This window comes from Phaethon aethereus (assembly GCF_964289735.1).
Source record: "Phaethon aethereus genome assembly, chromosome: Z".
Taxonomy (NCBI): domain Eukaryota; kingdom Metazoa; phylum Chordata; class Aves; order Phaethontiformes; family Phaethontidae; genus Phaethon; species Phaethon aethereus.
In genome coordinates, this window is record NC_138577.1 from 14030652 (window position 1) to 14132539 (window position 101888).

Below are 101888 nucleotides of genomic sequence, written 5' to 3' on the forward strand. Positions count from 1 at the left end.
TAATGGGTCACTCAAGTCCTGAACTAATGTAAAAGGACAGAAAAGGTGGAACTTCTTAAATTAGTAGCACCACAGTACAGTTCTTCAATGCCTTTAACATTTTTAGCATTTTAGCATTTTTATTCCTGGAAGAAATACTCATTTTGTCCCTTCTCTTAAATTAGTAACATTTTAGATTGTTTTCAGTAACACCTGAACTACATTTTCAACTTCAGAATGAGCACCATCATAATTTTTCTGTTTTAAACACTGGTTTTCAAATTGTACATAGTTTTTTGTCTACTTGTGACTTTTGATGAAGACCTATTAATAAAGAAATTATTTTGAAATCTTAGAAACAAGTATAGGATGTTTTTATGGAGACATTTCCAAAGAAAAACTGGCTCTATTCTGTTTTGTGTTCTGTGGCATGCAGTGAATTTTAAAAGGAAAGATCATGAGAATGATGATAATGTGAGTTCCTCAAACAGTTTTCTCTGAACAAATTTGTAAAGAAAAGCTTTGATATACATGATGGTCGCACCTCTTTTCTCTCTGTGATTCTCTCACAATTCTAGTTACGTCTTACTACGTTGCTACAGATCTACAGTCTCTGTGGGCCTGAATCAATGCCAGCTTTCTCTTTGTGTAACGCAACAGAGGTAGCACTGACCATTCAAATCGCAATGTTCTGACGGCATTAAACCTCAGAGAAAATATTGACAAAGACATAGGCAAATATTGCAATGTTCCTTTCCCAGCCTCACACTGGAGTTGGAGCTTTATGACCTCAGCTCTGGGAGCACAGGTTTACATGGTGCTTTGAGTCCTGCAGCCCTGTAAAACCAGATCACCTCTTCCTTTCTTCTTCTTCCTCTTCTTCTGTTTTTATGGCTCCACAGAAGCCTCGCTCTTCCCTTAAAAATTCCTCCTCCCAGCAGATATACTGAGTTAATAGAAATTAGTGAGTTAATGATGGCATAAAGCAAATTGAGAAGACAACCATCCTTCATTTTCTGGGCTTCTGCTGTGTGTCCCAGCTGAGACCCTTGTGCTTCAGCTATCTCAGCACCTACAAAGTGTTTCAAGCACAGTCCAGGGGCTCAGTCTTCCACTCTTTTCTCTTCCATGGGTGTGACATGAGGGGGATTCATGAAGAGCCACTAAAGGAAAGAAACCATAAAATGTGGCTTCTTCATAAGGCAGGATGAAGGACCTGTGAAGAAAGCTAAGGTTTGCTGTGCATTGAGCCCTGTTTTGGGCCTGCAGTGGAGACACAATCATCAACAAGAAAAGGTAGCTGAGGCTTTCATAGGCTTGCTATAATTAATAAGAGTTTACCTATGGGAAAGCTGTTTTTCCCGAGAATAAATGACTCGCTCTACTCTTGAGAACATACATAAAGGATGAAGTTGGTGCATCTCTACAGAGGCACTTTATGCTCAAAACTAACCATTTATTTGTGGTGTTGTCAGTTTGCATCACGCAGAGCTTGACAGAACAGTGTTGATTATACATGTGCAGCATTAAAAAAACCCCAACAAACGCCATACCTGGCAAGAGTCTCTCTGTGTCACTGTTCATTAACAACATTTCATTAGCAGATGGCTTCATGTGGCTTACCATATGACATAGAAAATGGATATGACAGTTTTCAGGACAGAGGAAGCACAGCATAAATACAGTGTCTCACTTTCACAAACACAGGATTTTCAAAAGCCTGTCAATATTATAAAAATAAGAATGAAGCTTCATATGCAATTAAATACAAATAACTGGACTTAAGTATATACTGTACAATAATTCCTGATAGTACTTTGCAGAACCAAATTAATTTACAATATCCTGTAAAGAGCAAGTGCCATTTCACTCAAAGCTAGATATATGAAGGAAAATAGAGAAAACAGAGGTACCACTTTAAGGTAAATACTGTTGTATCCAATGTCAAGATTTAAGTGGCTTACAACCATTCATAAAATTCTTATTTTGTCCAAGTTTTTTTTTTTTTCAATTACAGTATCAGAGTCAAGAGGCCAGTTTTTTAAGAAGGAAGAAATGACAGATGTTTCCCATAGATGGATTGTTTAGGTGCCTACACATGGAATTGCAGAGCAGCCTTAGGCAGACTTTCATGACAAGCTCAGTCAGTACTTTCATTTCATTTATACACAAGCAGCAGGACCCAGTATAAAATAATTACTTTACAGTTATGTTTTTAAACACTAGGCTTCAATCTTTCTTATATTCCAGTCATCTTTCATACCCAAATCTGCTTTTGATAGCTGGGAATTAACTGATCTCATTTAACAATGCCACTAATCATAACACAATTGCACCCTGCCTGGCCTCTGACACTTGCTTGATCCTCCTGAGTACCAAGAGGGGATAGCCCCAACCTTAAGATACTTGAAAAACAAGATAAATAACAACTTTCTTCCTAACTCTATGCATTTTTACTACTTCAATTTATCACATATTTCACCTATTAACTTCCACAAATTGGTGATGAGGCGTTTGTAATGACTTCTCAAGTAGGGCACTGGAGATACCATGGGCACACACGCCGTCATGTGTACTAGCATGTTAATACACTGAGGTCAGCAGGAATGAAGTAATAAAGCAGTCAAAACAGAGAAGCTTGCAATCTGAGGCGTTAGGCAACCAGTTTTATCAAGTCTCCATTTTGTAATGCTCTGGAACTGCTTGGAGGAGGTAAAAGAGGAGGACGTGCCCGCAGGACCAGCACGGCAACAGCACCGGTGCTACTGATCCAGAAAGGAAATTTCTTCCAGTGGCTCCACACAGTCCTACTCCACGTATCGAACACAAAAAGCAACAAAGCAGCAGCCGATCAGTGCCACCGTAGATGCCGAAATCACAGTGACCGTGCTGCCAGCAACACTGACTAAGAGCCCCAGGCCCACACCGAGAATGATCTGGGCCAGCTGGACCATGCAGGTGAGAGCGGCACAGTCGATGCCCTTCCCTCGCCCATAGTCTCTAGTTTGTTCCCCATCCTGGAGCTTCAGGTTCTGCAAAAAAGCACAAAACAACACCCAGTGAAACTAGACGGTGCCAATGCATGGCCACGACCCCCAGATGCAGCAACACAGGCCAATAGCTCTCTGCTTCCCTTCTGTTTTTCCTGCTTGTCCCACAGATGTTACCTAAGTCAAACAGAGATTTAACAAGTGATAATGAGTTTTCCAAGCTCCCCCCAAATTGTCCCATTTCTACCATCTGCAATTTTCCCCTCTATCCCTTATGTCAAGGAAAGAATTGAAACTTGATGTGAAAAATGAGCCATTTCCTTCAAGTTCAGGCCTATTTGAGCTCTGGCAAACTGACATTTCACAATACAGGACACCCCATCGTGGATGATTTAGCTTCAACTCTCACGGTTGAAGGAGACCCTCAAAGGGATGTTGAGTCATGTCCCCCCACACACACAGAGCGTAATTCTTTATGATGGAGCACTGTGCTCTGAAGTTATGGCTCAAAGCACATAAAGGAGTTCAGTACTAAAATCTAAATGTAATGCTTTTATTGCTGGGGAAGAAATAATTTGAAAAAAAACCTCCAGACTAGGATTCTTCTACACTACTGAAGACCATTATTAACCACTGATTATTGTACATCTGCCATGATACACATAGCAGAGCAAAAGTCTTCATGAATTATATACAAGTGTCTCATACATAACCACCTGTGAGGGTGGTTGATCACTGGAACAAATTGACCAGCGGGGTTGTGGAGTCTCCATTCTTGGAAATACTCAAACCAGACTGGGCATCATCCTGGGCAACCTGCTCCTGGTGGCCCTGCTTGAGCAGGGGGGTTGGACTACATTATCTCTGGAGGTCCCTTCCAACTTCAGCTGTTCTGTGGTTGCCTCCAGGGAGGAACTATTCTGTTTTGCTGGGAAATTATGTGATAGTTTACACATTTATTGCTCTTCTTGTATAGGCTGTTGAATGGAGAACGTTGTATTGTAACAAACAAGAGTTTTCCATGATGTAAGCTAGATGTGCTGCTGTCTTCTGGTATCCAGACACTCTCAGCAATTAAGATGCTTTTTGCTTTTTGCAAGACCTATTACATTGCCTTTGAGCTGTTAAAGCTCAGAAGTACGGGAGGCAAACAGTCTCTTACTAATCCAGTAAACAAAATTGAATTTGGATCCTAGGGAAGAGCAGCACGGAACAGGAGTTGAAATGGCAAAATTTTAAAACCCAGCACATGATTTTGGTAGAATGCATAGTGAGGGAAAATGTCTGCCCTTTGTTCTGGAATGAAAACAGTCCTTTCACCTGAAGTATTTCCAATTTTAGACACAATTTTTTTGGAATGATATCTATTTTGCTGGGCTGTGCCCAGTGTTCTTATGTGCCAGTAGTTCTGACCACAGTTATATGACTGTTTGAATGAATGCAATCTTGCACTCAATGTTTCCTCTTTATTTTTTCGAACTTGTACATTTGAGCTAAACCTAATTCTGTTAATAACAGATCTAACATAGAATTATACATCATTTAACAGCTGGCATAGCAAGTACCATACACTAAACAAGAAACAATCCGTTCTTACAAGTAACATTCAAATATATTACCCTATTAAATATAAAGTCCATGCACTCTTCAGCAAATTTTATTTCACTTTTGTCTTGTAACAGCTCTGAATCAGAGCTAGACTACAATTTTGCCTTTACTCCCTCTCTCTGAGTTGGCTGGCCCTAGGATTGTGATCTCACCCTGAAATGGGTTCATCCCCTGTCCTTTGTTATATCTTCCTAAAACTAGATAACATGATCATTCTCTGTTGGAAGGAACAGAGAAATTAACTGAAGAATTAGGAATCAGATCTATGAAATATTTAACCACATTGAGAGATCCTCCTAGGATTCAAAAGAACAATTAAGAGTTTTCTTGTGTTCTTCATTCAGGTGGAGATGCTTAGAAGCTGTACAGAACAGTAGGACATGTTCTCAAGGACTTGATCTAGCCCTGTGCTGGTCTCAACTATGTTTCTATGTTGTTTTTTCAATAGTTCAACATTTCCTTTATTAATTTCTTCAAATGTCCCCAGATACAATGAGAACTTTTCCTAAATCCTCCCAACTCCCCTCAATCTTCTTTGTTTCCAGTTCTCTCGCTAACTCAGAGACCTGAGAGAACTTTTCCATTAAAGAGCTCAACACTTTGCAAGACATAAAGATCCTGCTGTGCCCTGTAACATGATATAAGGAATGCAAGTTTTTCCAGATTTTCCTTGGAAACAGGACTGCATGCCGTGGAGGACCAAAAACCAACACCAGACATTTAGAGAGAGAATGAGAATGTGGTATATAATTTAATACTGAACTATATAAAACTGTACTTGAATTTCATATCTTTATTAGCTAACAGCTTTTGTAACACTTTGCAGTTAAGTAAAAATTCTGCCAGCCCTTACAGTGTGCTTATGAACATTAGGAACTCAGAAGTCAAGCCCTCAGCTAATACAGCTGGAAAGAAAGACGTAAGGAAGGCAGCACTTGAAGGCAACACAAGCAGAGCCCTGTTATCTGCTTACTGCCTGAACACGTACTGTGATTGGCTTTGTTTCAGCTGTGATAATAAATAAGTAATTGTCTCACTGCAGGATTGTCTGGAGAGTTTGGAGCTGGGACTTTAACTCTCTCTGTCAGAAACTTTCCATTCATTACGTGTCATCATAAATAGTTTGAAATAAATTAAAAGATGCTCACCAGTTCTATACAGTCTTCTCCCAAATTAGACTAAACAGACCCAGATGGATATAAACTTACCCTTCCTTAGACATTGAACTCACCTCTTCTTCCCTGTGATATTCTGCAATGAGGTGGAATGGCACTGTGTACAGTGTGCTGGACATGACACCAAAGAGGGAACACAGAGCCAGAGTGGAATAGACATTGGGAAACAAGCCAATTAATCCAGTACCCAATCCAAAAAGTAGGTATCCAATGAAATAAAGTCCCTTTAATCCTATGTATGGCAGAAGGATTTTCTGCAGGTCTGTGAAAAGAAAGTGAAAATGCTGATAATACTAAAACGGGTCACATTTCATCAGAGAGTTCCTTTAAGGGGTTTTATTCTGTAAAACGCAATGAAGAAGATAATCTTACTGATTTTGGAAATTGCCTCATATTATCGTAGATATAAACTTGCCAAAGAATACCTGCTCTCTCTGGGGATAGTCTGATTCTGGGGTAGCCAACTCCAGAGAAGAAGCAGTTAACAACCATTCTGGAAGAACTGCCCTCATTGACAACATCAGACATTTCCGCAGTTTGATTATAATGTGAATATTTTGGCATCAACCTCTGTCTGGGCTGAGAAAGGCGCTGCAAAAATGCCTGTAGTTAAGCTCCAAAGGGGAAAAGGTTTCCCTCAAGCCTCTTTTAGATGCTCAATTCAGCCCCCAAAATGCTACTCATTTGAGTTTTTGGATCGCAAGGAGTTTTTTATAATCCTTGGTAAGAGCTATGGTGAAATCTATCTGGGGAACTCTGCTAGCATATTTACACATCATTTTGGAGAGCAAGGCTCGTGCTTCTGGCAAGAACTTCTGCTGCATTGTGAAAGAGTTATTTTATGAGGAATGCAAACGGGGAGAGGCCATCAGAGGGATCTTCAAGAACCTACAGCTACAGCACTGCTAGGTGAAAAAGCATCTCAGAGTCATGCCCATGGCATCCATTTTAGTCTGGCATTTATCTTCAGAATGATTTTCAGTGTTCAGGGTCAGTTCACATGCAGAACAATGCCTTACGCCCAAAGTGACCCCACATCATGTGGTCAGGAACCGTTCATGTTAAGATACGAGTTTCTAACAATGCTGAGAATATAACATTTCTTGAAGTTTTAATGTGGAAAAAAACCCAGCTAATTTGGCATTGCTTCATTTTTTTAAACAATGGCAAGTAAAGAACAGCTTAAACACTGTTTCAAAACACAGTGCTGGAGTACAGTCCTGGGTACTTACAAGAATAGACCGATGAAGAAATTGCATTGATGCACAGCCCCCAGCACCCCGTCTCTACTCCTTTTTTGTAGGTAAGGTATAGCGTGGAGTTATGAGGTGCATAAGGACTACCCTGGTATACAACCTGAAAGAGACCACAAAGATCACAGAAGGCAAGGACGGACTGCATGTATATAATATCTCCTTCTTATGGGAACATGGGACCCAACACAGGGCCTCACTCCTGGTAGGGGAGATAATTAGCACCCAAGAAATCTGTTAATCAGTGCCCTAACCACCCCTTCACAGTTGTCCAGGTTTCACACTTATTTATCCCAGATTCTCACATCCCAGACTCCTCCTCATTTATTACCCTCCACCTTTTCCTGTACACCCTACACTGACTCATTTGTGCTTTTTCCTTTGTGTGTCTTATTTCCTACTCTCCTTCTCTCTCCACTTCCGCCTTCTTGCCTTAGCCTGTCTTTCCCTAATTTATCTACAAATAATTTTTTTGTTTTCTCTTTCAGGCTTACCCCAACACACTCATTTTTCCACCTAATAATTGCCTTATTCAGTTCCTGATCTAGGAAAGCAAAACTTTCTCTTTCAGTTGTTCATCTACACTGCAGGAGAAGAAACCTCCCTCTCACCTACAGAAACAAACAAAAAAAGGCAATGAAATGGGAATATTGGGTGGAAACCACAGAGAAAAGGAAGTGGCAATGAAAGGATTTGTGCCAAGAGCGTATTTGTGCCCTGGAAGAAAGGAGGCAGGCAGGATCGTGTAGGCAAGAATGGCTGGCAGGGACATGCATTCTTACTGCCTGGGAATGGCGTGGAAAAGGGAGCACTGGGAGTCACGGAGCACTGGGAGTCGCTGGCCGAGGGGACTCGGGGAAAGGCTTACAGCGGTGTGGCAGGGACAGCCGAATTCAAGGAGACAAGCGCTTTCAGCGAGCCGGTAGCTGACTGCGCGCAGACATCCGCGGAGCCCGAGGCCAGGGAGGCTGCAGCGCCGGCGCGCAGCCGGGCGCCGTGCCCAGGGCGGGGCCAGCTGCGCCCGAGCCACGTCGGCGGGGCTGCGGCGGGAGCCCTGCCCGCCTCCGCGGCCGGAGCGGAGAACGGCTGTGTCGGGAGCAGCTCCGGGAGCTTCGCTTCCAGCGGTTAGACACAGATAGCCTTACGCACACTAAAACGCTTTCCCCAAAGGTCCAGGAGACTGGCTGAAAACGAGGGCCTGAGATCAATTAGCTGTTTTACAAAACTCCTCCTGAGCCCTCCAGGTACAACTGGCTCTGCCACCACTGTCGCTTCTTCAGAACTATAACACTGTCTCATTTCTTTTTGGTGGAGGAGGAGATGCTACGAGGAAAGGGAAGCGAGAGGATTTTACGCTTTTACCTGTCCCATGAAATCCGTGAAGAAGAGCATGTTGGACAGGAAAGCCATCCATCCAAAGAGGTGGCTCACGCACAGATAGCGATAGTGGGATGGCATGCTTAAAAGTGTCTTCAAGAGTGATTTAAGGGTCATCCGCCTTTGATCCTAAAACAAGTATTTAACAATAATACTGTATTATTGCCCTGAAGGCTAATAAAATAGCTGACTGCAAATGAAGAAGGCCTCTGCATCTTTTTATTGCTGAACTTCCAAAGTTGTTTATTTTTTGCTAGGAAGGGTTGGTTGGGTATTGAATGTACATATTTGATTCATTCAGCCATTGCCTAATGAAGTAATCTGAAAGATTCATAGACTCTGGGAGAGCTGGGGTATATCAGTAAGGTTGTATGATTTCTTGCTGTTATAATGAGTAGGATTATTGTTTCCTTTCACATAGAACCACGTGAAAAATTTCTGCCAAAAGAGATTCAGTAGAGTTTAAAAAAAAAACAAAAACAGAAACAAAAATAATTTCTTTATGGAGACAATCAGCTTTACATTAAAAATTTAAAACTGCCACAGAAAAAATAAAACTGAAGCTACTTCCTGAGAATTAAAATGTATCAGTTGTGGAATACAGCACTTCTGAGAACTTGTTGCCACTCCCTTCTATGTGCTAATTTCCCTAGAAAACTTCACCCCTTCTGGCATGTCATAAGACGGGCACAGGTTGCCCAGAGAGGTGGTAGATGCCCCATCCCTGCAAACATTCCAGGTCAGGCTGGATGGGACTCTGAGCAACCTGATTGAGTTGGGGATGTCCTTGCTCATTGCAGGGGAGTTGGACTAGATGGCCTTTAAAGGTCCCTTCCAAACCAAACTATTCTATGATAAGATTTCCACTCTGTACCGGCCTCCCCGCCATGAAGCAGGGAAAGATGATGATACATCACAGGAGATGCAGCACCACTCAAAATCCTAGCACCCACAGAATGTGAGCTCCAGCACCTGAACACCTCATCCCATGGGAGAAATAATTCATTTCAAAATCAAAACGTTATTGGTGCTGGTTAACAAATCTCACTGATGGAGGAAAACCAAATTTCTCACCACCTTCAATGCCCCACCTTATCTCTGAGCCCTGTGCCCCAAAACTCTCTGTTTCTTTTCCAGGCACATTCATCAGACCACTTGCATCACCTGAATTTTTCTAAGTACTGTAGGTGTGCTTGATGACAGGCGACACACAATTCTTACTGCTTCAAAGCTCCTGTGTGGTTCTTTGCTTTTAAAGAAAAAAGATATTATTTTATCTGCACATGATAGAACGCTTCCAATTTTCTGTAGTGATGTTTGGAGGCAACAGTGTTGGGAGAGATGGTAAGGGAAGCTGTATGGTCATGAAATGTGGAAGAACTGTAAAAGTTACATTAATTACTGGGAAGCTGAATTTTGTCTTCAGTCTGCTGTAGGATAATGACAATTTTTCCTTCCTTCAATGTTCTACTTTTCACAATTCCCCTTTCCTTTGAACTAGGTTATGCTGCAAGCTACTCTATGAATAATCACCACATATAAAGTTGGAAAATGCTTTGCTCCAGTGGGCGGTTTTTAATCCTCACAGGAATGCCAAAATTCAAGTTCCTGACTTTCACCTTGAACTGCATATTGTTGAAATCCCTTGGAATTTTTCTTGGCATCACTGTCTCTTTTAAACAGGGTAAGCTTTCTATTCTCCTACAGTTATAAAAAAACCCTCAAAATTCCACATTGTCTCATTAGTGTTATTTCAAAGATAATTACTATTGTTTGACTTGGCTTATTTAGTTTGTTCCTCTCTTCCACAGAGTTCTTTAAAACAGCCTTTCCAAACGAAGTGTTAACAAAAGGTCAGGGAACTACAAAGGATGTAGTTATAAACTGCTGTAATTATAAACAATAATTTGACAGCTAGATAGAAATACTTGCTTTCTATTTAGATATTTTAGAGAGTGGAAATGGAAACTGACATGTTTAATGCACACGTTCAATACACACCAATACACAAACCCCACGCTAATTTAAATGACATGCTGAAGTTTAGCTCTGTTTAAGTGCCTTATCCTTCAAAAGCTCACAATACCCAATCATTTTCTTTATAAAATCACTGCAGCTCAAGGCCCAAGATGATTCATAAGGATACAGAGGGATCAATAAGACTTGGGTTTTATGGCAGTAGATCCTGAGTAATTTGGCATCAAACTAGAGAACAAAAGACTTTGGATGTCTGCTCATACTGTAACAGGTCAAATCTCATTAATAATCATGGTAACTATTAGCATGTGAGAGCACAGTCCTTAATTTACAAGATAGAGGGCCATGATGCCTGCAGCAAAAACAGAGACACAGAAAAACAGGAAGCCAAACCATTTCTTCAAGGAAGCAATAACAGTAATGAATGAACTCAGAAAACATGTGGCACAAGAGACAGACCACTAAGGCCATGAGTGTCTAGAATTTATACATGCCCAGGCACATCAAAGAAACGCATAATCACAGAATCACAGAATAGTTTGGGTTGGAAGGGACCTTTAAAGGTCATCCAGTCCACCCCCTCTGCCATGAGCAGGGACAGATTAAAGCACTGTGAGCCTCTGACAGGATGTTCAGCTAAAAATGTAGAGAGGAGTGCAATGGCACAAGCTTCCCCACAGTGGATGCCAGAGCTTTACCTCGGGTGTCAGACGTTATTGATCCAGTGTAATTAATTCTTGCCAAGGTAGAGGCTACCCCTTGTCTCTACCAACCTACTAATCCATGGTCTGCTCCCCTTGCTTTCACTGCATCTGCTCTCTCTTTGTTTCCCTTCCTTTCTTCAGAGCCCACAGGAGCCAAGTAGTCAATGACACCCAGCATCTCTGACAAATTGTAGGATGCTCAGAGTGAACAGTGCTGGTAAAGGATGCTGGTTGCTCAAGCTGGCCAACGGCAGGGAAACAGGGACAGCATCGCAGCGTGGTAGCCATATTCTCCTGACAAACTGTTGCTTGAGGTCCCTCTCTGTGTTTTCCTGGCATTCTCATCGGGCAGTGTCAGCTTTAATTCTACCTTTGTATTGTACCTAGTGTAATATTTTTTCAGGTTAGGAATACCAAGTGCTATTTAATGCAAACGATAAATAGCAAAAGATAGCAAGTCCCTTTTTTTTGTAGCTTAAACATGAGTTTAAGTTTGTAACTTATAACCATCTGCACATTCTCAGTATTTTTTACCTGATTTATCAAGACCTATATCACGGGCAGATATACATATCACCAAGAGATCAGAAGTGAATTTAAAACAACAAGCAACTGTTTTATCACTTATTGCTATACTAGGAACTAAACATACACATTAGGCTTTGCTTACCTAGGGTACCATGGGAGTGCAGTGAGGATTCCTAGCAGTACAAGCCATCAACAAAACAGTAAAAACTGTTAGCTGTTCCTAAGACCATTCTAGAAATGTGGTCTCCAGGTATTTTTCAGGTCGATCCACCTTTTCCTAGTTGCCTTAGATTGAAGCAATCTCTCATAAAAATGCATCAGAAACAAAATAACAGTGATGATTTGAAAGTACTTGCTACTCTCTCTCACCTAAGAGTTCTGCCAGAGACAGGTACACCATCACTTCTGAAGGCGGCTCCAGAAGCGAGGTAGTATTGCTGTAGAAGTAGCAATTTTAAACACATCAGTACTAGCAATACATTCTCAGTGAAATGTTGAGCAGCAGCAAACCCAAACATTTACTAGACCAGGGAACAAACACTTCACAGGTACTACGTATTCACATGAGGAGGATACCAAGAGACTGGCAGGGAGCAGAAGCCTGAAACTGGCCCTCCCTCACCCCTGCCAATTGTTCAAAGCATCAGGACTAGTCTGTCTCATCCCTTTTGCTGGAGATACCTCATAAATGAAAAAAGAGAAAAGAAAGTAGGCTTTCTACTGACTCTGTACCCTGGTGGAGGATTCTTTCTGTGCGTGTGAAAGGGCTCCATCCCAATCAGCTAATTAAAGGGTCTCCAGGGATGGAATGATATGGGTTACAAAATCATCTCTGCACTTACCTCGGTGTGTGACGTAACAGCGCGTTTCCTCGGTTTGGCTGCAGCCTTTATTTCAGTACATACTGGTTTTAAGTAGCTGTTCTTGTTTTCCTCCTCCATGGAGCTATACGTATAGGACTTAGTCACTTCCAGCAAGATCTTTGTCTCTTCATTTTCGTATCTGAGTGGGACTTCGGGAATACTGCGCAGATGTACAGTAAGGCAGACTAGGAAAACCAAGGCTGCAAAGAAGAAAATCACCTGGAATTCCGATGCCAAGGAATATCCTAGTACAGTCTGACCCCAATCCATAGCACCTGTCAGGTAACCCAGGGCTCCTCCCAAACCTATGGGGGTGGGAAAAAAGGAGAAAAAAGATCTACTAGCACTGATAAAATAAACAAACAGTACACAATACGCTCAACATGTGATCCCCTCTAGAAATGACTGAATAATCACCCTTCAGACATTAATTGCAAGAAATAGGAATACTGAGCCAATCACATACATAAGCAGGTACCAAAAGACCTCTTGAAAAATCTCCTCAGTTCTGGGGGACGGAGCTCTCCAAAAAATGCCTGAGCATATAGACATGGGCCTCCATCTCTTTTCTTGACTTTTTGAGGGTTTATTTGCTTTGAAAAAGCGAGTAACTAATACAAAACAGAATTCTACTGAAATTTATGAGTTTTTTAAAAATTCACAGAACAAACAAACATTTTTTAATTATATCAAGACTATCTATAGTTTTGGCTTTGTAAAGTGTATTTTATATAGCTGAATCTGAACAAAAATACTATCTCCATGTGAAATTTAAAACAGAGGAAATAAACCCAAAAGCTTCGTTTTGTAGTTATCAAAATCCAAGTATCTCACCACTTGGCAAAGAAAACAAAAAAGATCAAATAAAAACATGTAATTCTACTTGCTGATTTTCTCAGAAATGTTAAAACAAAAGGTAAAATGAGAATGCTACCTTGTGTCTTGAAGTTAATAAAACCAGCGTTCAGTCCAATTTTTTTACAGTTTCTTTTTGTTATTGGTGTGCACAGTTTCAGAAGCACAAGAAAGTGGACACTGATATGTACGGTACGGAGCTCTGGTAGGGGAAGCAGCTTTGTAGAGTCCTGAGACCTTGCCAACCAAGTGGCTCTGCAGGACGTGGGAGTCAGGCAGGATGGAAGCATTTGAAGGACCGGGAAGTATTTCTACTCTTCTGCTTGGAAGAATTGAAGGCAATGTATGGCAGAACCATCCTGTCTAACAAAAAGTAACAGAGGTAATAGGCCCTACATTTGCTTCGGCTACAAAACACGGGATTTTGATTTCATTCTGAGCTTTCTCTACTTTTTTCCCTCTTGTGTCTGATTATGACCCTCCTTCATTGTGTCCTACTGAATTTTACAGGGGACTGTATCCTTCTTTGTTGTCATGAAAATCAATTAAGCTGTTAATAACTTTTTGAAGAAAAGCTACACTAAATATTTGCACAGAGTGAATGTTTGGTGTTTGAGCTCATCTTTGCATACTGTTTTGACAAAACATAATCCTGATTTTGGAATGCAGTCTGAGTGTTGTGTGTTGGGTATGTGTACTCTTCCCTCTATTTGTCACTGGTCATAAGTTTCAACACTGCAAAGCTATTAAGTTTCATGTTCAAATTTCAAACTGAAGACAGGAAAGCAAAATCTTGGAGATACTTAGTACAAAACCAAGGAACTAAATAGGGAAACAAAATAATATATAAAACAGAAGCTAGAAAAGAAATGGGAAGATTGCTGTCTGTGTCTGGTAGGGATAGAAGAAGGAACAAGAGATTGTAAATTGTAGGGAATGGATATTGAGATCAGATTTTAGGGAAAACAGTCTAAAAACAAGGCCCGTGAAGTGCTGGAACAGACTGCCTTGGGAGGGCTGCAGAACCCACATCAGAGGAGGATTTCAAGAACAGGCCAGGTCTTTTTTTTACTGGCCTAATTACCCATCAGGAAGGGTTCAGGTAGATACCCATGATCTTGCTATAGAGGGCACAGGGTGCTGGGCCAAGTAAATGCAATCTGTTTCAGTCTTATTTGATGTGATTTGTCTGACATCCCTTTTCACAGCTCAGTACGCAAATGAAACAGCTAAATCTTTAACTCCAAACTTGGAAATCAAGCCTTTCTAGTATCATCCAAGGAAAAATTGCAACCAGATTTCTGCTGAAGGCAAGAATGTACATAGAAACTCACTCCTTCTCTGCCAAAAAATGTGATTGTTAAATATTTTATCTGTCAGTTTCTAATGGATAATACTGATTTAATTCCCACGTGACTTTAAGGTTTCCTTATAATCTGTGTTCCTGGACACAGCTATTTCATATGCCCAAAATCATCCTGTTGTCAAGAGCTACTACACCTCCCTCCTTGACTAGAGTAACTGCCACTGAATCTATGCTCCTCTGCTCTTGGTATGGCTCAGTAGCCACAAAAATCTCCATCAACACAGATTGCATGACTTCTCATATTTTGTCTAGTCCCTTCACAGTGACTGTTCTCAGACATGGCTGGAAGTTCCTCCCAATTCACATTACAGGTACACAGCCTTATGTGTCTTCCCTGTGCATTCTCTCAACACAGGGCTTGCATAGTACAGAAGGTTTCCCTCTGTAATTTGGCAACATTTCAAACAGGTATAAAGGTAAATGAAACTCTTTGTTCATTTGCAAGAGACTGGACTGAACCACTTGTACTTATTTGCAGTTGTGAAACTCTGAATTTTACACAGAGCTCCTGTTTCTATGCAAGAAGGCAGCACATATTGTAGCACTGCTGAAGAATGGAAATCAACTATACTGATTTGTGCAGCTCTTGCTCCATGTCACATGCTGAGGCAAAAATGTTACTTCTGTGTGCTATTGCAAGGAAACAAGTTACATCCCTTAATTTTTGTTTCACCCAAAATTTGAAAAAAATCAGAACAAGCTGAATAAACACTACTTCATTTTTTAAAATAATTCATTGCTCTTACTTAAATCATGGCTATGCTACTGTAAATGTTTATGCCTGCAGCCTTCTGCAGCAGAATTCTTGTAGCAGCAATCACAAGTTGCTGTTCTCTGGAGTAGTGAAAACCCAGCAACAAAAGACTCGTGACTGAAGTGCAGGATCAGATGATTAGTTCATTCAGATTAGAAATACAGTGAGAATAAAATCCAGGCAACTACCTTCCCTCCTTTGAGAGGTAGGGAGGAAAAGAAGGAATCTGAGTACCTGTAAAGAGGGCGTGGTAATGCAGACCCTTCTCTTTATCCCGATGAGAGCAGACATCAAATAAATATGCTTTGATGGGGCCATCAATAAAATCAGCTGCAAAATCAAAAAGCACTACTCCCAGCATGGTAATGACTATTGCCCACGTCCTCTGCTTGTCTCTCTCACCGACGAAAGCTACAAAAAGAAAAATACCCTCATTCTGACAGCAACAGTGCCATGTTTTGCTAAACCACGTTTTACCTTTCCTGATACCTCCAATGCTTAGTTATGCAAGAGAGAGCAGTGATACCAGAATCACGTCAGAGCAGCAGGATAACTGAGTCTGGGTAGCACTGAGCTGTGCTAGGTTGGCTTACTGCCTTGAGTCAGCACAAGCTCAGGGTAGTCCAAGCTCCACAATGAAGAGCATCACTAGTCTTAATCGACTCCTTTGCACCTCCATGGCATGCTGCGGTAGCCCAGCACACATGCATTTTGTAGTACTTCTTTGTTTTATTCTACTTGTCCCACCCTTCCGTTTTTTTAGATAATCAAGAGTTGAGTGTAACACCTCTTTTTGGGCAAAAGAATACAAGTATATTAAACACCAATGATATCCAGGAAGAGAGAATAAATCAATCCATAAATACACATGCCTCCCCCTTCTGCCAACTCATAATGACAGCAACAACTTTCCATCAAGACTTTGAGAAATTACATCTCAAGCTGAAATAGAACAGTATCTAAGGATGTCACTGTATTTGATTTTGCACATTCCAGGTGCAACACAGTTTCCAAGAAGTTGTTGATTTCTATTAATCACCAGCATAACATATTCCCGAGCCAAGCCAGTACTGCAGTAATTAAAGATACGTATTTTGAATGCTAATCCGTCTAAAAGAGAGATTAACAGATATATCAGTTTGGATGTGTAATACATGACACAAACAATATTGATCTTTTAACTTAACAAGGTAGATTTTAGTTCTTAAAAACTTGTCTGGGCCTACGCAGTGCTTTACTTGTATGAACTGATCCAGGCAACCACACCAACACACAGCACGCTGTAATCACACGCACAAACTACACAACACTATGCACAGGGTACATAACATGCAGTCTTAGGGTTGAACCTGTGGGAAGACTGCAACATTCCTCAGCTCCTTCAATGCGGCTGGGTAACATGATGCCCAGTTCTAACACCCCATCTGAGCAGGGAATAAAGGAACCCCTCCTTTCTTTCGGATTCAAAAGGCTAGGATGAGTTTTGTCTGTCAGCACAGCGCGTGCCCCTCACTCACCTGAGATCATCACGTCCCCATTGAGGTACAAAGCCATGCCTAACAGCATTATGATGCCCAGACCCAGAATGTAAGGTCGCCTCTTGCCCCAGCTACAGGTGCAGTGATCACTGGCTGAACCTACCACGGGCTGCAGCACGAAGCCCAGGATAGGGCTGATGAGCCATACCAAGCTGTAGAGGTTCTTGGGCAGCCCTACGCTGAGCAGTACCGGCGTGACAAAGGCGGCCTCCACGGCGTAGCAGAACTCCCGGCCAAACATCGCCATGCTGTGCATGACCAGCCTTCCCACCGCTCGCTTCCTCGGCACCACGGCTCCAGTCCTTGTCACAGATTGCAGCAGAGCCTCCTCCTTCTCGCTGATGCTGTCCATGTCAGCCTTGGCCGCTTCAGAAGCGGGTGGAAGAGCCCTGTGGAAACTCTCTTTCGCTAAGGTCGATGCTCTGGCTACGCGAGGCGCTCTGGCGAGTCGGTGCTGCCTGCCTTGGCTGACATGGAGCCCCGATCATATGCCGGGTGGGATCGGTCTGTGCCGGGGGAGGGACTCACATACTTTCATGGCTCTGCGATCACAAGTTATGAAAGGAAGGGGGGCGGGGAAGCCTGTGTTAACATTAGCAGATCTGAACTCTTGAGCATCTGCAAAACTCCCAACTATCCACAATTAAAGAACTACTGTTTAAGCGCGAAACACACATATAACGGGAACATACATCACATGGGTGAGGCGCAGGATTAGCGTGACACAAAGCTATTCCTCTTGCTGCTGTCAGACAGCGGTGATGCCAAGAAACTAGAGTCCTCATCTTTCCACTCAGCAGCAAACACAAGCACCAGAGAGTGCCTGTTGATCAAACGGGGGGGGGAAGAATCTATAGTATGTATCCAGAAAAGGATTTCAATGCACTTCATGAAGATAAGTAAATGAACCTACCTGTTGCCCTATAGTGTTAGCGGCAGAAAAAAGCTTGGCAGAATTCTGTAAAACAGCAGCTGGTGAATGTTTTTTTGTGTCTGTTGTGTGCCACTCTCAATACAACTGATTATTTTCTTGGTTTTTGAAAAAAAAAAGGATATCAGGATCACTTAGGGTTTTTTTAAACAGTTCTAGCTTCCAAGACAAGGACTTAAAAGAATCTGTAGTGAAATACCAAAACTGTATCTTTCAGGTCAGCCACCTGAGTGAGGCAGCTGATCCAACCTATGCTGACTCATGGAATCGTAGGACAGTTTGTGTTGGAAGGGACCTTTAAAGGTCATCTCGTCCAACCCTCCTACAGGGACAGCTTCTAGTAGACCAGGTTGCTCAGAGCCCCATCCAACCTGACCTTGAACACTTCCAGGGATGCGGCATCTACCACCTCTCTGGGCAACTTGTGCCAGTGTTTCATCAGCTTCAGTGTGAAAAATTTGTTCCTTATCTCTGTCTAAATCTGCCCTCTTTTAGTTTAAAACCATTACCCCTTGTCCTATCACTACTGCAGGGTGTCCTATCACCCTGCTAAAAAGTCTGTCCCGATCTTTCTTCTAGTCCCCGTTTAAGTCCTGGCGGGCTGCAATAAGGTCTCCCCAGAGCCTTGTCTGCTCCAGGCTGAACCACCCCAACTCTCTCAGCCTGTGCTCACAGCAGAGCTGTTCCGTCCCTCTGATCATTGCTGTGGCCTCCTCTGGACCCACTCCAACAGGTCCATGTCTTTGCTGTGCTGAGGGCTCCAGAGCTGGATGCAGGACTGCAGGTGGGGTCTCAGCAGAGCAGAGCAGAGGGGCAGAATCCCCTCCCTCGACCTGCTGGCCACGCTGCTTTGGATGCAGCCCAGGACACACTTGGCCTTCTGGGCTGCGAGCGCACATTGACAGCTCATGTCCAGCTTTTCATCCCCCAGTTCCCTTCTGGGCCGGGCTGCTCTCCATCCCTTCATCCCCCCGCCTGTACTGATACCAGGGGTTGTCCCAACCCAGCTGCAGGACCCTGAACTTGGCGTTGTTGAACCTCAGGAGGTTCACACATGGCCATTCCTCAAGCTTGTCCAGGACCCTCTGGATGGCATCCCGTCCCTCAGGTGTGTCAAGTGCACCACTCAGCTTGGTGTCATCTGCAAACTTGCTGAGGGTGCACTTGATTCCACTGTCTGTGTGATTGATGAAGACAGTAAAGATCACTAGTCCCAGTACGGACCCCTGAAGTTAACCCCTGAAGTTAACGTGAGTTTTTAAATTGACTTCAGTGATTTTGGGGTCAAAACATAGGTGCACTTGGGATTACATTTGACAACATTTATTGTTCTCCAACATGATCAGATGCATCTGGGACTAAGCAAATCACCAAATCTTACTTGCATGTACACTTGCATATACACACATGTATTATATATATTATACACATATATATGTGTATAAAATTCAGTAATTCACATCAGAGTGATTGACAGCTGGGAATTTAATGTGCTTTTGCTGATTGTTTATCTAATTTGTCTGGACCTACTAGGTAATTCTTGCTTCCAGGCAGGTGTTCATGTAGTAGAATGTAAAAGGTTTTTTAATAGTAATAATGCTGACATTTTGGCATGACAAAGGTAAAAGGAGGTAAAGTATATCTCAATTGTGGAAGTATTTGTAAGCAACAAACTAATCTTCAGCAAGGTGAACACTTTGACAAAACTTTAAAAAACTCCAACCCCTCATATCATAATTCCTGACATCTCAGACTAAAGAAAACTATATTAAGGCCATACAACTAATTCTTTTTAAAAGCTTTTTTTTTTTTTTTGCCTCAGAGACTGTTTCAAATGACAGTGTAATTTTGAAGGAAATTAAAGCCACCATGGAATAACCATTGTTTAAAACCTGTGCAACTAAGTTGTTTACCATTTTTCCAAAAAGAGAGGAAAGTGTTAATACTTGGCAGCTATTTTAAAATAACAAATTTTGTTCTGAAGTGATTTTCTAGGCAAACTGAAATTCCAAATGTAATATAATCAGGAGATTGCATTAGGAAAATGTCATCAGGCTACAAAATAGAATTACTCTATGATAATAACTCTACAGCAGCACATAAGAAAACAGCATTATTTCAATCAATGCTTTGGCACGATACAGCAAATGAATTAATCTGATAGGATAGAGAAAAAAAATCCCTTCTAATCTATGAGTAAACAACACAATCACTTGTTTAGGAAGAATATAACTATATTTTATGAAAAGTATTGCCTTCATGTAATTACAACTTGTATTACAAAGCAATGGTGTAACTAAGAATTAAAAGAAACAAACATTTCACAGGATATGATATTTAAAGAAACATTTTGAGGATTTACAGCTGCTTACTAAGCAAACTGTAGATCTTCAGGACACAATTTTGATATCACTCTAGACTGCAGACCATCTGTGTACACAAGTACAAAACTGCCACTGTTTTCAATAAAATTTAAAAGTCAATAATTAAAAAAATATTTAAAAGTTATATTATGCAAGCATGTATTTATCATGTAATTCAATTTAATGCATAAAAACATATTGTATCAGCCTGAAATGTGTCTGATCTGTATAGTCAGAGATTATAAATTAGCTGTTGGTTTACTGAATTCTATTATTTTATCAGAATAAAGTTTAGTAATCTCTTGCTTAGTAAATCCATATTCTAGAAGTATCTCTTCTGTGTGTTCTCCTATAAAAGGATCTCTTTTAAATGATGGAACAGCAGGGGTCCTTGATAGAAGAGGAGCAGGTCTCGGACTTATCTCTTCCTGATCATTTTTGATAAAAGAACTTCTTTGTTTGTTATGCTGATGTGAGGCGACATCATCAAAGGATAAAACAGGGGTCACACAGGCATCAGTACCATCAAACATGCTGCACCACTCAGCTTGTGTCTTCTGTGCAAATATGGATGCAAATTTTTTCTTCATTTCAGGCCAGTCGGAGAAACTCAACTGACTGGGAAGTTTATCGGAATCTAGCCCAAGACCTGAAAGGAGAAAAACAAAGCTTAACTATAGTATAGCTCAGAAAAATTAAAATGCTGCCCACAACTAAGTATGTTCCTCAAGAAGCTAATGTTTTGCAGGCGGTCCAACACAGCAGAGCATACTAACTAAACGTCGCTTCAAAATTTGTTAGGATATCTATGATTGAGAGGGAGGGAGCAGAAGAATAAAATTTTTTATTACTTCCAGTTAGACTAAACCGCATCAGCTACAGCCTTTTAACTAAGTACCTATAATAAACACTCATTTCTATAAACACTTCATAACAGCAGAAGCTACCTAGAGATAAAATTTTGTCCTGAGAACATTTTCTGTAACAGGTATTGTGTTTTCTACCTGGCAGTAGCAACAGAAAGGTCTGCTAAACAGAAAGGTCTGTTGAACTACAGCAATATACTTATCTCATAGTACATCTGCCAGAGCTGGACATTCAGCAGGCTAGTGTGTCCAACATGATCAGGTTACTTCTATGCCAGAGATGAGAACATGGTGTGCCTAGATATTCCCAGGCTTGATGTGCATGAGGTAGCTCGGCTACAGGTACCTGCAGGCTAACAGACCTGCTTCTTGACTCCCTCAGTCCAAATGCTGCTCTCCTCTCTTCAGCACACATCCCAGGCTCCAACTCTCCAATGCTGCTCTTTTGGAAAAGTGAAACCCATAGCCCTTACCCTCACCAACTGCTTAAGAATTCTGCTTCCCAGAAGATCAGTTGCATGGACCACCCAGGGGTTGTGGTCCATGTGCAATATGCGACATCCTTTCTGAGACGCAAGGGCAGAAAATGGACACAAAGGCTTTGTACTGAAAATTTCCTGAACTAGACAAGTCCTAGGTCCTTCCCTTAACTAAGCACTACCTTCCCTCTCATTGGGGAGTTTATATCTCTCCTGTGCAGCCCATTTCCCACTTCCGTTTCTGTTTTCACAGATTCTGCTCTCTGCACTCCCTACCCTTCCATCCTCCTACTTCAAGGAAATCCAAGAATTGTTATAACTTTTTGTAGGGTTTATCTCAAAAAGGAGGTAGGAAAGAAGAAAGAGAAAAGGCAATTAAACCATACTTTCAAAATGGAGATCGTACAAACAGAAGTACAAACAGAGTCTATGGTATCAAATAGAAATCAGAAGTGGTATATTGAAGACTGTCCAGTCACATCTTGACATTAAGGACCATGAACATAGCAGGAAAAACTCAGAAAAAGCAGGGATAAGAAAGAAGTTAATTTGAGAAATTAGAAAGGCTAGAGTACAACTATTATCATAGTGCTTCATAAACAACAAAAAAAAGGAGCTGCTTAGAAAGCAACAGCTCTGTGTAAAAGACAGAAAATGTGGAGTTTTGCAAACATTTAATTTTGAGCATTCTTTCTTATATCTTTGGATATCTGGTATGAGATTGATGATCTGACTTGCAACTGTTAACAGGCTTGGCTACTAGATGCCTGTTTGCAGGTAGAATTTACACAGAACTCTAATCTTTAGCTGTAAATAGGCAGAAAAAACTTCATGTATCTTCTATTTCTACAGCTTCCTTATCACTGAGAGGGGCAGACATATAACTACTGAAACATACAGGGTAGAAGAAGGGAAGATAATGTCCAACTTTTTTAAGTTCTTTCTTTCTGCTTATAATCTCTACTACATGCACTTCTGGGGGCTCATAGGCTCCCCCAAGTTATCCTAATATTTAAAACTTAATTTCACTGTTGATCACAAGATTCTTAAACAGTAGCTTTGAAAATGAATACATGCTTTGAAATCTTACTTTGGTTCTGCAAAGGAAAACACAGAGAAATTGCCAGTCTCCAGACTCAGAAATACAGACTTGCAGCTGTTCATGTTTAGTAAAAAATCAACACAAAAGCATACGCATTTTCACATCTTATTAGAGATTTCTACAGATACCAGAATAAGTATCACTACAAGGTAAACACCAGTCCTTATTGAGTTCCAAGTCACGTGCACCTTAAATCACTAAACCTACAATCTAGTCTTCAAAACCATTCATATAATCCTAAAAGAAAAATCAGCTGAAAATTGCTTACACTGGTTGAGCATCCATAATTAAACAGACGCTAACAATGCTTTCAAAATTAATTTGGTTATTAATCTTCAGAGTATAACACTAAAGATAAACAGCGCTTTACAGTTTACTTAAGAACTAGGAGGTGAGGCAAGTTCACCTTCCACAAGTAGTGGTAGTGGTAGGTAACTAAGTAACAACACACTATCTGAGATTCTGTCTCAATGCATGAAATCTTGTCAATTGGAAACACTGTTTCATAAGTATTTATTTCCTCATTAATTAGTTTGAGTTCTAGTAGCCTGTCCAACATAAACAGAGCTCTACCATTCTCCCATTGCACAATTACATTTGAAGATCGTGCCAGATGGAAAGTTGGCTGAACCTAAGTGTACATGCTCTAGCAAAATAGAACAATACGCAGAACCTGGAATTTAATATTACATGCTCATTTTCCGTTGACCACTGAAGACTTCAACTTTAAATAGCATGAACCAACAGCATTTAAGCAGTACAGCTTCTAATTTTCCAGCTTGTGCTAACCATTTGTGGTGCAGATGAACAGAATCACAGCAGGAGCAACTTAGTCAACAAGGAAACAATTACACAGCACAGAATTGTTTGGGATACCACAGGATGACAGATTTCACCCAACATAATCATAAGCAAAGTATCTTTTACACAGAATATCTGGTAAAGCAATCACAACTTGTTTCCAAGGCTTTTTGTTCAAATTTTCATCCAGGGATTTTTGTTTAGAAAAGCCGAGTAACCTACCCTATTACAGCTCTGAAATAACGAATTTTGAAAAATGAAAGATTAAGTCTCCTTATAATCATATAGCTTCAAGTCTTCTTTAAATGCTATAGCTTTATTGACATATATTTACATGTCATTTATTAGTGCAACAAATTGAAATCTCTATTTCTACAGAACTTCTTAGACAAACTGGAGTAAAATTAGGTGCCTATTTCAAGAGAGAGAAAACAGTAAAATCCATTACATAAATCAGCGAAGCTGCTTTGGTATGTTGGAAATAAATAGTTTCTTAAAGTATTTCATGGAATCACAGTATCGTTCAGATTGGAAAAGACCTTTAAGATCAAGTCTATACTATTATGAAAGATTATTTAGGATCCTTAGCAGAGCTTGGTTCATAATTTTCTTGTTTTAACTTGATTCTCTTCTCAAAATTAGATGCTGATAGCATGGTAATTTTGAAATTATGTTGCCACAACATGACTGAGGGTGGTGAGACACTGGAACAGGTTGCCTAAAGAAGTTGTGAATGCCCCATCCCTGGAAGTGTTCAAAGCCAGGCTGGATGAGGCTTTGAGGAACCTGGTCTAGTGGAAGGTGTCCCTGCGTACGGCAGGGGATTGGAACTAGATGATCTTTAAGGACCCTGCCAACCCAAACCATTCTATGATTCTATGAACAGAAGCATCTAGTATGGGAATCCTTAATTTTGGCCCAAACCATAGACATAAGGTGTATGCCATTGTGCACTCTCTCTCTAAATAGAATTCATTCTCACTCTGAGAGGAAACTGAACTTCAGAATATTCCAAGACAGTAGTGAATTTTTATTAAAGTAGCTATGTGAAGTTTTTTCTCTGCTCAAAGTATCTGAAACTAAATAATTTTTTAGAAAGCGACAGTTTAGCAAAAGGTTGATCAGGCCCAGAGTACTACGAGAGGATTGCTGCAAATTCATCCATAGCTGTAGTCCAAGTTTACGTATTTATTTACCACAATTGCAAATGTTTTGGTCCAGCAAGAACCTGGCTCTCTACAGTATTTGTACAATGTTTAAGGGTTATCATGGTAAGTAAATTAAAATGAAACATAACATTATGTGTAACTGAGAGAGTCTAAAATGTAATGAGGAAACTGTTTGTCCACTTTGCATGTCTTAGTAACAACACCGTATTGAATTCAGTACATTAGCAGATTTTTAATACAGTACACAATACTTTACAATCACAAAATGGAGAGCCCTATGGAAATCCTTTATAATGATGCAAACTATGTTTTTCCAAGTATTTCCTAATTTTTTTCCTTCTTTTTAAGTAGAAGTCACACAAGGCAGGAGTATCAAAGTAGTACAAAAGGAGTACTATCAAATACACGTTTAGTGTATTTAGAACTTTAGTGACTGTTAGTGCTTTTTAGATCAATGTAAGTTGACACTAAGTTCACCCTATGTGACCCAGTTTACACCACATGATAAAAAAGAATCAAACCTTTACTCTCACCTGATATACAAAAATGTACTGTGTTCTGCATGCCTCTTGTAGCCTGGCTACAGCAATACTAAGCACATATTGCTAAAAATCAAGAGAAACCTGCAGAAGTAATTTAGATGGTGTTGGAAGACATTCTGTCTCTTTCTGCCAAAACATTGAGATTTAACATTAGTAGCACATGTTTCTTACATCAGATTTTTCATAAGATGCAATGGTATTTTCATTATTTATTGGCTAACTTTTGTAGCAATAAAATTAATATAAGCAAAAGGATTACAGCATGTTTGTTAACAGCAAATAGTCTTATAGTGAGCCCAGGATACAAATCCTAATACTACAGTTACTACAGCAATTATTTCCCGTATCTATTTTATACAGCTTCAGTTTCTCATATAAGCTTTTTTTTTAAAAAATCATAAATTTGTGGTACACAGAAATTTAATTTTCCCTGCCAAGCACTATCTACAAAGCCAACAATCTTCTCAAACTAAAATGCTGTATTTTCTTAAACTTAGTTAGTTTCCCTCTGCAGACTCCTTAAGAACTTTCCTCACCATGTCATTAACTGCACTCAGGTCCAGCACTGGATTCCTAATTCTGCAGGGAAACACTGAAGTGAACCAAAACCAAAAGGAAATTAGTTTCACTTTGCATAACCAGAATTCTGTGAGAAGTGACAAATGGTTCAGAAATCATGTTCCTTTCTCAATTCTGCAATCTTTAAATCTCCAGCTCTTACATCTACAACACCCATATCCTTGTGTTCTCATTACATAGGAGTGGCAAAAATAACCTACTCTCTGAATATGGACAGAGACACATAAAATGGCTTTTGAATATATTTTACCTGGAACAGCACCAACTTCTTCACCAGCAGAACTGACCAGAATTATTGGGAAAAAACTATGAAATAAAATTATGGAAATTTTAACTGGAACATACCATTTTAAAACTACTACAAAGGAGGGAATTAATGCCTGGAACAGACGACTCAGTCTAAGTCAAAGCTCCTTGAGTTTGTGAAAGAGCAATACAATCCTCACAAGCAGCCTTTTCTTCCCTATAACATTCAAGAGCTTAAATTCTGAATTTAATTTCTGCAATAGATATCCCAGAAAGGAAAAAATCCCTAAGCCACAAGAAGGATCTGCTGTTCTAATTTAGAACACTACTGCTACAGAAATCTTGCAACCATAACAACTGAAGGGGATAAAGATTTCCTATGTGAAAATCTGAACAAGTCATAACATGTACCTAAAATACAATGAAGAAAGACCACTTATTTTAAATGCAATATTGTGAAAAAATCCTGAGTTCAGTCTGATACTTTAAACAACACACTTTTCCAAAATAAACAAAGAAAAATTATTGACTGTAAACAATTGTGATTAAGTTACAATTAAAGGCAAAATGCAATATTTCCTTAGAAGACTGCAGTCTATATGTTGGATTTTTAAAATTTGACCAAAACAGACTGAAACACAGGAACAGCTGTGATTGCAGTTGTTGTCTACTTACAAATGGATACCACTTTTGAAACTTCAGCAGTTGAAATAAAGTCATTTCTGTGCACTGTAAGCATAAGGAATACTTTGAAACATGAAAATAAAGTTGTCCAATGTGGATGCCCCAATATAAGCAGATGAATTCATAGTTGCTGCTGCAATTTTATGCTCTGGAAACAACTAAGAGGGAAACCGAGAATTTTAGCATTTTCCTCAGTAAAGAGTTATCTAAATAAGACAGAGACCAATCAGTGATCATGTTATATTGGCTGACCAATGGATTCATTCACCAGGGGCTGCTTTCTAGATAAGCTGGCTGGCTAGTTGAGAGAGAAGAGCCTGAGTCTTGCCCTGTAGCAATGATCAATACAAGAAGGCTGGGGTGTCCAGAAAAGGTTCACTGAGAAGAGTGACAAAAAAGATGAGACTCCATTACAGAATTTGTTTTCTTTTCGAACAAATATAGGTTCCATCCCACTCCTGTAACTTAAAAGTAAGTGCTATTCAACTTAATCTCTAGAGAGGAATAAACTACAGTCATGAATACTGCAGGCCAGCGTTTGATCACTTTAAGCCAAACATATGGCTATTTGAGTAAGCAGCTTTATTCTTTTCTTTTTTTCCTTTGTATTTAATACAGACATTCTCCCTGAAGACATGTATTGCAATTCCAAATTCCCTAACCTCCAGAGCAAGGGCTTACATTTTACCGTGATACAGTTTTATATTTATTTTTGTCCTCCAACTCCATTTCTTGCAAGCAAAAAAAACCCTGAAGGGATTGAATGAGAATAACATTTCAAAGAACTGCAAATTGTGGAATAATCAGCCACACTCTTTTTTTCAAGATCAAGTAGGTTAGAACCGGAGTTTTCAAAGAAGTCATTCTCAGGACAATGAGGGACAAAGTACCAGCTCCTTCAGCCAAGAACATAGCTCTTCCAAATTTGACATCTGATCCAGAGGCAGCACATCATGCATTAGCATGTACCAATTTGGATATTCTACACAACTGCACAGCTCTTTCTAAGCTATGCAGAGAAGCGGCCATTTACAGCCACAGATGTACGAGGCACCACAGGTTGCAAGAGAACAAAGCCAAAGTGTACCTGCTCACCAAAGACATACCCCGCCTTAGAAGCCTATACCTTCATTTCATCTTAACATGCTCCTGAATTTCAAAAACTCTTGGAAGAGCAGGCCCTGGCACTGACTACACTCTTGCTAGCACGACACAGCTGATTCGGGCTGAGCTGGCAGTAACTGCCCATGACAGGAACTGTCATGTTAACCCCAGCCAGCAACTAAGAACGACACAGCCGCTCACTCACTTCCTGCCGGTGGAGAAAGGGGAGAATTGGAGGGGTAAAGCAGCTCATTGGTTGAGATAAAAACAGTTTAATAATTAGAAACAAATCACAATAATTAAAAAACACTCTAAGGAAAAGAGGGGAAAAAATACTAACAAAGCGAGAGGAAAAGAAAACCCAAAAAACGTTAAGTGGTACAAATGAAAACAATTGCTCACCATGAACTGACTGATGCCCAGCCAGTCCTTGAGCAGTGCCCCCCCGCCAACCTCTCTCCCAGTTTTATTGCTGAACACGACGCCATATGGTACGGAACATCCCTTTGGCCAGTTGGGGTCAGCTGTCCCAGCTGTGCCCGCTCCCAACTTCTTGTGCACCCCCAGCCTTCTCGCTGGAGGGGTGTTGTGAGGAGCAGAAAAGTCCTTGATGCTGTGTAAGGACTGTGCCCCTCAGCACTGGTGAGGCTGCACCTTGAATATTGTGTGCGCTTTTGGGCCCCTCACTACAAGAAGGACATTGAAGTGCTGGAGCGTGTCCAGAGAAGGGCAACGAAGCTAGTGAGGGGTCTGCAGCACAAGTCTTATGAGGAGCAGCTGAGGGAACTGGGATTGTTCAGTCTGGGGAAGAGGAGGCTGAGGAGAGACCTTATTGCTCTCTACAACTACCTGAAAGGGGGTTGTGATGAGGTGGGTGTTGGTCTCGTCTCCCAACTAACTAGCAATAGAACGAGAGGAAATGGCCTCAAGTTGCGCCAGAGGAGGTTTAGATTGGTTATTAGGAAAATTTTCTTTACTGGAGTAAGTGGAGTTACCATCACTGGAAGTATTCAAAAAACATGTAGACGTGGCACTTCAGGACATGGGTTAGTGGGCATGGTGGTGTTGGGTTGGTGGTTGGACTTGATGATCTTAGAGGTCTTTTCCAACCTTAATGTTTCTGTGATTCTATGACTGCGCAGCAATAACTAAAACATCCCTGTGTTACCAACACTCTTTTCTGCACAAATCCAAAACATAGTCCCATACAAGCTACTATGAAGAAAATTAACTCTATCTCATCCAAAACAGTTGAAGGGATAGTCAGTGGGGAGAGACTGAGAAAGAATAAGGAGCTATTCCACTGCCACCCTCAGTCAGCAAAGATTTACCACATGTAAGTCATGCACATACAAAATTGGTTCACGTAACACTGAGTACATCTGCTTTCAATATATCCTTTGTTGGTATTCCTTCTACTTAAGCAAAACTAAAATTGGGCTGAGAACTTTTTATTTCCTTCATATTCAGAATAATGGAAAGAGAATAAATACCAAATTCTTTTGTGAATTTTTTATATTTTCATAAATTCTGTATGGAAAGCATAGCAACCTACCAAAGGAGCACAACAGAAGAAGTTATTTTAAAAGTAAATAACCAGAAAGAAGTTAAAACCACATCTGACCAAAAGCTTGAAGCACACAGAACAGTTCAAAGATAAAAAAGCACCTGCAAATTTGTTTTAACTTCACACAATTATTTTGCATGACTCATTCTAATTTCTCAAACATGTAAATCATATTTTATAGTCATATTTAAAGAGTCTTCAGTCAAATATAAAAATTATATTCATAGCTGGACTCTGAAGGCACTCAAATTGTGTGGTAGAAATTTATCTATAAAGCTGACTTTGCTTCTAGAAAAATTACTTTCTATTAAGAAATATTGTTAACTACTTCCAATGAACATTCATTTCTGAAACAATTTAAATACTTTCTTTTTAAAAAAATTATTGCACAAATAACTGAAATGGACTGAAATTTTATTTGCAATACGAAAAAATTATGTCTCCTTTTTAAAGTATATTCACCATGCCTTGAAAAAAGTGGTTTCCAAAAATAGTTGTTTAGTGCTCCATCCACATCACAGACTACCATTACCACAAGTCCAGAACAAAACCTGTAATTCAAGTGTCGTTTCTGAGCGTAAGGTGAAGAAGGGGTGAAAAAGAAAGAAATCAATAGCTAGAAGAAGAAAGTCAGCTAAATTGCTACACTACTACCCAATTAGGTTCAAGAAGTGTTTGGCTTTTACAAATAAAACAACATAATCAAATCAGAATCAGGTATTAAAGAATTAATTCAATCATGCTTTGCTAATGTGAAACAACTGCTCCAAGCTACTTACCCTTTATTAACTGCTCATAGAATTGCGGTTCAATGGCACCAACAGCCATGAATTTTCCATCGGAGGTCTTGTAGGTTTCATAAAAAGGTGCACCACTATCTAGGAGGTTCTCACCTCGAGGTCTGTTCCAAAGTCCCAAATTTTGTGATTTCCACAGGAAAGAACTTAGGTATGCTACTCCTTCTACCTTGAAAATTTAAAAGAAAAAGTAATAGCTTCAGTAAATTAGTTGGCATGTTACCTTAATCATGCAAAAAACAAAACAGCAAAAAACTAGTACCAGTTCTGTCCTTTGTTAAGGTTTTTAATGACAAAATCTCTAGCAGTTTAATTTCTTAAAATTTTCAATTATTGTGTATATTGCATATGTGAAATCATCTAGAATTAGAGAATAAGAAAGAGCACAAATGTAATAATGCAGCTTCAGATGGATAACACACTGTCAACACACAAAATTTCCTCATTTAGCAAGTTTATAATCTTTAGGAGTTCACAAAGAGAATATAAGTAATTTTAGGTGATGGGACAAGCTTCTTGGCTCTATAGAACCTTAAGTATCTGAGAGCCATCAATCCTTCTAAACCTGGAAATCAAGATACCTATACCAGTCCTGTAAGTATTAAATTTTTTTCTCAACATTAACTTCTTTGAATTTACTAATTATAAGAAGACTGCTATTTTTAGAAAAAAAATGGAAGGAAATCAAAAGTTAAAGCTCTTTTATACCATAGGAACTAGGAAGCTCATCTCCGTCACTAAGTTAAAACAAAAATTATTCTCCCATTCTCACCACTGGCAGGTGCATAGACATATCAAGGTAATCTCTAAATAGGCAAGTGCCTGATGAATACAGCATTAGAAAACATGATTGATCCTGTTCCAACTTGTTCCTTAAAATTTTGGCTATGTGGAGTACAACCAGATGAAAACTCAGTTTGTTCAGCCTTTCAATAATTGTCAAGCTTGTACCAGTCTTTCCAAGCAAAATCATATGCTACAGTTTTGCTCACCAGCAGAATCCATTTTCTTCCAACTGCATTAGAAAAACTGTAAGAGAAGATGAGGCAGTAGCAGTACATGGCCAGAAACATTAGAGGAAAAACCTGAGCTGTATAATTTTGAGTATCACTTTGATTCATGCATTTTCAGCTGTGTAAAATTAACCTAATATTGTCTTTAGAGAAAAGCACAGCAATTGTACCAAAATAAAAAGCTACTGAATTTTCATGTGGAAAGATCTATTAGTTTCTACCTTTCTAAGCAATAACTTAAAATATGCAAATCTTTGAAGTATGCAGTTATGAAGGCTTCTTCATTTAATGTGTATTACTTGGCCTCTTTCTCAAGTACCTGCCACAAGGACAGGAATACTTCTGCCCTACTTGTCATACGTTGAAGTCAATTAAAGTACTTTCATATGAGAAAATACTGTATAAGTTCACCTACATGTTTGAAAAATGATTGCAAGGATATCAAAATAGTGTTTGCTTTACTAATGATCTGATCTGGCACTGGTCATATTAAAAAACAATACAGAAAAAACATTGGAAGTAAGGATAAGAATAGATGGGGATAATATCAGAATTACCTCTAATTGCAAATTAGATTTTGCTGCTGACAGAACTACTTACAATACCTACATACAGTGCTACTTACCCTGGAGACACTTAAAATAAAATAGCACATTTGTTTTGGACTGGTATAGGAACTTTAGAAATATACCTGGCTGGGCAAGTGGAGAGCTAGCTTCTGCCTGAGGCCCACTGCAATTCAGAGACAAGTGAAAACATCTGCACCAAACCTCCACAGGCATGCTCAACTAACACCACATACACATTAATGTGGTCACTTTCTTTTACAACATGAAAAGGACAACATGGAGAGACTCCACTTAAGCCTTATTGCACAATGGTAACAGTTACGTGTTTCATTTAATGGCTCCCTCCTGCTAAAAGCATCATCAGTCTCTGAAGCAAGGACAAGAATCCAGAGGCACCACTCCGCTGGGTGACCTGTCTGCTCTGCAAGTCTTCTGTTTCTTCTGCAGAGTGAAACAGTTCAAACAAAACTGAGAATGAATCCAAAGCAGCCTAATCTTTATCCTCGTGACTGATTAATGCCTCTAGGAGTGAGGGTTTTGGTTTTGAATACCGCAAGGCTGAGAAAAACCTGGAACCCCGGTCTTCTGTTGGACAGCTAAATGCTCTTGCCATGAGACTGTTATGCAAGTGATCATTACCACCATTCTCTCCTGTGGCTGTCTTTTCACAAAGAGTGAGTCATGGCTGGTCAGATGCCTACCGTCAGCAGAAGACTGTGTGTCTGAATTTGGAGTGAACCTGAAGTCTGGCCCTGACTCACATGCCTCTATTCCAGTGTGGTGCAGAAGTGCAGATGTGCAATTGTGCCTACCACATCACCTCGCACTGTCCACACGGACATCCTACTCAGCACATGGGAGCTATCAGGCTCACTCTAAGATACCGATGATCCCTACAGCGTCAAAGAGAAGAGACAGCAACTAACATGAATCAATTCAGACCAGGCATTTAATTCTTCTGTGGTAGACAGCTGAAATGCAGGACCTAGGAAACAAACTTTGATATAAAACCAGGCTCATCAACCCAGTCTATTTAGCTGTCTTTTCTGTTGATGATGCATGTATGTTTTTCATCAACTGACTCACTGAAAGTCTGTTGAAGTGAAAGGAACGTAACAAAATGCCAGGTAGCGAACATCCAGTGATACTGGACAATAGTCCATCCATTTCACAGGATACCAGGAACATCAGCAGGGAACTGTAAATTCCACAATTATAATGAGACAAGAAAAAACCGAGAGGAATTTTGAAGACTTAAAAATGACCCAGAAGAACCCACAACACATTCCATTCCCCATGAGCCAGAGATCTCATTAAGACGTTAGCAGACTTACATTGATTTTTCCCTTAACAAATTCTTTTAATGACTTAAAGTCCTGATAATGAAGATAAGGTAATACTCCAAACTACAAGAAATATCTTTTTTAATACTTGAAGACTTGTCACAATTCTCCACAGTTTTTGCTTCACAAATACACCAATTCCTTCAACTTTCCTTTGTAGGTCATGTTGTCAGACTTACATAATTTTTGTTGTGTTTCTCAGACTTCCACAAACTGGCCCTTTTTTGAAAGAAAAGCATCAGAAACAGTATTTTCTGGAGGCCTTATAAATGTTGAATAGATTAGAAGAGTAACTTCAGAAACTTTTCTGGCTCTATTTCCTGTTTATACATTCTAATACAGTATGTGTGTGTTTTACAACAGCATGATATTGTTGACTCATGTTCAGCTTGTGACTACTACAAACCCCCAGGATTGTACTTTAGCCAATTGTTCTGCATTTGTGCAGCTAATAGTTTCTGCCTGAGAGAACTACAGAGCAGTGGTCTACATGAATTTCAGCCAACTTTTTTCAGGTCATTTCTCCAATTTGAAAAGGTCATTTTCAATTCTAATCCCAGTGTCCAACATACTTGTAGTTCTTCCCACACGCATATCATCTGTAAATTTCCTAAACACAATCGCTCATCCATCATACAGCTTATTGGAGAAAACACTGAAAAAAATCACAGACATCTGTAGAACTCCACTTGATAAGTTTTTAATTTTGACAATCAACTACTAATAATTATTGTTGGGGTAAAAACATTAGACCAGTTTTAGACCGATCCCACAGAATTTTCATCGAGATCATAATGCTGTGACCTGCCTCTGAGAATGTCATATGAATTTGTCAAAAATTTACCTAAGTCAAGATGGCTAACATTCATAATCTTGCTATTCCCCTATTTTCAAGACCTCTTCAGCAAAGGAATTTTTTCAATTAATATTCTTTTTTTCAATGTATATATAAGTCCAAATCATAGCCTTTACACCTCAAAGGGAGGTCAAATTTTAATTGCAACACTCTTTAAAAAGAAAAACAGAAAAAGAGAGAGACAGAGAGAGAAAAAACACCTGCAGATAATACAGGTTTCAAGGATAAATGTAAATATGTATTTTTCCTCTGTGTGCAAGTGGGTGGCCTTGCAGTGAAAAAATCCATAGTATTCATTATTAAGCTAATTTAGCCTTTCATTTATTTTACGGCACATTAACACAAAGTTTCAAACACTTTGTGTTTGAAATTGACTTCTTGGCAATAATCCATAGCAGTGTTATTATTTGAGGGAACAGTGCTTCTAATAAGACATGACCTGTCACAAATTCATAAGCAGATGTGTCTTGGATAAAGCTAATGTAATTCTTAATTTTATTGTGATGATCATTTTTGCTGTTATGCACGGTGTTAATTGTTTATTAAACACCCCATTTCCATGCACCAAACTTACTCATCAAATATATACAGCTAATATTTTGTGAAGAAGGCAGATTGGCAAAAGGAAAGATAGGGAATGGCACAGGCAGAAAGCCGCAGGGTGTGTCCCATGTCGTAAGGATGTTATGGCAACAGTGATAGGTGAAAACTGCTTGCACATAAAACAATAGCCATTTTATGAGATTATTTACTTTCCCTTTCCCAAGTTCTCAATTTTAAACCTTATGAACAGCTCCAAGTTCCTCCCTTTTAAGGAGGAAGAGTAGTCTTAAGAGTAGGAAAAAACCCAAACAAGGAAACCTAAGAAATCCCACCTTCCTTAAGATCAAACTTACCATACTCGCATCAATGATCTGCCCTTTTCCAGATTTGGTACGTTCATAAAGGGCTGTAACAATGCCCAGTGCGCACATGACACCTCCACCAGCAAAATCAGCCAGAAGATTTACAGGTGCATAAGGGTTTTCATCTTTTCTACCCAGCTTTGACAGCACACCTGACAGTAGAACAAACAAAGCAAATGTAAATATAAAATTAATTATAAACATCCATTTCTACATTTCTACAATTAAAGTTTCATTCTTTTCAATCTATGCAAGTAAACAAGGGATAAAGCAAACTTCTACCAAGTCTTCTGTCTCTACTTGGCTGTGTCTTAGCAAATCGTCACTGTTTGATTCACAAAATAATAGAATATATGAAATCATATTAGTGAGGATGCATTTAATTAAAGAGATCAATAAAAGTGTCACAGATAAATCATTGATACTTTGGCTATATAGGGACAAAATTCTATCAATAAAACCCTTGCGTGCAATAATTCTATTAGTACTTTGTACATGCATAGAACCTCCTCCATAACAATTCAACAGGCATTATGAACATGTCTCAAAGCAACTTTGGTAAATTCTTCTTTGAATCTTTTAAAGTAAAAATGCAGATGTACAGTATTCTGTGCACGTAACCCATGAACTAAGAATGATAACATAGGATCTCACACCGACAACTGCACTTCAGTCCTATCCTCCCTCTTCAACTACCTTTGGAAAAAAAAGGTTGCATATAAGAGGAATGGGTGAATAACGCAGAAAGGTTACCTCTGCATGCAACATAGACACAGGGAACCTATGTTTATGCCACAAATTATGCAGAAATGAAAGGGCAGAGAGCAAAGGCTAAGCCAGTTTACTTCAGACAGTGCTTTGAATCTATTAGCATTTCTCTGCCATGCTGAACAAGCTCTTTACTGTCACCTTACTCTTTGTAGTTCTCTCATAGCAATTCCCTTTGGGCAAGCAAGAAACTTTGCAGTATGGTCGTCTCTCTCTTATGCCTGCAGCCTAAGGTCTGAGACTTGCAGCATACATGGTCAAAATTTCCTGAGAACTGCACGATTCTGATGCACTGTTTAGTTAGCCAATAGTCTAATGCACTTCCTAAGTGCAAGCAACAGAGCACATATTATAAATAAGTTCCAAAGCCTTTAGTGCAAGCATAAAGCCCTGTTGCTGACTAAAACCTCACTTCTAACAGGCTAAAAGTTGTCACAGGCACCAGCAGATTAACATACTAAGTTATGTCTGGAGTTTCTAATGCAAGCCATTTTTTAGCTAAAGAAAACCAAAGCTCATCAGGAAAACACTCAGGATATGAGATCTCATTTTTAAGGAATGATGCCTCACAAATGCCTTCCTTGTCCTATTTCCTTTAAATAGGCAGAAAAACCTGACCGGTGAAATTTCAAGCAAAATGATTTAATTTAGGGAAGATAGCACTAATCAAAATACTACTGATTAAAGTCCAGAGAAAAAAACCCTTCTTTTTGTAAACAGAAGGTAGTAAAACAATCTAAGGCAGCAATGGACTACAGTGTTTCTGTACTGACTCTTTTGCTATGCTAATAACAAATAAAAATATACTACTTTGAAATCATCTGGGCATGAAATCAAAAGTGTTTCAAATGAGGCATCCTTTCTTTATTCTTTTTTTATTCTCTGACAATCTTACATAATGAGAGAAGACTGAACCCATCCCTGAGGAAAAACTTAATTGCACAACTCAATGACTTCCCATAGTAGGTGATACCAGATGACCACTTTTGCAGTGCATTTCTCTGCTCTGGCACTTTGCTGTGACTAAAATAAATGCTTTACCCAGTGGGAAGCCAAGAAATTCTGGGCCACTTTCTCTCCTCCCTCACAGACTCAGAGAAGCAGCAGAGACAGCAGCAGTGTGAACAGCAGTAGGTAGGGCCAGGCATGACACAGTGACTGCTACCACCAGAGTTGGGTAATCTTGTTATTTTTTGTTACTGCATACTTGTGGAAACATGACACTTAAAAACAGCATATTGTCTACAACACCTTAAGGAAAGATAGCATTGCCACTTTATTCTAAGGCTACTTTCCTTTTGGTTGATATCAATGGGAGATATTTACAGCAGAAAAGCACAAGAGCTCAAATGGTTTAGGCTGCCTAGTTTTTCTTTACATAAAAAAAGCGGCTCACAAACACGTAAAATAATCTGCAGCCCTCTTGGGATGACCAGCACACAGATTTTCTAGGAAAGAGGCCCTGAAGAAAAACAAAAATGCATAAAAACTTCAGTCCTCTTTTCAAAGACAAAAGCTTGATTCAGATAAAATAGCACAAAGAAAGGAAAATACTCTGCAGCCTGGGAGGACATGCTGATCCAGTCTAACAGCTCACTGCTGCTGCCAAAATGAACTGCCCATCCAGCCCATGTTTCCTCCTTTCTTGTGGTGACTTTTTATGTTTGTTGGATCCCTTAATGAACTGCTTCACCTCAATAACCTGGCAGAAAAACATCCTCATTTCTCCTGGCCAGTTTTTGACTTGTGAGGATGCTTACAGAGGGCTTAAGCAAACGACAGAGCTGCCTGGAGCAGAGAGAAGAACACGGAAAGAGAAGCAAACCCTCCTTTCACTGACACAGAGACGCTTCAGATCTGCTCAGCTGATTTATCAGACTGCACCTCAGGTAATTGGAGCTATCTGCAAATAACCTTTCAATAAATTCTTGAGTCTTGATTTAAGGGGAAAAAAACAACTTATTTGACAGGAAATTTTACAGCCTACCTGATAAAGCCAAATAATTGATGTCATGACCTGCAGACTTGGCATAGTTTCCTGTCTGGCCAAATCCAGTAAGTCTAGCATAGATGAGTCTGGGATTCTCCTGTAGAAGGACCTCTGGACCAAGCCCAAGTTTTTCCATGACACCTTAAAAAGACAAAGGCATGGAATCCTAATTCACATTTATTTTAAATCACTCAAAATACACATGGCTCAAAGTTGTATTACACAAAACTGAACTGAACTGCAATTTGTGAAGTAATACATTCTAATTCAGTATCCATGTAACAATGCGAACAGCCAGAATGTCATAAATTACCAACATACTGCATACATTTTGAATACAAAACAAATTAAGCTTTAGAGTCCTTTCTTTTTTTTCAGCTTTTTTCCCTGTTTTACTTCTCCAAAAGACTGCCAGGCAGCTTGCTGTAATCCATGTACTATTGAATGGTTTGTGGGAAAAAAAAGAGAAAGTGCAAACTCTTTTTTTTTGCTCCGCATTAAAATGACCTGTAATTGCTTCCATCTTTCACTGGATTACACTTTCCTCACCTTATTAGCCCCTCAGTACCCTGTATGCTTCTGTATCTTTTAACTCACTGAATGCAAATGGACCATGACACTACTCCACAAATGATTTGCAACAACTGCACAAAAGAAAATATGTTATTTTGTCATGCAGAGAATAAGTAACCTTTAGAAATCAATGACGTGTAGGTTTGGCCAGCACGGGTTTAAAGTAATCAAGGCTAAAATTCTGATCTTGCATTACTAAACCAGTGGTTTTAAAAGAAGCAAATTCAAGTTGCAAATAAATGATAGATTTTTATTGGCTCTGTGTAGCTTGTCTAGACTATGTCCTATAATCTATACTGGCACTGCAGGGAGACATATTTTGGAGGGGAACGGATGACATAACTTCAACAGATATTCTGCTCCAGCATCTACTGCAACTTGTTTCACAGACTAGTCCATAGTATTACTAAATCTTATAATTCCATCTATGTCAACTTCTGTAAGACCTCTGACACAGTCCCCCACAATATCCTTCTCTCTAAATTGAGGAGATATGGATTTGATGGGGGGACTGTTAGATGGATGACGAATTGGTTGGATGGTCACATCCAGAGGGTAGCAGTCAATGGCTCAATGTCCAGATGGAGACTGGTGATGAGTGGTGTCGCTCAGGGGTCCATACTGCGACCAATACACTTTAATATCTTCATCAATCACACAGACAGTGGGATCAAGTGTACCCTCAGCAAGTTTGCAGATAACACCAAGCTGAGTGGTGCAGTTGACACACCTGAGGGACAGGATGCCATCCAGAGGGACCTGGACAAGCTCGAGGAATGGGCCCGTGTGAACCTCCTGAGGTTCAGCAAGGCCAAGTGCATGGTCCTGCACCTGGACTGGGACAACCCCGAGTATCAATCCAGGCTGGGGGATGAAGGGATTGAGAGCAGCCCTGCCGAGAAGGACTTGGGGGTACTGGTGGATGAAAAGCTGAACTTGAGCTGGCAATGTGTGCTCAGAGACCAGAAGGCCAACTGTATCCTGGGCTGCATCCAAAGAAGCATGGCCAGCAGGTTGAGGGAGGGGATTCTGCCCCTCTACTCTGCTCTGCTGAGACCCCACCTGGAGTCCTGCTCCAGCTCTGGACCACACCCACCATAAAAAAGGGTTATTTTTCCATTTAAATAAAATTTATTGAATTTCAATTTGTGCCTATTGCCTCTTGCCTTTTCCCTGGACAACACTGAGAAGAGTCTGGTTCCATCGTCTTTAACTCCCACACCCATCAGCTATTTACACACATCAGTAAGATCCCGCCAAAGCCTTCTCAGCTCCAGGCTGAAGAAGCCCAGCTCTGTTCAGCCTCTCCTCACATGGCACATGCTCCAAGCCCTACGTCAAAACCCGCGTGGCCAGCAGGTCAAGGGAGGGGATTCTGCCCCTCTCCTCTGCTCTGCTGAGACCCCACCTGGAGTCCTGCGTCCAGCTCTGGAGCCCTCAGCACAGCAAAGACATGGACCTGTTGGAGTGGGTCCAGAGGAGGCCACAGCAATGATCAGAGGGATGGAACAGCTCTGCTGTGAGGACAGGCTGAGAGAGTTGGGGTTGTTCAGCACGGAGAAGGCTCCGGGGAGACCTTACTGCAGCCTTCCAGTACTGAAAGGGGGCTTAGAAGAAAGATGGGGACAGACCTCTTAGCAGGACCTGTAGCAACAGGACAAGGCGTAACGGTTTTAAACTAAAAGAGGGCAGATTTAGACTAGAGATAAAGAAGAAATTTTACACAGTGAGGGTGGTGAAACACTGGCACATGTTGCCCAGAGAGGTGGTAGATGCCCCATCCCCGGTAGTGTTCAAAGCCAGGTTGGATGGGGCTCTGAGCAACCTGATCTAGTTGAAGATGTACTTGCTCATTGCAGGGGGGTTGAACTAGATGACTTTTAAAGGTCCCTTCCAACCCAAACTGTTCTATCATTCTATGATTTTCAAAAGCACAAGCGAGAACTGGGCGCCAAATAACCCCTGGTGTCACAAAATCATTGTGAGAAAGTCAATCATACGTGAGTTTAAAGACACACGTGGCCCCTGCCACTTGGGCCCTCATCTTCTCATTGGTTCAAACCAGCTTCATGCTGGATCACAGATTTGCCTAGTTCAGTTACAGGCCCACGAAACCTAACGACTAGTTACAAAATTACCTGAATGTCCAGTTAAAAAAAAAAAAAAAGGAAGGGTCTATAAAACCAAAGAAAACAGAAATTTCCATTATAAGAAAAAAAAAATGCCACTAGAGAATAGGAAACTAGCTACAATGAAAAATGGAATGTAATGTCTTAATTTTGTTGGCACAGCTTCTGAGGAACAAAAGAAAACACTCCTAAGGTAAAAAGATCACAATCATAAAACCCTCTTTTCAGAATGAAAAGTGTTATCCATGACACAGGATACAGAAGCCTGTTTATGATGTGTGATGTTTAACTGATAGAGCCTTCTATTTCTAAACTGACTGCAGAAACCCCAAAACACTTCAACTAGCTCCTCACTGAAGCATGATCAGAGAATTATAGAACAGTTTGTGTTTGAAGGGACCTTTAAAGGTCACCTAGTCCAACCCCCCCTGCAATGAGCAGGGACAGCTTCAACTAGATCAGGTTGCTCAGAGCCCCGTCCAACCTGACCTTGACGACACTCTTCATAACAGAGCAGCATCCTCAAGGAACAGCAGGGATACTGAAAGAGCCAACATGTGAGCATCAGATGAGCGCCTGTGTATGGTTTATGAACGAAGCACGTATTATTCCTTGTTGTCTGCCAAGGAATAATAAGCTCTGAGACTTAGATCACGATCTGCTATGTCTTACCCCCACGCTAACCTTACAAATATCAGTTGAATTATAGCAGCGGGCCTCAAAAATCATCACAGGACCGATGCCCAGCTGATGCGTGACTCCCCGGCTCCGACATGCTCTGGTGCCGCCCAGAACGATCTGCTCAGTATCTCCGGCCGTGGGGGAGGCCCTGGCTCGGCACCTTCCGCGGCTGCTTCCCTGTGGTGCTGCCGGGGTGCTGCACTTCGCGAACCCCGTCCCGTCCCACAGCATTTTTGACCCAGTCACACGAAATAAACTCCCAGCAGCTGTTCCCTTCCCACTTCCCGCGATGCACTTTACGAGGTCACAGACTGACAGGAGTCCCCTCAGCACCGCACCCCAGGGCCCCTTAACTGCCACGCACCCGGCCCCCACTTACACCACGCCACCTCCCCGAGTCTGCCCCCGCTCCCCCAGCCCTATCCCGCTGCCTCTCCAGGCCGCCCCCCGCCTCACCGTGGCGGAAGGGCTCGATGAGCACGTCCGCCGCGCAGCAAAGCCTCCTCAGCACCACCGCGCCCCCGGGCCGCTTGAGGTCGAGCACCAAGGAGCGCTTGCCGCGGCCCTGCACGTCGGTGGCCACGGCGGAGCGGGGCGTCCGGTCCACCCGCACCACTCGGGCCCCGAAGTCAGCGAGGATCATGCCGCAGAGCGGCGCGGGCGCCAGGCCGGCCAGCTCCAGCACCCGCACCCCGCTCAGCGCCATGGCAGCCGCCGCCTGCCGAGCGCCGAGATATCGATCCCCGCCGCCGCGCTCAGGGCCGCCCGCGCCGCGGCCGTTCCGCTGGCGGGCTGCGCGCAGCCCGCTCGCCGGGGTGTGGCGGGAGGAGCGGGCTGTGCCACGCACGCCTGTCCCCTTTTATTTGGCTTTACGGTCCGGGGCCTGAGCAGGCTGGTGTGGCCCCGCGCCTGCGGGAAAGGCCTTCGTTACCTCCCGACGCCCTGCGGCTGCGTCTCCGGAGCAGCGGGCTTCCCCGTGTTACACCGCGGGTCGCCCCGCCTGCCTTCCGCAGCTGGGTTTTAGTGAGGAGACGGGCATTCCCTTGCTGCTGTGGTCGGGCAGACAGCAAAGAATGTGAAAATCAACACCCACTTCTCGGAAAACCTTCCCGGCGTCAGCCGTCCTGATTTACAGGGCGGCAACCAGCAGCTGTTCGCGCCGTCGGGGGCTGCCCGGTGGTCCAGACCCACGGGCACCTCACCTCCCCGGATCACGCTTCGGGGCAGGAGTGGAAGAGCTGATTAAAAACTGTTTTTTTCCACCAGATGTGCCTTTAAAGGTCGGGCTGGACGAGGCTCGGAGGACCCTGATTTAGTTGAAGCTGTCCCTGCTGATGGCGGGGGGGGGGAGGGGGCGGGCTAGATGGCCTTTAAAGGTCCCTCGATTCCAACCCAAACTGTTCTATGATTCTATAAACTGGGCTGCCTGGTCCTGTTGCTCCTGCTACAGCAGCTGTAGCCTCTCCTGGAGAGGCAGAGCTCACAGCTGGGGTAGTGACATCTTGAGCATTCCCTGATAAACTTGTTCAGGACAGGGCTGGCACGGCCGCTTGTGGAAAGTACATCACCGGGATTTTAAGTAAGTACAAATTCTGGTCGAGATCGTGATGCTCGCAGCTCACCAGTGCGGAGCCATTAGCTCAGCAGTGCCACAAAGGGAAGACCATCACCGTGGCGGCCATCAGCCTTCTGCCGGCCACAAGTGCTGTGGAGCTTCAGCCTGAAATGTCTCCTGCCTCCCTGACACTTCACAATTTCCCCTGCGCACAGCCCAGGCGCTTGTGTTTGGTTAAATCAGACCAGGTTTAATAAAGCCTACATTCATGCACGGTTGATCTGTTAATGCAGCCTGCCAGAAAAGCAGGCACATTTGACTGGAGGCCGTGCTCGTTTTGTTTTTGTTTAGGCTGCTCACAGGAATGGACATGCATCCAGGAGAGGTGATAAAACAGGCAGTGGATTAACACAGCTTTTCAAACCTATGTCCTGCTCCCAGTATTTCAGGTTACCAGGTAGGAGACAGAGTGAAGAGGTGCTTAAAGTCAATTCCATGCTCATTTTATTTATTTCTTTAAAGTAGATTGAGTACAAAAAGGTGTAAAGGCTGCAAACATGAGTGCAGAATTTTTTTCTAATTCTGCAATAGCAAGCAGAAGAGGTCTTATTGCCAGAATACCCTTTATTTTCCAGATAGACACCTGATCCTGTAATGCTGGCACTAATGATATCCACTGCTATGCTGCCACCCACAAGAAGTGGCAGAGAGAAAAATACATGCATATTCATTCAAATGAAGCTGGCTTGTTTTGTTTACTATCCATCTCCCTTAGAGACGCTACTGCATAGAAAGGTTTGTTTCCACAGACATCATCACATTACTGGGACACTCCATTACTTCAAACGATTTTCAGTTTAATTTGTCCCCTCTCACCTTTGGGTCTTGGAATGTGTGTTGGATAGGAGCAGGCAATATCTGTTGTGTCACCTTCTTTCATTTTACCTGATGCTGTTTAGTTTATCACATCCAAATAACACCATAATCACACACTTGTTAATGTCTGGATTTCGCAATGGTTTAACCAAGCAGCCTTTTTGCACCTGCATTTTTGTTGTCATCCACAATTACAATGGGTAGTCTGTGGCAGAAACATTCGAGTCAGGACCTTATTAAATTACTTCAGTTTCAGGGAGGTGAGGGCAGCATTTTATGAGCATTAAATCCATTTTGAAAAATGGGATTTTAACAAACTAAAAAATAAACAGGCATGAGAGAGAAACAGATGTTCTAATTAAGCAACAGATGAGGCTAATGATCTGAATCCAGCAAACTCTCCTGAAGCAGCAAGTTGGCCATCAGAAAAATATATGTTAAAAACAAAGAGCCATACCCTGGCATGGGCTTACTCTTACTTTTCAGTCCTACAGAGAAATACCAAGACAGGAATGTGAAGTTATAGCTGTACACAAAACCTTGATTCTGTCCTTTCACATGTATATTGTTTACAATTTAGTCCATCTTAATACCTGGTTAAAGAGATGCTGTATATCTGTACAGTTACTAATATCAGTACAGTTTGTATTGGTTTTTTTAAATGAAACAACAAGCAAATCCTGATAATTGCCTAAAAATGGAAGTAGTAGGTCACTACTTAGGGTGAAACTTCTCTAGTCAATTCAAACAGACCTGCATTAATCTGAAACTGAGAACTTGAAAGATTCTCATGAAATTGATGGTGGTATTTTTGTGTTCCAAGTTTATCAAAGCTTTCAAGCATAGGTGCTTTATCCTGAAGCCTGCCTTTACGCCTTGCCTGAACAGAATGTGCTCCATTCATAACATTTCTCGATATCCACAAAGACAGTGTAGGCGATATTCTGCATTTCTGACCTCACATTGTGTGCTGTTGTGACACACTGTGCCTCGTACAACGCACTTGGCAAATGCAGCAGGATAACCTCTGCAATTTCAATAGGTTCTTCAGCTTGGAGCATCTCTTTGCCTTTCTGTGTTTCTCTGCTTCTCTGCCAGTGTGGATTTGCATGTTATTGCTCGCTCTCTTAAGTGTACATCCCACCACACACCAGCAAAAAGCCCCGAAGTGAATCTATCCTGAAATCAATACATCCTTCTAAAGTAGCTGTGAATTCGTGCTGCTTGAGAATCTGACTCTGTCTGAGATTGTGAATTACAGATTTAGAAATGAAAGCTCAGTCTTATCTACAGAAAATAATTGTATAAGCTGCTTCGTGCTACTTCATTAAAATAGACATATCCTGGAAAAATATTCTTTGTGAGTTGTTTACTCCCATCAGTCATTGGGGTGATGATCTGACCTTGCTGCAGTGGACAAGCTTTGCCATTAACTTTCACAGTGTCAGAAATTTGCCTCCTGATACTCTGTTAAAGTAGGATAACAAATTACTGATGCCTGTGATGGTGATTTCTGTACTTTGAACCTTCACCTTTGTACCTGAACCAAAATACTCATTCTTTAGTTCCTTTGAGTCACAGATTATGGTATTACTGTGCTTTCATGATTTAGATGAAAAGTCTGGCAAGTAGCTTTATATAGCTAATCTTCATATTAGCTAATCAGTAGAAAATAAATATTTTCCTGTGAGTTTATTATTAACCACTATTGTAGGGACTGGAAATTCTAGACCAGGGTTATCCCCAGATTTTTGTTTGCGTGGATACTGAGCTTCAGCTCTGTGCTGGGCACCACACGTACTACCGCTTGGCCATCCTGCCCTAACTTACTTCCAGCAAGCCATTCCTGCTGGATAGTGTTGTCCACTGCATTCATTAAAGACAATCTCGCCTGCATTGCTAGTGTGATGGATTGATAAGCCTTGTGTTTTTATGAACTGTTTCCATCACCTTGCCCATGAGCCATTTATTTGCACCTTAGTTATGGCATACCTAGTTCATGGTCTTTATTTTTTGTGCCTTTGATAATTTGAGAAAGAAAACATGGACCATTCTGAGAAGCAGGTAGTCTTGGAAAAAAGAAAGCATAGATCTGAAGTACTACAGTATCTGCAAGATTTTGTTCAAAACATCATACTTCTACCCTTTTCTAGTTTAAAAGATGAACAGGAGACAAATTAAATTCCATCCAGCATTTTCAGCTGCAGGCCAGGACTTTCCACATGACAGAATGGCACAAACTCTGAATTCCCATCTTCTGGCCCGAGTTCCAGTCCTTACGGACTTCCTTGACTGTCATCAACTTCAGTGTGCTGTTAGAGCCTTGAGTGATTTTCTTTCAAAGAATTGCTAAGGTTGAAAAATGAAGCTCTTAGAAACTTAGAAAATGCTACAGTGAAGGTTGCTGCTGTGAGTTTAATTCCTCCATTCTTTCTTACATATCAGTATGCTCTATTTTCTATAGTAACAGTGCTTCGTGAACTATACATTTGGATGAAGTGACTGAATGAAGCTGTTCTATATTAATCTCTTGCTATCATATTCCAGTATATGGCCCATGTCTTAGTCAGCCAGCATCATATAATTGCTGCTGGATGAGGCCAAGAAGTAGCATGTGACTATATGATGGGAAGAACATACTGTGAGACACAGTCACAGGAAACAGGAGCTAAGATGTCAAGGATTATTTTAACACAGGTATTTCCATTCCTGGTGTTGTAACAATACGATTCTTTTAAAACACTGCTTTTTGTGGAATTCTTCACATCTGCTGATTGTTTTCAGAAAAGCAGAAGGATAAAACTCCATTTGTGCAATTTTTCACCAGTTAACACAAGAAGTCTCTTTGTTTAATACAACCCTGCACCACATGGGTTTTATTATTTCATGAATGTGTTCATGGAGGATGCCCTGCCCTTCTTCAAATGCAGACACACAATATTGAGCATCTCCCACTGTAATCTTTACCGTCTTCATGCAAAGATCCATGGGCTGATTTCATCAGTGGTAGAAACGAGTGATAGAAAAGAGTGGTAGAAAAGAGTGACCTAGCCAGTGAATTCTGTTGGGAGGCGTTTGCAATCTCAAGAAGCCAGCATGGTCTCTTCCCCCACCTATTATTAGTCCTTGCTCAGCCTGCAAGGTACTCGGGAACAGTGTACACATTAGTGAATTAAACAGCAGCAGGAATTGCCATGTCTGGGAATTGCTGGATTGTAGTGTTGTGTTACCAAAATTGATGGGTTATACAACTAAGCTAGCAGAATGGTCCTGAGAATGCCTTTAGCCCGTGGCAAGGAGCTATCCCTCCAACTTTTCTTGAGGACTACTTGAAAGTTAGCACAAGGCAGGGATCAGTCCCAACAGACAGTTTTGCAAGCAGACACCCTGCTATGGAGGCTGAGAGACTTTAATTAGCATTATCATAGTCGGATGATAACTCTGGGCCAGAGAATAGACTCTGGCACTTTTTTGGTTTTTAGTATAATTTTAACCAGAGAGAAGGTGGACGAGGTGTGGGAAGTATGTCTGTTCTCTGCTGCTACTCCTGTGCATAAATTCCCTCAAGGAAAATATTTGATAAAGAAAATTAACATGGCACTGCAGATACTCTAGCTCCTGATAGGGCTGCGTGGTTTGGCCCAAAGACTAAAGGAGCTGTTGCCCTTAGGTGTTGGAGGGAACCTGGTCATATTAAGAAATGCATATTGTGTTGAGTTATTTTAATTTATGAATGTAGTTTCTAGAGTTTGTGTCTGTCTTCATCGGTATCTGAGTACAACACCCAGCCTGGAGCACTGCTTTGCACAATTCCTTTTGTTGCCTCAGATTTTTAAATCTGAACTGATCACTGTCAGCTTTTATTTCCTTTGGTTGCTGAAGCAGACCTAGCTGCAAAACAGAGAAATTTTGCTACTGATTCACCAAAATGAAGAACTGTGGGCCTTTTCACACATCACTTAGCGACTACCTGCATGTTTTGTCCTTGTGTGGTGTTTTTAGTTCTGAGCACAAAGCATCATTTTAATAACGTCAGTGAAGTAGGAGAAAAAAAGAGTTTTAATAAAAAAACACTTTTATTAAAAACTGCTTCAGAAAGCAGGAGAGTGTAATGTAGGAAATTCAATGCAAAATTTCATGGGGAAGGTGAAAGATCTGAGTGAAGAGTGTGTTCCTTATTTTCCCTTTAGAAAACTGTTAATTTATTTAAAGCCCTCCCTTTGGCTTGCAAGGTTTTCAGTGGGACTGAGGCAGCAAACTGTTGTCAGTCTAAATTGCGTCCTCAGAATCGACTCAGTGACCCTCAGGCCATGGACCAGCCTCTGAAACTAAAATCATAGATGGATTTTTTTTCTCCAGGATTTCTAATTAGAGTAAACTCAGCTGCTTTCCTCTTTCTTTAAACACTTCTTTCGTGAAACTGGGACCCAGACAGAAGACGTCTTCCTTCTGTTAGTTTTCATTCTGGCTGATGTTTTTCTCACACAGAAGTTGTGTTTTACCTCTGCCAAGGGGCTCCAACCAGCACGTCCCGAGTGGCACACGGTCCTATTTTACAACATCCAGCCCTTACCTCTCCTAACGCAGCTGGAGGTGGGAGCTGCCACCTTGCAAGGGTGTCACGGGGAAGGACAGTGGTCCCTGGGTCTCAGGGGGAAGGGAGGACCAAGAGTGGGGGCTGGTGTTTCACAGGGAGCAGAGCTCAGCTTGTCTCTGTGTGAGGCAGCGTTTGCTCCTGCTAGGATGGCAGCTCCTACCACAGAGGCAGAATTATCACCTACCAAATCACAGCTCTGTGGCAGGCAGGGGCTTGCAGCTCTCATCAAGTTTTGGTTAAATCTGGGAGCTCAGGGAGCGGGAGAGAGATATAGACTCAGCTTAGTGAAGACAAGAAATCATTAAGTATACTCCAAACTGCAGCTTTTGCATTTCCAGAAGGTTTCTCACTCATAACACAAATTACAAGATACCACCTATTCTATGATACAGGGCAAAAGTCTCTGACAGAAGACATGTTGTCTTGAGCGTTTGCTAAGCAAGAGGCTTTCAATTAGCAGCAGCAGTGGAAAGATGACTAATTTTCATAAACATTTCTGAAAAAACCCATACATTCCGCATGACTTACTGAATATAAAACTTGATAATGTTGAGGAAGAGGAAGACACACATGCAGACTTTTACATCAGCTGCTATATTTTGAAGGATCTTTGAAATTAATACTTAACAATTTATTTGTAAAATATTACAACAGCCAGTCAGCAGAGATTTCATACAAAAACTAGGAAGTTTCAACCTTGATGTAAAAAACCTCTTAGCTTTAACCTTGGAACAGAAACCATGCTGCTGTTTGGTCAGAAGCTTTTGTGGGGATTCTTAGCTGCTTTCCTCTCTTGGCAGGCCAAGGTGCACAAAACTTGTGAAAACAACATAAAATGAGAATGGCAAAACTTGGCTTTCTTTTATATCATGGCCATTATGAGAGATAATGTAAAGGAGCTTAAATTGGGTGTATGTACCATAGTTTCTAAATGCTTTATTCTGACCAAAATGGATTAAAATGGCCATGCCATAAAGGAAAACTAAGTCCCCAAAGGAAACATTAGGGATTTAAATTTTATGTGTGTATATTTTACACACATGTAAAATAAATATATTTTGACCCTTAATGCTGGCTTTTTCCTCTTCAGTAGAAAAATGAATGCTTAGGAAATACATATTAAGAATGTATCTCCATAGTCTCCAAATGGTAAGGTCCTTAATAAATAGAGATATGAACAAACCAGTATAGTTTTATGAGTATTAATCTTTATTGAATAAATGTATGTTTTACAAAATAAGCAAACATTCCTAACACAACAAGAAATACTTCAAGATTTTTCCTACTGTGAACATTAGCTCATGATGCTGTATATCTCATACAACTTGTGCACCTATTCCAAAAGAATAACATTATTTGATTACCTGGTGAGTGTGTTTTAATTTGAAGGCATGCCAGCATTTTACTAAAATGCTTATTAAAATAACGTGGTCTCAGGTTTTGAAAACCTATGGGGTGCAAACCTGACCCAAGTTCAAAAAGAAACAATAAAACTCATTAGACAATACTTCATCAAAGCTAATATTTTCAGTGGTTGATGCATAAAACTAAAAATTCACAAGTCATAATCATCAAGTATCAACACGCTTTTTTCATAGTAAGATGTGGTTTACATACACTGGGAGCATGTACAACGACATACAAATTCATAGGGCAAATTTTGATTTGTTTGCTCTATTGTCATGCTACTGGTATCTGTTTCCAGCATAAAAGAATTTCAAATAAATGTTTTCCTAACCCCACCTTGTTATACATTAATGGCAGGCAACATCTGGTTAAAATGTAATGTCCGTTAAAATGTAATTCATATTTCACCATGTGTGGAGAGCCAGAATGTGCAGAAGATGCATTCAGACTTCAATATTGTCTTAGTATATTTGATGCTGATTCCAGTGAAAAGAAAATAGCAAGACAGGATTTAGGGTACCCAAATTTTGAAAAGCCGTTAGCAAATATTTATGCTAAAGAATGGCTCAGTTTACTGTGATCAGACCTTCTGAGCCAGCCAGCGTTTGCTTTCACCAGTTAAATATTGAACGGGGTTAGCTGCTGCTTTGCCAGGCTGCAATGTCTTTTCCTGAAATACTGGTTCGTGGAAGATTGGTAGAAAAACTGTATCAACAACTTCACTGTTAAGTAAGTATGCAATATTAAAAGATACATCCTCCTAAACCAGCTCCAAACTCCACAAAGTGTGTGTTTCTCTGTTTGTGCTGTTGGCATATCCCAGCCTTTACAGCATGAATGCCTCTGCTTTGACACCTTACATTCAGTTACATCAGGCTTTAGCAATTTGAAGGCTAGGAAGAAACATCACAGTTCCCCTGTCTGATCCCCTGCACTCCGAAGGCTAATTTACTTTAGATTTAAGCTGCTAATTAGGCAAGAATTGCTACCACTCTTTTTCTAAAAGAAAGAGAGCATAAATATATACTAAAAATCTATGAAAAATGTTACCAGATACATCTTCAGAGGTTTAAGACAGGAATGTGATAAACCTGAATCCTTGACATCTTTATTTTCACATTTTTTTCTTCTATTTGTAAAGTTCATTCTAGTCCAGTAGAAACATCTTCCTTTAAATCTGGTCTCAACTGAGCTTATAATGTAATTATAAGCTTACTTATAATTCATTCAGGCCTGTTTCCATGATGCAAACTTAAATGAACATGTAGTAAGAACTGAATAAATGAACAGAAAAACATGAATCAATTGTTCAGTTCCTGACATATACTTAACTAAAGTGTATTTACAGACAAAATTTACTTTACTGCGCAAACTGATCTTTAAATTATTTAAACTCCTTTTCATTTGTTTTTTAGTCACTTTGGAGAAGAGAACAATGGCAACATTTAATGATTTGCTAGATACAACCCAGATAACAATACATCTTCTGTGAATCTGTAAGTGTCAACTTCAAAATGTATTTAGCTCATCTCTGATACACAAATAGCAATGCATTGCATCAAAACAAGCCTTCTTGATCTCTCAATGTTTTAATGCTATTTCAGAGGCCAGAGAAAAATACCAGTTCCAAAAAAAGAAATCTCCTTAGGTAGATATCTATTTGTTTTTTTTTTTCTTTTTTCACTTGGTTTCAAAAAGAAGAAACCCAGCGAATGTAGAGAAGCGTTGATGGTCCCCGTGGAGGGCTCCATTTCCCATTCGCAGCCAAACTTCATCTCCCTTGGCAAGTTTTAGCACAGCACTGTTTCCTGAAGTGTCTGCTTTCCCTTTTGATTCATAGCTAAGGATGAATATTTTAACAAGTCAGCTTTTTGCTTCTCAACAATGAACAAGCAAACAAATTTTAAAAAAAGAATCCAAGAAAGCACATTGTTCTCCTGAGCAAAACTTCCTTGAAAGGCTTGCACAATTTTTTTCAGCTTTATGAGGAAATTTTGGCACCTTTCTGCATTTGATCTCCCAGTCAAATTTTGCACCTTACCTAATTGCATCATTTAATTCTTTCTGAAATTCTGTAAGTTTGACTTATGTATTTTTTTCCAGGGCACAGGAACAAATTTATTGTTTAGAATAAAACACTGCTCATTCATCACAACACCCCTGTGATGCCCTTTTTCCCTTGGATTCATCTCAGCTAATTTTAAATGCCCCCATGTCAGCAGTCTCGTGTGACCCGAGCCCCTGTGCTCCCAGCACAGGCGGTGAGCAGAAGCAGGCAGCTCACTCCATCCTGAGGCCTTTCATTGGAACGTAGGCACGTTTGATGTGGGCTAACCTGCTGGTTTTGTGTGAACGTTGGTTCCCTTTCTTCCACCTGTTGTGTTTTCTGACATCAGTGCTTCAGGGATAAAAATTGGGCACTTTTTCCTTTGCAGGAAAGATCTACTGGGAATGAATCACCCTTTGGTGGTGCTTCAGGTACGGGCTGTTGAAGAAACCTTGACTGATTAAACGAACCTGCTGTCGTCTAAGTGCCTAAAATCCAGTGTGATCAATCTAAGCTTTTGTGTCTGTTTGTTCAGGCTGAGGAGAGAAGTTTAGTTTTGGCATCAGACCTTTGGTGGGTATTAAAGAAATAATAGTTTTTTTCAAACACTTTTTTTTTCAGATGTCCATCTGGCTATGAGCTTCTTGACCTGACCCTTGTGGAAGTTGGTAAGCTAGAAGTGAATGTTACCTTGCTCATCCTTCAGCTAAAATAAAGAGTTCAGAAACTTTTTATTCCAAGTGTGCTAATGATAACAAAGCCAGTAAATGGAAGACCTTTGCTTCTTACTCATCCTTACCACTGCAATTCTTTTCCACCTTTAAAGTAAATTGCTCTCCCCTAATCTTTAACAAGACTGTTACTCGTCTGACAGACAAAATGAGGCTGAAGATACATTTTAGCAGAATGACAGCATATTACCCTTGGACTCCAGCCCTGACCTGCAGTGCTAATTCCTTTCCCCTGAGCTTTTAGAAACTTGGGATCAAGGATGAATTTTAAGTCCAAGATCTGTGGCAGGTATGATCCAAATTTGCAAGTTGAGGATGGCAAAATACAGTAGTTTTTCTTTGCTGGTTATTTTACACTACATAATTTCTAGAAAAAATGAACAATTTAATGTGTCTTGAAATGTGAGCAAGCTATCACATCTGTGCAAACATGTCTTTCACATTAAAATGGCCCGGCCCTTCACTTACCTATACAAGCTGAAAACTGTATTACCATTATGCATCAGATACACGTACACTTCCTCCACATCTTCATGTTTCATCATATTGAAGGAGAAGAAATACACCCCTGAAAAGATTAGCAAATACAACGTTTGCTTCATAGAGGGAGGTAGTGATGTACAAACTTGTGCTTCTTGCTCAGAAAAAACAACAACCAAGGCCGAAATTACCTTCCAGTTGTCAGTGGGTATTTTGCTTCTGCTTATAGGGTGCCAAAATCTGATTCATTTTTATTCTACACATGGCAGAGGTTCAGCCACATCCTGTTCCAGAGAAATGACTGTATTTGAACATAGCAGGACCACTCATCCCTTGCTTCTCACTGAAAGGGCAATTTCCCAGAGGCTGAGTCTAGAGACCCCTCTCTCACCTTTTTTCCTTACCTTCTTCCCCCTGCCTTCTCTCAAAAGGGCAGCCTCCAGGCTAGCCAGGGCTCAGCCTCAGGGGCTGCAGATAGCCAGCATGTTGCCCAGATCTGGCAGGGCATTAGTGGTTTTAGCAGCACCCGCTGCTGCTCACCTGGCCGTACCGCATCCCGAACAATGCAGACATAGCCACCGCTTTCCCTCCTCGCACAACACAACCTTACCATCGCTGTTTTTCTTTTTAGTTCTTTCTCTGGCTGAAAGGTGCAGAGCAACCATATTATGTGTCATAAGCTCTAAAAGACTCCCCCAGACAGGAAGACAAGTTAGCGGTTCCTGAACAGTACGTCTGTAGCACTGACCCTGGAATGGGAGCTTGGAGTTTGCATCAAAGTCAATAAAACATTGTGAGTCAAAGTTTACTGACATCCACATATACATTAACCTCCAAAGGAAGCAGCTGTGAGGACACACGCCCCCATCAGTCAGATGTGCTACAGCAAGTGTGGAGGGCCTGACTTTAATTTAAAATTTAATTTAATATCATTTTCCATACCAGTGAGTAAATGAATGGCAGGGTGAGAAAGGCCAAGTGGAAGAAGGTGGTTTCAGGCTTTGCTTAGACATGTTTTTAGTTATGGCCCTGCCTCCCCATCTGCTATTGTTCTTCCTACACCACAGCTGCCTAAAACAGGGGATTGATGCAGATGAAAAATAACTTAGGAAAAACTGCAATGCCTCATTTCCAGCCACATATCTGTTGCAGGCCAGCTCACAGCTGAACTGGCATGAGGGAAGGTGGGGATGAAAAGAGCGACTGGAGGCAGGAAGTGGAGGAGGCGACTGTGCAGCTGCTGCTGCTGCAACATCAAGGTCATCGTTATCTCATCACAATGGCTGAAGGGCTAAAGATCTCAAAGTAGATGGCCCTGCTCCCTCCCCAGCTCTGGCCATGCCTCTTCCTCCTGCCTTTGTGCCAGCACTAGTCTCACTGGCTGGCAAGCCCTCTCTTGGCTTACTCAGTTTCCAATTTAATTTTTCCTGAAAGTAGATCACAAGAGCTATGCAGGGCGAGTCTCATCAGTGCCTTGTGCCAAGGCAGTTAACTAGTTTCTCTTCATTATTGACCATGCTTCTCCATATAGCTCCCAGAATTGTGTTTTTCTTTTTTTTTTTTTTTGCAGACACTCACCATTCACTGGAGCACCAAATCTCCCAGTCATGACATCAAAAAAATTCCCAACGTTGGTTTCGACACTACTGAAGATGATCCCACTGTTCTGGTTGCTGAAGTGAGTAGCCATAGAAGCCATGAATGCGACCTGCGAAAATGCAGTTCTGGTTCAGGCAGTTGTTCACAAAACGCACATGTGTAGAGGAATCAGCTACAGAATTTTTTCCTGTATTTGCAGTCTGTTTATTTTCCTGCCAGAGATGTTCTTCTAGGGCCTGCTCCAAGACCATTAAACTCCAGTCACAAAACTCCTATTGAATGAAACTGGAAGAGGACTAGGCTTCTTACATTCAATTGGACTGTTCATGAGTGTAAAAGTAAACGTATGGGCAAGCGTTTGCAGGTCAGAACCTTCGTTTGGGATTTTATTTACTTTTAAGTCTCTCTGGAATGATGCAACAGAAAACTGGTATTGAAATGGATAGTGTTTCTGAAAAAAGGTAATTAGTTAATTAGTTTCTATATATTCCCCAATGCATTTAGACTGGATATTGCTTTTAACTGAATGTGTGAAATAAATAATGCTCAGTAGAAACCAGACACATTAGTGTTTCTTGCTAACTACCTTCAGAGATACACTAAGCATTTTTATTGGAGGTCCTCTAGAAGTGCAGTTACTGACACTCAACATTCAGTGCTTTTTCTCTTTCCAGTTGCCCTGTACCCTCAGTCACGACCACAAAGGGTAGCAGAAACCAACGTAGGAAACTAAGAAAGTGAAAACTGTGCTTCAACTTCATGTTACACTTCTTGCAGTGAGACGTACTGGCCATGGAAAATGTTTCATAGGAAGCAGTGCCAAACCTCCCACACTGGACAATTCAAATTGCCCTCAGCAAGATACCAGGGAATGACCCTGCCAACATGCATGGGCCGGGAAGGGGGTTATCTCTTCCATCAGTCTGTGATCTCCCCATCTGGCTGACAGTAAACAGGGTACAGGCAGAATTGCTGCACCTGCATGCCAGAAGGTCACAATGACTTGGCTTTTTATCTCTTAACATCTTAGATGAGAAGTGTTCAACTATAGTTGTTACTGCCCCTTGCAAAAACAACGTTTTTCATGAGATTCCAGCTATACTGGTATTAAAGAAAAAACAACCCCAAACTTCTGTTGATTTCAGATCCAAATGAGAACAAAACCAAAATGGGCAAAATCAAATGCAAGTCCAGATCCAACAATGGAAGTCATTAGCCATCTGCTCAGAAATTTGAGGAGCTCCAGATGTGAGCCGAAAGCTTGGGCTGATTCTCCTTATCCCTGCATGGATGCATTTTCTATAGCAGCAAATTGTTAACTTCTTGCTGCTCAGCCAGTATCACATCAAAGTTCATGATGTGTTAAAGGAAAGCAGCTGCACTGGCAGCTTGATGGAATTTATTGCTTTTTGTCTGGATTCCATTTCATGTTCTCTTTGACACCAAGCTGCTTTTCTTGGGCTGCTCAGAAAGGTTGAAAAAGATTTCCTTTCTCCCTAGGTCTCATTTTGAACTAGCAGATCAACATGGACATGCCAAGTCTTTCAAAATAATCCTGTACTTAAAACAGTATTGTATTCAAAAAAGTTTTCTTCTCTACCCCCTGCCTCTAAAATTCTTAAGCATGATGTTAACAAGAAATGATATGCTATACGATGTAAAGAATTTTTAAACACATCTGTTAAAAATAGTGATGGAATTTTACTTGGAAGTAGGTATTGCAATATGAGCTTTTGTTTTTCATCCTCTTTCATTATTCAGTTTTTAATTAAATTACTACCACTATCTTTATGTAAGAAAAAATTGCTGATAGCTCATTTTAAAATTGCAAAAGGATTTATGTTGAATGTAATTAAAACAAATATGTTTTGAAGATATTCAGCTATAATGTTAATTCTGCTTTATTACAAAGATCCAGCAATTTGGGGAACTACTTTCAGTGTGAATTTTATTCTGTGCAATTATCCCATCTTCATGCAACCTAGGGTGGAGAATTCAAACATAAACAAAGCCAGGAAATCCAAAGCCATTTTCCCACACTGCACACCTTGGTTATACTGTTGATTTTGCTGTTAATTTGCTGCCTTTTATGAGATATAAAACATATATGAATGACTGTTGTTGGGAAACAGTATCCTTCAGTTGAAAGGTGTAGATCTGTAAATAGATCAGAAGTTCAGTTTTCCCCATAGTCAGAGTGTTCGGAAGCGGGTTTTTTTGTGCACGTTTGCCATATTCCATTTTGTCCCTTTTGTGGTAAACTTGGTTTGAGGGTACAAATCAGACCAAGACTAAGGCACTTCCATTAAAGTGTATATGTGTGAATGAGGATGTAAACTCCCTTATAGTTTCTGGAGATCTATCTCCTATGTGGTGTCTGAAGTCTCACTTGCCCAAAAGTAGCAGTGACTGTGAGATGAAGCTGATCGGCTCTTCTAGATCCTCAGTAATTGTAATGGGAGCTTAGATGCTTCCCTTACATGTAGGCTCTCTGGAGCTGAATCTGACTGCAATCACTTGCGCACAGAAATGCACCTAGTGCCATCCGAAGTGCTTTAAGATTCGCCCACATGGGGCTGGCTGATCTGACCTACAGAAGTCCCTTCCACAGTGGCAGCAGGAGACCAGGAGGGATAGGTCTCAACGTCTTGCCATGCATCTAAAGCTTGCCTTTAGCACCTTAGCTGTGCTATGTCATGGAGATAGTCAAGTCTTCCTGCTATTGCAGCTGAATTTCTCATACATTGCTACACAGCGGTATACAGTGTGGACAACTCTTTTAAATCCCTTTGCAACAGCAACCAAGGGTCTTAGTTACTCAAGTCTTATTTACTTTTGGTTGCCTTAAGAACATGGCTACATCATGTTGCTCCTTTTCTGCAGGTGCATATGTATACACATAAGCTCTCCACCATTTGCCAGATTCCAGGGACATGAAGAAGCTCTAATGCAATGGGACTATGCCAACACAGTGTTGAGCCCAAACAAATATATCCAGTCCCTCAGCAGGGCCTGTCAGCTCAGGCTTGAATCCATGTTTTAGTACTCATCTGGCTTTTGGGTGGTTCATTCATAGGCAGAACGTACATGCTTCTCAACATATTTAAGGTATGTAGACATACAAAAACACAGATAGCTACTGAGGGGTATTTTTCAAACTCCTCAGACTTCTGTCTTCCCTCAGAGGTTTTGACCCCATACTTTGAGGAGTTGGATACATGTGCTTCTGAGAATCTCTCAAAGCCTGACTGACCTTAGAAGCATGGGCCTGAGTGACTCCTTTACTCTTCTTATATGCCAGAGGAAGTGCAGTTACATATGTGATACAGCTTGATAGAAAAATGTTAGTCACCGCTATTCTCCTTTAATGACCCAGATACTGGCTTTCTACCCTAAAAGGGAGTCATGTGTGTTTCTTCCTGCCCACTTCTCAGCTGGATTCTTGCTCTAAAGAAAGACTAAGCCCTGATGTCTTTCTTTTCCAGGAAGATGTGGCAAAGCACATTTCCCAGTCACGACAAGGGCTATATATGTCCCTCACTGTATTAATCTACAGGGGGATTTTCTTCTTAAGTATCTTACAGTAATTAGGTGATGTTTTTCACAAAAGAAAACCATAACCTGAGAACTGCTGCAGCCAACACAAGCCAGAGATTTTGTACCTGTAGCTCTGGGGGAATCCCAGGGTAACCCTTCTCGCCTTTGGGTCCGTGATGGCCACGCTCTCCCCTCGGTCCCATATCTCCTTTGTCTCCTTTCTCACCTTTGGCTCCTTCCTGGCCTGTTGCTCCATTATTTCCATTGTTTCCATGATTTCCTTAAAGGAAACAGAGCTTTCTGTTTAAGTTAAATAATTTCATATAATGTATTTTAACAGATAACTGAGACAGGGTCCTTTTCCACCAGTTTGCAACACATGGACTTTTCAGTACCATAAAACCCAGACTGAGCTGCGATGGGTAAGAAACAGCTGTGTGGTTAAGCTGAAGGTAAAGGTTTTGATGAGCAAGGTTCCAGAAGGACCTAGATTGATGTTTAAGAGTTAACCCTCATGCTGCCTTGTTGTTGGTGTACAAACTGCTGATATCTCAAGTCATTGCATTATTGGGGAGATGTGCAAGGACAAGACCTCAGCAGATGTGAGGCTCAAGGAAAGCAAAAGCCACTGCCTGTTGACACATACCAGGTAGCCTGCATAAACACTCTTGCTTTTCCTTTTGTGTAAAAACTTATTTCCTGATAATTTAAGTTAATTGTGATAGAATAAGATAATTTTGAGTAACAATTTGCTATCTTTAAAACGTGTCTACACAAATGAAGAATGGCTGTAGCCTTAAACTAGCTAAATGACCCATCTGTGCCAAAAATGGGAGAATGTGCATTCTTAGGGTGCTGGTTAGATTGAAGGGGTTGATTCATTCCATGTTCCTGGATTTAAAGAAAGTCAAAATTTTTATAATGAAGCTTTTCTGAGATGGCTTCTTGTAAAAAGGGTCATTATAAAAACATATTCCTGTATCTGCGGCATTACTTATTTCCTGATTTTTACTGAGGAAATTACTCTGTGACTGACAAAATTTTTAAATTGGCTTGAATCACTGAGCAATTATTATGCCTACTTGAAGCAAAAGCCTGACCTTTCAATTAATTTCTCAGGGGATTAATTAGTGTTATCATTGTTCTAATTCTATCTGAACATAAATTAGATTATTCGCTACTCCGCTTGTTCTCTGATTAGTCATTCTGGTTATGAATTTACAAGAAGATGGTGTTGTTTGAGATCAAATCTAATGATTTATTCTTTAGAATTTTTATATTGAGAAAAAATTTACTTGAAACAAGGAAGCTAAATGGTGGAAGGAATTAAGCGAATTCTTGTTTGGGTAGAGAAATCAATAACTCTTAAAAATAACAAGGATGATCCCTCATGTAAAGCCAGATCTACTCCTCTATAAGTTCAGAACAGCAGTCTGCAGGAAATGTTTGGTTCAATCAAGGGTAAAGCAGCTGTCGTCGTTCCACTTATGGGCACAATGGTACGAAATGCAGCAGATGAAGGAGACAGAGAAACTGCAGGCTGCAGATGGTTGCTGTCGGCCATGTGTTTGTGGCATTCTGTGGTGACAAGAAGGTGTGACCGAGATACATCCTCGCATGAGGAAAGGGCAAAGCTGGGAACAGGCTGTGTCCCAGTAATTCCACTCCACTGCAGCCTTGAAAGTGTGGGTCTAATGGAAAATAGTGTCTCGCTTCTAAGAAGCCAATAATTTATTAATATGTAATGCAATATTTCTGCACAAGGGGCATCACTGTTAGATTTTTCTTAATTCTGTAATGGTCAATAGTATTTTTATAGCAGGTTGATGCATTAGTAGCTTACAGCAGGCTAATACAAAACATGCCTATGACCTTTTTTTGCCTAATACCCAAAATATGTCAAAGTAACAATTTATTTCAATATTTTGCCAACTGAAGCTACTTCTTGAAACACTTTATTCAGTCAGATTTACTTTCATAACAGTCAGATTTAACTGCTACTGTAAACTGTTTCTATCAAAAATCACTGCTTTTTTTTTTGATGTATCATTATCTATCATGTATGTTGCTGTCAGTACATTTGTTAGAAGAATTATTAAATTGCATTTTTATTGTGATACAGAAGACATAAGCTTTTGAGACAAATCTATCAGTCAGTGATATGTTCATTTACGTTATACATCTGCTTTAAGAATCTTGATTTTCAAATCCCTGAAGGTAGGTCTGTAACAAACGTACACCAACATGCAACTATCTTCTTCCTTTCTCTAGGCTCTTCTTTTTCTACACCAACGATCAGATTGAAGTATACCCTTTTCTTGTGTATCCTGTTCTTCTGTGTGCATTTTTAATTGCCAAAGTGTACTTTTTATTATGGAAGACAAGAAGAAAGAAGGGAAAGAAAAAAATTTCTGTGAGAGAATAGAAGCATGTGTGTCTCTGTAAAGGATTGCCTAGCAGTATGATAGATGAAAAAACCCTCTTGAATACACAATATACAATATTGTATTATATTGTATCTTATATACAATAAGTACACAATAGCATAGCTGGATATTCAAAGGTGATCGCAGTAATCAACTCCAGGGAACAAGTTCTTCCAACTTTAACGGAAGCTTTATGCTGGTTTAAGAAGAGATACCATTTGCCCTAGAAATGTAATAAGATTACTTTCAGTATGAATTTGTGAAATCTGAATTTTAATAACAAATGGGTTTTCACTGGAAAAGACTTTAGAGTCCAGCTGAAAATCTCTGTCTCCCCAGAAATTCTAGAAAAACTTGTTTCTGAGTCCATCCCCAAATACCGATGTTTGGACCATTCTCTGATATTTCATAGAATAGCCTGTAATTTACAGCCTGTAATTAGACTGATCGAACAATCAATCAAACTTCATCTTTACCTGGCATCCCAGGGGGCCCAGGAGGTCCTGGGGGCCCTTGGTAGAGTCGAACTCCAAAGTCACCACGGCAGCAGGAGCTACAATCTGGATTCTGTGGTCCGGTTTGTGGGGGCTAAGTGCACAAAAATAAGATTTGAATAGCTCATTCATGGAGGGCATCAATCATATGCATGTCGATTACAGGGTCTTCATTATATATTCTCTGTTTATATATTTGCTAAGTTTTCAAAACATTTCTTATCTGGGCTGAAATCTCCCATACTTAGGTTGTCCCTGAAGATATTATTTTTGGAAGACTTAAGGAAATAGCTCTTCAAGTGTTCTAAGAGCTATACGATTATTATATAAAAACAACTTGTCCTATCGAATAATGAGGGTTTTGAAAATAAAATAATACCAAGTAATGAAAATTTGGTGAATATTTCAGTTAGGTTCCTATCCTGCTTTTCACTGATCCCACATTTCAGCTGACCTTTCTTGACAAACAAGCCTAAGGACACAAGGGACTTCATTTGACCTTAAGTAATGAACTCCACTAGACTTAAAGAAAACTGTGCTGGAACACCCAAAGGACATGTTCAAAAATGTGTATTGAACAATACCAAGCACACCCCCAGAACTCATTAATTTCAAGAGGCTTAGGAGTTTATGTTTATGGATACAGAAAACCCCTTTCATGCCACCAAATGCTGTAACTCCTCCAATGGGACAGACACATGAAGTCTCTAGCTGGAAACACTGAGGGTGGAGCTACCATGGGAATGAAGACTGATCTGACAGCTCAACAAATATGCTTCATATTCAAAGAGTTATGGAAATGTTAAGACTTGCAGAAGTCTATGGGCAGAAGGGATTCATATTTATGGTATTTTGGTCAATACTATGTTTTTTACCTTAATTCTGGATAAAGTCTATATTTCATGAGAAAAACGTGTTCTGTCTGTTGGACTGTCTGTTCCTGGAGAACCTGTTCATATCTTTCTTGCTGTTTTATCCCTCCCAGTTTTTAGGAAGAACATAACTGGCAATCACCAGACACACTGTTTAAAGCTTTCCTCATATGAGAGAAGACATAGCCCTGCTTTCCGCTCATTTTCAGTCCTTGAAGGGCAGCCAAGTACAAGAGGACTGGAATTGTGCAAGCATTTTGCACCACCTGAAATGCTAATGTTGAGTGTTGATATTAAAATGTCCAGCTCTTTTTTAATAGTGCTTCATAGTCATGCTAAATGAGAAGGCCAGCTATATACACACCTGTCAAAAGCTAATAAATCATATCAACCTAGAAATAGCCAATGACTTAGAACTGTGGATTATAGGTGAGGGAAGACATGAATCCAGAAATCTGGACTGCATGTGAGACTCCCTCTGCACAGGTAAAATTTGGTTTTTTACCCAATGCACTGAAATCCTCAACGACATTATCAGCTAACCATCTATGCTTATCATAAAATACGTACTAGTGCTGGTCAAAACCAAATGCTATTTGGCATTTATCTCTCGAAAAGCTCGGCAGGTTATTACATGTGAAATAAGAAAAGTCCTGCCAGCCTGGTTGCATGAGAACAGTTCCACTGACTTCAAAATAACTGCTTATGCAAGTCATAAAGTAGTATTGACTTATTATCTTTACTGATCCTTTGACTAGGAGGAAAAAAATGTTCACAGTCAGCTGCCAAGAACTATCCTGTCTTTTAATCTCTAAAAACAAATACTTCATGAAGAGTACATTTAAAGGAAAAAACTGTTCCTGAAGTAAAATTACACTCAAATGGGACAAAGAGATTAATTACAACCTACTTGCCAAAGGTGTCCTATGCAGCCATTTGCACATAAATTTCATTGCACAATGAATCTTTGGCATTGCTCTCAGAACATGAATATGATTTAGGAACTTGTGAAATGCATCTGCCACATTGATTCCCTAATACAGATAGAAGACTGGAAGTATTTCTGAGGCTATTTGCTGAGTTTCCTATGATTTAATATTTAGAAGGCAGTTCTAGGCAACGGATAGTCTATAAAATTCCCTTAACTTAAAGCTGTGAATAAATCATAATTGCAGACCCAGCCCTTTTTCACTTTCTGATTAATTTTATGGGTTTCTGTTATATTGTCTAAGACAACACAGAAGACTAGTAATGTACATCCACCATTCTTGGCTCCTGTTCTGAATGCAAAATAGCATGTCTCTGTGGGCACTAAGGCCCTCCATGCCCCTTCACTAGCAAAGAATTAAACAGACCAAAATTGCCAAAATTCAGGGTAAAATACCAGTAGGTTGAGGGATACCTGAAGGTTTTCAAAAAGCAACCTGAAAAGGAAGAATGTGTCTGGCATGGCTCTCCCCAGTCACTAAGAGTTCTTGTGCTTGAAAAATGCATAGTATATTTTACGTTAAGTTACCAGCAGCATGGAAACTGGCCTTGTACCCAATGCAGAAAACCCCAATGTGTGCCACAACAGGGAACGGGACCTTTAAAACATTTTAGCAAGAGGGTGAGATTCTCCAGCCAGAGTTAAGATAACAAAGTAAGTAGGGACTTAGGGGTGAAACAGCTTTCAGATAGCTCAAGGGGAAGGGAGAGGTTTGACATGAATTAGAACATGTCCATGCCACCTTTGTTCCTCCTCTGCTTGGAAATCCCTGGGGTCCAGAGATGGAAAATACCTATTGCGTCAGCCACTCTGTGATGGATTATCCCTGTCATGCATCTGCTAGTGCTCCATTTCATTTCGGTAAGCCAAAAGCTGCCTCATTTCCCTAGCAAAGATTGCTTCTTAGAGAGGGTCTGGCAGGTAAATGGCTTTCATCAGCTGTATTCAGACTAGCTAGGCTCAGTTATAACGTCACAGCCTCTTTCCCCAGCAGGCAACTCCAAATATGATTGCATCACACTCTAAGGAGTTTGATGCAATGCACCCCAAACGCAGTCAGACTTTCTGTGGGGGAGATTCTGACCCCTAAAAAAGTTGTAATTTGGTATTAAATCCTGAAATATCTGAAATTATGTTGAGGTAAAGGGCAATCTTCTTTTAGTACCAATAATACATGGTCTGTAGTATGCAGCTGCACGATTCTCTTTGCAGTAAAGAGGTAAGCACATACTAGCTGGCTCATTGGACTATATACCTGAAGGTTTACACTGTTTATATACTACAGGTGCAATTTAACATACCTACAGTTAAATATCCATTTTGCTGAGTGCACCAGAGGAACATATAACTGCTGCCCAAGAAATACGAAATGCAATGCACTATAAAATTTAAATACAGGGAATATAGTGGTATATTAAACATATTCCCATACTTGGATGTGTTCCAGTTCTTCAAGCCTAGGACACGATTAAAATCAAATGTCCTCTCTGTTTATCATGAAGTAAGTTATTATTCAACATTTGTCTGCATGTCTATGATTTTTGGAATTCAAAATATCATACTTTGCTCTGAAAGAGTTTTAAAAACCAAATTATAAAGGGTGAACTATACAGGACTCAAACGTGTATCAGCAATAAGAACAAAACACTTACATTCTTGTTTCTAAAAAATATCAATCAACAAAAACTTCATTTGAGTGGAATTTTTTTTTGCCTAGTGCTAGAAAAACTTCATATTCTGCCATTCAGATTTTTCATTTTAAATTTGGATGGCAATTTTTTATGTATAATCAAATTATTCTGTTTTCCCTTTGCTGTGAGCTAATGACTATAATATCCAAAATGCCATGGAAAAGGCATAAAAAGATTCACAGTTTAAAATGCAGATACTACGGATGATTTAGAGTTTCATTCCGAGTCTTTTTTAATCTGAAACTGTCAAGCTGATTTATTACATCTACTCATTACATTAGTATCTGTTTTTTTCAAGCTATTCCTTAAAATAAAATTTTTGAACACTCAGAATTTCATTGTTTGTCTCAAGCTCAAAAGAATATACCTTATGTACATAATTTTCAAGTAAAATTATTCTTTGCTAATTGAATCTTTCCAAATGCCTCTATAAATTCTGTTGTTTTCCTTCACATCCAAATGAGTTAAGAGAATCTAAAGCTTTAATGTATTAAATAAGTAATACCTTGAAATAATTGAGAGACTGTATATCAGAACATATGATTGCACAGGATCACAGTTTCAGCAAAACAAAAGGCTGCTGTCTATGTTGAAACCAGTGTCCCCAACCACTGCTGGTTCTACCAGCTCATTAAAAGATCCTGTAAAGCAACCCAGCAAGATACAGACCAATACACAACCTTAATAAAAATAATTTCATAAATATATCATTAATAATCTTAGCAAAAAAAAAAAAGATCTCATTAGCTTTAAAAATATCTTTAGAAGATTAATACAGAGTACCTGGACTCTATCTGAGGTAGTCAGTTCTACATCATCTACCTCTGGTCTCAGGACTTTTTGGTCTGTAGAAGTGCTATTATCAACAGTCCACTCTATAAGTTGACTCCGCTGTTTCAATATTTCCCTGCTTCTGGAACCTTTATGGCCAGTCTGGTGGTGACTTTGCAATACTTTGGCCACTGGTTTATAAGATCTTCTGCTCACCTCCATGTATTCATCTTGACACAGGCAAAATGGAAGAAAAAATAAAGCCAGTAGATGCCAACTGATGAAATCCTTCTCTGCCATGTTATTCAAAATAATTTTTCAGGAGTCCAGCAAATGCCTTGCAGAAGTAGAACGTCTTTGCTGCACCAGGAGTTATGTGGTCCTTTCAGCTTTTCCACTAGTAAGCCTGGCACTGAGACCAGTACCAGTTTTTATACGGTTGTGTGCAATAAATAAAACTAAAAATGCCAAAGTGACAGGATCCTTCATCCAAAATCAGTCATGCTCCTTTAAACAAACCAGGCATTATTCACCACTTCACCACCACAAGGAAAATTGATTTGTATGCTGGAAATGACCACAGCATTTAACGGACTCCCGTGGTTCCTATTTGGGGGCATTAAAAAATGTAGCACCTTTTCTTTGGCATGTTTTTGTTTAAGTGTGAAAAAATGTGATGGAAATGGAGAACATGTGGCTAATGGTTTACGCTCCTTGATTAGACATGGAAAGGCTGTGAATTCACACTCTTAAATGTCTTTTGGACACAGTCACCTACCTTATTTGCCAGGAAATTCACACACACAACTGCGTCAGCCCAGTCCGAAAAATCCTTCCAAGAGCAATTAGGAAACAAAAGCACAAGAGGAGCTTTTGCATATGATTCTGACCCAATGGCTGTTTCTAACTATGCTTTTCATTCACTAAAAGAAAAATATTGAGTTTCTGTCAGTTGGCCAACAGTGGAAGCAGTCTGGGTAAGTAGCTCTGAAAAACCGGGTTGAATTCAGATTCACAGAGCCTCATTTCTCAGCATTAGTTCAACCTACTCGGCCAAGCAATATTTTTTCCCTTGAGTTCTTGGTGTTTTGCTAAATGCAACTGCCAAACCAAGTTTTATATCTTTGCTGCCAAGTAAATATAAATTTACCAGGGACTTATTTCAGACTAAAAGAATCAAATTATATATGTGTAATAATATCCTTACTATATTTTTGAACCACCCACTAGTATCCTCTAGAAAGCCACAACTGCAAAATGCAGTTCTGCAGATGAATCTACATACACATGCACACCCAGCCTTTCAAAGAGCAAGCAGCTCCTTGGTCTGTGAGAAACACTTCACCAGTACATGGCTACAGCATTACTGAAGGCACCAGCCCCAGGGAATGATCTCTGGCCCAGCAATGCGGTGGACTGGCTGATACTCACGTTGTTCAAGGCTGACCATCCTGCCTAGTGTTTGGCTGGGGCTCCTCTGTGACCTCTGGGGTGCTCTGTGGCCCTAAATTATACCACTTTTTTTCCAATTTTCTTTTTCTTCCTGTTCAGTTTCTGACAAAATATGAAGTTTGTGGTGCAGGGTGCTACAGTGGTTGTTTGCAGAGCATGAGGCTAAGGCTGCATGAGCACCAGGGATGGTGATGAAGGTTTCATCCATCCAAAAGGTAGTCTCTGAAGCTAATGATCCACAGATATTACCCAGGCTTAATTCTGTGAGGGAAAATAGACAGTGCACTCCAAAAGAGATGCTGGGAACCAAACACGACATGACCAACGAGAAGACCAAGACCCACCAGTGAAATGAGGTGCTAAGTTATTCTATAATGTAAAAAGCCTTAAGCATACCAGCATGCTATGGCAGCAAAACGTAACAATGCAGGCACTGCTAAACAGGGGAAATAAGTTACATCTGCTAGAATGCCCCAACTTCATTGACTGCAGCTACAAGGGGCAGCCATTATGTGTCTTCACTGCCTCATTCATCACTTCACTCATCAGCCCATTGATGAGATGGGGGTGAGGTATGGAGCATCTGAAGAAACAAGCCCTAATCTTAATCCTTGTGAAGTCATAGGAAATCCTCTTTTTGACCCCAAGTAAAAAGAATAAGGCTCAAGCAGCAAGGATTTTGAAAGGGGCTGTGGCTTTCCTGTCTAAATGGAAGATGAGCCCAGAAGGGAGGTCTGTGATGTGAAGGCTTTTCATCCAGACCCTTGTAGATGCTGGAAGGGGTACAGAATTCATGGTTGCTGAACGATGGTGAGAAAGCACTCTCTGTTTTATATTCAGCTCCTTTCTTTGGGAGACAGCAGGTCACGTCACAGGAGAAGGTGCTGACAGAAGATACAGTGGAGAGGGGTGAGCAATGCTCCGCTGGGGTAGGTCTGCCAGTGGCACAAGTGCTGGGCAGGGTGTCAGTGTCAGCCTGTACCCAGCCACTTTCCTAGGTTATTTCCTATTTAACAGCCCACAGAGAGGAGTGTGGGGCTGCATCAGGCCCCCAGAAAGGCAATGCCAGCCCCCATGGACCCCCATGGACAGGCGGGGTCTGGGCTGAGCCAGTGCAGGGGCAGCACTTGGAGCTGGTAGGAGCAAAGGCAGCCAAGGGCAGGTCTTCCCTTTTTCACCTTCTCCACCAGCCAAGGATGGTGTAGGAGCAGAGAACTCAGCTGCTGTGGGCTCAGTGTTTCCCCCCCAAGGATAAACATGACCCACAGCCTGAGCACCCCAGTTGTTCTCAGAGAGAGCCCCATGAACCTGGGGTGGTTCCTGGTTATCTCAGCCCACAGGCTTGCCAGAAGGAGCTGTGTCTCCTGGCTTCATGCTTTTGTTGTATTTATCTCCCTTATTTTGGAGCCCTAATGGCAGGAATCTTAATTCAATTTCAGTGAAATCTTGGATTCTCAGGCCAGATGTTCAGGACCATTCAATAACACTTCATAGATTAGCTCTTGAGCCTTGCTTCAGTGTCTAAATATTAATTAACTAAATAGCCTTGCAGAAGAGGCTCATTAGTCTATACTTTATGACTACTGAAAATCCTGATTTTTAAAAAATGCAAATATTCCAGTTATTTCCCTGGGCAAGGAGAGATGGAAAGGAATTTACTGGAGAGTGAAGCAAGACTTCTGAAAACACAGTTCCAGATTTTGGAAGCTGCTGCCACCAAAATGGGATTTCTTTTTCAAGGAGAGAGGATTTTCTTGGTAGGAAGGGAGTGTGAAAACCCTGGACTCTGTAAAATTGGGAATGACTCAGAGACAAACATTAATTTATCTTGGCGCTTAATAATTTGATTCAGCAAGTGCTGGGGCAGCACCGATGTTTTCAGCTGCTCTTAGGGCTTTCATGGCTTTCCAAACTCTGTTCCAGGAGCTTCCTGTGGCAAATGTTTCCAACATGAGTAATGAACATCCACAGCACCCATGTCCCAAAGGGAGGAGGAATAAAACCAAAGAGATTTGGGCTTCAAAGCCCCCATCTATCATTTCATGCAAAAGCTGAAACAAGCATGTTTCTTGGCAGCTATTAGAAGGAAGAAAGATTCCCTTCCTCGCTTTCTAATAGAGTCCACCTGGTTCCTACCCATCACTGCTTTGGTGGTTTGACGCTACACATATTTTTTTGGTCCAAAATGAATCTAAAATAATAGGACATCAAAATAGCAGTGCTTTGAATTAACTTTGTACTGGAATAAAACACTGGAAGTGCTTCATGCTCAGAAGAACAGATCCTACTGATCTGGAGATGAGAAAAGGACTGACCTAGAAGATTTGGTTTTGCTTTTAGCTGCAGAGCCGGTGTGTGTTGCAGGTGTGCTGACAGAGGATAAAACCTGACCCCCTCCCTACCTCCTCGCTGTGTTTGCACTGCCAGCATCACCCTTCCAGCCGTTGCTAGCTGAGCTCAAGCACAGCCGTAATTACCTTTCCCTGTTGATCCCTGGCAGCAGGAGATGCCTCTATCTGGCAATCAGCAGTTTAAGATGAAGTGAAGCACATGGATCTGTTTATGTCAGATAAGGAGATATCAGCTAAAGTGCAGTAACTGCTGGGCAAAAGCTGCTTCCCACCTTCTCTGCCAGCAAAACTCTGCTCTGTGAGAAAGGGGACTCTTATTATTATGTTATTCACACTGACATTAGGAAAGTGAATTATTAATGAGGTTATTATGTAAAACTGCAGGCCATGACTTCAAGAGGCATCAAAACAAAATTATAAAAATTAAAAAAAACCCAAAAACCTGCTGTGGCCTAGGCAGGATTGAGTCCCTAATTAAACATTTACAGTTCCTTCACTTAGAAATAATCCTGTTTGCAGTGATAACTCCTCCATACCAGTCACAGAGATAATCTGCACCTGCTATTTCACAAGCATTCTCCACTGAGCCATACTCAGCGTGGCTGCAGGGAGAAAATGGCTTTCAAGCCTTCTCCCACCTCTGTGCCGACCACTGCAAACCCACAGGAACAAGTGAGGTATTTTCACTGAAGGCTTCTGTGATGGGCTCCTTGTTTCTACAGGATCTTCGGGCAGTAATGGGGATTGAGACAAAACCCACCACTGTCCTCCCTGAGGGAGCCTCCACAGAGATGGACTACCAAGGGGAAGGCAGATTCATGGGGCTTTCCAAGTGTTGTGCACCCAAAAAGGACTTACAGTCACAACCTTTGCAACTCTTCTCCATGGCTGAACACTTTCTTCCCCTCCAAGCCACTGCCTCTGAGCTCTGTGGACAGCAATGGTGCAGTGAGGGCTTTCGGCAGCCTGTTTCGTGACACCCAAGCTGTGTGTCGTTTGCAGTTACACCGGTTCCTCGGAGGTATGTAGCAGTGAAATGTGCTTTGTAGGTGTTTTCCTCACTGGTTACAGGAAGATACTGGTAGCTGTTGGAGGAGGAGAGTGGGGCAGATCCAGCTCCATCACATGGGTTCTGCCCTCACCTGAAGCAGATGAGTCTTCAGAAACGTCTTGATCCTCCCTAATTTTGACTTTGCCATCAATCAGGAAATCCCCTTGCCTTGCTTGACACTGTCATTGTCTTTCCAATATAATAGGAGAGCTGGGGCTGAGGTCCTGCTCCTCTGCTACCCTCTACCACCCCGTGGGCCTCCACAGTTTCCCCGGGGAGGTTCCCTGCGGTGATGTGCTCTAGCATCCCTGGACTGCCACTGCTACCTCATCCCTCCACTTTTTACATCCTAAAAAACATCCTTCCTACCCTCCATATGCCTAAGCTAAGGGGTCCCCTAACTGAAAGGGTCAGCCATGGGCAGAAACTGAGGCCTGAGGTCCCAGCTTGCAGCAGAGCTGCAGGCCGGGTGATCCTCCAGAGCACAGCACAGCCTCTGCCCGCCCCTCGGCACTAACCCTCGCTCCAAAATACGCACTGGAGACACAGACCCCTTCATTCTGTCCGTGCCATTTTCAAGGGTCCGTGACAAACTGCCTGGATCTGACTGTCGACAGGCGCAGACGGGACTGCCAGGTGGTTTATCCAAGTCTCTTCCAAACTTGCAGAAATAGATTTCACAGTGTTGATAGGGCTCCAGTGGTGGAACAAGTAGTGCAGCGTGATAAGGTTTTTCCAGTCTGCAATGCATCAATTATCTGCCTCTAATTGAAGAGCCAGAGCACAGGGACTTCCAAGAAAGCAGGGTGGGAACAGAACAGACACAGTGCCAAAAAAATAGCTGTGGTCAACATTTTTGTGAGGAATGGATATCCTGGTTTGGATTAAACAAGATCTAACCTGAATCTTTGGCTTCGTCTTAATTCACCTTTTTTTCCTCGAGTTTCAAAATGCTTAAATTTATTACTTGAAATATGCTCTTCTCTGCAGTTCCTCTGTTCTGGCCAGGACCAAAAGTGTAACGGCTAAAATACCACAGAAACAACTGCTCATTATTTTAACCACCCAACAAGCAATAGAAAACGTCCTGTGAGAAATCCTGTTCTGACTGCATCCCTAGCTCAAGCTTTGCGCTTGCAGGAGAGGTGGGTAGTTCAGATAAGGTGTGCTGGTTTTGGGTGGGAAGCCGAGATGCAATTTCAGGCCCACTGATACCCAAGACAGCTTTTCTGCCCTGCACAATGAAAGACATGAAGACGAAACACTCTCAGTGTGCTCTTGTATCCAGGAGAGGTCAAGAATAAACTATAAAACATTTGTCTGGGGACTGTAAGCAGAATTCCAGGATTTACATGAGCTGATGTCACATTAACCATTTTGAAGGCCCCAGATTTAACAGGGTTTCTCAGATTCCTAAGATGTGTCAAAGTCATGTCTTCAGGAAAGTGTGCTATCAAGTGAAAAACAGGGCCTACGTAAATGGTCAAATTCTCCCAGTAGTTCTCCCTACTTGGGCACTAGATGAAAATGAACTGTTAATAATGTTAACCTGGTAGGATTTGCTTACTGGGATAGTTCTTGACTGTTCATATCAGATTGTTAAAGTCATCATTTTATGCATGTATTGAGATGCTGTTGATCAAGAGTGTTGTTGTTAGGAAGATGGCAGCACTACAGTTTTGGTTTACAACCATCTGGTGCGCTCTGCAGAGATCATTAGGAGAAAGGTCCAAGTGATTGCCTGTGAACACACCATGGGCAAGCTCCAACCAAAATAAGAAAACCTGCATCACTATGCTTCGGATCCAAAGGTCATGAAACAGATAAAATAAATCACACTGTGGTAAGAGGAGGGGTGTCATCACCATCTCATTTTATTAAATTACTTGCATCTCCTACCAATAATACATACCCTGAATGGGCCATCTTGCAAGGAGGTAAGAAGCCAGCCCTAGAAAGAGGGAAAAAGGTTGGACTTATCAGAACAACCAAGGTCAACGTAGCATATAAAGCCAGCAGTTGTGGTGTGCTACAGACCTAGTTTTTGCTTCATTTCTTCCCCTTGTAAGAGGTTTCTGATAAATACCACAAGCATCTGTTTACCCCAGAAGAGGCAGAATATGGATAGACTGGGCAGAATTGAGAGGGACATCTGGCACTTTCACTTTCATTCATTGCCTTCAGCATTGAGCTAAAAATATTTTAAAAAATATACACTGTAATAATAACTGGGAAAGAGCCACATGGACTGGAGACGAGTAACCTCTCTTACAGAGCTGGCAGCCCTTTCTGGCTAAGAACCTGGCCAGCTAGCACCGTTTATAACAGAAAAGAATGAGCTTTCTGCAAGGAAAAGCAGGGTTTGTCTTCCTAATTTGGTTTCTAAATATTGGCTTTCAGATGGAGATGAAAAAAGATAGTTTGAAAAGGAAACTATATGACCATGGTGGGTTTCTTACAGCATTTGCAAAAGGTTATGGCTTTATACACTTGAGGAATTCCTTATTCATCCATAGAAAAGAGTGGATGTTCCTACAATGCTCCACACTTACAAACCATTCCTAGACTTGTTACCAACCACATCCAGGCCTTGGGTCTCGAAACTGTCAGCAGTGACTCCCTCTGGTTGAAAGGATGGCTCTTGCAAGACTTCCAGGAGTTTGTCTGGGTTTTGGCCGCCACACTTGTTACCAAATGTTCATCCCCTTATGACAGTCCTTGGGCTGATTTGGCGTGAGTGAAGTGGAAATAAAACAAGCTAGACATAAATGTTTTGGCTGGACACCTCAGTTCTGTAGCAGTGCCATAGGTATATCAACTTCTCCTGCTGTTTCAAGTGTCCATGCTACTTGAAATTTTCACTGTATCAAAGACACAAGAGCAGTCTGCCAACTCCCAGGCTCCTTGCTGCAATTAAGGATCTGAGCAACCTACTTATGGCTATATATCAAGGAAGTGATGTTGTAACCTGCTAAATCTGTCAGTATCATCTCTTCAGCAGACAGGGCTGGTAGGAATAGGTGCTGTACAGAGCTGAGGGTGCCTCTGAGAGCTATGATATCACCTCAGCATTAGCCAGGTGTTGCGAAGGGCATCCTTCAACCCTGGAGAAGTTCTTTCTTCCGCTGGTGTTAGCAGGCCAGGCACAGTGAGGTAGTGTCTCCAGTCCATGGTGTGCTGCCCTGGAGGGAAGATACATCATATGAGTCGATTTCCATGAGCACAATCATGCACTCTGACAAGATGAATAAAATGTTCTGTCATGGCATAAATCAAATACAGACCACAGTCCAGCAGACAGTGTAAAAAATAAATGGAAAAGCAATGCTACATAAGGTTTTTGACCTTTAGGCCTGCGAAAGCTGAAGGATTTCCCCAAATTCTTTTGGCTAGAAGCACTGTATTAGTGTCTTGCCACTTTCTTGGTAAGGCTGATGCACTGAGGTAACCCAAAATGGGTTAGAATAGCCCTTTTGGTGGTGGCCGAGCCACAGATGGTGGTGTTTCCATCCAAGATGGCCGTAGGGTTCTAGGATCATGGATAATTCCTTTGCAGAGCAGTTCTGGCTCTCCCTGAGCTTTCATAGGTGGGGAAAGCTGTGAACTCCCTTGAACTGGTCAATTACTTACACCCTGCTTCTGCCCCTCTTTCCCTACCTGGCTCACTGTTTTGAACAAGGGTTAGTTGTTTCTCCAGTCTGCAGTGGCATGATCCACACAGTGCCAGTTACTCCACTAATTGCTCTGTACCGTGCCACCGAGGACAGAAGGATCCCTAGCTTTGCTCTTCCTGTGCATGGATCATGCAGGAGTTTGTCAACAAACAGGATAGCCGAAAAGCTTCTTTTTCTGTAACATAAAACTAAAAGTCACACGAGTGGCTGAGGACCTTGTATTAAGCAATTCATCCTCTATAGTACGGTGTAAACCACACACACCCAACGTGCTCAGAGGCAGGGCAGTGAGAGGATGTCACCTGTTTCAGGTGACACTGACCCTACTAAAGGTCCAGGCTTAGCTACACACCCTGAAGTTTTATTTGGGAGACTGACTCCAAATAGTAAGTAGGAAAATATGAGACTAATTTAAAAAATGAATGGACACTGAGCTGATACTGTTGCTGTCACTGCATGCCAGAATGTTCAGTTTCAAAACCACCTTCCCTGTAATTGCTGTGTTATGGCCACCCACAGCACTGCTATGTCTATTTTCTTTGTTAGAAACAGGTCATAGAAAAGTATGTTGCTTTTCATTTTTAATGCACTTTCTGGAAAGAAAACATTTATTTCTACAAGCCTTACTGAGGAAAAACTGACAAAGATAAGGCTTGTTGCCTAAATCAATTACCCCTAAGGTGTATAAATTAATTTGGTTTCTTGTTGACTCATTACTGTTTCTATTCAGGAGAAAAAATGGCTTTAATCTTTTTTTTTTCAGAGAAGTCAATTATCTTGGCACTTTTGGCAATTTAATGCTAACAAGTGCAGAAGTCTGGATGAGTTCATAGGAGGTGTAATTTTTTCATATAGAGTTCAGATTAATTTAGCCAACACAGGTTTTGAAGAGACGTTATTTCTCTAACACGTCTTGAGAAAAGCCTCAGAAACCTCAGGACACAGAAGCTGCTGAAGAAGACATTAAATTTACTGATCCGATTTTAATGTTGCTCGTTAGTTCATAAGAAAAACCGATGGGACATTGAATTATGGCCAAGAGATCTTCTGCAATGGGACACTTTTGGCTCAACAAGTTTCACCCTGCACCTGTAATTTCTATTAGCTTCATAAGTAATGTCAAATTCAGTTTCTGGTGGGAAAGAAACCTGAGCATTTTTATGAAAGGCTTAGCCACAGGATTGTTAGCAAATCTCTGAGCAGAGATATTCCCGACACACAAGACAGCAAGCCCAGCCTATGCCTCCGCCTTTAGGCTGAGTTATAAGGACGGTATGGAGGAAAAGCAGTGCTCTCACTGCGATCGGCGCGTTTATTTTGCTGGACCCCGTGGCCAGCCGTAGGCAGGGGTGAAGCAGGCAGCTGCCAGGGCGCAGCCTGAAGGGTGGCAGCAGCATCGCAGAGGTGTGCGAGAGGGAGAAACTCTGCACCGCACAGCAGCCTCCGGCGATACGTCTGCTGTCGCAGCAGCAAAGCCAGCAGACCTGCCTGCCTGGGGGGAAGCTGGCGGACCACAACCCTGCCGGGGTATCAGGGAGCCAGGACGGGGCTGGCCAAGGTCAGCCCCCCTCCTTCACCACTGGCTGAGGAGGGTCTGGGGGAGTGGAGCTGGGGCAAATCTTCATTTTACCCCCTCTACTCAGGGCAGCAGCTTTCAACTCCTCTTGGAGACGTAATTTCACCTGTCTGCCGATAAAATTGATGCAGGACACTAGCGACAGATGCTCCTGTTAAGTAATTTTTTTTGTCAGAGAAAAACTGTGCTTGTCAGGGTGCCTCTGAAAAATGAAATTAAATCCTTTCAAGTAACTTCTGAAAGTCTTTGGAGTGATATCATTACCATGTGCTCCAGCTGATGGGATTTTCTGCTGTTGGTCCTTACCCCGTTTCCCCCTGCCTCCTGAAACATACTGCGTTGCACAGATTACCTGTGTCCTAGGCAACAGGCAAGCACATGTTTTCCTGAAAACCAGGAAAAATCAATCTCCACTGCCAGAAGTATGCCAGGAGGTTTACACAGGCAAAGGTGAGCAACAGACAGAGGCCAAAGGTGTCCACCCAACCTGGGTGGGAGACAAGCACTTGTGCAACTCAGAAACACAGATTTACTGTCCCACAGCAGTGTATGTGGCTGGAGCTGGGAAGGTCCAAAGCAGTTTTAAGTCTAGCTGACCACAAACACTTTTCTAGGCTCACAGCTTCTGCCAAACAGGGTTTGGACCATCCAGCACAACAACCATAGGGGAAAGGGATCCCATCTGCCTCCTTCCCAGTAGCAAGCCAGAACCGAGCCCTCAGTGTATGCAGTATCAGCCAGAGACTGCCCATCGCATGTCCGAATGTCATTTATAACATGCTTTTCTGTCTGGCTCGGTCTGGGGTCTTGCTAGAGATTCATTTCTGCATCCAAACTGAGATTTATGCCCTACAGGAACCTGCAGTGTGGCATGGGTTCCTGCTATGATGGGGACCACAAAGGGGAAACATTTGCTTTCAGGGAGGGGAAACACCAAAAGGACCATAATTTCTAGCAGTCTGAACCTACTTTACTATTAAAGCAAGCAGGATGCTATGCTTGCCGTGAGCAGAGCAGCAGGAGCTGCCACAGGACCGGTACTCCCCAGCACTGCCCAGTGCAGAGCCCTGCAGTGGAGTGACACACTGGGGACAGCGAAGGGAGGGAAGAGAGGGTAGAAGGGGGGAAAGGAACATTTCAGCTGAGGCCAGACTCAGCTCCCTAAAATACTGGTATTTGGTGTAAGCTCCATCAATACAGAGAGGAGGCAGCCCAGCTTGTCTCCACGCCCGGAGCGCATAGCGTGCGTGCAGCTTGCTGACGAAGGAGACGGATCCTGCCTGGTGCCACACATCCCTTTTAATTGCGGAAAAGCTGGAACTGACCCTGGCGTCAGACACGGCAATGGGAGCTGCAGGAGGATGTCGCCGGGGAGCGGTCAGCCGCCTGCGCCAGCTGGAGCGTGCTGCTGGCGAGCGCCGCGGGCAGCCGCGGGGCAGCTGCGCTCCCTGTGCTGGCTGCACGTCGCGTCGCAGGGGTGGGTATGGGTACCATGCCCCCCTTTTTCTTCCAGTATCTTCCTGAGTGTCCTTCCTTGCTGACTTGAAAGAAGTGGACTGGAGCAAAAGCTACAACACTGTGTGCCTATTTGTGGCAGTGGGATTAATAATAATACTGGAGGAGGGATCAAATGTATTGAAGTTAGGGACAGACTCAGTTTTGATAGTATGGGAACAGAATGTTGCTTCTGTATGAACCACCTGATACTCTGGAGTGCCTTGCAAATGTCAGACTGCATGTGTTCAAAGGAATGGGATCAGGGGAGCAACATATTTACCTGCTGAATAACCCTCCTTTCAACCCTGAAGGGCAGAAAACTAGCATTCAGATTCAGAAACCTTATGTGAAACCCCTAACTCATATCTTGTCCATTGGATCTATTTACTCAGTACCCTGTAAATGTAGCAAGAGCAGTGCTTGCCGTTCATCCATCCACCCGTGGCTTTAATACCTTACTTCAGAGATCTATTTTGAAAGCTGTAGGTAAAGTGTCTTGCTCATGGTTCATGCCATGGATTTCATGGATTTGAATATTATCTCTTCTTCATATATTAAAATGAAGAACAAAATCTACATCTGGGAAGGACATAGGTTTTACATTACTGTCTCCTTTGCTCTGTGATACAGGTCATGGCCATTCCTGTGGAAGCTGGACAGCCTTTGAACATTCACAGACCATGACCAGTTTACACATTGGTCTGAGTCCTGGTGTGAAATAGGGCTGGAAAAATCACTGCAAATCTTACTTGTCTTTTTCTACTGTCAGAAGCCAAATGCTCATGGTTTAATGCAAGTTCACAGACTTGAACACCAAGTTTGTGTCAAAATTTTATTAATTCATTTATAGCTTTGTGATGAAAAATGTGCAAAGCTCAAACGGACTAAAGTACTTCATCTCCCTCACACACAGACCGCAGAGCCCTCTCCTGTGAGCACAGAAATGTAAATGGCTTTTGAGATAAGAGAGAGCCCCATAGTGCACAGGACTTTGATGATACCTGCAGACTAGTAATGGTTGTGGTAGAGCTCCCTGTGCTGGGAGGAAAGCTTGGCCTTCACCACCAGCTCCTGCAGCCAAAGAAGGCTCCTCCTGGAAAAGGAAAACTTTATTTGTGCTCTGACACCTCCACCCCTTCCCTGGGAAATAACATCACACACCAGAATATCTCCAGCCACTTCACCCACTTGGGTGGACAGGGAAAATTTATTTTAATTACTGTTCAATACAATTAGCACCAAGTGTTTAAACATTAGGCTCACCTATGGCAAAGTTAGTTTTTTCAGGTTTTTTGAAGATCCATTGTTGAAAAACATGCCTGGTAAAACTGATGACTGAAATCTCTGAAGTGCTAAGCAAATCCCTGCCACTCAGGGGTAGCAGCAAATTCCAGTTCTGGTCCCAGTTTATGAAAGTCCTTAAACCTGTGTTTTCACCTAGCTTAACTTGGCAAAGCGTTTATGTTGCTTTGCTGGTCTGGGGCTGCATCAGGAGACCTAACTGTGTGCAGCAAGTAGGATGCCGGAGGGGCTGAAGCAACTGCCACTGGCCCCACAGGCTGGGGAGAATTTGGGAATTTGACTCAAAGCTGCATCGTAGAGCTGCTTGTGAAGGTCATTCAGAAACTGCCTTTGGCTGAAAAGAGGAGGATGTGTCCAAACAACTGCGCTTGTCGGATGTGCTTCTGAGAGGGAAAGAGCAACTTTAGAAACATGGAGAGATAACTAGTCTAGATGACCAAAACCATAGATGAATAGCTTGAAATTCTCTTTCACACGGGAGATTTCCTGCACATCAGGATTACTGGGGCGTTGCTTGCCAGACCTGCTGTGTTTTGACTGCATAGAAAAAATGGGGTGTAGAAAATTCATTCTCTGGGAAATGCAAAGTAGGAACTTGCTGAGCACTTTTTATCTAAATTACACAGACACAGTATTCCCACTTAAACCAATCCATTTCAAAGTACTATCTATAATGACTCCGGATATACATTCAAGCAGCTAACTTATTTTGCTCTTGTGAAACTTGCTATGCTTTTTAGCCTCCCATATGTGTTACGTGGTAGTTACATAGTGAGTAGTACCACCTGTCTTAGCAATCACTAGACATTTTACACCCTGAATATGTTGCTCTGTACTGCAGCACCCTTACTGATGCTTTGTGAGAAACCACCTGCTTTTAAAATTGTAAGAAATATTGGTAAAGGACACAAGCCGAGAAATGTTTTAGAGTCATAGAAAGGTTTGGGTTGGCAGGGACCTTAAAGATTATCTAGCTCCAACCTCTCTGCCATGGGCAGGGACACCTTCCACTAGACCAAGTTGCTCAAAGCCCCATCCAGCCTGGCCTTGAACAATTCCAGGGATGGGGCACCTACAACTTCTTTGGGCAACTTGTTCCAGTGTCTCACCACCCTCATAGTAAAGAATTTCTTCTTTATATCTAATCTGAATCTATCTTCTTTCAGTTTAAAGCCATTACCCCTTGTCCTATCACTACATGCCCTTGTAAAAAGACCTTCTCCAGCTTTCTTGTAGGCCCCTTTCATGTACTGAAAGGCTGCAATAAAGTCTCCCCAGAGCCTTCTCTTCTCCAGGCTCAACAACCCCAACTCTCTCAGCCTGTCCTCACAGCAGAGCTGTTCCAGCCCTCTGATCATTGCTGTGGCCCCCTCTGGACCCGCACCAACAGGTCCATGTCTCTCCTGTGCTGAGGGCTCCAGAGCTGGATGCAGGACTCCAGGTGGGGTCTCAGCAGAGCAGAGTAGAGGGGCAGAATCCCCTCCCTCGACCTGCTGGCCACGCTGCTTTGGATGCAGCCCAGGGTATGGCTGGCCTTCTGGGCTGCAAATGCACATTGCTGGCTCGTGCTAAGTTTCTAATCAACCAACAACCCCAAGTCCTTTTGTCATGGTTTTGGGTTTTGTTTCATTTTGTTTTGTTTTTTAATTTAAAGTTGGTGTGTATGTAAGTGCTTGACTTAGAATGTATTGACAGAACTCATCACAAAAAAGCGTCTTTGGAAAGATAGAGTAATGTCACTGTATGGGCTTATTTCTCTAGTTCTCACTTGAATAGAAACAGCACCATCTGTTGCTCTCTGTGCTGTCAATCACAGCAGCTTTTTCTCTGCCCAGATGATGATTAGGAGAAATGAACCATATGCAGCACAAATTAAATGAGGAGGAAAATGTTTATTTTCAGGGTGGGCTTAGACTGGAATAATTTAACCTGATCCGTTGGATGTGTAGGGCTGAATCACAGCTGCTTTTTCATTTTACAAAAACAATGCCCAATCAATGAAGCTTTCTTAAAAACCTGGTAAAAACAGTGCTGATTTTGCATTTCTCCAGCAGTCTTGCACTGTAGGAATGACCCTCATAAAATTATAACCACTAGGGATGGAAAATACTTTCTAGGTTTATTCTGATCCCTACATGTCAGCTCGAATATATTTCACTGGATGCATCTTATCCAAGTAGCTCCACCCGTTATTATTTGATTAGTTGAGACACTGCATTCTCCGGACTGCTTACCCGACGCTCACTCCCCGAAGGGTTAGATGACACCATGCTGACAGCCCTGTTACCAGCTGGAAGCTGTCTCATATTAGGGCTCTCACGTTGCTGCGGCTGAACCCTGATAGCAACGGTGGAAAATTTCTCTCCATTTTGCTCGGTGCGGTGTGAGCCAATATATGAAAGAGCGTCTGGGCTAAGCACCAGACATGGGTAAACTGTGGCAGAAATCTGAACGGGGAGCTTTTGGGCCGTTATGCTTGTGCCATTCATCATTTTGCGATTCCTTGTCAGAGGTGGAGATCCTTGTCCACAGCTTAGGAGGAAAACGCTGCCGTTTGTCTAGGTTTTGCAGCTCTCTCTTAGGTGTTGTATCTTCCTCTGAGGAGTCCAGACAGTGACAATAGCTGGAGCCGAGGCGAGCTGGGCAAGCTCTGCTCAGTCATGCCCAAACTTGGGAGACAGGCTTTTATTTCAACTGATCTGCTCTAAAGAGGGTCTTACAGTCTAAGTTATTCAGAAAAACATTTGGCAGTTGTAATTTTCAGGTTTTATCAGTATTTTTATGTCAAGGAACATGTGTTTTTGCAAGCAGTGGAGTAACGTTATTGCTAATGTTATTGCTATCCCCATGTCCGCAACGCGTAGGAGGTGGCTCAGGGCAAAAGTGCTGCATCAGCCCTGTGCTCCCCAGCACCCAGCCTTGGTGCTTAGTGACACGAATAACCACGGGGCCTCCAGGTCCCCATCACAGACCGGAGGAGAGCTACCGGGAGCTACACACCCCCGCTGCAGCCCTTGCCTATTGCCTCGCACAGGCAGAGCGCCAATAATTTCCTTTGTCTGAACTTTGAAAATGAGGTGAGGAAAACAAATGACTCTGTTCTGAGCGATCAAAGGAGAGTGCTGAAAGAGTCAAGGGAGACTGGCAGCTGCTGTTCTCCTTTACTTCAAAGTTGTGTTCGGAAAATTGGACTTCAGTGTTACGGTCGAGACACTTTAAGGATGCCTGAAGGAAAATGTGACTTCTTCCCCTCCCCTCCTCTTTCTCCACAGTCAGGTGTTTGGTTTCTTTACATAAAATATCAAATTAAGACTGACATTTGTTTCACATCACGTCCCAGTTTTCACTTCAAGTTCTAAAATGTGAAGAAAAAAAAGGTTGTTTGCTTTTTGCTTTTTTGGAATGGTTTCTCTTCTCATCCCACTGAAGAAGTGAGGAGATATTAAAAAAGAGGGAAAAGGTGGAGATTTAAAAAAGCAGAAACAGAGTAAACTAAAGAGCACAGTGAAACCAAAAATTTCTTTCTTTGTTCTTCAGCTGTTTTTCAGAACTACACTACGTTACTTAATTTGCACTTTTCATGCTGAGATTTTTGTCAAAAATCAAAACTGTTTTACAAAAGATTTCAACAACAATTACATTACAGACTTTGATGGAACAATATTTGTCAAAACTGTTTGAGGATTTCCTCCTGTGCAGGCAGAACATGTGGGGGCTGTGTGAAATTGGCAATAACTGTTAAAAATGTCCATACCATTTGCTGAGCACAGGTTAGCACAAGAAGTGGGAGGTGGATACATTTCCTAGCCACTTGCATTAAACCTGATGGTGAAAGTTGTGGAATTTATCAACCCCTCCGACTGTGCTTTCCTTCCATTGTCAGACTTCTTGGCACATGAATAACATTCTGCAGCAAAGCCAGATGCAGATGAGGCTTCCCCTCATTTACTCTGGCCACCACAGCACACAGGGCACAGCTGCAGCTGAGTAACACCCTCCTAATGTATCCCACAGAATCACAGAATCACTAGGGTTGGAAAGGACCTTTAAGATCATCAAGTCCAACCATTAATCCAGCACCACCATGTCCCCTAAACCATGTCCTGAAGCGCCACATCCACACGTTTTTTGAACACTTCCAGAGATGGCGACTCCACCACCTCCCTGGGCAGCCTGTTCCAATGCCTGACCACCCTCTCAGTGAAGAAATTTTTCCTAATATCCAAGAAATTTTTCCTAATATCCAAAATTTTTCCTAATATCCAATCTAGATCAGGGAAGCAATTGCTGCTGGAGGAAGAAATAGTAAATGCAAAGTCAAGATATGACTGAACTCCCGTCAAAAGTGCATAGGCGGGGAGCACTGGTGCTTCCTCTGTGAGCTCTGGGAAACTGCAGCAAGTAAATACATACATCAGTGCTTGGCTTTTGTCTGTTCTGGGGTTTATAATCAGCTAAAATAAAGGGATTTAGCTCAGAGACAGACAAAAAAAGTTACAAAAGAAAAACTCCAGTCTTCAGTGGTATGACTTCAGCTCCAGAGTATGAGAGGCTACAGCTGAAGATGCTCTGCTGTGGCAGGAAACATCTCCTGAAGAATAAATTCAAGTGAGACTGACCCACAGAAGGAGGCACCAGACTAGGAAAGAGCACAGGAAGCTCCATGCAGGAGTCCTGGGTGCAACAGGGTAGTGTTGAAATCACATTAATTTCTCACCACCAAGGCCGCCAAGGTTGAATCTTACATGCTGAATAAAGCAGAGGTCACATCACTGCTGGGGAGAGCATTTTGAGTGCATATGCTGGCAAAGACACCTAGGTAATGTTGTATGCCTAGGAGGTAGAAGATTGCAAAAATCTGAGTGCAATACCCCTGTCACACAGGTGCCTTTCAGCCTGGGGTCTTGGGTACACTTGCGTAACCCTAAAGAAACCCATTACTTTAACTAAGTGTGGTAACAGCTAAACTTGACCTTGTTTCAGTCTGAACACAGAAACTTGAAGATCAGCAGTAGGCTGGCTTCAACAGTTCCACCCTGCTTCAACACAGCCAAGGCTTGCTGGCAAGCATGGCACACCTCAGGGACCTGCCACCATCTACTTAGGATCTTCTGAGCCAAGGGCGAGGAGTGGGAGACAGAGCCATCTGAAGGAAGCTTCCACCCTTGTCTCTTTGGTTTCTTTCTTTGGACACTGCAGTTTCGCTGGTGATACTCATGCCAGCCTTCTCTTCACCACTTACCTTCCACTTTCCCCAGCCCTGTGGGAAATGTTGGTTAGATCCCACAGAAGAAATCTCTTTTTCAAAATAACCCTCAAAGCAAAGAAACAAAGGCAGACAGTGAGTTGTTTAACTGCTTGTAGCTGTCAGGACACTTTGGTAAACAGCACTGTCTGCATGTTTCCAACTCTTTTTCTCTACAATATGAGCCAACACCCCTTCCTCCCCAGTCATTCAGCACTGTTCACCTCCGTGTCAGCATAACTGCCAGCAAGGGAACCGTAACCTAGCTTCAAGGATTCCCACAGAGACCAACCGCAGCTGCAGGTAAACCTGAGCCACCTTGTTCCTCTTGCCAACAGAGGAAGCTCCAATCATCCTGACCAAATACTACAGTCTCGAGCTCCAGCACATTGTCCAAAGCACCTGTATCTCTGCAAATATCTAGAATGGTCATTCGTGGAGAGACACCTGTCATGGTAGTCCAAATACAATCCTTTTCCATACTTAAACATGCACTTCACCATGTATATCCAGGGTTAACAGGTTCTTTATGTCCTGAAAAGAAATATAAAAATTATTCTACACAGCGATAGAAATGCATTCTTAAGGAGAAAAAAAAAATATTCTTGGGTTTCATGTTGAAGTGTTTTCATATAATGTGGAGCCCAAGCCACTGGCTACTTATTTCTTACATGTATGTTCAATGATCTGGTGTGACGAGACCTACGGTTTGATATAAAAGTCAAAGGCCTTCATACAAACCAACAAACAAAAAAGGAATAATACTCAAAATGATGGCACTGCTGTGCATGAGGCGGTATAGGAAGGAACTGAGAGTAAAATTTGGCTGAAAGGGGAGCTGTGTGCAAGTTCACATCTGCTATATTTTTGGTCCTTTGACTTCATATCCTTTTTATGCTACAACAGTCTTTCATCCACACTCCTGAAGGGAAGTTTGTTAACAAGAACTGTTCTTCACTTAGAATTAGAATTCATTAATTATTTATTTTTTATAATATATATTTTCTATAATATATTTTATAATTATCGTTTATATAATGAATTATATTTAATTGTTTGTATTTTTAATATAATTATTATAATTTCTAATTAAAAATTAGAAAGACAAAAGCCCAGTTAGAACTCAATCTGGCTGTGGTCATAAAGGATAAAAAAAATGCTTTCACAAATATATTAACAACAAAAAGAGAGGCAAGGAGACTCTCCATCCCTTATTGGATATGGGGGGGAACATTGTCACCAAGGATAAGGAAAATGCTGAGGAACTTAATGCCGCCTTTGCCTCAGTCTTTAATAGACAGACCAGGTATCCGCAGGGTATTCAGCCCCCTGAGCTGGAAGACAGGGATGGAGAGCACAATAAACTCCCCATAATCCAGCAGGAAACAGTTAAGGACCTGCTATGCCACCTGGACACACACAAGTCTATGGGGCCTGATGGGATCCACCCAAGAGTACTGAGAGGGCTGGCGGAGGAGCTTGCCAAGCCACTCTCCATCATTTATCAGCAGTCCTGCTTAACAGGGGAGGTCCCAGAAGACTGGAGGCTTGCCAATGTGACACCCATCTACAAGAAAGGCCGGAAGGAGGATCCTGGGAACTACAGGCCTGTCAGCCTGACCTCCATGCCAGGGAAGATCATGGAGCGATTCATCTTGAGGGCGCTCACAGGGCATCTGCAGGACAACCAAGGGATCAGGCCCAGCCAGGCTGGGTTCATGAAAGGCAGGTCCTGCTTGACCAACCTGATCTCCTTCTATGACCAGGTGACCCGCCTAGTGGATGAGGGAAAGGCTGTGGACGTTGTCTACCTGGACTTTAGTAAAGCCTTTGACAGCGTCTCCTACAGCATTCTCCTGGAGAAACTGGCGGCTCGTGGCTTAGACAGGTTTACTCTTCCCTGGGTAAAGAACTGACTGGATGGCTGAGCCCAGAAAGTTGTGGTGAATGGCACTAAATCCAGCTGGCGGCCGGCCACAAGCGGTGTTCCCCAGGGCTCAGTTCTGGGGCTGGTCTTGTTCAGTATCTTTATTGATGACCTGGATCACGGAATCGAGTGCTCCCTCAGTAAGTTTGCAGATGACACCAAGTTGGGTGGGAATGTTGATCTGCTGGAGGGCTCTGCAGAGGGATCTGGACAGGTTGGATCAATGGGCCAAGGTCAACTGTATGAGGTCTAACAAGGCCAAGTGCCAGGTCCTGCACTTCGGTCACAGCAACCCCATGCAATACTACAGGCTTGGGGAGGAGTGGCTGGAGAGCTGCACAGTGGAAAAGGATGTGGGGGTGCTGGTTGACAGCCAGCTGAATATGAGACAGCAGTGTGCCCAGGTGGTCAAGAAGGCCAACAGCGTCCTGGCCTGTATCACCAATAGTGTGGCCAGCAGGAGTAGGGAAGTGATTGTGCCCCTGTACTCGGCACTGGTGAGGCCGCACCTTGAATCCTGTGTTCAGTTTTGGGCCCCTCACTACAAGAAGGATGTTGAGGTGCTGGAGCATGTCCAGAGAAGGGCAACGAAGCTGGTGAGGGGTCTGGAGCACAAGTCTTATGAGGAGCAACTGAGGGAACTGGGGTTGTTTAGTCTGGGGAAGAGGAGGCTGAGAGGAGACCTTATCGCTCTCTACAACTACCTGAAAGGGGTTGTGGTGAGGTGGGTGTTGGTCTCTTCTCCCAAGTAATAAGCAATAGGACGAGAGGAAATGGCCTCAAGTTTCCCTAGGGGAGGTTTAGACTAGGTATCAGGGAAAATTTCTTTACTGAGAGAGTTGTCAAACATTGGAACAGGCTGCCCAGGGAGGTGGTGGAGTCACCATCTCTGGAAGTATTCAAAAAATATGTAGACGTGGCACTTTGGGACATGGTTTAAAGGGCATGGTGGTGTTGGGTTGACAGTTAGACTTGATGATCTTAAAGGTCTTTTCCAACCTTAATGATTCTGTGATTCTGTGATCTCAGTGCCATGGTCAGGAAATATAAAGTACAACATAGAAGGCTTTGGTGCTAACTCCATGGTAAAATATAGACAGGGATTGGGATTTACATGTCTTAGACTGGCTGAAAGCAGCACTGATGTCTATCCTATACATCTGTATGGACAAATGCTTTAGGCTTATACATGCAGCTCAGCTTTTTAGATGAAGTTATTACCTCTAGGCTCATCTCTGAGTGTCTATTTTGAGAAAACAACCTCTCACAGCTGTGAAGAGAAGCGGGAAAACATGAGCTCAATATAAGGAAGAACGGATGTGTTTTCTTGAGAGGGCTGCACTAGTAACTCTGGCATACGTCTAACACAGATTGACATTGCCACAGATGCACCCACCTGAATACAGGAGCAGAATGGGGCAGTGACCTTGCACAGCTGTAAACATCATTACTAATTGCAAGCTTAATTGCTGTTGCCTCCCAAACAGGAGTCCTACTGCACTTGCTGATGAAGACCTTACAAATAGCTGAAAGGTTTTCTTTTAAAAAACCACAATAGTTCATTTCCTCACAGAAAACTTCTCCTACAAATCCTTCTGCTCCCTTCCATGTCTCTCAGGTTCCCACCACAGAACTTCCTTTGCCCAGGCTTGGCTGACATGGCTGCTTTGATGGGAGTCAGCATGTATGCCCTGTCTGCTCTGCAGTGGTTACTCGGGTGCTGCCTCTCACCTGCTGGGACACGCAAGGTAATTTAAAAGGGGGTGAAATCCTGAAAGCTGAAAGAAGTCCTTCTGCTATTTGTTTTTCCATCTCTGCAGTGGATGGAGGGCACCCTGCTGCTGTCTCTGCTTGTGTTGAAGAAGAGGGAGACTTCTTTGCCTCCCCCAGGCCCCAGTCTGGGAAAACCCCTGGGATGCCCCATGTTGCTGAAACCGTGGCTGAGGGTGACACCAGTGCCCAGCCTGAGTCCCACCAGGCTGGCATTCATGCCTGCCACATAAATAAAACCAGAACAACTATTTTGCATGGCTGAGCCATGTGTTCTTAAAGGTTTCTGGGGAAGGAGACGAATGCTGGAATGGAATGCATGGGAAGAGTGGGCTTTCGGGGAAAAGGGCACAGGACTGGTTTAGTCAGAGCTTTACACAGGCTGGATTAGTGAAACCTACAGTTGGAATATCAGTTAAATAATTAGTATAGTATATAATATGAAGCATAATTTAGACAAGGATTATAAGTCTGTTGTGAAAAGAACCATGATGAAAGACAAGGTTTTTCTTGCTTAAAGCAGACACTTTGCAAATTTAACAGGAATTTGACTGACCTCAGCATCATTTACCCATGTAAAGTGACTCTTTATGCCATAAAGAGTCTAGAAAAAAATGGGTTTTTCTTTGTGAGACAAAGATGTGCTTCTCCAGCACCACACACGTGCATAATGCGGGGTGAATGGCTCAGCAGATGGTGTGACCCACTGTTCCCAAAAAGTCATGTGGGAACATGGAGGCACATGACCAGAAATGCCGATGTGCAGGAAAATAAACAAGGAAACAGGAGGAGAGGCTGGGGGAACTGGGAAAGGAGTTGTCTCAAGGGGGTTCATGTAGCAGAGGAGCCCATTGTGTAGGTAAGTATGCAGACAATTTCCAAATGCGTGATACTCACTTGATAAATGGCAACAGATTCCTTGGAGTCATGCCAGGCTCTGTATAAGTAAGTGTGTTTTGGATGAGAAACACATGCGAGGACTGGGGAGGTTATAGCTTGCCACTTTGAAACACAGTGCCAATGGGGAATTCGGAGCCTTTGGTTAAGAGCACTATTGTGGACATTCCAGTTGGTACTTGGAACAGGCTTATGTTATGAAGATATTGTAAAATACTGTGCTGTTCATACACAATAATGTTGAATAATACTCTGCAGTGTTTCTCCCTTGCTATGGGAAATGCTCTAAGAAATTGTGACTGCCTAGATCAGAGATCTGTAGATAAAACATAGAACTATTGTATTATCAATAATGAGTTATATTACTTTAGAAACCTTTTCCTGTAGTCAATTTGCGCATCACAAGATGCAGTGTTCAAGACAAGGGTCACTTAAAAATGGCAAGAATGCTGCACAAGCCTAATTGTGAATGAAGGCTATAAATGAGCTTTTGTGCCATGGAATCTTGATATTTTAAAGTTTATTCACAGAAATGTACTAAATGTAATGATGGTGAATCATAAGGCCTCCCTAATTAGGAGAGATGGAGCCAAGACTGGACATTTGCATGCATGTTGAGACGAATAGAAGCAAATCTGTGCAAGTACAAGGCACATGATATCCTCCATACGAGTTAACTGCTAGCAGAAGGCACACCTTTTCACACCATAGCCCCAGTTTATACTCAGTGCATGTACATACCTTACGGATTATTAACCCATGGGTTAATATTATGATTAATAGGATGTATTGGTCACAATGGCTGGGGCATAACTTGGATTTCTGGTGGGAGAAACAAGCAGAAGATGCTGTGGCCGATGAAAACATCTGAAACACTGCATGTGGTGGGGCAGAGATGTAAAGTGGACACCACACACAGTAAAAAAAGGGCTAAGCAGGCTACCTTCAGCCAACTCCCATGGAAAGGGCTGGTGTTCATCACAACTGGGAGCACTGGGGAGGGTAGCAGGGGTGAAGCAGGCATCCCAGGGCTTTTGGGGAGCACCAGCTTGTACAGCCAGGAATCGGAGCCGCATGTGTGACTCATTGCTCCAAGTGCAGCAGGTACACTTGTGAGAATCATGTCCAATGAGCCCTGCCATTGCACAGCATGAGGCTGTGTCATGCTTCAGAGAAGATGTCTGGAGAAGAGCCTCACCTGGGACTTGGTCTAACCCAAGAAAAACCACCTGTGGCTCTCTCATGTAATGGCAAAGTGTCGTCCCATGCTTCACATCCTCTGGCAAGTATTTGAAGCTGCTTGGATAGATATTGCTGAAGGTAGACAGGTTCAGAGAGAAATGCAACAACCTCCAGTCATGGTCCCCCTATTTTGATTTGCAGGCTGAGCAGAGATCACCCCCCAGGGATGAAATTACACTGTGACAGGCATAAACAGGCTGGTGGTGGGCTGTTACTTTGGAGGTGATGGGAATGCACACACTGGCTGCTGCTATCTGTAATGTATGTATCAATCCTGGGTATTTGGGGCCAGATGTGTCCCATTCCCTCTCAACTCTATGGAGATTCCTCCTGGGAAGTAGGCATTTATTTCTTCTTCTTGGGTCTGTAACATTACTGCCTGCAATTAGGATGACTAGTGATACTTGTTTCCTCGTTTCCATTCGGAGGAAAATCCTGGCTATCCAATTCAGCTATCTTTCCAGTGTACCATACTTTATTAAAACGTAACATGCCCTCTGTCCTGTGGCTCTGCAAACAGCTGGAACAAGCAGAAGGAGAAGCAGCTTTGGTTGTCTCAACCGTGGCCAAAGGAAGGGGCATTTATTGGCCCCCTTGTTTCAGCCTGGCCAGTGCTTCAGCTCCCCCCTGCCAGCAAGAGCAGCATTTGCTCATGGCCGGTGACTTGCTGGCATCTCTCTGAGTGTGCTGGCATGACCACATGCTCACACCCTATTCTTCAATAGTCTTAATTCAAGACAGGTGTGAGCAAAAATAAGAAAAATATCTAAAAATCCTCTAAATTTGGGCAGATCTGAAATTGCAGAGAGTCTTAAATTAAATTTTAGAGAGTTTTAGAGCATGAACCAGACTGCACTTCTGTGGCATGCATTCCTAACAGACAGGGAGCTAAAGGTGGAAAAAGGCCTGAAGGATACAGGGTGGCCCTTGGGCACACAGAAGAGGGTAAATGCAGCAAGGGACACAGTAAGAGGTGGGAAGGGGAGAACTGGAGCTGTAGGAAAACAAGTTGAGCGACATGAAGATCCCCTACCGTGGGGTAGAGATGAGAATGGCGGGCATACGTGGAGGAGAGCGGTGCCACCAGCAGAGCATGACGGGGTGTCTCCCTGCATCGGTTCTGACACAAGGTGGGGAGCAGAGGGGTCACAGACATCCCAGAAATAAACACAGGTGCAAGAGTGAGTCTCCGTGAGCCTGGGGGGTGAACAGAAAGGAGCTGCAGGAGCAGGTGATGGTATTGACCCACGTGTAGGAGCACCCACAGCCCCTTGTCTCTCTGGGATTTTGAACATAAAAACAGCTTGAACATAAAACCAAGAAGGGATCTGGCCATGTCTGCAAAACACAACAGTGCATGTCTGCACCACCGGGAGCATCATCTGAGGTCTTTCAGCAGGAGAGACCTGTCACAGTTCAGTCATGGGCACTCATGGAAAACACAGGACCTGTAGCACTGAGGTGCAGATCCAATATTAACTAATTTTTTTCTCAGGAGTTTTCCACCAGGATTTGGAGAAGCTTGAATGAAATACGATGGTTGCATGAATTTGCTCATCTTCATTTTCTTCTTAGAAAAAGGGAGAAGGGGAATTGCAGCATTTTCTAAGGGGTTCACCACACCACACCATGAACCATTCAAACAGTGTGCACTGGAGCAGGACAGGGTCTGACTGTAATCTCTGTTCCCTCCCTTTCCTTTCTCCCCACAGTTCAGCCATGCATCCTGAGACCATGAGCAAAAATGTGCATGTGGAATATAGCCCCTGCCAGCCTCTGCTTAGCTGCCGCTGTTGGGGGAGCACAGTCACTTCAAAGTATGCAGCTCCACCCTGGCTTGCCACTCCTTCGGGCCGAGGAAATGCTGGGGTTTCTTTTTTTCTTTTTGTTTCATTTTTATTCCTTTTTTTAAAAAATTTTCCTTTTTTATTTTCTTTTTTCTTTTCCCTTTTTTTCTCCATTTTCTTTTCCTTTTTCTCTTCCTTTTTCTCACATCCCCCTCCCCCATGCCTAATGACCCAATCTGGCATTTCCACAGATGATCATTTGTTTAAAAGCATGGTGGAGGCGGTGATCGGGCTGCCTCAGGAAGGAGGCGTGGGATGCGCACACGGAGCGACACCGGCTGCAGGCAGAGGGCTCTGGGAGGCTGCGGCTCGCAGGGGGGGACGGAGGGCTCAGCTCCGCCCGGTCAGCTGCCTGGAGCTGGCGTAAGGCAGGCTTGTAGCGCCCGGCCTTTCCAAAAGAGCCAAGAGGTGGTTTTTCTGGGTCCCTGGGTAGAGGGGGGAAATGATTTCTGATGACGACGAGCTCTGTTTGACAGCGGGAAGGGTGCGGCCAGCTACACCGAGAGCACGCCCGGCCGGGCAGGGCGGGCGGCCAAGCCTCACCGAAGGGAGAAGTTGTGAAAAGCTTGGCGGTCCCGAAGGGGCAGAAGTGACAGTCTCAGAGGAGAGCTCAGGGCTTCTCCGGCCGGGCCAAACAGCCTTGCAGCTAAAGGAAGGTCGCTCCCTCACACCGACAGCCAGCCTGGAGCATCCCTGGTCGGCATGGTCCTCCGAGCAGAGACAGCTGTTTCCCGGACACTCGCACTCCTCTTCGTCCACTACTGCTGCTCTGCAGAAAGGGACTTTTTTGCCCAGGACGGTGATGGCAATATAAGGAGAACTGCATGCATTTTACCAGCCTTTTATATACACATTCATAGCTGATATAATGCAAATTCTTTCTTTCTAGTCATAAGTCCCTGTTTATAAATGTGCTTTCTGTCCATAGGTCTCAAATAATTTTATAAGCCATAGCAGTATGTCACTGCAGTCGTCGTTATTTGGCAAGTGGATAAATCAAATAGAAGAAGAAGAATTGATCTACCTGCTGGTGAAAACCAGTGCTATAAATCCCCCAGTTCCCAAACACTTCCCACTTCCAGTACTGGGACTGGCATTTCTTACTTTCTCTAAAACAAAGTTTGAAGAAAACACAAGAACATCTCAAATAGACTTTGCAGCAATTTTATACATAAGATAGCGTTACGCCAGCAGTGACATAAATTTAGAAGTATAATGTACCAGAGAGAAATAACTGCTGAGAGCAGCATGATAGCTGGATTTCATGCTGTTTGCTATAATCTTCTCATATAATGTGGCATACATATTTCAGAATGCAAACTCTCCAACTTGCTTAAGTTTTGAATTGGTAATACAATCCACATGACAAAGACTAGGAAACAAATGTCTGAGAGACATGGATTCATTTGTATCTGCATGCCTGTTCTGAGGAAAGGCAGGGGGAGGAGGTAAATATAATGCAGAAATAAAGGAGATGTGGAAAGCAAAATAGAGAGGACATAAAATTAACCTTTTTCAAAAGCCCTTATCTCATCAAATAGAAAAAATCCACGGCAAAATTTCCAATACTACTGTATTTATCTTGGAAGTGTCTTGTAAAAATGTATTTCTAACAAAACAAAAAAAAAATTTATAAAGCTGTAGACAAAAATATCAGGCATATGCTACAGAGTCTGTCCTGGGAACCTCTGGCAGTGAAACAACACAACAGTCGTAGCAGTTCAACACCTCAGCAAAAGACCTGGGTGTGATGTGACAAAATCATGTTTGTACCCAAGGGACAAACACACATGATCAGGGAGATGATTTTGATCCTGTACATAGCCTTGATGAGTCCAGCTCTGGAATCAGGCAAATTGTTCTGCTAGCAGAGTTTTTTAAAGATTTCAAAAAATTTGGAGGAGGTAAGAGTAATGAAATTATTCAAAATGCCTTTAAGAACTTCTTCCTTCATCTCTTTATCAAAATGTAAATTGAGAAGGCATTCAAATACAGTGATTAAATAAATTCATGTTGAGAAAACACTCACCAAAGGAGAAACATATTGCAAGAGCTTGTGACTAGAACTTAAAACCAGGTGAATTCAACTCAGAAATTAGAAAAACTGTGCAAGTAGTGCATTGCCCTGTCCTTGATATGCTTGGCAGGCAACCTGCTGGAAGATATGTTTGTTTATGCTTGATGGAGGACAAACAGGTTGGTATGGAATGGGCAAAGATGCATGGTGGATCCAGTTAAAAGTTATGCTTGGTCTGTCCAGCACAAGCCAGCAATGAGGCAGGTCTTCTCCATCAAGAAATTGGTAGAATGTAAGAGTTGTCTCTGAAGAACAGCCACAAGCAGGTTGAAAGCTTATGGGTAAGACTCAGGGACTGAGGAAACAAAGGGAACCTTGTGATTGGTGTCTACTACAGGCTACGTTTCGACAAACCCTCCTACTCCAGCTACAGGAGGCATCCTGCTCGCAGGCTCTCGTCCCAATGAGGGACTTCAACCACCCCGACATCTGCTGGAAAAGTAGCACAATGAGCTGTGGGCAATCCAGGAGACTCCTGGACTGCATTGAGGATAACTTCTGAAGCTAGCCCTACCAGAGGGGACGCCATACTGCACCTGTGGGTCACCAACGTAAGTGAGCGAATTGGTGATGTCAAAATCAGAGGCAGCCTGGGCTGCAGTGATCATGCACTAGTGGAGTTCGCAGTCCTGAGGGGTATGGGGCAGACAAAGAGTAAAGTCAGGACCCTGAATTTTAAGAATGTAAAATTCCAGCCCTTCAGGGAGTTAGTCAATAGGACCCCCTGGGAAACTGCCCTCAGGGGCAAGGGAGCAGAACAGAGCTGGCAGATCTTTAAAGATGCTTTCCATAGAGTGCAAGAGCTCTGGATCTCCAGGTGTAAGAAATCAGGAAAGGAAGGCAAGAGACTAGCATAGCTGAGTCGAGACCTGCTGGTCAAACTAAAGGGCAAGAAGGAAACGTGCAGCCAGTGGAAGCAGGGACAGGTATCCTGGGAAGAGTACAGGGATGCTGCCTGGTTGTGTAGGGGTCAGAAGGGCCAAGGTGCAGCTGCAGCTGAACTTGGCAAGGACTGCACAGAATAAACAGAAGGTTGGATGGTCACATCCAGAGGGTAGAGGTCAATGGCTCAGTGTCCAGATGGAGACCGGTGATGAGTGGTGTCCCTCAGGGGTCCATACTGGGACCTTTAATATCTTTAATAAGCTCTTTAATATCTTCATCAGTGACATAGACAGTTGAATCGAGTGCACCCTCAACAAGTGTGCGGATGACACCAAGCTGACTGATGCTGTTGACACGCCTGAGAGATGGGATTCCATCCAGAGGGACCTGGACAAGCTCAAGGAATGGGCCTCTGTGAACCTCATGAGGTTCAACAAGGCCAAGTGCAGGGTCCTGCCCCTGCGTCGGGGCAACCCCTGGTATCAGTACAGGCTGGGGGATGAAGGGATGGAGAGCAGCCCTGCCTAGAAGGACTTGGGGTACTGGGGGATGAAAAGCTGGACATGAGCTGGCAATAGGCACTCACAGCCCAGAAGGCCAAGTGTGTCCTGGGCTGCATCCAAAGCAGCGTGGCCAGCAGGTCGAGGGAGGGGATTCTGCCTCTCTGCTTCGCTCTGCTGAGACCCCACCTGCAGTCCTGCGTCCAGCTCTGGAGCCCTCAGCACGGCAAAGACAGGGACCTGTTGGTGCGGGTCCAGAGGAGGCCACAGCAATGATCAGAGGGCTGGAACAGCTCTGCTGTGAGGACAGGCTGTGAGAGTTGGGGTTGTTCAGCCTGGAGAAGAGAAGGCTCTGGGGACACCTTATTGCAGCCTTACAGTACTTAGAGGGGACCTATAAGAAAAATGGGGACAGACTTTTTAGCAGGGGCAGGACAAGGTGTAATGGTTTTAAACTAAAAGAGGGTAGATTTTGCCTAGATCTAAGGAAGAAATTTTTGACACTGGGAGTGGTGAAACACTGGCCCAGGTTGCCCAGAGATGTGGTAGATGCCCCATCCGTGGCAACATTCCAGGTGAGGTTGGACGGGGCTCTGAGCAACCTGATCTAGTTGAAGATGTCCCTGCTCGTGGCAGGGAGGTTGGACTAGATGACTTTTAAATGTCCCTTCCAACCCGAAGATTCTGTGATTCTCTGATTCTGGGTGAGGTGTGTAGGCTCCTTCTGTAGCCAACAGAGACAGTAAATCAAGAGAATGAATCACACCATTTATCTTACATGTCTGTCCCAGGAGGAGGTGAGTTGCCTTTTCGGGATGTCTTTCTCTGTTATTTGGACTGGAAGATGAGACGGCTTCTTCTAGACACTTAACTTTCAGACAAAGTTCGGCAAAGTGAGTCCCAGCTCTGCCTGAAGGTCCCTTTTGATCTCATGTGACCAGGCAGGAGTGGCTGCTGCCGCTGTCCTTCCTCTGGCTTCACTCAACTCCTACCCACACAGTGCTTTATCCCAAGATCTAGGCTATCTGAGGAGTGGTCGCTCCTGGCTTTATTTATATAAACATTGCTCAGTAAGAACAGATTTCTTTTTGCAAATCCTGCCTTTTTTCTACCATTCAGCCATTCTCAGCTCCTCATGTCCCCCCACTGTCACAACTGCTTGGTGGGACCTCTTGCTGCTTTTCCTTTACAGTGGCCCAAGCCCTCCACAGCCAACTCTTCCTTCTCATGTCTTCTTGCACGTTCAGTATAGACCCTAAAATAGGCACTGCCTCATAGCTGCTTTACAGACAAGGTGCGCTCACGCTGGTGCTAATGTCAGCAGGGGCAGCCCTAGGAGGGACCACCAGAAGAGGCCGAGGACCCGGCAAGTCCATATTTCCAGCAATAATCTCAAGCAGAAAAAAAAGGCATGAAAATGGGGCTTAAGGAACTTCTGGGCACTGCCACAAGACAGTGCTCCACCTCCCTCTAGTGATGCCTGGGAGAAGGGAGGCGAGGGGCAGAGCTCTGGTTGGACCATGTCTGGAATTCTGAGTGTGGTTCATGCCTTACGGTTGAGCGCTGGGAGGGCTGCTCAGCCCTCTGGGGACCTCTCCCTGCTCCAACAGCTTCCCTCAGCAGCTTCTCACCCCTGAGTCCTCCCACAAAAGCAAGACCTCAGCCACTGAAACCATGAGAAGGACAAGCAGGCCCAATTAATTGTACAGGTCAGACTGAAACAAAGCAGTTTCCTCCTCAGACCATGCCACCAACACACCACACAAGGGGACACACAGTGACACATGAACCCAGACCCTGTGCCCATGCCCAGATAGGCTTTTCCCTCCCCCAGCGCATGGTGGGAAGCCCAAGTGTCATACCTGACCAGTGGCTCCTGTCTCTATCTGCAGGACAGAGCTCTGGTTCAGGCTAAATGCATCATTCGTTACTGTGAAAAGCTGTCATATGGAAGAGCTGCAGTCTCTCAGGCAGCCCAGTGTAGCAAGGGCCATGTTAGAGTCCATGCTATCTTGCTGCTGGCAGGCAGGAGTGGTTGTCTGTCTCTGGAGACAGCCATCCATGCGGGCAGTTCGCAAAGCGAGAAAGCAGGAGCTTGCAAAACGTTCTTGTGCCCCAAGAGAATGTATCTGGACTCTTTGGTGTAGGCATCGGCCCTGCTTCATGCACTGCTCAGAAAACACCCTGGATCACCTTATGTGAGCAAGAGACCTCCCAAACCTACTCTCTCTGGGTAGCATCATGTGGCAGGGGATAAATACAGTGTCTTGGGTCATGCGATGTGAGGACACCTTGGGTCACTCATCCTGGCACAAGGGGTGAGTGTGCATCCTCCTGGTCTCCTCTGAACAGGAGGGACTCAGCCAGTTACCGGCCAGAGGGCTGGGCAGTGGGATGGCAGCAAACAGCTCCAGCTGCAAATGCTGGTGGGACAGAGCAAGGAGGAACACACTGCACAGAGGAGATGGGATGAGATCTACCATCCAGCAAATGCAGGAAAGGGCAGAGGGCACAGCCATTTCCAGAGAGATGCTCCAGGAGGTGAGGACCTCGCTTGGGTTTGCATGAAGAGCAGAGCCCGCTAGATGGCAATCACAGGTCTGGGATGGCCAAGATCACTGCACAGCTCCTCCGGTTTAGCTCTCTGGAAAAATGAGTAAAACACATGCTAGTGCCTGTATTGTGAGCCTACTGGTATTTAGCACTCCTATTATTTGCTGGGATTTGCTTATGGATAATCGTCCAATACATGTGAAGTTGCATCGCCATATGATGTATGCTGCTGTAATTGGAAGTTATGTGCTTTTTTCTTTTTTGGGTGGTCTGCATCATTGTTCCTCACCCTGCTTCACCAGGGTGCAGTTGTACGCATCAGCTTCCACTAATCAAACAGGCCACTGCGGCTGAAAGGAAGGAGAAGGCTCCTTCTCTGCCACACCCATCCTGCTCCAAACACTGTGACCACCCTCGCTCTGCTGGACCTGACTTGCCCTGAGCCTGTGCCACTCTTCATAGCACTCTGCCAGGCTGGGGGTTGTGTTGGCCCCACAAAAGGCCCAACAAGTGCCAGAACAAACATGAGGGAGAGAGCAAGACACATCTGGGAGCAGAGAGGCAAGTGAGGGGGGCAGCACTGCTCTTCGCCTTCTTTGTGGGAACTGTTAGATGTTACCTGTAGCTTCACCTTTAGAGAGTTTTTCCTTAGGAATCTGCTTTTCTTTGAGGGTTTCAGCTGGTTGCATTCATGGAATCCTTAAAAACAATAATTTTGGGAGGGACACCAAAGTGGAGGTCACCCAGTCCAACACCCTGCTCCAAACAGGTAAGATCATGTTGCTCAGGCACTTTTCCAGCCATGTGTTGAAGATGTCCAAGTATGGAGATCCCTGACATCTTTGGCCCCTGCTTCAAGATTTGTTCAGCTGCCCAATGAAAAAGTTTTCCTTTTATCTAATGCTCCAGCTTGTGTCTGTTGCCTCTTGTCCTGCCACCGTATACCTTTGAGATGAGTTACCTGGCTCAGTTTTACCCTCCCATTAGATAACTCTAGACAGCAATAACATTCCCTTCACCTTCCAAAGAACCCAATCCCAGAAGGGTATTACACCTACAGAGTTTTGCTGTCAAAAATGACTGCATTTTGTTTAAATTTATGTTTTTCTAATAAAAGACACTTTACAAAGCATTGGGCAATTACATACATAAATCCAACCGATACATGGGTCCTGAAGCAAAGCGTTTTAAGTTGCTTCACAAAAATCACTGCCTGTGGTTCGCCCCATGTGGTTCGCTACGCTATGTTCCTTGTGGTTCAAGGAAGTGCAGTTTGCCACACGGGCTGTTGACACCCACATTTGCATTATGGGTCTGATTGCCAGAGGCAGAATAAAGCTTTAATGACTTCAGCTGGGGTGAGGGCTCTGACTCACCAACGGGCTTATGCCAAGTCTGGGAGAGCTGACCTGACCGCCTGCCCCCTCTGTCCATCCCACCCTCTTTGGAGGTTCCCACCCCAGCTGCAGGCATGGCTAAATGTCTCCTTATACACTCCTGAGCTGCCATAAACTATAACCCGTCATGTTAAGGTAAACCAGCACCAATTTTGGCTCTTTTTCGTGCACCAGGGCTGTAATATTTAATTTGTGAACTGTGTCTCCCATTGATTATCTGGAACTTGATGGGCATGGAAAGCTTAATTTCCAAACTCAGGGAGCTCTGATAGTCAGAGCGCTGAATCATATAGGTTATATTGTGCTCACGGATCATTTGAACTAGAAGGAAAAGGAGGGGTTATCTCTGCACTTACAGGCAATGAATCAACAAAAAGACATCATTAAAGAACTAAAGCTGAGGGAGGAAAGCAACATGAGTTCAAAGTCACATGAACTCACTGGCCATATTCAAGCTAAGCCACCTGGGAGATGGGAAATTCTGCATGACTTTGAATTAACCTTCACAGCATAATATTCCTTCAAAAAGCAGAGCACAAGAAGAACAATATCGTCCTAAAAGCCACTGTTGTTGCCAAGCACCGTGTTTAGCGACTCAAATATTCAAGTCTCTGTATACAAGTAGAACAGAGCTGCAGAAATGTCAGTCTAACTTTTAACCCCTTTATTCTGATTAATACATAACTCCCATTGGAATGTAAATGTGTCACTGACCATAACTTGTACTTAAATATTTCCACAACCAGTTTGCAAAATAAATATTCACCAAACCAGGAAAGGGACAAAAAAGCCTCTCTTGACCCTGAGGATTTTCTGTATTTCATATGATGACGTCATGATTCCAGGCACTAGCCCTTGTGCTCGCTATCGCACGTTGGATGAATGCTACGCTGTCTCACCAACCCTTCCCAATCCCTTTGATCCAGGCAGACACACCAGCTGCGGCAGCTGCTGACATATGTCTGGAGGAAGAAAATTCTGTTCTGTGGAGGATTTAAAGATTTTCCTGGTTGATTCATTTGAAGCTGGAACAAACTTTCTCAACTCATTTTATGAAGAGAAACCTTGTCTCAAGCCTGTGAAGGTTTCATTTTGACAAAATAAGAGTGTTTGTATTTTGTATTGTATTATAGAACCCATACTTTAAAAACGTTTGAATATTCAAAAACATTGAAGCAAAAGCAGTTTAGCATACAAATGAGAAACATATGTTGAAACAGGAATTTTTCTTCTGTCTCATGGGTTGAAACCTCAGCAACTTCAATTCCACTTCTCAGAACATCTCAAATTCCTCGGATGGGCATAACCTGGCAGCCTTTTGCCACTTGTTTCAACACTTCCATTGCTGGTAACTACCCCAGTTTCAGAGCTATTTTGCATCAATACTGGAGTTATGGGAGTCCTATCACAGCACTTTTATATTGGGGGAGGGGGGGAGGCACATTTTCAGGGGGTTGTTTTGAGCACAGCTGTGCAAATCTGCTTGAAAAGGCAACGAAGCACAGGTCTGCTCGGGACACCAGCCAGCTCTGCTTGGCATGTGGTGAAACACAAATGGAGGCTTTTCTCAGCTCTAGTAATCACAGCCAGACCTGGTGCTGCTTAATTTAACAGCAAGGCTCAGAGGCCAAGATTTTCTGTTAGCAGGATCACGTGGGAATTGTAAAAGGCTCAGAATGTCTGAAAATCAGACAGCTTATTCAGATGGCTGAACAACAGGCTTGGGGACACAACTTTAGGCAGACAGTTTCTGTCTTGGCTATAAAGTTAAAAGTCTTGGCTATAGCAGCTGTAGGAAGGAAGGTGGTGAGCATTGTTCCTTTATATTGTGTAGAGATACAGGTATTCAGAAAACTGAGTTGTATTGCTAGGTTAAGAAATCTTGCCTCTATTCTAGTGCATTTAGATGGGGGAACTGGTGCTAAGAGAGACCAGGATGGAGTCTCAGGGGAGACACACAGAAGCAGATGCTGACATAAGCAGCAAGAGTGCCCTCCTTTGGCCACCTCAGAGGTAAGTCCCAGAAAAATCTGTCACCTGTCCAGGTCTTCCACTGTCTTTCCTCAGGACCCATCTGAACTGTGCTGGCAGCCCAATTCCAGCTGCCCCCATTCCTCAGTCCCACAGATGTGCAACCATGTGGCCACAGACACAAGCCCCTTCTCTTCCGGTTGCCTGTCAGGGTGTTGATTTGACACACCATCCTGTGACCCAGACTAGACGTGATGGACACACATCCAGCTGTCCAAGGAAGGCGACACGCAACAGTCTCTGGGCATAGATGAGCTAGCCCTTCTCTGGAGCACGTCTGAGGAGGTGCTGCAGGAGAGAACATGGTGCGTGTCCCTCAGACACCTCCTGCAGAGGCTGTGTGGCCCATCATAGCTCAGAGGCTGGCTGCTGTGTCTTCTGAAGCCCACACTTCCATTTGATCCCCACTTTATTCAGGGAGGAAATGTTGGTGACCTGGGAGCAACAAGGACAGAAAAGCTATGTTCAGCTATTGTCCCTCAGAGAGAGGATGGCTGCGTCCTTGGCCTAGCAAAAACTGCCCCTGGCTCATGCTACCCACTGGCCCTGCTATTGTCCTTCAGAGCGCGAGACACGAGCTCGTGACTAAACAGCAGCGACAGGCTGTGCGAGCCCCCGGCCCCGGCCCTTCTGCGTGGCACAGGCGGATGTGTCCTGCATGCTCAGTGCCCCAGCACAAAGCCCTCTCCTGCCCTAAGGTGCGCAGCAAATTGGCCAGGGGCTGCTGGCAGTGGCCCCCCACACCCTTTGCCGTGGTGTGCATGGATGCTCTTGGGTCACTGTGAGCTGCTTGTGCTACACAGATCTTCTCCTCCCCTGCCAGGCGCATTTTCTCTGGAACGATACCTTGGTCTCTACCTTGGCAATACTCACCCACCGCTCCACCGGATGCCAAAGGCCTGTTCAAGAACTACGACAACAATGTCCCTGCAGAGTTTCGTTTACCTGTTAGCAAGTAAATCGAAATTGCTGGTTACATGCCTGTGGCTGCCACGCAAAGGCCAAGGAGCTTTAGCTCTTCTCTTGTGGCTGACAAAGGTCTGGCAGCAAGCTTGCCTCTCACCCCTCTGTGCTCTCTCCCCTCTGCCATATGAAACCTCTACGTCCCTTTGGCCTTGATGAGCCAGTTAATTACAGCACGGCCGTGAGCCCAGCCGGCACCTGCAGGGAGAACAGGGCTACCCAGGGGAGGGGGCAAGGTGGTGCCGCGGGACTTCGGCGCTGGCTCCGGGTCCCTAGAAAGGACACAGCATGTTGCTCTCTCCCGGACACCAAATCACTCCCACATCCAGGTGTAGGTCCAAAGGCCTCCATCCCCTGTAGATGGAGGGTGCCTGCAAGAACGGGCGCCTGGGGATGTCTGCAAGCAGCACGTTTAAGAGCGTTTCCTTGGTAAGAGACAAATGCCGTCGCCACAGGGCGTCCCACCTGTCCTGCTGCAAATGGACATTTCTCAAGTCCACGGCAAGACCCAGAGCTGCTGAGGGCACCAACACTTTTTTCAACAGAACACTATAAT

The 101888-nt window shown here is 42.7% G+C and overlaps 3 protein-coding genes across 3 annotated transcripts; all 3 read right to left on the minus strand.

Moving 5' to 3' along the window:
- Nucleotides 1-2786: 2786 nt before the first annotated feature.
- On the minus strand, nucleotides 2787-18206 carry SLC45A2 (solute carrier family 45 member 2; the record flags this gene model as incomplete). The annotated part of the gene is made up of 8 exons (XM_082013752.1): nucleotides 2787-3011; nucleotides 5809-6014; nucleotides 6985-7108; nucleotides 8368-8511; nucleotides 12434-12759; nucleotides 15664-15840; nucleotides 16947-17434; nucleotides 18148-18206. The coding sequence occupies 8 exons, from the start codon at nucleotides 18204-18206 to the stop codon at nucleotides 2787-2789; spliced, it is 1749 nt and encodes a 582-aa protein (XP_081869878.1).
- A 2294-nt stretch (nucleotides 18207-20500) lies between these two features.
- On the minus strand, nucleotides 20501-41730 carry AMACR (alpha-methylacyl-CoA racemase; the record flags this gene model as incomplete). The annotated part of the gene is made up of 5 exons (XM_082013071.1): nucleotides 20501-20910; nucleotides 30180-30366; nucleotides 34875-35035; nucleotides 37639-37782; nucleotides 41481-41730. The coding sequence occupies 5 exons, from the start codon at nucleotides 41728-41730 to the stop codon at nucleotides 20501-20503; spliced, it is 1152 nt and encodes a 383-aa protein (XP_081869197.1).
- Nucleotides 41731-51021: 9291 nt separating this feature from the next.
- C1QTNF3 (C1q and TNF related 3) lies at nucleotides 51022-65398 on the minus strand. The gene is made up of 6 exons (XM_082012872.1): nucleotides 65108-65398; nucleotides 60756-60867; nucleotides 57979-58133; nucleotides 54296-54425; nucleotides 52706-52805; nucleotides 51022-51299 (listed from the first exon to the last, which is right to left on the minus strand). The coding sequence occupies exons 1-6, from the start codon at nucleotides 65393-65395 to the stop codon at nucleotides 51140-51142; spliced, it is 945 nt and encodes a 314-aa protein (XP_081868998.1). The 5' UTR covers nucleotides 65396-65398; the 3' UTR covers nucleotides 51022-51139.
- Nucleotides 65399-101888: the final 36490 nt, after the last annotated feature.

Excerpts from the sequence above, each read along its gene's own strand:
- C1QTNF3 (XM_082012872.1), bottom strand. The coding sequence starts at position 65,395 with ATGGCAGAGAAGGATTTCATCAGTTGGCATCTACTGGCTTTATTTTTT. Across the intron at positions 60,868-65,107 it reads CTACCTCAGATAGAGTCCAG|CCCCCACAAACCGGACCACA; the intron begins GTACTCTGTATT and ends TTGTGCACTTAG. Across the intron at positions 58,134-60,755 it reads TGGGCCCCCTGGGATGCCAG|GAAATCATGGAAACAATGGA; the intron begins GTAAAGATGAAG and ends GTTTCCTTTAAG.